Below are 114,641 nucleotides of genomic sequence, written 5' to 3' on the forward strand. Positions count from 1 at the left end.
CAAATTTAATCTCAGTTCTTTGGCTGAAATGTAAAACACAAGGAGGCACACTTAAGAAAACTAAAACTCCATGTTTCTAAAATGTGCAAATACAAATTAATGTGTTTCAGATTTCATTCTGTACTGATCACTAAAATATAGCTTGTCAGTCATATTAGGAATTGAATTGCTTTCTCTTTTTAGCCAAAAAGAGAGTAAAATGTCAAATCAGTTGCAGTTCTTTAGTCTTTGAGCACAGAGAATACTTTTATCACCAAACTACCTTAATATTTTCCCATGTGCATCACTCTCCCCATATGTGTAACTACAAAACAGACCAGAAGAAAACAGGAAAAGATAAAATCAGACAAATAAGATGTATTTCTCCCTTCAAAATACAATCCTAGATGCAGAATCTGGAATAATTAGCAGCCTTTTATGCTCAGAAACAATTTTAATATAAATGATATTGTAACCTGGGACCCAAGTCTGCAAACATTAAAGAATATGAGGTTACTTTATGCATGTGAGTAATTCCTCTTGAGAATATTTGCAAGATTAGAAACCAGAGTAATGTGATAAAATAGTATGGAAGGAGATTGTATTACATCTGTACAGGCTGTACCAGTTAAGATACCACTAATGTAGTCTACTTAATATTAGTAGTGAAGTACAAGGTCTTGTCATGTTAGTGGCTTGGTAAAGATGATAATATCAGTTATTTTAACAAAACAAAATCTATTCCTACCACTACCAGGTTGGCACCTTTGACAGGGAGACTGAAGTCTAGGTAAAGAATGTATTTTAGGAAACAATCACTGTATATTCTTCAATATACAGAAAGTAAGCTCTGAACATCCTTACTGATGTGGAGAAAATGGTATACACTGCACTGTACATACAAAGAGGTAGCATACCTACTTGTTACCTCTTTAGAGTGATCCAGCCCTAATGCTACTGCAATTAACAGCAAAATACCTGGGACTATAGGAACCCTGCCTCTAAGATCCCAGTGAGCCAGAGAGGTGGAGACAGCAGGGTTGTGTGCATCTGCATCAATGAGTGATCTGGCCCTACACAATCCTACTGGAAGATACTGTTTTTTTTTATTATTAATAATATTAATATTCAAATATTTAAAAAGGAAATTTTATATATACACTTTCAACACTTTTCTGTGAATTTTAAATGTTCAGCGACGTACAACAAACACTTCTGGAGCTCTTTAAACATCAGTGATATTACTGAAAACAGTTAGTGTCATTGAAACTTAGATTCCTTTCTGTACAAGAGGACCCTATTTACATGGAAATGGAGAATCTGTTGGGGATCCTAAATGCTGGATGCATTTTTGTAAGCATAAAAAGTTCAACAGTAGTTTCTGGAGCATAGGAGGTTCCAGGTGAACATCAGGAAAAACACTGAATTTGCAACTTCCATCCCTTTCCTACTCAGAAAGCCCTGTCAAGTTTAAGTGCAAAGAAGAGCATACTGCAGAGGCAGAGTTTCTTCTTTTGACCACCCCTCCCAGGGGCCAGACGCGGCTTCCAGTGATGAAAGCAGAGGGAGACTCACCATGTTTATATTCTTCTGTCAAATGGCTGTTCTGCCAAATCTATTTTGGGTAGCTTTAGTTCTTTTTTTAAAGTAAACTCAAACTTTCAAGGTTCAAATAACAAGTAAAATGAGATTATTCAGCAAAGCACATGAAAGGCAGGCAAATATTGCTAATGCAATCTTAACTTATCTCTGTGACTGTACAGAAAGGCATAACTTAATAGCAGTCTTTTCAAAAACATTACTGTCCTATCCAAGGTGAAATTAAACATCCCATGTTTCTTCTGAAATTCATCAATTAACACAATTTTATTCACTGAAAGACGTCAATTCTGTACCAAGGAAAATGTGCTTAGAGATGAAAATTAATTATTAATTAATAATTCCTTAATTATTGTATTATGACAATATTAATGTAAATTCTGTAAAAATAGTGTTCGAAAATAGGATTTGACTCTGCATAGAACACTACACTATATAATATCACTATTAATATATAATAATACTAGTCTCTTTTGCTAACAGAAGCTTGCTGTCCTTCAAAACTTAATGGTGAAGGGCTTCCTGTGGAGCTGTACTACAGTGTATGCTTACTACATCATGCAGTAAGGTGAGTCTGTCTCATCTGTATGAGGCTGTTAACAGATACTATGTATTTTAGAAAAAAGGAGCATGTGCAAGATCAAGTATTTTCCTTGGGGGAGGAGGGAGGAGGAAGGGAGGTGGTGGGAAAGGCAGATGCATTTAATTATTTCCGAGTATTAATTGTAATTAGCATTTAGGTGCATCACTGACTTTCAATTTGACTTTGCTTCCTCTGTCAGCCTTGTCATCAGTAAACAGCATTTACATATATAGAAAAGGCCAGGGGGATGACAATGAAAAGATTTAAAAAAACTGAGTAACAGGCAGTGCTTTGTATATGTCTGCTACGTGCTCATACATTCACTAGGAGTGACTAAAAAAATCCAGAGATAACTCACATAGTCAAGTTTTACGTGGAAAAAATAACTGGCACGGTGATCAGGTGGCACATACCAAAATGCTGGAGTCTTTCTACATGTTAATCAACCAGTGTGTGAGAGATTAATCAAAATGCATGTTCTGTAACATGTAACAATGCAAAATTCTCTTCTGTCATATGAAAACAGAAAAAATGCTAGTTATGTGCATGACCAAAAAGGTACCATGTTTTTCAATTAGTATAAAAGCCTGAACAGTGACAATGACAATCAACCAGTGAGTGGTAGAGCACGAAACTCACCCTGGACTAGGCCAATGAATCAAAGTATTGCTGGAATTGCAAATATTAATGCAACTGTCAAAGATTTAAAGTACTTAAATTCAAAGGTATTAAAGCAATAAAATTCTACCAACATGGTAGCCTTAAGGCAAAGAGATGTCTTAATAACCTAAAAATTGAATTGGCACTCTCTTCTCTGCCCTGAATCATAAATAAAAGTTCTATCATGGTTAATCTGGCCTTTCAGATTTCCCAGGCATTGTTCTTCGTGAACATGAGAAAACTCTCTGTGATTTTTATGAGCATACATTGTGTCCTGATACCCATTACTAGTCAATTTTTTTTTCAGCATATTGGTGTGCTGTGTTACACGATTGCCATTTCCTCCTTAAAGGTAACTGGATGCCTATGTACATTCTATGGCATTAGCTAGGTAATTAAGTAAAATCCCTTTCAGTGTGGACTTAAAATTTGCCTAATATTGTTAAAAGCACATCGGAATAATTCCTGACCATATGCATGTTAAAACACATACATAAATAAATGCTGTGGGTTTGTGATTTGTACTATCTGGTAAAATAATGCACTAATTAGCACCTTTACACTTGTAAGGATGTTATTGGGATGATGAAATTTTAGAACACTGCATTCTAACGTTTTCTGTAGCATCCAGCAAATCTTCCAGTCTCCTTGTGATTAAATTCATGTCAGCTGGATGTGAAGGAAAATACTACCTAGCTACAAGACCACTATGGACTGGTCCTGCTAGAACAAGAACACACATATAAACAGATCCATACACACAGAAAGTATTTTTCCAACAAACTAAGCCATAAGTTTACAGAGTTTTGTGATAGAATTGTACAGAGACAAAGCTAGCCTCAGTCCATGTCTCTTTCTCATGAGAAGCTTGAGCCCGAACCTTGCACCCGAGCAGAAAGAAAGTGAATGAAGTTTCTTAAACCACTCTCCTTCCTGCATTTTGCCTAGCTAATTGTACAGTATATCCTGCCACATTTGCATTCTCTCCAGCTGTGTCTAATGTCCAGATTTAAAGGGCCCCATGTTTGGCTGCCTGGTAAGACACAACCATAAAAATATTAAGACCTTATTAATTAATTTATGAATAAAGCTCATCCTCTTAGTTATGAATTAACTTCTTGCACGCTAAGACCTCTCATCTAAAATAAACTGCTTTCATTTTAAGTTAGCTCACACTAGAGACTGATTTCCATTTTCTCTTAGACTGGTAGTGCAACTATCTTCCAATGAAGACATAGGCTATATCACTTGATTATTGATAATCCTTCCACAGTAACTCTAATTACTCACCATACACACAAAAACCTGCAGGATGCTCCTGCTCCCAGAAGTCCAACTGACATATACTACAGCACACTGCACCAATATTTCATGTGGCATTAAAGTGTATCTGATAACACCTCAGCTAATTCATCAGTGAAGATTTAAAGTAACTCTGGTAAAAATGTCACAAGCTTGAGTGACATAGACAAATGGGTCTAAATTAATAATTTCATTATAGCTAGCAAAACACATCAATTGAATTTTAATGCTTAGAACTTTCATGCTTCTCAGCCACTATTGTGCAAAGACATTTACCTAGTCATTCAGGAGGAGCACTCACACTCTTTGGGAATCACTTCTGGGACCTGTTTTTCCTCCAAATGCTTACCAGGATAGGGATTTCCTGACGAGGATGGCACAAGCAGTTTGTCGTATTAATACTGCACTTGTCAGTATCCACCTATGCTTTGATTTTTTTCTTGAGAAAATGCAGCATGCTATAGACTCAGCAGCTCATTCCCTTTCTTATTTTTGAAGACAAAAAACTGCACTAAAACGTCTCTGTCACAGCAACGCCTGGCTTTGTAGCTTAATAGACGTCACTGCAAAAATTAGGCAGTCCTGCAAAAATACAGCAGTGCACTTAAACATTACCTCAGAAAGGAAAAGACAAATGGGTATGCATGCTTTTCATTTTTATATATAACCTGTAGCCTTATTTTCCTTTCCTGTGTTGTGTAACACTGGCATTCCACTTCTTCTACTGCAACATGAGGCCTGATGTTCTTTGGTCCTCCTGAAGGCCACACAAGAGGCATACATGCCCACTTTCAGCTCTTTTATTAAACCAGACAGCAATATCACATTTTATGCCAAAGTTTTCTTTCTCTCAGGTCCAGTTGGTTTAGTTCCATAGGTGTTACAAAAAACCAAAGGCCAAACAGAACAATCAGGCATTTTGCTTCTTTTCTGTTCTTTAGTAAGATTATATGCCCACTAGTTTTCCTGATGACCACAGAACTTCTGGTGTAAAAAGATCTAGCTTTCTCAGATAAAATAAAATCATAGAAAGTAAGGTCTATTTCGAAAACAAAGAACAAACAAACGCAAATAACTAATACAACATTCTTCACAGATCACAGTTAAAACCACAAGCTTTATTGTGCTGTTGTTGGTTTCTTTTCCCTGTAGGTATAAATCAGCACGAATTCCTGAAGCAATGTGGTTTAAGATGGACAGCGCTATGAAGAAGACAGTGGAAGCACTTCATAAAATGTGCTTTTCAGATTTTCTTATTCTCATAACGTCACTGTCCAGTTCACTGGGTCTACAAGAAAGTTAAAGCAGCTGCTTTAACTTGTGAATCTTCAGTCTTCACTGGAGTCAGAATAATGCCACTCGAAAGATATGTTTCAACATGTATTCTTATTGCACATCTTTTGGAAAAACCTTAAGATTTATGAAATATTGCTGAACACTCATTTTTCTCCATAAGCTCATCTGTCCAAAGTCAGAGCAGGCTATTTAAAACTTCAATCACTCGTGACAAGAATGGTAGTTTGTGTATGACTGTGATAGAAGCATCTGGATTTTATTCCAGAAACATTCTATGGTTCCAGCTGCTACAATACTTTTGCTTGCTGGAGACTAGTCTGTGAGGATTGATTTTTGTTCACCTGCAAAATACCATTCACATGACCTTTTCATTAAAATGCACACGCTGCATCCTTCAAACTGAGAGGAACTGGCATTAAAATGCATCACAGAGAGGAGAGAGTACATCACTGTCATGTTAGCAGACACTTTTAGACCTGTTGAGAGCTATTTTCTTTCAAAGCAAAAATAAATACAAAATGTGGGTAAAATCAAAGCCAAACATGAAGAGTTATACCTTTAGTAGAAATTAAGAATATATAAGTTCATGGCCTGAAGTAGTCTCTTGCTTTTTTTTTTTCCAGAAAAAGACAGGTACATCACAGAATCCCAGACTGGTTTGGGTTGGAAGGGACCTTAAAGCTCATCCAGTTCCAAACACCTGCCACGGGCAGGGACACCTTCCACTGGATCAGGTTGCTCCAAGCACCGTCCAACCCGGCCTTGAACACTGCCAAGGATGGGGCAGCCACAGCTTCTCTGGCCAACCTGTGCCAGGGCCTCACCACCCTCACAGGGAAGAACCTCCTAATAGCTTATCTAAATCATACTTGTACACACATCAATTTAATACAGAAAGTAAATGCAATACATTAGTCCCACACATACATTAAACTGATGCCAAACAAGCAACGTAAAATACATGCTTCACATTTCACGTAGGCAGAACATTTCATAAAATCCCAGACTGGTTTGGGTTGGAAGGGACCTTAAAGCTCATCTAGTTCCACACCCTGCCATGGGCAGGGTCAGCTTCCACTAGACCAGGTTGCTCCAAGCCCCGTCCAACCCGGCCTTGAACACTGCCAGGGCATCTCCAGTTGCACCCAAGGTGTGCAGAAAGACAGGCACACCCTCTGTGGCGTTTTTAGCGTGTGAAAAGTCCTTAGACGTGTTAAGAGGTGGGAAAAAAGCCCCATACAGAGAGCATTTTACACTGGTTTTGACACAATTTCGGCTGAGCCCACAGGACTCACGTCCTGCTACACCAGCGGGGGAGAAGCGAGCACCTCACCGTTTCCTACCGCGGAGAGCAAAAGCCGCTCTCTGCGATCGCGACAAAACCGCCCGTCGTGACCACCGCCGTCACGTCCCTGGCGGTCAACACCATCCCCGCCCTCCCGCTACTCGCCATTTCCGGCAGTGCTGCGTCACTTCCCGTTCGGCCCGCAGCGAAGAGAAGATGGCGGCGCTGAGCGAGCCGGTGCGGTTGGAGCGAGGTGAGCGCGGCGGCGGTTGGGAACAGGCGCTTTTCACTGATCTGTGACCGCTCACTGCTGCGGCCGTGGGGCTGCTGCTCCAGCCCGGTTCCGCGGCGCCTTGCCGAGGGGCTGGCCCGAGCCCATGGGACGGTTTTTCCTGTCTTTCCCCCGCTCCCTGCTGAGGCCTGATCGTTTTGAGGCTGGGCCTAGAGGAAGCCAAGAGCGGGCAGCGGCGCTCCGAGAGGCCCCTCTGCCGCAGAGGCAGCCAGAGAGGAGCCTGATTAGGAAGTGTTTTCCATTGCTTCCGGTTCTCGCTGCGTGTTGGCTGGACTTGCTCCTTTGGCTTTTCTTCACGCAGATTTTTCTCGCGTTTCAGTGGGCGTCTGGGTTTCCATGGGTGCATAGGCCACAGACCTCCTGTGCGTGTGTGTGCTGCGCCTCTGCTAGTGCCAGCGTTTTTGTTAGCTTCTTGTTTCTACTTCTCTCTTCGGAAGGCTCACTTTTGAACTCAGCTGAATTCTTAGCTTTAATTTCTAGCTGTTAGGCTCTGTGTTAGTAATCGTAATTTACTTATTTTTATAGAAGAAAGCTGATACATTCAGGGCTCCCCGTACACTTGTTCATGGTTCTGCTCAGCTCTTGCACTCTCACGTTTATGGTTTCACCCCGATTTTTCAGTTTCTAGTCTAAATTTGTGTTGTTAATACCATACAGTGTGTACTAAAATCAGTAGGGAAATAGATAAAATACAGACCCTAGTTAGGTATTTTTTTCTGTAATACGTTTGTGTCTTGTATCCAGGGCTTTTAAGAAACAAAGATATACTTCCTTCAGGGTGGTTCTTCAGAACTGTGCGAGGTCCACAGTAGCTCAGTGAACACATGCTTGTATAACAATATATATGATGGGCTTATGAATGCGTATGTAGGAAAGCAGGGAGTGGAAAGTGGAATTTAAATAGGAAAAGAATACTGAGAATGAGAAATCTTATTTTTGAGAAAGAAAGTAATTAAATGGAGTGTAGATGACTGTATGAGCTGACTGTTTTCCTGCTGCTGTTTCCATTGGAACCACCATCTTTGCTCATAGTGCTAGTGGTACTAGCACATGTTAGTTACCACAGAAGTAATTTTTTCTGTTTGCCTGACCCTCTTTCCCATTCTACAAGTGAATCACTTGTGTCAGGGAAAGCCTGTAAATAGTGACTTATATAAGGACTTTGATTCTCACTCCACAGCTCACCTACCCTCCCTACTCCAAAGCTTGTTAATTAGAGCAGCTGCTTTGGCAGTGGATTAGTTTCTCTTGGTAGGTCTGGATTTAAACCTCAGGCAGCATCCTTCTCCACCTCAATACCTTGCTACTATGCATTATCCATGAAAGTAAACAAATCTGCAGGGTTACTTAGGGATCAGTGTAACAAAGGAGCTATTTAGTCTTCTGGCATATTGACCTTTTTAAGTAAAGAAAAAGGGAGCACAGTATAATGGACCCACAAAAGCCAGAGGCTTATTTACAGAAATAAATGACTTCTGTTAATTGTGTGGGGCTGACTGCAGATAACCTGACGATGAATCAACAGCAGCTTGAAAATGAACATCAGTAATGTTGTTGGCATATAGCTTAAGAAAGGAGAGAATAGAAAGTGAACATCACTAGTGTTGTTGGCATACAGCATAAGAAAGGAGAGAATAGTGTGGAAAAAGAGCTGATTTAAAATGGTTACCATAGCTTACCATCAGGGCAATTGAAAATTTTCCCGTCTGTTCTCTCCTCCAAGCTGCATTGCAAACACCACCGCCCAAATTCACTGGAGGGCAGGGATGAAAGAACATTTAACGTTCCAAAGTTATCTGTATGGTTTGGTGGTGATGTGTGATAACTCTACATACAGTTTGGGAATCCAGACTATTTGAACATAAGCAGTGGAGGTGGTTAATCAGGAGTATCTATGAGGTTGCTGCATTTCTCTTTCTGTGTTTTGTTCACACATATGCTTGGAGTGGTGGCATCTTGCTGTCTTTTTCTCCCACATTTTTTTAGTTTAAATGTGTCTTACTTTTTCAGGACTTTGATGCTGTGAGCACAAAAAATGATCTGTGAAGAACAGGCAACTGGTATAAAAAGGATGAAAAGGTTAAAAGGAAATCCATTTTTTAGTTATGTGTGGACTCATTTTTATAGTGAGTTTTATGGTTTTTTTTTTAATCACCTACCTCTGGAGTTATTTCTACATTGATCCTTGTGGAAATCCATCACTGACAATTCTGTAGTGTTCCATTTCAGCCTCTGGTGCGGAACAGTTGGCTAAACTGTCATGATAATATTGTGAGGAAGACAGCTTTCAGCTGATCATATCACAAGCAGTAGTTCAGGAGGAAGCACACTACATCAGCAGAGCAGTCAACAGCCTTTTCTTGAAAATGAAAGGTGTGTTTTGCCATTTATTCCCAGCCAAACTAGTTCCTTTCCAGGGCAGTATTGCTGGGAGAGATTGAATCTTCAGCTTCTGACTAATAGTACGAAATGCAGTTCAGTGGGAGAAAGTTACACTCATTTCACTTTCAGGCTCCTATAATGGGGTCCCTTGGGGGAGGGAGGGGAAGTGTGTTGGTGATGGGATCATTGCCTGTATCTACCTGAGCCAGAGGTACAGTGTGGTAAAGGAGATCTGTAGAGTGCTGAGGATCTGACTTTTGTGCTTCATTAGTCTGCTTTGGTTTTTTACCAGGAGCAGCTTAGTGCTTTGATCTGGAAGCCTTTACTTAATCAACTATGTTTTTTGCTTTATTTCCATCTAAAATTAATCCATTTCAGTGTATCCCAGTCACTTTTTGACAAGCTGATTCTATGCTCTTAGTCTGCGCTTCAGGAAAGACACAACTGGTTCCCAAACTAGACGATTTTACCTTAGGGTATAAAGTGCTATGTAATTAAAATTTTTCATCTCTTAGGAGATCCAGGTAGGAAATATACCGAGTTTATTGATGAAACATGAAGGTCAAAAAAAAATAGGAGAAATTAGCAAAACTGTTTCTGGAGTCTTCATTTCTGCAGCTGCTCTTTGGATCACTGGGTTGCTGTCACCCTTTAAGATTTCTTGCAGTATTGTAATCAAATTGTTACCTAAGAAGTTCCTGCACCTTACAGCTTAACAGGCTTCATGGGCCCCAAATTGGGGTACAGCTGTGTACAGCTGTACTCTTCCTGTGCATGAAACAGTCATTTGTCTGCAAACATCTGCAAGTATTTACATGATAGCTGTATTGTAATTTACATACTTTCTAGACTTTTTTTCATGAATACATGGAGTGTTGCAGGATTGGAAATGCTGCTACTGCCATTTGTTGATCATTCTACTTCAAGCTGTTCAGTGCAAGATTTGATGGAATACAGACAACTTGCACTGCTGTTGCTGAACACAAGAGTTACTAAAAATGTTGGGGATTTTTCATCACTTGAAGAGGAATCGACAATCACATATAGAATTAATTTAATTTCACCAACTGTTTTGTATGTTAATTGAAATACAAAATGTGTGTTAGGAAATTAAAACCTTCAGAAGTGTTTTGAATTTTGTAATTGTACAAATAGCAAATAGGCATGCCTGTGTGAAGTGAGTCCTCTGAGGAGTTGAGATTAGTAATAGCTGGAATTTAAGGTTTGATACTTCTTTGCTTCAGGTAACTGGTGCTTGTAAAGCCTGGAAATGCTTGCCAGAAAACACCAAATTCTCATGGTGCATAGAAATCTTAACTCTCATTTGATATAATTTGTGTCTTGTGGCTATAGTGATAATACTTGGATGTTGTTCCATGAAGGACTCACTGAAGGACTCACTTCCAGTCCGTGGATGACCAGCCTGAGAGGTTAAGCTGTACCTTGTTTCATTGACTGTACCACCTGCAGGTGTGTCTGATAACACGAAGTGGACAGAGCATGAGTATGAGTTGTCTCTTCTCAGTGCAGTTGACCTCTGTTTCAGAACATACACCCCACTGTCTTTTCATCTTGTTATATAAATTCTCTTTTCTTAAACTTGGGCTTTTAGAAGTTCACGGCTATTGCACGTTTTCTGTGCTGATGTGCCATTTGAGTGCGTTCACATGAAAAATGGAGAAGGAAGTAATACATTTGGGATATAGCAGTGTCCCAGACTCCATTCTTTTCTAAAATAATCTGTGCCTTATTTATATAATAGATTAATCACTGCTTCTTTGCCTGTGTGCTAATGAAACTAATTCTTCCTATCTGCTTTTCCGAGAGAATGTTCTGCTTCTGTTCAAGGACTTGCATGATTCAGAATCATCACTAATGGAAATACAAGGGATATAAATGTCTTGTACTCTTCTAGAGCTGCCAGGAGCATGTCATCACATGGCATTGATGCCCTTCTTGAGTTGTAGGGATCTGGAATCAAACCTTTTACAGGAAGTTCAGTTTCACAAAGCAGCATTTACATTTATAATCATATGGACATCGTGAATTCTTAGGAACAAGTTTCTAGGAACTGGAACAAAGAGGTTTGGGGTTTAGGGTTCTAAAACAGAGGTATTCTCAACTGAGAATATGAAAAGGAGCTTGGTTGTTTTTTTCCAAGCACTGGAGGATAATAGACCAGATAATTCTCAGCCCTGTTGTAGGGAAAGTATTGAATGAGTCTTGTTGAACTAAAAATATTTTTTTATATATATATAAAAGGAATGTTAAACAGTGTATTTGACAATATTTTAGCTGGTTTGCTTGTTTTAACAAAATGTGATCAATGGCAGTAGATAAATTACGAAGTACGCATAAGAGATGCTGATAGCGTATGTATCAATTAAATATTTCAGTCTGATTTAAACTTCAAGGAAAAATCAGATTGGCAGTGATAACTCCAGATTACAGGGAGGGATTGTTGTGGTTGACTTAAAAATATTCTGAAAGTAGAGTGTTTTATTGTACCATTTTGTAAACATACAGTTTTATGGGAGAAATCAAGGGTGTACACATTAAAGCTATGTGTAAAAATGTGCACACACAGACTGCTCCATTAAAACAAAGAAAGAAAGAAAAAACAAACCTGTAATTTCCTCAGATGTTCCTCGTTGTTTTATTTTTCTGTAGACATCTGCAGAGCAATTGAGCTGCTGGAAAAATTACAGAGAAGTGGAGAAGTGCCACCGCAAAAGCTACAAGCATTGCAAAGGGTCCTTCAAAGTGAATTCTGTAATGCTGTAAGGGAGGTAAGCTAACCTGACGTAAGCAGTTACCTTTAGTTGAAACCCAGTATGTTTTACTTTTTCCTTTTTGTGCCCAGTGCAGTAATCTGATTTTGCTCTAAGGGCTGAATTTGATTGACACCACTTCATAGAACAAGACCTACTTTTAAAAGTTCAGAAGAAAATAACAATAAGTGCGGATAGCATAGGTGCATTAATAGCTCAGGAGCAAGTAACTTTTTAGAGATTATTTTGAGAGTTTGTCCTTACTGGCAGGTAGCAGGCTGTTATCCTCTTAGAATGTAAGAATAGACAAAGTACCAGTTGCCTCGTTTCTTTTAAGCCACATCCACATTTCCTCAAGGTGGAGCCTTGCACCACCTCATCTTCATTCGAGTTACTCTATTAGAGATTCTTAGGTGATTGAATATGCCTTGCTGTTGGTGGTGGTGCTACCACTGATGGTAACACCTGAAGTCATGTAAAAGATCTGGTTTTAGACAGAGGTATCCTCTTAATGTCCTCATCCTGTTGAGGGCAGTATGTTTTATTGCTTCACAAGTCCAAATTGTGAGGTAGATGTGAGGATGTGGGTTAGCCTTCAGTGTAAGCACCTCCTTAGCATTAGTATTCCTTGCCTCTGTGTTTTCAATAGCTTTTTTTTTTTTTTTTTCCTAAGGTATTCAATTAGTTGCATGAGTTGAAGGAAAAATGGGGATCTTGCGGGAAGGGATGGGTTGTCAGGAGAGCTTTTAAGAGCTTTCCTTAAATGGTTTTGTGTGCATCCTTACTGAAGAGTTTCACATCGAATCGGACAAGAAAAGATAGTAATCCATGCCTCCAGTCATGTGTTAGAGCTGTAAGCACTTCTGAGTTGATGATGAGGTCTGGATGCTATGGAAGGAGGAAGACTGAGGCTGAGACATAGATCTGCATGGGTTAACTGAGCAATAAAGGTATCAAGAGAGTTGTTTCTTTGTAGTATGGCACATTGTCACTTGACACCTTGTAGTGAATTGGGGAGAAACTTCTTACTCGAGGTGTGTACTTGTTAAGTTACATGTTTTTTCGTTATACCTGGTATTTTGTTAGATTATCTAAGCAGAAAAATATCTCTTTCCCCCATACTTTAACTGTTTTGTCTCTGTAGGTGTATGAACACGTATATGAAACTGTGGATATCAGTAGCAGCCCAGAAGTTAGAGCTAATGCAACGGCGAAGGTAAAAGCCAAACTGTAACTTGTATAAACAAACAGTAATTTGTTACTTCAGAAGCAGATTATTTAAAATTCAGTAGGATATTATCTAGATGTCTGATAAAATGGATAATCTTAGCAGGTTATTAAAAGATATAACCAAAAACTAGATATTTTTAAGATTGTTCTATTTTAATTTTATTCTTGGAGTTCTGACTTTTTCAAGCTACTCTCTATTCCCTAGATACCATTACCTGGTACCTAGAGAATTAAATTCATTTGTCTTCACATTTTGGTACTTGGAGATAAAAGTACTTTTCCAGTCTGCTCGCTGTGTCTAGCTAAGAGGTCTATATTTAATTGCTTATAAATAGAAAAATATTGTTTCTTACAGGCCACCGTAGCTGCGTTTGCTGCTAGTGAAGGCCATTCCCATCCCAGAGTGGTTGAACTACCCAAAACCGAAGAAGGTCTTGGATTCAATATTATGGGAGGCAAAGAACAAAATTCTCCAATCTATATCTCTCGTATTATCCCCGGCGGTATAGCTGATAGGCACGGAGGCCTGAAACGTGGAGACCAGCTGCTTTCTGTAAACGGAGTGGTAGGAATTGGTTTCCACTTTACATAGCAGTAACTACTTGATTCCACGTGGGGGCATACGGAGAATATACATGGCACAAACTTGACGTCATCTTTTTAATCTTGGCAAAATAGTTTCTTTTTATCCTCACAAGTGCAATTTATTTAGGTTTCTGTGGAGTTGTGTGCCTTGAGAGTTCTAGGACTATGCTTTGGTTCCCAAGATGTTTGACTTGAGAACTGCAATATTTATGTCAGTATTTCGGATTCTGAGGGGTTGTATACTTTTAGTCCAAGTATTGTGTTGTGAAATCCAAGTTTCATGATGCAGATTTTAATTAATACAATTTTTTGCACCTTCTAAGGTAAGTAATAAATTATGATGTGTTGCATTAGACTGAGCACATTCTCGTTATCTCTGTAAAAATGCTACTGCATAATGACAGCTGTAGTAAGATGGAACTACAAGGTGGTGTTATCTTCAGTTGTGTGATGCTTTTTTCCTTCCACTTAAGTGCACTGACATTCAACACCAGAGGCGTTTCACCATATTTTAAGCAGTATGTATATCAAATGCTGTTGTGGATATTTACTTTTAATGAGCATCCTCTTCTAAAGAACGAGAATACAAAAACCAGATCACAGGGTGGCTGGAAAGAGGAGGCTATGGACAGCCATTGACTTAAGGCAGCTGCTAGTCAAATGCATGTAAATCTTTCTCAAAATAGTCTTTTCATTTGCAGAGAAGGTATATGATAGCTTAAAATTTTGGTTTTTATCACTACTTCTGTAAACCCAATTGTATTTGAAGACAGAGTACTTCTTAATTCAAGTGAGGGTTTTTTTGACACTTGAAGGAATAGAGGCTAACTGGGTGTCTGTACTCTGAAAAGTCTCTGCTAGGGCAGATCTCTGACATGCTCGGCTCCTGGCTAATATCTGGGAGTCCAGCTGTCCTTTTAAGGACATGAAAGAGTGACATGGATGGCCGTAGTGATGCAACTGTCCTTGGCCTAGCCTTCCTGTTAGTTTGAAGCATTAAGTATTGAGGGACAGGTGTAGAACTCTCTTCAGAGGAGGCTTTCCTCATGCACAGACTCTCGTAAAAGAAAAAACACCACCTGAAACTGAACCTGGTCATCAGGCAGTTTGTACAGCTAACAATGACTGCATGTGTGTGCAAGCACATGTATAAATATATATTGCCATTGCATGAATACAGTGAGTGAGTGCATAAAAAGCTTTTGAGAATGTTAATGTAGTCTCAGAAAAAACATCTGATGTTTACAGAGGGAATCCTGTCATCTTAATATGTGACAGGCATTTTCTTGTAATTCCTGATTTAATAGTTAAAAAAGTCACTGCCAAGACTGCAGTGAATGTGCCTTAAAACAAGTCTGTGTTTTTTTCAGATGGGAGATTTTGAATGTACTCCAGAATTGCAGGCATGTTGATATAATTAAACATAGACTTTTACCAGTCTTTTATTACTGGTTTTAACCAGAACAGCCTACACATCTACTTGAATAACACAAATGAAAGCATTCAAATGTCTGTGTTGTGTTAAGTCTGATAGAAGAGAAATAACTTGGGTTTGTTTTTTTTTTTTTTAACTGTTGTCTTTTTTTCTGTAAGTAATGTTATAGTAACGGGGAAACCCTACAATCAACAGGTACATCACCTGCCTTCTAGCTTCTAATAGCACCAGTGGGAGGTAGGCTTGGGGTAGTCCCATCATTGTGCTTAATAAGTTTGGGAGAAATAAGTTTGGCTGATAAAATGTGTGCTGTGCAGGAATGTATATTTGGATGCAGTTGTTGAGAACTGTTGGTTACAATTTGTAATTAGACAGATCTAGTATAACCCTAATAAATTCTGAGAGTTCTTTAAGGAAAGTATTTTGATTCTGTTCTTACTGAGTTGGGTTAGGCTGTTCTGAATCAATTTAGAGGAAATTAACTTGAAAATCTTGCATTTATGGAGAGGTATGTGGAGCACTAAGATAAGCAGCATGCCACATGTTAGCTTCTCCAGTGCAGCACTCAGTATGCACTGTTCTGCACTGTCATAACACAGGATAACATCAAGAAGGCAGCTATCTTGCAGTTGTCTGTGGCAGCCTATTAGGCACATAGAAGGTGGCTGCTGATTTTAAAGTGCATTCAGAAAGAAGAACAATCTGGAGTTTTAAATAAGCATCCTCCTGAATGTGTTGGTTTTTAAGTGTCATTTCAGAACTGCCTAATGTTACCCTTGTTTTGGTTGGTGTATGTAAATACAGAATATGATTGTTCAGCATAAACCTGACCAAAAGTTTTGTAGTACTCTGTTAATACTAATGAGTATATTTTTCATCACCTCTTACTGATTTGCTGAAGAATAAATCTTGAACATGGGTGAAGTTGTCCTTGTGCAGTCTTCAAACTAGAAAACTTCAGTAGCTGATTGTGTAGAAATTTTACAAAGAAATGAAAAAAAAAGTCTGTTTTCAGTATGTGTCTTTACTAATACTCCATCATTTATGCTTTGCAGAGCGTTGAAGGTGAACACCATGAAAAAGCTGTAGAACTGCTGAAGGCAGCTCAAGGGAAGGTTAAATTAGTTGTGCGATACACACCAAAGGTCCTGGAAGAAATGGAGTCAAGATTTGAAAAAATGAGATCAGCAAAACGCAGGCAGCAAAATTAACTTCGAATGCAATAATTTGAGGAGAAAATATATTCCATTTGCATTTTTATAGTTTGTGACTCAGTTGATCCAATGCCTGGGCTAAAAAGACCCTGTCCATTTTGTAGAATCACAGAATGATTGAGGTTTGGAGGGACTCTTGGGGATCATCTGGTCCAAGCCCCCTGCTTGGAGGAGGACTGGCTAGAGCAGATTGCTCAGGACTGCAACAAGCTGTGGCGTTAAGCGTCTCCAAGGATGGAGACTCCGAAAGATCTCTGGGCAACCTGTTCTAGTGTTTGATCTTCCTGTATTTTCACTTGTGCCCATTGCCTCCTGTCCAGCCACTGGATGCTACTGAGGAGAATCTGGCCCTTTTCTTTTATACTCCTCCCTGTCAGCCACTTACACATGTTGGTAAGATCACCCCTGAGCCGCCTCTTCTCTAGGCTCGACAGTCCCTGTTCTCTCAGCTTCTTGTATGTCAGATGCTCCAATTGCTTCATCTTTGTGGCCCTGTGCTGGACTTGCTCTTGTAATGCCGATGTCTGTATGCAGGGGGAGCCCAGACTTCGGACACAGCACTTGAGTTGTGGCTTGTCAGGGCTTAGCAGAGGGGAAGGAAGAATTACTTCCTTCACCTTGCTGGCAGTGCTCTTCCTGATTCAGACCGTGAGACTGCTGGGCTGCTTTGCCACGAGGACACATGGTAGCTTATGGTCAGCTTGGTATCATTCTCTGCCGGGCTGCTTTGCAGCAGGTTGGCCCCCAGCCTGTATTGGTGCATGGGGTTATTCTTCCCTGGGATAGGACTTTGCACTTATCTTTGAACTTTGAGAGACTCCTGTTTCCCATTTCTGTAGCATGCCAAGGTCCCTTTGGCTTGCTGAGAGTGTGCTGTGTCCTGTCGCCCCTTCACATTGGTGAAAATGTTAACCAGAGTGGGCCCCAGTACAGACACCTAGGGTCTACCAATAGAGACTAGCATCCAGCAGGACTTTGTGCCACTGATCACAGCAACCCTTAGCAGTCCAGCCATGCTTAGAATGTTCTTAGTCTCCATAGATTTCATGAATTTAAGAGGAATGTGTACTTTTAAAATGGCCTAAGATAACCCTGAAAAGTCATCTATTGGTATTTCTAGATTATTATTGTTTTTTTTAATAAGCCTCTTTCATGTCAGACCTTTAAGCATGAATTGAATGTGCAGGTTTTTCAAAGGCATTTAATAAGACATACTTGTACAATTGACATCCCTTTTTTTGTTTTTCCTGTTTCCTTTAGGCATTTCTTAACATAGAATCTGCAGGGTTTTTTTTGCTGAATGGTTTTGGAAAAAAGATTCTTACGTAGCAGTATTTTGGCACTTTTCTTAACAATATGTTGTATATCAGCTACAAAACCTAATCATGATCTACTGGGTAGCTGATAATGATACCAGATTTTGTAATGTTTTGGTGAGTACATGGTTTTTACACTTCTGCTAAATTGTAATTCATTATTATGGAAACTGTATTACCTCGCCTGTAAATAATTTGCAGTTGGTGTTCTCATATAATGATTTTTGTAATACTGACACAATTTTGCAACAATCATTCCTGTAACTTATTTTGTACTAATTTTAAAGCAGTTAAGGCGAGGGTATAATTCTGTATGCAGTTCTGAATTGACTCTCTAGATGTATTTTTATACTAGGAAGCAGAAGCTATAATTAGTGCAACAGAATTCCAGATGTTTCCCTGACTTTCTGCTGTTTAAAAGAAATATTCATCTTAATTGTCATACCTCTTGTGGGTTTTTTAGTATGTTCTATTGTAGTCTTATCTACAGACTGACTGTATTGGTCTTGGAATAGTTAGTACCTAAATTATTGGTTATTACATGCGTAAGAGTAGAATGTGCTGAGGTTTATACGCCAGGTTACCGTGACGTGAACTTGTCTGGGGTGTTATTACTGACTGCCTCTGACTTGGAGGATTCTTGTTTGTACTGCAGAAGTACTGCACATCACCATTGCTGTAAAACTTTCTGTGGAATGATGCTGTGGTAGTTACAAGGAATCTCCAGCTGGAAGCAACTAATGTCTTATCTCAAGCGTGTTTGATGTGGCACGGTTTTTGCTTGTTGTTGGGAAGAATAATTCTGGACAGAGGTCCTTTTCTTGGAATCTGCCAGGCTTGAGGCTGTACTTGTATAGTTTAGGTTTTGGGGTCTTTTTGGTTTGGTTTTTGTTTTTTAAGCTTCGCCTTTTGGTATATATCTAGAATTAATTTAATTGTCTACTGGATGTTTGTTCACTTGTATGGCAGCTATGAGTGCATCCTAATTGACTGTTAGAATTTGATTCTTAGAAGCTTAAACTGAAAAGTGCAGTTCTTGCTACATGGCTAATCCCTAGTCTCACATGGAACGGTATGATCCATTGTGAAATAATTCAGTATGTGAAGGAAAGGAAAAGGTTAGTGATCTAAAAATGACAGAATGAGGTTTGTACTTTGTCAGTTGACCCATTGAAAAAAACAATGCGATTGCTACAGACAAGTGAGAAATGTGACTGCTTTCTGCATGTTTGTAAGCATGGTAAGCCTGCAAAGAAAAATTTGGGTTTTAAAGATACTGGTTGTTTGAAAATGCAGTATAGATATTTATCAGCTAGATGACATTGAGCACTGAATTGCTTTGGTTGTGTGTCATGGGCCTCTTTCAAAAGGCCTCATGTTACTGATACAACCATGTTGAATTGTATATTTTTATGGAACAGCTAATGTTTAAGATATTGAGACAAAATCACTAGTTAGACTGATTGTGGATGTGTTTTAATTTAATTGTAAAATAGAACAGATCTGTTTTAGAGCTATATATAAACATATATATATTTAAAAAGGGTATGGAAAGGAAGTAGAAATGTGTCTTTTAAAACCTGTATCCCTTGTGTTACTGAAACAAGAGGTGTGTTTTGTTACTTTATGGGAATATTTACGCTAGTGAAGCCAGAGGTGCTAAATGTGGTAGCATTTTCATTCTGAGTTGTAGCATTTGGATACAGCTTGTCAGCTACTACAAAACGTGGGGAGGTGTATCTGGGAATATAAATTGTACATGTAGAAGTTAATAAAGTTTTTAAATGACAACAGAAAAATCCATAAACAGACAATTTATTAATACTCATCTTTACTACTATGAAAATGCTATACTGTTGAGGAAAGGATGGGTTAAAATATGCCAAGAAACTTGATCTCTGTTACTACTGAGCAGTGCCTGTACTGTGTTAACATGCAGTCCCTATACACTTGGCATACTTGGGTATGCAAAGAGGTTAAGAAGAGGTGTCATTTCTGCAGATACTTCTGCATCTGTTGCTGCTGTGAGGGATCTTTGGGTTTTATCAACAGAAAAATAAAAGTTAAATTTTGCATGTGTTGTGTTTGTGCCTTTTTCTTCTGACTTCCCATTCTGGGCACTTCTTTCAGACTGCTGTAATTGGGTGTTCATAATCTGTAGGGCTCAATATAAACACCCTGCATGTGTGTGGGTGTCTGAAGAGGAAAACTTCAAGCTGTTATTAGTTAGTTCTCCTGATTGTGTATGGATTTTTTTCCTTCCCTACCCCGATGTTGGAGAAGGAAATGCTCTCCAAGTACCAAGTATAATACGTTGGGCCTCCTGCATTTTTGACACCTCCATAGTCCTCAGCTGCATAAACTCAAATGATACATAAGCATAAGGCTTACAACATGGAAGCAAAGACTGAAGTTAATGTCATTTCATAGCTTAAAAAGCTGCAGTTCATCAATGTCATGTTTTTCGTTGTGGTTACTGGCTTAACTGATTTTAAAACAACTGAAAAAGTTGGTGGGGCATCCTTAATTTCTGACTTACATTTTCAACTGTATCTAGCAGTTGATATCCAAACAAGCTTAGTGCCCTAAGCTAGCAGAAAACATGAATGGTGTTGTCAGGTTTTGTTGAGTCCATTGCCATGGACATAAGTGAACTCGAAAAGCACATGGTCAAAGGGATTGCACTGGTGTGAGGGTGAGAACCATGGAAGGTAGGCAAACTGGTTGAAATTACAGGGAAGCATGAGATACAGAGCAGTTAGTAGCAGGGCTTCTGTGATTCTTTGTCTGGTAAAATCCTGATTTGAAGCTGGTTAAAAGAGAAAAGCCAGGGTTGCCATGTTCACTTTTACAGGGAAGCTGTCCTTTGCCTGGAGAGTCTGAGGCTGAGATAGCACACTCAAAAAATCTGAGATTCAGGAGCGTGCCCCAGGATAAAATCGGTAGCTAGTTGTAACTGTTAAAAAAAACAAACCCCCAGTCATGAAAACTGCAACTGGAGTTGCAGGGAAGCCTTTTAAAATTAAGTTAGTATTGAAGTTGTGATGAGCTACTATTTCTTGTTGATTTAGAGACACGTCTTGGGTCTGGAGTAACAAAATCGTGAGAAGTAAAATGAACTCTTTGCATCCCTCACCTTTGGTTGGTTGGTTGAAGTAAATTGGGTATTTTATTGATAACAAAGGCTTAAAAGGTCTTAAAATCAAGTCTTCTGCTCAGACACGTTAGTCATTTCTTCCCCACTCCTCAAAGGAAAATTAAGAACCTTTGTTGCAAGACTTTGGGAAACTGGGTGTATTAATTCCAAACTGAACAGTCCTCGGATATCTGTATAACCCTTGTTTCTGTTTAATTATATAGCTCAATGTATTGATAAATCTTGCCTGTATAGAAAGGCTTCTGTTACTATGGAAGCTGGAGTAAAGATGGATATGTTGCAGTAGTGCTAGGTGATCATGTTCAGTTTTATGAAACCTTACATTGCAGTTATGTGTCCTATAGAGAAATGGTGATACTTAGTCATTTTCTCCCTCTAGAGTAAATTTTGTGCCTCTCATTCAACAGTTGGTTTGGGTTTGGGTTTTTTTTTTAATAGTATATTTTCCTGGCTGGTTAATCTGATTTGGTAGCATAGAAGGCAAAAGTGGAATCATAGAATGATTACAGTTGGAAGGGACCTTAAAGATCATCTCATTCCACACACACACACCCCCCCCCCTCCCCCCGGCATGTTGATCTAAGTTATCCAGGTTTTTGTATGAAGTTACTGGATTTTTTTTTTCCATCCTACTGTATCTTTTAGGCAGCTCAGACACACATTCTTCCATGTTTTATCTCGGATTTCTCCTTGCCTATATAGAAAATAGATTTGTAGAGGTGCAAAAAAAACCTGAAATGCCCCATTAATGCAATCAAGAAGTCATCTTCCCAAACAGTGCAAGACTTGGAATTGTGTACTTCCAAAGGTAAGTAAAACCACATCTACCAGGCTGTTATCTAATCGTGGCTCTGCTTTTCTGCCCAAGCAGTACAGTAGCATTGTCTGAATCAAATCTAATCTGTGCTGGAGACTGGATGGCTGACAGCAGGAGAATAAGTCATTAGGCCTTTCACCTGCTTCAAGGGGCTGTAAGTAAAAGGCAAAAGTTAGTAATTTATTGTATTACTGGCATTGCAGCAACCCCTAGAAGTCCCGGGTTTGAACCAGGATCCTATTGTGTTTTGCAGTGTACAAACACAGGACAAATAGTTTGGCTCCAGAGAGCCTCAATCTATTGCTAAGAAGTTGTAGGGTTTGGGGTTGGTATTGTAAGATAAGTGTTTATGAGAAGTGGGGGGAAAATACAGTAGAAAATTAAATAAGGCTTTTTTGCAGTTTCCTCTGCAAATAATTTGGGGCCAATTTAACTATTTTTTTTTTTTCCCCCTCTCTGAGGCATACAAAAGTGAGCCTGTCCCTCAGCACAAGCAGGCAGCTTGAGATGCAAATACCTATGCATATTAAAACCCGCTGTTTTTTTGGCAGGCTCCTGACTAATCTTACTGAAGCGGAGAGCCTGCAGTAGACGTGCATTTTTTTCCAATCATCTCCATGATGTGGTGTCCCTAAGAAATTGTATTTGTGCTGCTGTTTTGTGAAAGTATTAAATGTGGATAACGCCAGATGCTGCTGGTGTTAGATGTGGAGCACAACGCAATCAATCTGTAGAACAACAGCTTTAGAGAAATGTGAGGATGTATTCAAATGACATACCAGGACTAATTCTAATTAGATAAGCAGAAAGCAACTAGATAAGTAATAAAATAAATGGATCATGATGGTAAAGGATTGCAGTTTCTTATGAAAAGTGAGGGCTGTCTTTGAAGTTTCTGTCATTTATTAAGCATTGCCAAGTAGGTTTGTTGCTTCGGCCTGGGTGTCCCCCAAAGTTTTCACGTTAATTTCCATATCCTGTCTGGCATGCTAAGCACTGTATGATGTTGTTAGGTCAGTCTTGGTATGGTGGCCAGTGGCTCTATGGCCCAGGTAGCAATCCATCAGTGGCTGGTATGTTTGCTCTGCTCCACCAAAAGCATCTTTGAGAAGCACCTGGCCCCTTGGAGAGCATCAGCCCTTCCACAGTGGAAGTAGATGGTGTGACCTTGAGCCTTGGTTGTGATCTCAGAACCTGAAGGCTTTTTCAGCTTTTATATACCCTTCTTAACATAATGACAGAGAAGACAACATAAAAATATTTCCAGGAATGAGTTGGCTGTCTCCAAGTGAGTTGATCCCTGAGGTGGAGAAACACTCATGGCTTCTCCAGGACTTACTTGTCTGCATCTTGTTCTGTTGCATACATCCCATCTGCAAATACTGAAGGCAGGCTTTGGGTTAAGCCTGGCTTCAGTATTTGCGAGAGGACTGCCACCTGGCAGAAGAACTGTAAGAACCTGCCTTCTGAGTGTTGTAAGCAGAGCTGTTCTCCATAGTGCTCTGGCAGTTGCAGCTCTTCAGTTTGTTCTGCAGGTGCAGAGTGGGTTTTGCTTTAAGTTCACACTACAGAACAAAACTTGAACCTTGCTGCATGGCAAGCCAGACAGAAATGATGGGAAATTACTTTGTGGTGAGCAAAAAAAACAAGGATAAAAAATTGGCAGGGAGGATAAGATAGGGTAAGAGAGGCTCAAAATGTCTAGTGTTTGCTTATGCCCCCCAATTTTGATGATAGTTTAGTATCTGATAGCTCAACTTGATGACGAGTCATAATTTGTTAGCAGTTCTTTTCCCTTCCTCCCCCCCAAGGTACAAGCTACTTAAAATCAGTCTGGGATTCCTCGGTTACTCTGGTAATAGGGACTCTGCCAGAGCCTGTTGAGTCAGTTGCCTTGTAACTGTAAGGGCCTTTCAAAAGGACAATCTGAAGTCAATCCTACAGAAACTAAGGTGTGTACAGATTAGTGATGTTTATACTCCTTAAAAATAGGAACACAAAATCTCTGTACTGCTGCAGCATCTGAGTAAGAGCAATGCAGACAAAACATTAGACAATGATGAGGAGTTGCATGCTACAACAAACCAAACCCATTGCTTCTGTTTGTCTTTTAAGACTCCATGTAAAGGAAGAAATCAGTCTCGTGAGTGACCTAGTCATCTCAGAAAACATACCAAAATAAGGTATCCAACCTTATTTTGCATCCCCTCAGTCTTCACCAGGGATATTCCCATATCTGTGACTTAAAAAGAAATCATTTGTTAGCACTGCACTGAAAATCATTTGTGACCAAGTGATTGCATTACGATGAATTGTTCCCTTATAAACTCCCATGTATTGCTCCATGTGTATTTCTTTTCCCAGAGTGTTTGGGTTATGCTGTGGTGGTAATAGGTAATATATCAAATCAAGTTTTCTGTGACAAAATACTTAAAATAATTTTATTCATTCTAACACAGGAGCTTTTAAAATATTTTCCTAAACAGCTTATGACAGCGGGCACATTCTGGGAGTAATTTGTCATTGAAGTTAATTTTACTCAGTTACATTACTTGGGCTTTACTATAATTCCTCAAAACAGGATATAAGTAGGATTTAAAACTACATAATCCTTAAACTGGTCCTCTGCGAAGGCAGATTTAGCCCTTAAAGCACTGCTTCATTGAAGTTTTTTAATTCCTAGTATAATACCTTGCCTTAAATTTTATACTGCTCAGTGTTTTGGTGGCGTATAAAAAAAGTTGAAACTATGCTGTTTGGCTTAAAATAAAACTCCTGTTGTTTTCTGGGGAGGATTTTGGGAAACAGGGGTTAGTAGGGCCTTTTCTCTGCCTCTTGAGTGTGCTGGGTAAGCCCAGCTAGATCCTGCCTGCCCTTGCCTGCCTTCTTGCCGTTTTTCAGCTGACCACCTACCCTGAAATATGCTAAAATGCACAAAATACCTACCAGTGGATATGGATGTTGTCTTTTCAGCAGTTGAATTAGTGGGTAGGTTTCGGTTTGAGCTACTAGGCTTTGTTCTTGCAGGGTGTTTCCCTACTCAGCTCTTAATAACAGTGGCTCTGTGTCTACTGCATTTCTTGTACTTCTCTGATTCCATGACGCTACTTCTTTGGGACCCCTTCCCTGCAAAGCATTTACTCATCATATATAAACACCCAGTCATGAGCTGATCTCGCTTTGGCTGTCGTTTGATTTGTTTTAATGTTAGAATTATGTCATGCTAGAATGCCTGTCAAAAAACTTGATTTAATGTGCTTGTAATGAATATTTTGTAGGGGAAAATTAACCTTGGGTTAGAGTGCTATGATAAAATTAATCTGCTACATTATGATGCTATTGCATTAAAGTGGGAACTGTTCTCCCTTTTTTTCCTCAAGGTGAATACTTAGTACTGGAGAATATCCAAAGCTAATTCTAGACAGCTGAGGAGCTGCCACTAGGCTAAAATAACTCAAGCAAACAAAAAACCAGCAAGCAAGCCACACACTGCTGTGGGCTCTCCTGTCTTCTGGCTTTGCTCTATCACATTTACTGAAGGTGTTGGAATAAGCTGCCTGGTGTTATTCTCTCGTACTTACAGTGTAACATTCCTTTTCTGTTCACAGCCCAGCCTACTGCATTCCAGAGGCAGCTTCTGGGGTAACTGAGCAAGGATAGACTGCAAAATACATTACACAGTGGACCACGTAAGTAATTCATATACAGGAATGGTGTAGAGGCACTGCACCATTGGAAGTATTGTTTACCTATAGAGAATGTTTAATTATGAGCATTTTTATAATGAATTTTCTTTCCTGTTTTTATTTAGTATTTAAGTTGTGTATTTCTTTGCTCTCCAAGTGCTGGTTTTGAATGCTGGATCTTGGTGGTCTTGCTTGTCTTGATTAGTTTTTTTTGTGTTACAGAGATGTAAAATACCTATTGACAAAGTAATTTTCTTGGCAACCCTTTAACCCTACCAAATAATTCTGAATTTTTTTCAGTCTAAGCATTTTCATGAAGCCTGAAAACATACCTGCTACACCAACGTTTGAATCTTTACCTTCATTTTCTTAATAAAACTCTGAACTTAGTTTAGCCTCTCTTTTTCATTTGATGCTTGTTTCCTGAAGCAATTTTCCGTTCTACTTCAATTGACTAAAAGCCCCAGCCTATTTTCTGGAAAGGAGTATAATTTTTAAGAGAGCTTGCTTTGTCAGTTTCAGATATTCCAGACTTGGTGCTTTCTCTCCTCATAGCAGCTCCATGTGATGCTCTCTGGCATAACGTTAATTTCCTTGGAACTGAAATCAAAGTGTTAATTGTATTTCTAGCAGTACAAGGCTCAAATAGCAGCAGCAGCAGCTTTTGCTGATGATGCTTGGGTACAGTAGGGTTTGGATATATCTCTCAGCTCTATCTCTAGCCTGCTGGAGTGTAAACCTTGGGTTTTTATCACTAGACAGAGATAAATTAAAATTAAAGCTGCTCTAAACTGTGTTTGTGTTTTCATAGCAGGGATGGAGCAGCTCATGATGCAGGACCAGTACACTGACAGCGTCTTACCCCAGTGTGTAGGTGGAAGCCTCCATGCACATCCCCTTGGCTCTTCAGTTTAGCTCTGACAGTCAGTTGCTGAAGGTAAAAAAGCTGGTGCTGGTTTTGCCTGTGTCAAGTCATGGACAGGATCATTTTTCCCAAGGCTGAGTGTCAGCCCTTACCTCCCTCTGCCAGACTTTTCCCCACTTTGGACCAATATTAGCATGGTCTGTAGCAATATCTGCACAAATCAGACTTAAATCAGCGCTGCTCCAATGGCATCAGTTGGCAAAAGCAATGGTGGAGAAGGAAAACCTGAGAATGATGTGCTGGTCCAGTACTGGTGAGCTACCTGTTTTATAAAGTCTAATCATTTCTTACAGTGAAACAAATCATGACTATGAGCTTTACATTCTCATTCCACTCAAGTCAGCCTTGAGGAGTTCTGCTGCTCCAGTCACACTTCATACTGTATTTATTTATGTGTGTGTTTCAGGTCTTCATCTGTATGCTCTTTCACATTGAACTCAAGTCAAATCCAAACATATTTGTGTCTTTGAAGTAGGACTGTTGTCAGACTTTTGTCAGAAATTATTGTATTGCTGTACAGTTTTGTGGCAATAGCAGAAAAAAATCCAGTGCCCAGGTTCTTTATAATTTTCCCATGTGTCTTTGAAGCTTTCCTAGTGCCTCTTCAGCAAATGCTTGACAAGTTTCACAGACACCTACCTCTACATCAGGCTCTAAATCCTGCAGATCTCATGCAGCAATGGTTTATAGTCCTTTCCAGTTTCCCTGAAGAAGAGCAGAATGTGGTTTCTCCACAGCTCAAACAAAGTGAATCTTCCATTTCTCCTTTTTTCTTTAACTGACTTGGGTGTCAGATCCTCATCTCCCTCACCTGTTTTAAAAGAGGATTTTTTCTCTCCTTTGTTTTGTGGGTGTTTTTTTGTTTTCTTTTTCTTTTTTTTCTTTTGTCTTGTTTGTTTATGTTTTTTTTTGTGGGGGGGATATTTGTTTCTTTTTAAACAAGCCGTATTTTGGAGGATGCTTCTTGGAATTTGTGACACTGAGGATTGTTTCAGACTACGTTTCTAAACTATGATAATTTCAAAGTCCATGAGTACAATTTTTAGCTAAATAAGTCATTTAATAAAATGTACCCATAATGTTTTTCAGCTTAAAAATACCTCAGCATGTAGATATTTGTTACATAAACAAACCAGCTTTGCAATAAACAATAGGGTTTTCCTTATAAAGGAAGATAAACCCAATAAATGCCTGGAAACTGATGGCTGCATAAGAAGAGAGAGAAACGTGGGCTGTTGGTGGAGAAGAGTCCTTGAATGGTGCTATAGCAAGGGAGAGCCAGAGATTGGTTCTTTGACCAGAACAAGTTATGGACTAGCTGGAAGCAGCAAAGCAGTATCATCTGATTGGAAAGAACAAATGGATTGCTTCTAGGACAGGAGTTTGGAAGATGGAGACTTGAGATAGCTCCACTAAGGAAAAAAATGCCTGAAGCCAGGCTGGGAAAAGAAATGGATAGATTTGAAACCAGGCAAAGATTGAAAGGAAGAATTAAACTATTCCAGTGTTTTCAAAGGATGAATAAAGTGCTTTGTTACACTGTTTTACTAGGAATCATTTGTCCTTGTTTTTTCCAGCAGAGAAGTTCTGCATGTGTTGCAGGTCACCACTGCTGCAGTACAAAGTATGCTCCGTGCTCCTGTTCATCTTCCCAACACCGTGCAATCACTGTGGGCCATTTCTGCTCCCATTATCTTTGGTTAGTGAAGTGAGACTGTTTACAGAGTAAGTATAAGCACTCTGCTGTTTTTCTTTGCCAGTTGGGGTGGGGGGAGGAGGTCACTTTGCTTACCTGGATTGGTTTGGGTCTGCTTGTGGAAATATGGCCAGAAAATAATTCCTTTTAATTATTTTTTCCCTGTTGTGGTTGCTGCTTCTCCATTGCTGTCCCTGAACACAGACACAGAATGTGCAGTGTTTTTAGCCTCAGGGGCAGTCAGGACAACACAGTTTTGACATGTTTCTGCTGACAAGACCAACCAGGGAGAAGGACAGGCAATCATCATATGTGTCTATATATGTATGGCAAAGCCTTATCATACATTGGTATGTTCAGTTTTGATGAGAACCTTGTACTGCTTAGGAGGTGTAAGACAAGCACATAGCAAGTTATTAAAATGACCTTGTTTTTGCAGTGACGAATGATGAAGTTCATACAAAATCAGTGTATCGAGAACAGGATTCCCAGTATGGAAGAGAATAATATTTTCAGTAACTAGGTAAAATAATGTTAACATTTTTAGAAAGGAATTAACCATTGAAAAATGATAAGGAGAAATACAGGAGGTAAAGGTTGTGTCTGGAAGATCTGTATTTCTAGTGTCCTTGATGTGTACTCTACCATCTTGAGCACAGATGATTTTTAGTCTTCAGCTCTTTACATGCCTGATTTTGAAATGTCACCTAGTGAACACTTTGAAGCTGATGCCATTCTCCTTTTCCCCCGCCTCAGCACAGGAAAGGTGAGATTAGCCCAGACCTCAGCCCAGCATAGAGAGTTTCCTTTGCAATGTCCATGTTGGTGAAGGCAGCCCGTGGTAAGGTAAGGTGTGGGGGACCTTCAGCTCCTGATCCCCCCCGCCCCCGGCAACATGGATCAGAGCACAGGTGACGAGCCAGGGTAGCTGTGAACACTGCCTCTTTGCTTCCTGGTTTGGACGCTATTACAGCAACTTGAAATCAGTGCCAGCATGCCACGTGTTGCACAGTTATTCTTGATCTGGACTGAGGTTCAATCATTATTGCAAAACTGCTCTTGGGTTTGGGGCAGTCAGTGGAGCTAGGTGCACATAGGGTGATGTTGTTGGACCCATTTGCTGCCCTATCCCTGGCAGTGTTATGGCCAGATTGAACAGGGCTTGGAGCAACCTGATCTAGCGCAAGGTGTCCCTGCTCGGCAGGGAGTTTGAAACTAGGGGACCTTTAAGGTCCTTTCCAGCTCAAATCATTCTGTGGTTCTATGATTCTATGTTTTCCTTCCTACAGTGGAAGCAGGTTGTCAGTCACTTCCCTGTTTCTGTGCTCCTCCATCACTGATCCACAAAATGAACAGCATGGTACCTATGTAGTGACAGAAGGGCTTAGGAAAGCTTGGATCTCTCATGGGGTCTCTGGGACCTGTGCTGTTTGGGTTGGGCAGTGCAGCCACCTGCCTGGCTGTGATTCAGGCTGCACCCAGGGGCTGTGCCGATGACAGAACCGGGGAGGCAGCTCCCCAGGCAATTTCAGAGCATCCCAAGCAGACATGTAAAATAGATGGTGTGTTTGCCACTGGGGCAGGCTCTGGTGCCATCACAGTGCTCACTTCAGCCAGGTCTGTCACCTCAGAGCCTGTTACAGGGTCTGGACCAGAGGGAGCCAACAGTGAGAGCGCCCAACTGGTGTGGCCTGAGTGCTGCTGCTGTGACATCCCCAGTAAGACACAGTGATTGTGTGGAGCATAGGAAAGCCAAGTTGAACATGTGGCTTATTGCGGGTGGTGGCTGTAGATAACAGACATCCAAAGTAAAAATGGAGGATCCTAACCCCAAGGGTAGATGGGTTTTCAGATTTGTTTGTTTGCTTGTTTTAAGGCAATAAGGAGAAGAGGACATGGAGTGGCCCCTGGCATTAAGTGTGGTTACGATGCAGACCTGTCATCAAAGCCAGATACCACCTGGGGGGGTGTGTGTGTGTGTGTGGGTGTGTGTGTGTGTGCCTGGGAAACAGTTATTTCAATGCAAAACTGTTTTGAGATGAGTTTTGATGCATTCCCTCTTCCCTAGGTCTAGCAGTCAGGGAGCAGCACGGCACCGCATGCCTGCTCAAAGGGATGGAGATGCAGTGCCAGTCAGCCTCCTCTTATACCAGGCCCAGGAGCCGGCTGTTGCTGTCACCTCTCAGGGGGCGCAAGTAGGGAAGCAGTTCATGCCGGCACTTGGCGGCACGGGCTGGGGTGCGGGACCGGTGTTTTCCTGCAGCACAGGGACGGCCTGGCCCCACGGCTGCTGAAGTCCTTCTGTCACGTTTGAGGATCCCGGAGGCATCCCGACGGGCACCGGGATGGGGAGTCCGCGCCAGTCCCGGGGGTCGCGGCAGCTCCCGCAGAACGTCCGGGGGTGCCTCCAGGAGAGCGTAGGGGCGGGGTCTCTGCAGAAGGGTATACCCGCCCCCCCGCGCCCATTGGCTGTTACCGCTCTCTGCTTTGCATATTAATGAGCTCTGCGCCAATCGGGTGGTGGGGGTGGTTGCTTCATTAGCATACGCATCTCTGCCCTGGGCGCAGAGCAGCAGCCGTCGCGGCTCGTAGCGACCAAGCTTGGGTTGGGGCGGGCGGTGCGAAGCAGCCCCGCCGCGGGGCCCGGGCCCGGGGCGCACGGCAGCCGGCGCGCTCCGCGCTCCCTGGGGACCGCCACCCGCCGGCAGCGGCGGGGGCTGAGCCGGCCATGGCCGCCGCCGCGCGGGACCTGCTGGATTGAGATGAGCAGCGGCGGCGGGCGTTGGATGGGGCGGGCGGGCGGCGGAGGGGTGGCTTCCCGGGCGCGCCGCTGAGGTGGCCCCAGCGCCGCGCCGGCCGGCCGGAGGCGCCTTTTTATATTTACCTTTTGTTGCGATTGTTGTTGCTGTTTTTAAACCTCTCGGATTTCTCCGCCCGCCGGTGGCGAGGCTCGGTGTGCGGAGGGCGGTGGGCCGAGTCTGTGGTCGGCGGGGGCCGGCAATGCGGTGCCTCGCTCTGCTCGGCCTCGTCGCCTGGGGCCTGGGGAGCTGGGCCGGGCCCAGCGGCGGAGCGTCCCCCCCGCCCTGCCCGGCGTCCTGCAGCTGCGACGGTGACCGCGGTGTGGACTGCTCCGGGCGGGGGCTGGCCGCCGTGCCCCCGGGACTCAGCGCCTTCACGCACGCCCTGTGAGTCGGGGTGGGGGCCGGGGCGGGCGGGTGCTTTGTCCCCTTTTACTTACCCCCCCCCATAACCATGTGTTTACGTATCTTTTGTTGCTGCTGCGGGTCTAACACGGCCACCACCGCGGCCGCCGCGCTCCCCCTCCGGCCCGCGGGTGGCGGCCTCTGGGCAGCGGCGGGGCCCGCTGGGCCGCTCACAGGGGCAGGTGAGGGCGGTGGGGCCCGAGGCGGCACCTGGGCCCGGCCGCTGCCCACAGCGCTGGGGCCCGGCCTGGTCTCTCGGAGGTTTAAAGGCTGGGAGGGTTGGCGAGGGGAGCCTTGCTGGCGGAGGGAGAGCTCCCGTACGGTTCGATGGGCTCCTGGTGCCGTCCTAAGGCAGGGGAGCCGCTGCCTGCACGTGTGTGTGCCTCTGTGCTATGTCCTCGTACTGCAGAGCCTTTCTCTTTAGTTTTCTTAAGAAACCAGGCTAGCTGATCTCCCTAAAGTCAAGGCGTTTCAAGTCCTCAGCATGCGTGAATCAGTTAAATAAGGATGCCTTTACTGTTACAAAACCTCAGTGTATATGCACAGCTGAACCTTGGAAAAAAACCCAGCTTAAACAAGCGTCGTGAGCTTTGTTGCGTTTTCTTTGTGGGTAGGGAAAAATACAAACTCTGAAAGCCCTTCCTCTGGTATCCTGTGATGATACTGTAAAGCAGACGCAACCTGGTGGATATTGCGTTGAATTTTGATAACTTCAATAATAACGATTTTAATTGAGGAATGAACGCTCTGTTTTGTGGAGACATGACCAGAGAGGGATTTGCAGCTTTCAATATGGTAGCTTTGCTAATCCACAAACCTGTTAAGTTTCACAACAAAACCTGTCAGTCTTGCCCCGCTTCTCAGCAAAGATTTGAAGCGAGGTCTTATATGGGCCAGTGGTCAGGTCTGTTATTGCTAAAGCTTCACAGCATACAGCACAGAGTGCACTCCGGCAAGTGACAGCACATGGGTTCACATCAGTAGTGAGCTGCCGTGTTGTCAAAATACAGCAGCGGCATATGCCTACGAAAATGTCACTTCTTTTTTCCCCTCCCCCCTCTTTGTTTGCTTACACTTAATATGCAAAGCGAGTCTGATTCTTAGTAACTGGATGTTTTGTTTATTGAGCAGGTTTCCAATTTCTTCTACCTGTTTGCATTACTCTTTTTTTTTTCCCCTTTTAGTTGTTCAAGCTGCGTGGAGAAAGGTTACTGAGCCTTTTGCTTGTGTAGTACCTGATGAATGGCAAAAGTTACGGGTCTCGGTTGTTACCTATGCTGAAATACTTTGTTCCTTTCTGTGCTTGTGCTACGTTGTTGGGAACTGACTTCGTGGTGGTTTTTGTGGCAGAAATGGTGTTTTGTGAGCGTGTGGGGTAGGGAGTCGGGAGCTGTTGTCATGAAGCCATGGATTCGCTGGTAAATTGTCTTCTCTTCACAGACAAAACAGGAAAGTTACCCAATTTCATCAAGTACTTGAAGCCTATCTGGTAAAAGACGCATTTAAGTGCCAGGCTTCATGGCTATTATGTTGTCTGGCTGTCTTGTAAAAATGGGCTCGGTACATCTCTTTGTGCCTGCAACATGGCATTCCTTGTCTAATGGTACAAGTTGTCATAGCCAACACCCATTAGAGATAAGGTCGCTGAAGAGTTTTAGTTTGCAAGTTCCAGGTAAATTTCCCGAAGCCAGCTGAAGGCCTTTGGTAAGAGATCTTCATATGTTTCAGCGTATTTCATGATGGATTTGTGTTGCTGTTGGTTTTATGCCCCTTAAATCTGAGCAGAAACTTTCTAGGTATCTTGTTCTGTGACAGTGAAGGAAACTCTTGGTCCCCACTTGTGTTTAGTTCCGTGCCCTTGTTTACAGAAGGAACAAAAAGGGTGACTTCTTGGCACTTCTGTGCTTGAATAGTCTCTGTTGTATTGAGGCCACTGGAAGTTTAGGATATGTAGAAAACAGTTCTGTAGGCAATAGAAAGCTCATTTCAGACCTGCTTGGCCTGGGCAATGTACAGTTTTGCCAGAGAAGCTGAGTTGGCTTGTGAGGAGGGGTGAAAAACAAAGAAAATAACATCCCCCCCTCCCCCTGCCCCTCAGCTGACATGTTTGTGTTATAGCAAAGTGTCTTAGCTATGTGAAGAGAAGAAAGCTTTGCTATGCTTTTTGTCAGGCAAGGTAAGGACGCCAGGAAATACCCTTAGCATTGCTACAGGGCTTTTTTTTTTTATTATAGCCGTAGCAGCAGCAAGTCCACAGCACAGCAGAGGTGGCTGGAAGAGTGTTACAGGTGGTGCTCTGTGATACTGAGGCAAAGTTGTGCCTGCTTTCCTGCTTTGGCCTGGAGAGAGCAACTGAAGGAAATTAGCTCACTATTGACCCAAGTTGGCAGTGAATGAGTTTTGAGGCAGTTGAGAACTGTGGAAGGGGGTTGGTATTTAATTCTTCTTCCATCTGTTTTCCTGCAGTCTTAATTTATTCACATTAATTTTCATAATTTAACATAACTTCCAAAGGTGTATTTTGAAAACAGCCCTGTTTCCCAGGCTGCCATGAGTGGTCAGGCAGTGACTTCTGTAGAGCCTCAGAAGTACCTCCTTTCAGGTTCCCCCCCTCTTTCCTTATTTCCCATTCCTCAGCTCTTGACTGCTTTGGTGCTCATTCTTTGCTTACTGCAGTAGTTAGAAAGCTCCTCCAAACACAACAATTTTTATTACTTTTTTTTTTTTGTGGAATGTATATTAAATCCGTTCCATTCATACCTGGCAAAAGGTTCTGCAACCATGATGTTAGGTGCAGGGAGAGGAGGACTGGGATGATAGCAGGGGGATCCATGGTTGCATGGTTACTGATGTGCAGCGTGGTTACATGAGGGTAGTTGCATCAGACCAAGCAGCTTGGAAAGATGGCATCTATAGCTCATTACTTTTGAGTCATCAGTGTGCTTTGAGAGATAGAATTTGAATGAAGAAAGGTGAGTATGTCATCCCAGCCACAGTCATCTTGGTGGAGAGATTTTGGGGAGATAGACAAGAGAGGGGTGGCAGCACTAGATCTGGGCACTGTGAGGGGCTGGAGGGGATGGGATGGGGGGGAGTCAGGAGGACATGACCATGGATAATTACTTGATACTTTTACTGTAGGCGGCCATTTGTTCTGTATAATTTAGGTAGGTGTTTATGTAACTCTTAATTACCAGCTGCCTGATTTTCTGTTTATGAAGGTTGTGATTGTGCTTTGTTGCAAAATAACTGTCGTCTAGCAAGTTGAGATGCCTGTGCAAGAATGTGAAAATGTTGTTTGTTTGGGTTTTTTAACCAATGCAGTACACGCCTGATCTTTGCTATGATATTTCACATGCCATGTGCTAGAAAACATCCATTTTAGTGGAAGACAGTTATGGTAGGGCATACTTGTACTTGTGTTTCTAATGGGTGTCAGTTTAAGAACTCAGATTGCAATTTTAGAGGTTTAATACATGTGTGAGTCTTGTGCAGGAGATGAAAAGCAGGTAATTCTAGCTGGTGACTTTGGAGGCATCTTACGTGGACCTGGCTGTTTTAGGGGCTTGCCTGACAATCATGAGGAATGTAGTTCATTCTCAGTGCCTGCTATTGTATTTTGGGCACTTGAAAGGTAAAAACAATACAGCTGATTTCCCTTCTGGTGCTTCTTGCTAGTATTTTTAGGGAGTGGCAGGGTCCCCTGCTTTAAGTTTACTTTGAGTTGTGAAAGGCAGGCTTATGAGTCCTGGCTGCTTTAGAGGATAGAACTTCAGTCTGAAACAGTCATCTTTCTCCTTTTGTTTTTTTTTTTTATTACTCCTTTAACCTAACACTGGCTGTCTTCCTGTGCGCTGTGTTACGTACAAGATTTGTAAGATCAAGATGTGGCAGCCTAGAAGGACCCTTCTTTTGTGTGTTTCGTACCACAGGTTACTTCAGCAATCACAGAGACTTGATCCTCTGGGTTAGTTTTTGTTTTTGTTTTTTTTTACAGTGTGCTTACTGTCTGGTAATATCTACACTGTTTCATGTTAGCATTTCATGTCCTGCTCTGTTTATGTATCAATGGCAAAAATGGTATGGTTCTCTTTGGACTCAGCAGAGCTTGTGAATTTCGTTATTTGTCTTTTCATCTGGCACTTTTGTTTTTTGTAGGATGGTGATGAAATGCAGTAGATAGATGTGAGATGTCTTCTTCTAATACGTCCCATACAAACACACAGATATTTACCATCCTGCTTTGGTCAGATAAGCACAAGAAAGGACATGGCTGAGGTTTTATGAAGGCTGTCTAGCAGAGTTATTATGGTGAAAAGTAAAGATGTCCAGACATGACCTTGAGTCTGGAAAATGTAGCGTAATTGCAATTCTCCTGAGATAGAAAAGCCTTATCTAATTAGAGGTTTGAAGGTTTTACAGTGACACTGTTGAGTTTTTTCACTTACTTATGCCACATGGTGGTGATGGGATGGCAAATTATAAGAGACTTATTTTGGCTTTTTAAAAGCCTATTTCCCATACTAGTTTTGGAAAGACACAGTCACATCATTTTAATGGGAATATTCCTGTTGGCAGAAATGCTGTTGCATTTGTACATGCCTGTGCAATTCCATGGGCTGGAAGGGGGACTTGAGTTTGATACAGCATCCAGCAGCACACAGTGACAGTCTCTCCAGCAGCTTTCACTCAAAGGTAGGAGTCTTTATGATTAATTTCAGGCTGTCTGATTTGTCAGTCAGTCTTGTAAACAAGTAGATGCTCTTGGGTAGAGAACAGAAAAGTGTGGTGTTTGTTGTTTCAAAGTTTGTTAAATGTTTTTTACCCTTTTAATCTTCTTTGTTAGCAGAAAATTTGGTGTTTTCCTCCTTTTCTTTTATCCCTCCCCCGAAAAAAAACAGTACCCTGCTGTAGCATGTAATTTGTCAGGTATTTGGGTTTTATTTTGTACGTTGAGCATTTGTATCAGCAATATGACATTTCTTGTTTGATGCTTCCTGGCAGAGCCTCCTAAGTGTAACTTTGGGGAATAAATGCTAAGATGATTCTTCAGCGTGGAAAAAAAAAAAAGTTGGACTTTAATGTGAGCAAGTTTATGCTAGTAGATAATTACCTTTTCAGTTCTTGAGAGGAATTTACTAATAACTCTCTGCTTGAGATGCAAAATATGGAAACTGTAATATAAGGACTGAAAAACAAAACAAAACCCAAAGAAACCTCCTCCGCAAGGATCTTTATTTGTTTTGTATTCTACATCTAAGCCAGCAATTTTTGCAGAACACAAGCTCATATTTACCCAGAGAAAATTACTGGCCTAGATTTCAGAAGGGCTGAGCACCCATATCTCATTTTAGAGAGCCGGGGAGCTGCGGGGCTTCAGGAGTGTCTCTGAGTGTCTGAGACCCTCCTCTCAGCCACCCTTGTGCTTTTCCTAAAAGCTTCTTCCTAAAGGTGGCCCTCCTCTTAGGAATGGGCAGGAGCTGATGTTGTATTTATATTATGGAGGATTTGCTAACAGCTCAGGTTTGCCTGCTCCTTGTTTTGCAAGCAGGCAAGGGAGTGAAATGGATGGGGCTGGTTAGCTTCAGCATGGCCGCATGGGACTTCATGGCCAGCAGTTATTCTATTAAGGGATGAATGTGTTTCAGGCAGCAGCTCTGTGCTGCCAAGTTGTGGTTTTGGGGTTCTTTACGGAAGAAGCAGAAAGTCAAAAATAGCTTGAGGGAGAATTATAAGAAATGTGTGTGATCTAGAAATAGGAGACAAAGGTGGGAAAGGGTACATGAGAGAGGGTAAGAGAAGCAGCCATCTCTATCTCAAGAAGCCTGAAAAATGAAGCAACAGAGATTTAAATGTTCTGAGATGTTTGCCAACAGAGGTATGAACAGGATTTCATGGGTTAATGGTCCCTGGGAGTCCTCCCCACCTGGTAAACTCGCCATCTGCTGCTGTAGTGACCTAGGGTTTTGTTGCAGGGGAAATACTCTTCTGTGGTTTCCCATACCTGCCTTTCAGGTACGGCTGCAGTTTTCTGATAAGACGTTCCAAACTTTGGTCTGAGAAGAGATTTCTGGTCATGTGATATTGGTTCTCGAAGCTTTCCCACCACCGGCTTGCCCTGCACAGCCCTTTTGGAAATGTGGAGGTAGCTGTTAGTATTTCCTTTGCTGATAGACAAGCAGCTGGTTCAGTTGATGTAGAGCTGCATGCAGCGATGGGTGGCACAGCAGAAGAGAGGAAGGTCTTGATGTTACTATATAAATAACTGCCCTCACTATAAACATCTTTGAAATCCCTTGTTTCAGAATCAGGCCCAGATTTATTCACTTGTGTTCCAAATAAAGCTGATATGTCCCAATGAGAAGCATCTATCATTAAATGTATGGATGCCTGGAAAGTGTAATTAAATCATGCAGAAACAGCATGTGTCTACCTGAAAAAACAATTGACCATTTTTTCTTTTCTTTTAAAGTGCTTAGTTACTACAGCTGTCAGAGTTTCACTGAAATTGAAAGTTTCCAAGTCTGATGTTATTTATTTCAAAATACATAGCTGAAATAGTAGAATCCATTTTATTTTACTGTTGAATGATTTAAGTGTTAAAGGCTTGTCACAAGGTCAGAACTTTCCATTTCCCAGAAACATACTGATGTTGCTGAAAGATTAGGGGAAGTATGTATTTCAGCTTCTCCCTGGATTTGAAAGCCCATTCTGCATAAACCAGTCAACTGACATCAGTAATGATATGCATCTTTTACAAAACAGAGGGGACTGTCTCAAAAACAACAGCTTAAAGTAGGTGTCTGAAAATGACTGCTGAATTTGAATACGTAACAGCTAAGCAATAGCATTATGCGTCATGTCGGTCAATATGATAATGTTTTAAACATAGCATTACAGAAATAAAAATAAATTCCTTAGGCTTGTCTTGTGTGCTTTTTGCATTTATTTTTTATGAATACAATTCAGTAGGGAAACCTCTAAAGCCATGAGTATGTGGAAGGTAAGAGCAATACATTTTTTCACTACTGAAGAAAGATTCTCATGTTTCTCAAGTGATAGCAGTTTTGAATGTAGCCAGAAGTTTGTTTGGTATAACAGGAGAAAACTATAAAGTATATAAGGTCTGTGGTTGAAATGCTCAGAGTGCATCAGTGGTTTTATTTCTTGTTGTTGATGTTTGTCAAGTCTAATATTGATAAATACACATGTAATTAAAAATCTTGTTTTATAACTTTGTTAACTGTAGGTAATTCAGACAATGGCTGCTGTTTTTTGACAACTTGGCCCCAGGATTCTGGCACAGCAAAGATACCATTGAAGTAAATTTTGAGTCTGTTTTTAATATTTTCTTAACTTCAGATCAAAAAATAATAGCTATTTTTTTCTTCAGGGGTAGGAAAACTATCACAAAGGTTAAGGAATGTAGCTTCTTTTTTTTTTTTTTTAATATACTAACTAATTCCTGTAAGCTTTGCATAAAAAATGCAGGAGGACCCTCAAACCGTCAAGGTGGTCTGGAAGAAGGTATAGAAGTTATGCAGAAGGGGCTCTCTTTGGGGCAGAAGAGATTTTATTAGTTTTCCTGCAAGAGAGGAAGTGCTAATTTTTTATCTTGAGGAAAAGATGAAATAAATGTGAAGTCAGGTGAAGTTGTAGAGAGCTTTTTGAGGAGTACCCTGAGCAGTCAGCCCTCAGAGAGGAAACAGCTGTATTTGCAGCTCCCAGTTGAGCTTTCTCTTACTAAAACGTAGACTTTTTTTTGGTAGTGTACTTCCTTTCCTCTCCCCAACCAATCCTGAAGGAATGCTAGGTCTTGCAAGGACTTTCTTCACCCTATACTTTTTGAGCAAATGTGTTTGGAGTTTTTAACTGGCACACAATTAGCAGTGAATCATAAATGGATGTGCAATTTCAGAGGTATGCAGGGGAGGCCTAAACCTGTTTAATTTAGCTTAATAATGCTGCAAACACAGTTGTATATTTTAGAACCTTGTTCTGTGAAAATGTGTTTTTGTTTGGGAGTTTTCCCATTACCTTCTTGACATCTGCATGGTTACAGATGAATAGCCTGACCCGGTGCCCCAGCGGGGAGAGTGGCGTGGCTGTGCTTTCAATAGGCATGTCTCTGACAAAGAAAACATATGGAATGTTTCATTCCCGTCTTTGCAAGGGGAGAGGGCTGGGGGCTTCAAACTTTGTGGTAGATTGCTAAGCTAGCCACAGGGTTTTTGTTGTGAGCCCTCAAAATGCTCTTGCTTAAGGGCCACATGCTTTGCTGTGGGACCGGAATCGTGGATGTAGAGCAAAGCTCTTGGCATTGCACTATCAATAATGTGACCAGGCAGTAGAGTTAACCATGGTTGCCTTTCTTTCCTCTACGTGGTACTGAGGATTGTGTAGTGGAAAGTGTTCCAGAAGGGTGTTTGGAACTATCCCTTCCAACCGAAACCATTCTATGGTTCTGTGTTTTTTTGTTAACCATCTGGGTACTGTGGTGGTTGGTATTTGGTGCTCAGTAGGTATGGAAGTTGCGAGCGCAGATGCAAGGGTCCCTCTGGAATGTGCATTGGGGTCTGTCTCCCCCTATGCCCATTACGTTCCCTTTCAGAGCACAAAATGGGACTAGCTCTTCCTGTGATCCAGACACTGGTGTGTTAGCTTGAAAGTGAGAGTTTTTTCCCCATTCAAGGCTTCGGGCTTGTGGCTGGAAAGCCTAGATCCTTTGCTCCTGTTGCAGCACTGCCTTGAAGGAGAGGATAGTGCAGGTCAGGAGAGGATGTTGAGGAAAGCTTTGCTGCTCCATGCCTCATTAAAAGGACTTGGTGGTGCCTAGCTTCAGTCCTTTCTTTGTTACTAAAATTTCACTTAAGGAGTGTCATGTCTGTCCTTTGTAAAATTCCATTTCATATGTTTTTAAAAATAACCCTTGCTATTTTTCTGAATGCTATTTTTCTGGAACAGTAGTGGGTACAGGTAGTTCATCTGAAAAGTGAAGAGACTTCAGTGTGCAGGCCTTTCTCTTTGGGGCAGTGGGTCTTTCTGTGGGGAAACATGCTCCTTACTTGGCACAACTGGTGGATCTGGCCTTCATTCGTTTCTTGCACCTAAGATTTATGAAGGACCATCTTCTCTTTCAGGTACTGTGTTTGAGAGCCTAAAAATGTACTTTTAACCAGGGGAAACATTGCTCACATTGGAGAACAGTCTTTGTTGCTCTCTCAGTGCTCTCTGAGCTGCTCCTGCAAGTTAGGAGCCCTTGAACCTACTGAAGGGAGCCCCACACTGTTTGAAAGATTGATGCACTTATGCCCAGACTTACACATTCTTTAAGGGAATTTTGAAAAGCTGCTGCCAGCAGCAATCTGCAAACTCCTTGTTCATCTTTTTTAGTTGTGTTTCACTCAAGCAGTTCTCACCCTGCTGTGTTTCCTCTGGGTGTCTCCTTGGGGTTGTGGTGGTCTTTATGGAATTAAGAGGGGGGAAAACTGAGCTGGGAGAGAAAAGGATATGGTCCTGTGTAAGGAGCCCTATTTGGAGAATGTAGTTGCTGGTGATTTAGACCTGCACAGGCTTCTGCCTTTAGGTACTTTTTTTACTGTTTTGGCTTTTAACATTTGGGTTTAAAAATAAAAAAAAAAAAAATTAAAAAAAGGGAAAAAGAAAAAAAAAAAGATATGTGCTAATATTGACCAGACTGTTAATATTTTACAGAACTAGTATGAGTCTTGCTAGATGTAGAAAATCTATGTCTTTTCCAAGGGCAAATCTGCTGGCTCTGTGCTAAGTATTTAGTGGCGGCGTTAAATCTCTTCAATATCCAGGTCAATCATTGATTTAGAATTGACTTGCCTGACATGTCATTGTCAACTAGTTTGTTTACATGCTGTTTTTTTTAACCTGCTTCCTGAAAAGACGGGTCTCTGGTTTCCATACCAAAAATGTACAGTATCTTGACGTTTAGGAGTTCTAAGCAGGGTTTTGATATGGTTTGAGGATAATAAATGGCAGTTCTTTAGTGTTTCAGCAGAAGCCTCTGCATTTGTGCAGCAAGGCCAGTTTTTCCCTCCTTAAAATAAAGTACATGTACTTTTCAACTCTGAAGTAACTGTGCCATTTTTTCCTCACTCACATAAGGTAAAGTTTTTGCCCTAATAACTAACTGGTCTGTAACATAGATGTGATTGATGCCTATTTCCAAATACCTTGGATATCTATTTTGCCAAATATATTCCCCATTTCCTGCAGGTATAGTGCATCACCTAGTCTCAGCTGATTCAGTGCCATGAGGAATAGAGAATAGTGGCATGATAACATAAACGTAAAAATATTCCTTTTTAATGCTGTTTTTGCAGTGAATTTGGCTCAGCAAATTTGATGTCCAGTCTGATTTGATTTATTATTAGTCAGATTGACATTGTAGGTCACTTTGCTGAGCAAATGCTTTGTCCTATGGCATCTTCCATGGGAATAGACAGCTTCTGTTTCATCTCTTTCGAGTGCCTGGCAGAAGATACAGCCTGGGGCTCACTCCTCATCTGCAGTTAGTATGGAACTGCTGTGGCCCTTTGGGCTTTTCTGGATAAGACATTTGGGAAGGATAGAGGAGCTTTGTGCAGTTTGATCCTTGACTGCTTGCTCCCTTAATATCTGTGCCACTCTAATAATTTTTTGCCCGTGTAAACTTTGTTATCACAATACATAGGGTAGAAGCAAATGCTTCAAATGATAAGTAATGTGCAAGTGATCACCAAGTTGGGAAATTCTGCCATACCATGACAGAATAAAATCATCCTCCCTGAGTGTTCTATAAAACATGAGTCTGTTTTATATTGGCAAACATTTGTGCATGTGTCTGTTTTGCTGTGTCTGATAAAACCATGTTATGCTGGCTGGAGTCTGTCACCCCTCCCTCATCATCACCCCCCCCCGCCGCATTTGTTCAGAGTACAGCTGGACTTTGATCTTGTTTCTATCTTGCAGTAGTAAATATTAGTCATGGCAAAAATGGATATAGTCACCTGCATGGGGTTGGTTCTGTTGGATGGCTAAACAAGCAACAGGTACTGTCCTGAACTTTAGCTGGTATTTTTCTTTAAATAAGAACTTGGGCGTTCTTCCTGCCCTGTTGCAGCATTCTGGAATTACAGCATTACTGAGGAGTTATCCCTATTCCAGAGTACTTCTCTTCAACAGCCACTAGTTGAACGCAGGAGTTGCACTGATAGCTCTTGTGTGACCAGTCCCTGCTTGGTGTTTCACAATGTAGAGTTACTGGGGGAACTGAGATTTCTACAAAGTAGTCATGATATATGTACATTTATCGGCCCCCTCTCTCTTCCCCGCCCCCTCCCCCCTTCTTTTGACAGACAGTACATTAATTCTGCATCGTGATGTTGCAGAGAAGGACAAGAAGTGTGTAGTGCCTACGGTCGTTCATCCCAAGTACGAAGTATGTTTTAATTGCTGGTGTCCTTCTTAAACTACTATGTCAAATTGAAAAGTAGCTTCTGATTTTAAGAGAATAGGTGAACCACAGTGTGAATCAGTAGTGAAATTACAGAGGTATTTTATGTATGACCGTTTCCAGTATTTCTTTGCATGTCCTTTGCAAGTCCTTTTGCATGTCTAATTTAAAGAAGGAAGACCCATTGAGTAGTAACACCCTACTTCAGGATTTGAGCCCTGCCATCTGTTTGCATTGCAGTGTAAGCCTTATGTCTGATAATGGTGAGGTTTGCTGTCCAGACACCATTTCTTTAGCTCTGTTGTACATAGATGGAAATCTGTTTGTATATCCAGACTTGAAAGTTAATCTAAGGTCTTTGCTGAATGGGTTGAGAGATAAGATGCAAAGTTTTAAGGTTTGGTAAAGGAGACAGAAGGGTTCTCACAACAGAGCACTGCTAGCAAATGCGTCTTTGGCGGCTGATAGCAGATCTCTTAACAGTTCATATCTGCCAAATTACTGGGAAAGCCTTAATGTCTGCCTATGTTACAGATTTTGGTTTTCTCCTTTTGCAGTTCAGGCACACCAGCATGGACTTAAATGGGATTGCTTTTTAACCTGTCGTTATGAGGTAGTCTCTTTTTGGTTTAGCTGTCCCTTGAAGTGTCTCAGATATTTTAAATACAGAGTATTGCTCTGTATTTGCTTTATATTTTAAAAGCAGTTAGTACATAGTATATTTTAACAGAATATATGCAGGTCATTCAAGAAGCTTCAGCAAATACCAGCCAAGAATGCGTGCAATTAAAACCACAAACAACCCCTGTTCTGCTGCCATCTTGTCAACAGCAACAGTGCATGGTTCATGTCTTAGGTTCTTTTCCCCAGACAGGCAACTCGGAAGTCCAGGAGGAGAAGATTCTGTTACAGCTTTTCTTTACCAACTTTTCAGGGTTGTGCAAGTGACTTTCATTAAGTTTTCACACAACAGCCCAGGACTTTTGAGGAAGGACTAGACTAGGAACTCATAGCACTTATTCCTGTATGTTGCATTCATTTAGCTGGGGTGGATTCCAAAACACCGTTGCAGTTGAAGCATAAGAGGCATCTTAAAAGCTGAAAATCTTGGTCGTACTTTAAGCATTTTTATCTGTTTATCTGCAGAGAGATTAATGAGCGATAGGTAACTATGTTGGATCCAGGCTTGCAGAATGCAGTTGAACTGCTTTAGGTTTCAGCACACTCATTTAATTACTGGGTTACTGAAAGTTTTCTCTGCTGTGGGGGTGCTATGCATGTGAGTATGTAGGGGAAACATGTATGTTTACAAATAACTCACATTTATGCAAAGAACTCTAAATAAAGGTTGGGGATACTGCGTTTGTGTTGTCTAAACAGTCGTGCTTTAGATTACCCCCTTCCTTAATTTCCTTTCGAAAAGATCGAAGATAGGTCTTGCTATCACTTAACACTCGATTACTTCAGTGTTCACTTCCCCTATGTGATTTAACATGCACAAGCTTAATTATTCTTTGCTGACCTTGGGAGAGGTTTCCTTCCAATAATTACCTTCACTGCCCTTTACCCTTCTGCACATTAGTTTGTTTGGAGAAATGTAGCTGCTCAGTAAGCAACTCCAAACAAGGCAGTGCCTGGAGCTGTCTTGGAAGCATAATTTATACCTTTTGCATAGCATGTTAAACTTCAGTTTGCTGAAACTCAACTGCTGGATGTACTGCATTAGCAAGCTCCAAATATTTCTCCCTTTGCTGAAGGTGGTGTGGGCTCTGCAGAAAAGCACTAGTTAACACTGCCTCTTGGTACTGTAATGGGACAGGACAGCTAAAAAGGAAAGGGCATTGACTTTAGCAAATGGCATCCATTAATTCTACCGTTTCTACTAGCAGCTGTTGTTTAGTCAGACACTATTTAAATGTCAAAAGAGAATAACTCCTTATGAGATGAATGTGATGCAATGCTGCCAGACTGATTGCTCCTGTGATAGCAAAGAAATACATATTTAATCCTGTGGAAATTTCTCAGGGTTATATCCTTCTGATTCCTCCTAATGCTGTTCTTCCTAATGCATAGCATGGGGGAAAGAAAAGAAAACAGGAATAGTAAAGACCAGCAGGACTAAAGTGGATAAATAGATTGTTAAAATAATTTTAAGTTGATGGTAGTTAGAGGAGGTAAGACTGATCATTTCTTGGAATGAGTAGTACAGAATTAGTTCTAAAAGCTTTGTCTTCTGCAACTTTAATCAGCCTGTATGCTACAGAAAATACAATATGATACGTCAAAGGGATGGGGATGCTTCCTTCTCTACCAGGTTTACTATAGATAAACTGTAAACCTGTTAGAGAAAAATGTAAATAAAAATTGTTCTTATTTAGTTATTTTGTGGTAAATATAATGAAAAGTAGCAGAAGGTTCCATGTCTTCGACCTCTGAATATTCAGTGCTATTATTAAGATGGAATAATGACCTTTTTTGCTGGTGATAGGTTGGAAAAATTGTTATGTTGGTCTTAATATGTGATGAGATTGGTAATGAGTAAAACAGGGTGTTGGTCGTACTCAGTTGTCCATATTAGAGACAGGTTTTGAGCTGCATGGCAAGTTTTACTGGCCCCAGTTTACTGATTCAGTAAAACCCATAGTCTTTCAAGGCAGAAGAAACCGGACTTCTTTGAAGCAAGCGAGAACAAGAAAAACCAGATCTTTTTATTAATGGAGCTTGGGAGGGGTATTCTTTGTCCACCTTGCATCCATTATAGTTGTCTTCACTGCAACATAGGTTTATACATCAGAAAGGGTTTTGCTTTGACCTATGGCCTTTAGGTAAGAGCTGGAGTATAGCAATGGATGCCTGGAGGATAGCAATGATGAAGTTAAAATGTGCCCATGTTTGTTGTGTGGAGATAGAAGGAGATAAGGGTTCACAAGCCCTATTTTCTTCTTGGAGTTAATCTATAAGATGCATAATGCTGGAAAGATTCATGTGCTATTTCTGTCTACAAGCAGGCTAGAAATGCAGGTGGATTACTTGATTGCCTTTTGTGGCTCTCTTGCTTTTCCATCACACATGCATCAGATGCGTTTATATAAAAAAATTGATCTAATGTACATGATTAAACTTGACAAGCCTTAATCTCTGTTGCTAAGAGTGTGGGCTGGATAGGTATTGTGGTAGGTCTTTGTTTTTCATGTAAATACTTGCAATGTTCTTTTGCATTAAGTGTGGTAGGTTTTTTTCTTGCCAGTTTAGTGATTAAAATCTACTCAGTTTTAAATAGGTGTAGTTGTGTAAATACTGAGAACAGAGTTGAATTAAAGAGAGAACTTTACCTTTTCAAGAAATGTACGAGTAATAAGTGCTTCTTTGACCTCTTACTTATGGCAAGTGATGGCTGTCGGTTTATTTTGGCTGAAGGTTTTTGTGAAATATTTCATTTGCTTGTATGCCTTTTCCTTGAAAATTAGAAAAATATTCTAATTTTTAGTTAGTTTATATTCTTGGGTCAGCAGTGGTAAGTAGTAGTATTTTTATTCATGTCGGGGCAGAATCCGCAAGTCCACAGCTGCACTACTAAAGTTGGTTAGCACAACTATCCAGTTTGGGATGCGATTCCTGACTGACAAAGTCATGCTGGAGAGGGCCTCACAGGGATTTTTTTTTTGGGGTGGGGGGTGGGGGGTGGTGGTGGTTCGTTGTTGGTTTTTTTTTTGTTTTTTTTTTTTTGTTGTTTTGATTGTTGTATTTTAAGACCTTGGCTGTTTAGGTACCGAGATCCCCCTGTCCTGGGCACTTGGAGCTGTATCTGGGGCTTTGGGGTGGCATGGGAGAGGCTGGGTCTTGTTTTGCTTTTTTTACATTATACTGCAGTGGTGAATATTAACATTGTATTGCAGTTTTATCAGACGCTCTCATGAGACTTTTATCAGCATTATATGAATTTGGATTGTGGCTGGTACAATTGGATGCATTCAGAATGACATTTCATGCTTGTTTTCAGAATTTAACTTACTTCTCTTTGCTGTTGATCAGGAGTTCCTCCTGAACTCTTCTGGTAAATAATCATGGTCAAGGTCAGTGATACAGCACATTCTGATAAAGGCACATAAAGGCACATGAACAGGCTTTCCAAGAATATGTGCTTAGAGTTGGGCCTTCAAAACCAAGTCATGCAGACATTGTCTTTTTTAAAAAATATATTTTATTCTTGCCTTTTAGTACAGTTACATCATATTTTCTTGTAGTAGTAGGAAACAGGAACAACGTCCATGCAGCACAATTGATGATCTTGTGTTATTTCTTGTGACCTTAATTCAGTAGTCTGAGGTCTGACTAGGAGAGATTTTGGTCTGTAGTACCTAAATAGGCCAGTCTGACTTTGAAAAGCAAAATCACCAAGTACTGCTGCTAGATTGCCATTTCTGAAAGGCAAGTTTCTTCCTTGTCTGTGTTGCATATGGATACATGCAGCTAAAGCTGGTATGTTTTAAAAAAATAAAAAATAAAAATAATAAAAAAGGTCTAAACTGATTTATACCCCGTTGCATTTTGACTAGATGTATGTGGCCTTTATAGCAAGTGCTGCATGTTAAAGAATGCCTGCTGGATATGTAGGTAGTGTAGAGGGGGGTTTTAAACCATTGCTTTTTTGTCTTCACTCAGATTGGTATTAGTAATAGAAATGTCTTTGTTCTGTTCCCGCTTCGTGTTGTGTGGGGTTTTGTCAGTGAGAAAAAGGCCATTCCTGTTCTCTTTCAGGGAAGAGAGCATTTTGGAGATTACCAGAGCTTCAGCCTGTTGTTTTTTTCTTTTGTCTGCTGATAATTTTGACCCTGTTTGGCTGCACCTTCTCTGGACTGGTCTAATGCAAGGAAGCTGCCCAGATGCCACCTTTCACAGGCTAAGAATATTTACAAGGCAATGGTGAGGGGCTGCAGCATGCTGGAGGGGTTCGACCATTGCTGGCTGGTGATGGCTTCCTTAGGTCCTAAGTTGTACCTGATGCTCCTCACCCACCCCTGCACCCTTCACTGCACTGGGTTCCTCACAAAAACAGGGGCCATGTTAGCCTGCTGCTGAGGCTGGTTTAGGGTGGGAAAAGACATGGTGACTAGGTTTGGCCAAAGTATCCTGCACCTACAAGGATGATAATTCAGTGGTGTTTTCTTAGGACTGTTTTGTTTCCTGTTTGTGGCTGGGGGAAATGACCTTCAAGAAAAGAGCTGCTGCTGTGTACTCTGATATTTCTAGGAAGTTTCTATAGCACTTCTGTTCAGCAGCAACTGCCTGTGCTGCCAGAAAGCAGTAGTAGTCCTCAGATGTCCTGTTTAATACACAAACACTGGTATTCCATCAGTTTGGTTGTGAATAATGGAGTACAGATTACCTTCATGTATATTAAATGACAGCAGATACTGAATTGTATGGAAGGTCACCAAACCCAGCAGGGAATATACCTTTGCCTTCACCAGCTCTGATTTTTCAGACAATGCCAGTGCGTCATGTGCAGTCGCAACAAATTAGTTCCCTACGTTACCCCATCCTTTCTCAGCTGCCTGCTGCTTTGGGATGCCCAGGCATCAACATGCCTCGTTCCACTTGCCTTCGTTTTGGGAGCTGCTGGCTCGCGAAAGATTGGGGTGAGCTGTTGCAGTTACACCAGATTTATGGCTACCTGTATTTAATTGTTGTTTTTGACATAGCAATGGATGTACAGCAAAGAGTGGGCACAGTAAGCTTGAACTTCTTTTTATGGACGATAATATTTAAAAGCTAAAATGTAACAGTATTTCAGTTGTGAATACATGGAAATTGTGTGTACTGCTTAATGTGTTTCAGAAATCCCTGTTACTTTTCTTCCTTAAATACAAGAAAACAGGCGTGTAATGCTTCATTGAAAGAAGTCTGTAGGGGTGCTTTGTGAGGGTCTTAATTAAGGGCTTTGAAAGACTAAACAAAAGGAAAAAGAAAATGCTACAGGGTTATTGTTATTCCAGCCCATTGGCTCAGCGAGCTGACCATCCATTGGTGCCTTCTGTCCATTTGGGAGCTGAATGACACTTTTGTTCGTGGTTAACAGAGGTGAAAGAAGCCAATTATTGCCTGTCTTTTCCACAGGGCAGCTGCAGACGGATTTCACTGCAGGCAAATACGGACTTTTCTGCCACAAGGATGGTTGTGATGACAGTTATTTTTGTGGAATTGTATGAAAGAAAACAGATTTTTTTTTTTTTCTTTCTCTCCTCCCCCCCAGTGACTTGTGTAGATGTTGATTGAAAACTACTGTGAATATGCTGTTGTGGAATGGGAATGTGTCGTCCCCCCGATAACAGCGTACTTGGCTTTTTCTCGGGGCGTCTGAGAGAGTGCAGGTTTTTGGGTTTCTTTTTTCTCCTCTTATTTCTTTTGTATTTTCTTTTTCTTTGCAATTGCAGTTAATTTTAACTGTAGGGGGTTTTCTAATTGGTGTGCAGTGGGCATTAACCATCTTATGGCTGCCAGCTCAGGCTATGCTTGTTGCTTTGTATGCCATAGTGATAGAGGGACAACCTCTGCAGGTTGCTGTTGGCAGACTTCCTAAAATACATGTCTGCATGCTATTAGGGACCTCAGAAAGTGTCCCTGTGCCTCAGACTTGCCACCCCTTCTCCTACGTCTCTGTTGGTTGGACCAGTACGTTTTAAAATCCTCTCCCACACCTCTTGCTTTTTAAATTCCAATTTTTTTCCTTTCTCCCTATTTTTTGTTTGTTTGTTTCTTTGATTCTTTGAGCTTCTACTTGTAGTTTAAGTGTGTGAAAAGACTTGGTTGATGAATAGCCGGGTTCACCAACTGTTTTGATTCTGGAGAATTCCAGCTGGGGGCAAATATTGAGGAAGGACCCATGTTGCAGTCAGAGTTGATCCATCTTGGTTTGTTATGCTGAAAGACTTCTCGGCATGTTAGGTGCTCAGGAGGCCTCTTGGTGGTTGCGGTAGCCTCTTTGTGTAGCCATCTAAAATCTGTGTCCAGGCATGGTTCCTCATAAAGTATATATATAAGAAAGGCGGTGCTCGTCATCTTATGTGGCTTTCTGCTGCAGCTCTTGCCTTTTGTCCTTCAGACTTCTGAGGCTGGAAGCTGTTTGAGGACATTAATCCTTCATCTCCTGGTGCCTTAAGAAGAGCTTTTGTGCTTTCAGTTGGTTTCTCTTCATCCAGATTGAATATTTTCCTTTACATTTTTTTCCACTGGATGGCTTGCTATTTACAGACATAACTGCTCCTGCCAGTTGCCCCTGTATTGCCAGCCCACATTGACTGAAGTTAGTTGTGTCCCCCATGAGCTTGGCATGGTGCAGACAGCCTCACTTGAGGCTCTTGATGGAGGATCCATCTTTTCTGGAGGATGTGGCTGTGTGGGCTTTTGTTATCTGTTGGATGGTGTCAGTGGTAGGGCTGTACCTTCACCAAGTTCTCAAGAATATGAGTGATGCAAATGTGTGCAGTTCTGTGATGTTGCTAAATGGTTTTTACTGCAGCCTTTGGGGGAGAAAACCCACCACTATGTATGTGCCCACCACAGGTGCTGTGTCACTGTAAATCATGAACTTTGATTTGCAGTTCATGATTTACATCATGAACATTTAATAAAGCGTATTATGTTGCTTTAACATGACAGCAAGTAGAAGTTGGGAAGGTGGGAGGGAATAAAAGCCTTGTACCACTTGAACCACTAAGCAGAGAGTTCTGTTTTTTCACAAGGGAAAGCATACTTTGTGCTTCTTGAAATGAAGTAATTTGCTCTAAGTCAGGTAAGAATGAGATAATTCCTGACTCTCATTATACAAGCAGAAATAAAATTGGTTTAAAATGCTTCCTTGATATCCCTTGTTCAATCCTATACTGTTGGAAGTAGAACCTGAACCTATAGCTCTTCTCGAAAGCTGCACAAAATGTCTGCCAGTGCACTCTTAATTTCAATTTGTGTCTAAGGGTCACTGGAATGTAAGGTGGATGCTCAGCCCATGTATTTATGTGTGTAAGGGCCTTGACCATCCATCTCAAATATAAAGAGGAATGTAGCTGAAACCACAGTAACTCTAAAGCTTGGGAAGCTGTTTGGATTCTTGTCTGGAGCTACACATCTTGACAATAGGCGGCAACCCTCTCTTTACCATCTGGTGAAGGTATCAACTTCAGAGCGTTTCAGGCAGACTTTAACCTTCAAATGTCACAAAGTGGAAATTATTCTTCTGTTCAGGTACTGTGCGGTAGTTGATGATCAATATTTTCCATAACCTGAGTTTTACATCGTATCAAAATGTGCTTTGTCAGCTACTTTAAGATGCCTTAGAAATTCCTGTGTAAAAGCACCTTTGGTTCTATAAAGGCCATTCCAGGTGCTGCCACAAAATCTGTTTTGACACTAGAAAGCTGTACTGTGTGCTTTTAGTTTTCCCACAGTATGTAGATAATTATAGTGCTGTATTGCAGGAAAAGATTAATTTTTTTTTTCCTCTAGAAATAATTTTTAGTTACATCCAAGTTACATGTTGTATGTTATGTGCAAGTGAAAAAAAGTCTTAGATGCTGAACCTGTTGTATATACATTTGGACTGATTGAGATGTTTACATTTTGTCTTCTGGCTTCATTGTGTGACTGTGTTCATACACCATTCTTATTTTGCTCTTTTTGCTTGTAGCCTTCTAAAAATGTAGGGCTTACCCAGACTTCTGAGGCTCAGGTTGCTTTCTAAACATTGGGTGGGACAGACTAGGAGACCAAAATAAACCAGAAGAAAATGAATAAAATCCAGAGTACTTAGAGTTACTAAAGTTGGCATTTTTATAAAATGGGATGTGTAGCTGTTGGTGTTCTCTTTCTGTAACAGAGCAAAAACACAGAGTGAAAATGCAACAGAAGTTTTGATGTGAATATATGTGTGTAATGATAGCATTGCTTTTCTATCAGATTGAAGTGCTGGGCTCTGTCTGGGCAGCTCAGAAACATCAGCAGCTTTATCCTCCCCTTCCTTGCAGAGATGCAAAAAAAGATTATTCTCCTTTGAACCTGGAGTTTGGGAAGGGGAATCAACCTGTCCAAACCCACAAAACGAGTATCTGCTGGGGCAAGGAACTGAAGCTCTGTCCGGAGTTGTAACCGGGAGGTTTTGGTGTGAAATGTTTGTTGTAGTAAATACCGTGTTGCTAGGTGGAGGAAGATGTGGTGTCCTTGGAGTCCAAAGGGTGAGTGTGGCTCCCTACAGTCATGTAGAGGCGGTTTAAGTTTTATGGCATTGCCCTTGAAACTGTTGAATGGAATGAAACATGCTTTGTAGGTGTTTGTGGTTATGCAGCAAGGACCCGAGGCTGGAGGGGAGGACACACAGATCTCATTAAACTGGTTAGATGACATAGTTTGGTGATGTTCCTAGTGTTTCAGCAATGGTTCTTCACAGAAGTTTTTGATAAGGAAGAAAATGCTTGAGAACTTCCTCAATAGTAGTGAATAAAACCGTGGCTTGGTAACACATAAAGTGTCTGTGTTCAGTTTAGCAATATGTGATTTAAATTAAGACGTGCATGTTTGTCTAACCTGGGGCTTATGTAACTCATTAAAGAAAAGTCAAAGTTCGAGTAATTTAAAAATGACATAGTTATCTTGGTGGTTGATGGTTCAGTATGACTCCCCGGTGGTAAAGCCAATTGCAGCAACTGTCAGTGCTGCCCTATTTTAACTTGGTTGCAAACACAATGTTAAACTTTATTTACTTAAAACATGACAAATACCTTTCTGTAAAATGCCATTAGGGAATCTGGTGTTGATCTCATCACAGGCATAGCTACATATTATGTTTGCTTTTAGCGCAAAGTTCCCACTGTCTCTTTCAGTACCTTTCCTCTTTCCTACTGCCACAGGCGTCTGCTGTTCCATAGTTGTGCTGGCACAGCTCTGTCCAAGGCCATAATAGAGAAGAAAGCTGACCCTATCCAAAAAAACCAATAACAGGCCAAAACACAGTAATGTTTTTGCTTAAATCCAGATTATTACAATGATCTGATTATAGAATGCTACCTGTAAACAGTTCCTACTGTGGAGGTGCAAAGCGGTAGGAATATAAGCCAATTTCCTTTGTGAGAAAGAAAACATATCATGCGACTACACCCTGGAGATGTAATAGGTTTAAGCCTTAAACATGTAGTCTGTTGCTCTGTTCTCTATTACCCTTTATGTGTGGAGAGCTATGGATTAAAATATAATAATAAAAAAAGAAAAAATCCTTCTGCTTATTTCAGTGGCTTTTACAAATCATCTCAAGCCTTTCCAGAAATGGTGATAGTAATGAATGGTTTAGACGTGTGTGTTTTGGGCAAAGATGATTCCAGTTTCAAGCCCCTTACTTGGAGAGCTGTTATTCAGCCAGTTTATGGGTTGTTAAATGGGATGAAGGCATGAAAGTATTCTTCATAGTTTTCCATAGCTGGAAGAGACATCAATGAAAAACAGAATATTTGCTAAGAGGAGGATAGCATTTTGAATGCTTGCGCCAGGTTTACACCTTGCCAGATATAAAACTTGCCTTGGCTTTGTGCATAGCCTGAGCTGTACTGTCTGGAGACAGGAGCCAAACTGGGAAAAGTGCACAAAACATGCAATTGGCATGAAATAATGACATTGTTCAGATTTCAGCCCCCAAACAACTGCTGTGCTAGTTGCAAGGCATGATGAGTCCACCTGGCAAAGGTGCTTTGCAGCGGTCCTCTGGAAAATGTTGGTCCTTACAGATTTTCACTGCTCTCCTGAAGTCCCCTGTAGTCTGTGTTACCTCAAGTGGTTGTGTATCTGAGGGGTGTGTCACCAAATGCTTATGATGATCTTGCTGACATTTTAATCTGTGGTTACTCTTGGAGTCTTGGTTAGCCAAGTTACTTTGTCTACATGATTTTAACAACTTTCAAGCCAGAAAGTAGCTGTGATGAAGCCGTGCTGGGAGCTTCCCTAGCAGCTTGGCAGGGGGTTTCCCTGGTAGTTTCCTAGTAGTTTCCCTAGCAGCACATGGAAGGTTGGTTAGAGATCCGGGATGTGGATGATCTGAGTTCCTGCTTGGTTTTGTTCATGGATTTCTTCATGGTCTTGCACAGGTTAATTATTCCTATTTTGTGATGGATATTCACAAATATAGGAAGAGTATCTCAGCACTGGCTTGCCCTCAGATTACTTGACCAATGTGCCTGTCACACTCGCAGCCTGATATTTTTTTGTACTCAATTCCCTGTATTCCTGTATTCTGGAGAGTAATTAATTACAAAACCATGAATAATGCATAATTTTACTATCAGCTATAAATAATCTCTTAACTATGTAAGGGAAATACTCTTGCACTGAAAGACATTTTATTTCCTCCTCCAGCTTACAATAAACCCTTCCTTCAGCCCGTAATCTGCACCAAATGTGTGACTCTTAAAAATTAACCGAAGAGTATGTTAACTTGTGCTATAGTCCTATTTCAGGATATGATCTCTTTCATAATAACGCAGTGGAATTTTTTTCTGGGTTAATTCCCCACCATGTGTCAACATAGGCCATTAACCGTATGTGTGATTGCTTAATGGCTGGCCTGCAGTGACTCAAATACCAGTTCCAAATAGGCCTTTGCATACAAGTATTGTTCTCTCTAAGATCTTGATGATGGCTTGATTGGCACATGAATAGGGTACATTAGAGCTAGTTACTGTGGCTGAAAGAAAGCTAAGACATCATTGGAAGAAAAAAAAGAGAAAATAAAAAACTAACAGGTTGATGTGACATGGGAGGAGGAGGCAGGAGAAATAACTTGGAGATACGGTGGGGGAAAGGAGGATGTTACTTCCCTTGCAGGAGGAGACTTGTCTGAATTTTTTCAGCCTTTCTGTGGCTGTCAGTGAAAATGTAGGTGCTATTTCAGCAAAATGCTAAAAGCTTACCGGAATCAATAGGATTTATGTGGGGTTAATTTTTTTTTTATTTATTTTTTATTTGTACTGAGAAAGAGCTCCATGTACCCCTGTTTGCTAAAACTTTTGAGTAACTAAGTTCCCTCTTAATAGCCAGGGTTGGTGGGTAGTCTGATGTTTGATTGCTTCCAAGGAAAAGCAGTTTAAGTGCTTCATCCCCAAGTGAGCAGTGACACAAATGTTCCAGTTAGTTTGAACCACAAAAAAGTGGATGGAAACACTGCACGTAATTTCTTGCATAGCTGTTAGAATGTAATTTCTTTCTGCTGCTACCGATTGGAGTGAACCTACATCTAGCAAAGGAGAAACTGTCAAAAGAGTCTCCTGTCCTGTTCTGCTAAAAAAAAAAACAACAACCCCCCCAAAAAACAACCCCAAAACCCAGGAAAAAGAAAGGTAATTAATTTGTTTTGAAAAGGACATGGTGGGTAGTTGCTGGGCATAGCACATGAGCAGCATTGGGTTACTGGAGGGGACTCCAGGCTCTGCTGGCAACTTTGGGCAGCTTACCGTACCTTTCTGTGCCTGTTTTCTTGTCCATTTGTTGTCTAGTCCATTTAAGCAGCAAATTCAGTTCTAGGTGAGGAGTGTCTCCAATTGCATATTTGTACAGTGCCAATCACGTTGATATGTTGAACTAGGGCCCTTAGCTTCTTGTTGCAATACAAACAAGAGATGATAAGACGTTGTGCTCATTAGAGAGATAGTATGAGTACTTAGGAAATGGCAAGTATTTGCTGGGTGGGAATACAACCTCTGTCGTATTTAGCTAGTCACTGCAGATGTTGACTAAGGCTTTAAGTATTTGGATATATCCTTTCTTACAAGAATGTTTCCTAGAAGAAGTGGGAAAAGAAACATGCTCATAATTGAAGAAATGGCATGGCTGCTAGGCTTTTTGTAACTGCAAAATGGGCTGTGAATACAGAACAGGTTTCTGTGCCTTTTTAAGTGTTGGAGGTCTCGTGTCATGTCAAAAGCAGTAGGACCATACTTAAGGTACTTGGGGAGAGATGGAATCACAAGGAGAAAAATGTATATTAATGCAATAATTAGTTTCAAATCTTCCATCTTGTTTTTTTAATTAACAACTTTGTCCATGTTAAAAGTAACAATAGGTGAGGATTAGAAGGAGAAAAATGTGTTGGGGCATGGCAGTGAGGATTGGAGAATATCGGATAGTTAATGCTGTGGGGTCCTTGGCTGTTGGCATACCCAGAGGTGCCCTTGAGCTGGGCCCTCCCTGATGAGAGATGGGCACTGGCAGTTGTGCAGAGCTGTCAGAAGCTGGTTGAAGGTAAATGTTAAATACAATACCAGTCTAACATATTTGGGCATCAGTGTCCTATTACCATATAAACATTAGCTAATAGTAAAGGCTGAGGTAGCCAAACCTTGCAGTAACAGATGTAGGTAGTATATAAAAGGTAAGAAATTAATTACTTAGTGTATTACTTTAACTTTTTCTTTAAACTCAAACATTACTGCAAGCCCAGACACTTCCCAAGTATAGGCCTCTCTGTAAGCATCAGATTTCCTCTGCTTGATTCATAGAACGGTTTGGGTTGGAAGAGACCCTAAGAGGTCATTTAGTCCAACCCCCTGCCATGGGCAGGGACATATTCAACTAGATCAGGTTGCCCAGAACCACATCAGGCCTTGAATGATGACGTTTTTATAGCATGAATGAAGTTTAAAGCTGAAAGACCATTTTCAGTCTGTTTTGAGAAAACCACTCCAAATGACTGAAAAATTCACCTGGGATCCTCCAACACATGGCAATTTTGTTTGCCTTCTGTTCATGATTTCTATCTGTTGGGATTGGCATGTCTGCCTGTAATACATACCCATGAATTTTAGCTGCTCTCATTGGATTCATGGTGCAGTCCATTACCATTCCAAACAGTATCTGTGAGGAGATGCTTCTGAAACAGAATTGTTTGCTGCTTGTTATCAGAAAGGTAGAGTAAAACAACAAAAAACCAACCCAAACTTTTAATGGAATTAATTTACTTAGAATTTCCTTGCTGATCCTCTAGGCTTTCTCTGTTTTCATTATACACTGAATACAATTAAGACATGGGACAGTATTAATGCAAACTCATTTACTATATCACTTCAGTGGTTTTATGTTCATTGTGAGGGAATTGGCTAACTAGGACAGAACAGCAGGTCTAAACTAGGATGTAATTCAGCTCCTGGTTTCCCCTGGAACTGGTTGGTGAAGTGTGTGATTTCGTTGAATTATGTTGGGTTTCATCATGTGAGTGTATTTCTACAAGGAGTTTGATGCCAAAGGTGTTTCTTCAGAACTGTGGCACTGCAGGACAACTTAGATTGGTCTAGCCTTGAGTTTCCCTGACTTCTCCTTTCTTCCCCTGCCCACCCTTTGCTCCAGGTAGTTCTGCTGGTTAATGCAGATGTGACCTGGATCAAATTCAAAGGACTGGCATACAGCAGCATCTACTTCTGCCCCTGTTTTTTGGATAATTGGCATAGAATTGTTGGTCTGGTATACTGACAAAAATACCTGCTGCTTTGTCTTGTTGATCTTCACGAATGTTAATGTCATTGGGACACTATCCACCTATCAGTGGTCCCAGTGGTAACTGGTGGCTGATTGTTGCTGAATGTTTTCTGTCATGCTGACTTGCACCTGGTTTACTGAATGTAGTTTGTAAAGATATTAACAGCTCTAGCTTTTCCTAGTACTACTGAAGCTGAATACCTGGGGAATTTTATGTAAGACTAAGACCTTTTACCTAATGTTTTCTTGCAAGTAGGTAGGAAGGCTTTATTCAAATATAGATAGCTCAGCCTAAATCATTTTGTAAGTGTTATAATTAAATAACTCAGTGGCAGAGTGCCCAGACCTTGGAAAAGACTGAATGGAGCCTACAGTATTACATGCTATTATCTATCAACAAACAGGTTAAGCTTGCTCAGAGGGAGTATTTTATAGGATTTTAAAGGTGCCTTGTTGAAACATGATCTTCTTTCCTTCAACAGACACTCCTCTCTCTCTTTTTCTCCTTCCCTTTTCCTCTTTCCTTCTAAACTTCACAAAAGATAGAGGTTAGGTGATATCCAAAAAGAAGTTAGCTATTAACAAAGTGCAGGGGAGCACGGGGTGGGGAAAGTATTTTTGTTTTATATTTTAAGCAGCCAATCTTGATTGCAATGTAGTTTTCCTTTTCTGTAGCTAGATATTTCATGTTTTTCCAGATGAAGAACTTTTGTACAGTATTTTTGGAGTATTTTAAGTAGTTAACATGCCTTCTGATGGAGTGCATGGATGTGGTAGGTAGGAAGGTGCATGCACCCCCAGTTCAGGGCAAATCCTGGTGTTGATAGTCAGGGCTGCAACACAGGATCAAGAGTTTAGCACCCACATGTCTGAGTTTTAGATGTGCCGGCATAACAGAGTTGGGTAGCAAGCAAGGTTTCTTTGCATAAAATGTGCATACCTTTTGGCTGGGCAGATGCAGTGAAGAACAGTGGGTATCATCAAAACAAGGCTGTAGCAGCTAAATGTCCTTCAGTCCAGGGAGGATGGCATAGTTTTCTTTTCCAATGCCCATCATCTGTCGTGGGTTGTTAGCTTTTAGTCTCAGCCTGTACCTTGGGCTATTTTGTTTATCATTTTTTGCCTGTCCTTTCTGTAGCCCTCTGCAGGCAGTCTTATGTTTCCCATTTTGTGGTCTTACTTTGTGGTTGCAGCTTTTCTTCTTGTGCAAGAATTACTGTTCCCTTAATCCGTTTGTGCCAGAATCCCACTCTGGCCATCGTTAGGAAGTTTAGGATAAACTTCAGGCTGCTTCATGGTAGAGGCTATACTTTAAAATGAGAGCGAGAATTGTGTCCTGCAGGAGATGCTGTGAGAAGCTGTGCATTTCATCTAATTCTCTTTTGCCTGATACCACAGATGGAAGCCGTGACTGAAGCCACTTTCTAAAGATAAGCAGGGGTTTCTCTTTTTAAAATGTGATAGAATTACTAAGTTGCCATTTGAGATGGGAAGTATTTCTGCTCATCCTGAAGCCTGGGGGAGTTTGAATTTGGTTAGTGATAGAATAAAGAATCTTTTAAAAAAAAAACCTCCAAACTGGCAACCAAAATATCTCATCAGGGACTGGAATTTTTGCACAGGAGTATAATAAAAAAGCTCAAGTGCGTTATATTGCCTAGTTCAGGTTTCTGAAGTCTCTGCTGCTGGGTGCTTTAATAGTTGTTTAAATCTATGCAGAGAGGAGATGTGGTACTGTGTATTTTTACTGTATCTAGTCAACGGTGCTATCCTCTGCCAAGTTATTTTATCTCATTTGATGCCTATTTTCAGCAGAGGGAAGCATCTGTGCTGGTTACTATATGTACAAGTATTTGTAAAGACTTCATGTGTCAGTGTTGGGTGAAAGCGGGGGACTTTGCTAAACTAAGCTGGAAATAAAGACCTTGGGCCCACTGTAGGAGAGGAGCTGGTTCGAGACCATCTTAAAAATCTGAACGTGTACAAGTCCATGGGACCTGATGAAATCCATCCGCAGGTCCTGAAGGAGCTGGCAAATGAAGTTGCGAAGCCGCTGGACATCATATTTGAAAAATCGTGGCAGTCAGGTGAAGCTCCCGATGACTGGAAAAAGGGAAATATAACCCCCATTTTCAAGAAGGGGTGACCCAGGGAATTACAGACCAGTCAGTCTCACCTCTGTGCCTGGCAAAATCTTGGAGCAGATTCTCCTGGAAGGCATGCTAAGGCACATGAAAAACAACAAGATGCTTGGTGACAGCCAGCATGGCTTCACTAAGGGGAAATCCTCCCTGACCAATTTGGTGGTCTTCTATGATGGGGCTACAGAACTGATGGACAGGGGTAGAGCAGTTGATGTCATCTACCTGGACTTGTGTAAAGCGTTCGACACTGTCCCACACAACATCCTTGTCTCAAAATTGGAGAGACATCAATTTGATGGATGCACCACTCAGTGGATAAAGAACTGGCTGGGTGGCCGCACGCAAAGAGTTGTGGTCAATGGCTCAATGTCCAGCTGGAGACCAGTAACGAGTGGTGTCCCTCAGGGATCGGAGTTGGGACCGGTCTTGTTCAACATCTTCGTCGCTGACATGGACAGTGGGATTGAGTGTGCCCTCAGCAAGTTTGCCGATGACACCAAGCTGTGTGGTTCGGTTGATACCCTGGAGGGAAGGAATGCCATCCAGAGGGACCTTGACACCCTTGTGAGTTGGGCTGATGCCAACCTCATGAAGTTTAACCATGCCAAGTGCAAGGTCCTGCACCTGGGTCGGAGCAATCCCAGGCACAGCTACAGGTTGTGCAGAGAAGAGATTTAGAGAGCCCTGTGTAGAAGGACTTGGGGGTGTTGGTCAGTGAGAAAATGAACATGAGCCAACAGTGTGTGCTCGCAGCCCAGAAAGCCAACCGTATCCTGGGCCGCATCAAAAGGGGCGTGACCAGCAGGTTGAAGGAGGTGATCCTGCCCCTCTCCTCTGCTCTTGTGAGACCTCACCTGGAGTATTGTGTGCAGTTCTGGTGTCCTCAACATAAAACAGACATGGAACTTCTGGAACAAGTCCAGGGGAGGGCCATGAGGATGATCAGGGGACTGGAGCACCTCTTGTATGAAGATAGGCTGAGAAAGTTGGGGCTGTTCAGCGTGGAGAAGAGAAGGCTGCGTGGAGATCTCATAGCAGCCTTCCAGTATGTATCTGAAGGGGGCCTATAGGGATGCTGGAGAGGGACTCTTCATTAGGGACTGTAGTGACAGGACAAGGGGTAATGGGTTCAGACTTAAACAGGGAAAGTTTAGATTGGATTTAAGGAGGAAATTCTTTCCTGTTAGGGTGGTGAGGCCCTGGAATGGGTTGCCCAGGGAGGTTGTGAATGCTCCATCCCTGGCAGTGTTCAAGACCAGGTTGGACGAGGCCTTGGGTGATATGATTTAGTGTAAGGTGTCCCTGCCCATGGCAGGGGGTTTGGAACTTGATGATCTTAAGGTCCTTTCCAACCCTAACCATTCTATGATTCTATGATTAAAGTAGCTGTCTGAATAAGCTGGAGGAATCTGCGGAAGCCCACTGCAAAGAACAGATGACTGCTGGAGTACTGTGGCTTTTTCACCTCTGGCCTGTAAAAATTAGTCTCTGCAGCACCTGGCATAGTGAAATAACATGTTCAGTACTTGTTTTAGTTGTGTTTTGATGGGGATTTTTTTCTCTGTTCTGTATTACTTTCCTGGAAGAAGGATAAATCTTCTGTCCAAGTGCTAGAGCCTTATTTGTTCAAAACTGCAGCCACGGCAGCAATAGCGCTGGAGGAAGGAGCACGCTATTGTTTATATTCTGGTGTTACATCCCTCCTACCTGAAATGGTGAAACTAGTTGTCACTATAAGCCTGTGATTCATGTTATCCCTGACATGTAGCCTCTTTTTGCTAAAGAAATTACCACCTTCAGCTGCTCATCATTTAGTTTTGATGCCAGATCCTTGCCTGATCACACCCTTGAATGTTTCCAGGGATGGGGAACATCTACCACTTCTCTGCCTTGGTTAAAGTTGGTTAGTGACCGAAGATTTAGCCTGGCTGCTTTGTACAGATAAGCTCAGTTAATGGTTAGCTGCTGAAAGGTGCAGGTCTACCCCAACTTCTCCTTCATTTTCCTGACAAATCCATGGCGTAAGCCCGCATCTCTGTCCTTGTCTTTTGCCTCTTTAAGCTGTTGTGTTTGTTTTGGACTTCCCAGGCAAAAACCCCCAGATATAACCATGGGGCTGAGTTCTGATTTCAGGACAAAGCTGTAGGTTGCCAGGGCTGACAGATCATTCTGAAAAGGGGTAAGAGAACAAGAAATTAAAGATATGCCTTTCATATACTGAGTCATAACTTCAGTGTGCCAGTAAAATCTATGACAACTGTGGGGCTTTTTTGGTGTTTGTTGGGGGTGTTGTGGGGGTGGTGTTTTGGTGGTGATCAAAAGGTTTGTAGGTATTGTGCTGTTTTGAGGGGCCTTAGGTCTGGGTGTAATAACCCAATCCAGTGAGGTTCCTTCAGCAGAGTCTTTCTGAAATGAGGCATTAGGCAACTGCTGACGTGACCCTTCGGTTGTGTGATAGCATCATTGCCATGGATACTGCCAGTGTCTTCCAAATTAAATAGGTAAACTTTTTAAAGAGTAATTATTAAGTCAGCCAATTTTAGTGATACGGATGTTTGATAATATTGTTTGTAAATTCTTGCATTGAAGCTCATGAACTTCTTAATATTTTATTACCAGAAAATTGCCCCCCTGAACTCATTCTTCGACTGAGGATATTCTGTAGAGTGAAGTGAAAATTGAAAAACCTATATGTGTACACACACACACATACATATATATTTAAAAAACAAAACAAGTGTCTGATTTTGGCTTCTACAATTCCTTGTGGTTTTCCTTCTATGTGGGTTTTTTTTTTGCTGATAGTGCACTTCAGATAAGATTAATTGTATCTAGCAGTTTTTCAAAGTGTGCTCTACCCAAGTCTGTTAATGGGTGAGGCATTTGCAATCACACTTATAATTTCTGCAGCAAAACTGCTTTTACATAATGCTTTTAATTAAACAAAATTTGATTTAGAAGTAGTGTGGTGATCATGAAGAAACTTTGGAAGTCTGTGAATTACTGCTATACAGATTGGCTTTTTTACTGAGTAGGAGTGACTATCGGTTGCAGTAAAGGCAAATACAGAAACTTGGTCATAATTCCAGACTTTTAGCAAGGTATCATGATAAGCCTGTGAAGATTGACATGATAATGCTAAAGAATTGCAATGCGTCTTTGTGTATCTTTCTATGTATAGCTCTGCTGAAACAAAAATTTCAATAGGATTTGGGAATCTTGATGATGCTTTACACATCTTCATTATTAAGGTGTTCTTTTTCATGCTTACATCTGAAGAGTCCACTCCCTATATGAACACTGTAGATGCTAACTTACAGGCAAAAATCATTCTTTGCTAATTTCAGAACCCAGAGAAAGCCAAAATTGTGTCAAATTTGGATCTCAGCCATACTGTAGGTCTACCTGGTTTCCATTGACTTTGTTTAGGATTGCATGTGACATTTGTAAAAATCTGGCATTTTTTGTTCTGGAACTTCAAGACCATTGCTTTCAGACAGATGTGATTTCTTACTTGTTCTGCACCAAAGGGCTGTCACATAGTGCAACGGATGTGGTTGCAGTCAAAACCATCAACCAGCTGATGGTTAGTTGTTCATGAAGTGCTTTCTGATGATATGTACTGTTGACTTATTACCACCATTTAATATACAATGATAGGGTTTTATATCACCTGGACAGTCTTTTGAGAGAGTTGTGATTTGCTTGCACGGGTTACTATTTCTTAGGATTTGTGTAGGGTCTCCACTCCCTGCTTGCTCTTCTGCTCTATTCATAAATGCTTCCTAGTTGATAGTGGCAGGGATGTGTAGTCCTCTGGAAAGGAGAGGGCTGGCCTGGATGTGTGAAGCACATGTATTCATGACAATTTGAAAAATGCCTGTGGGAGGTAGGGTGAATCAAAGTTGCAGACTCCTGTGGAGCAGACAGCTTTATTTACTTTCCTGAACAAGAAGAAAAACGTCACCCACAGCAACTGCACCATCTTACAGTACCCAAGCCACTGCTGAGACACAAAGAACCTCTTAAAGCGCATGCAGGTTGTAGAGTTCAGAAGTAAATGATCTTCTAGTTCAGCTCCTTCTGGAGCTTAGTGAAGGAGTCGGTTGTACCATAGTGGATTTTCTTGGTCCTTTTCTCACAATTGGTTTGGTCTGTATGTGCTGAACCTTATTTTAGCCACCATTGGTCTTGAGTTATGTTGGTGTACAGTTGCTCTTGAGTTACGTTAGCGTACTCTTAACAACTCCTGGGGAATAACTCTCTTGATTTACACCTGGATATGAGCAGTGAAGCCTTGGCCTGCTATTTAATACACATTTAGTTTAAAGGAACAGTTTCATCTAGATTACATGTAAGAGTGCAGTGTTCATATCAGGTGTTGCTGAGAGCCTGTTCTGCCAGGTCAGGGCCAGCAGACCAGTTGCCAGTTGTTAATCTGAACATTAATTCACTGACATCAGTTGTCAACTGCTGTGGGGGAAATTTTTTTTCCCCCAGTAACTATGGTGTGTTTTAAATAGTGCATTCTGTTGTCAGTATAAATAAGGAAACTTTTTTTCATTAACTATGTTAGACAGTATGGTCTGGCAGCTGGAGGAATAATGCGGGCACTTCTTGCAAGAAGTGGTTTAATTAGCTGCTGCAATATTTTTGGTAGGTTATATGGTACTGATGTGGCATTGGGTCACAGTATGAAACGAGGCACAAATGACTTGGATGTTTGTGCACAGAAGCAGCACCAACCCCTCCACATGCTCCTTATTCCCCTTAGGGGCCTGACTTCGAATCTCCTAGGGTCAGCACCGAGTCCTGTCATGGGTGTGAGCCATGGAAGATATCCTGAATGTGAAACATTTTATTTCTCCTGGGCTGTATTTTTGCTGCTACAAAATAGTTCTTCAGGAATTTGTGCCTTCCCAGCATAGCAGGAAGAGTCTGAATTGCCTTTTCTCTGCCTCATCAGAAGTGATAATTGCAGTTGAGGCAGATGTTTGAAAAGAGAGGTGGCTATGGATGGGCTGAGAATGTCTGCCCTAGCAGTAGGTACTTAATTCTGACATTAAGCATTTTGAGTGGCAAGCAAAATCTGTTGTCCTGCATGCAGTCACCAACCTTTCAAGATCTTCCTAGAGGAGTGTCAGTGTTACTAGTTGACTATCAGTGAGATGGAAGGGGTAATTTAGTTTTGTTTCTTTTTACCCAAAATCTGTGGGGAGGTGGCACATGGATGCTACAGAACAGCGTGTGGAAGCAGGGCTGTACGTAGTCTCACTGACTTGCTCGTTAAACTGCATATTAAAAACAACCAAAAAAAGCAGTAACCAAATGTAAAGTAAGAACTTGGGTTATGTCATGAATTGTTAGGCAGTTATTTGTTTAATTATCAAACTGAATTGTTTTCATGCTACTTTTATTCACATTGAGTAATAACTTGCTTTAGGATGGGATTATCTGTGATGGTTATGTAGGTGTGAACTGAGGTGATGGCACCAGCTTTGCCACTTACTGCTCCTTTGGAAAGAAAAAAGGCTGAACAGGTCTGCATACCTATCATGTAAGCACTTGCTGCCGGCCTGTCTCTGCTCAGGGACTGAGAATGAAATCTGCTTAAAACTATTACCTCGGGGACTTCTATAAGTTTTGTAGAAGGAAAATGACTGTGGGTAGAGCTAGGACATGTTTCTGCTATTCTTGTCGGTTGTTCCAGAAGCCCTGTTTGCCAGAAGCTATTTATTAAGTCCCAATGCATATTTTTCTTAATTTTTTTTAAGACACTGTGGGATGAAAATTTGCATGGTGGGTGGTCACAGTCTTTTTTATTATTATTGTTTTCATATGATGTGGTTGTAGAGTGGTCTTAATCATCTGGGTTCAAAATCGTGTGCATATGTAAGTTGGTAAAAATCAGTACTGGGGATAAGAGTGCTGTAGAGCCTCTTCCATCCATGCATACCCTGTAGTTTCACAGGAATTTTTTGTTGCTTAGAGGTGTCAGAGAACTCTTTTATCAGCTTTCCATTATATAGGTCTTTGCTGCAGCTGGATTCTCAAATTACTGTGCTTGGAAAGTTCGGGATGCAAATTACTAGAAAGAGATACTACTTACTGTGTGATGCTGGAATTTATTTTTTTTGTTGTTGTTGTCATGCAATCTGCCTAAGCTTTCTTTTTCTCCTCCTTTTGCTGGAGTGTAAAAATCCTTTCCTGTTTATTGATAAATCTGTCTGCTTTTCTTCTCCAGAGATATCAGCATGAATAACATCACAAGGCTACCGGAGGATGCATTCAAGAACTTTCCCTACTTGGAAGAGCTGTAAGTATTTCACACATGTTCAGGTTTTGCTACAACATCAGATGGCTGTGTGAAGTGGAAGGTGGGTGGGGAAATAGTGTTGAGTTGAGCTGTGAACAGAGAAAGCAATTATGCTTTAAAAAAATAATCCTGTACATGTTTGGAAACCGGAACAGTAAATGCTACTTACAAGGGGCTTTTCATGGTAATTATTTTAATCATGGGTAGAGTGATGACACATACTAATTACAGTGTTATCCAAAGATAACACAAGAGGTGTGTAATTACCATTGTTTCTGAAGGAGCTACACTATAGCTGTTGTATAAATTCCATAAAATATATGTTGTTTCATTTACAGAGCAGCTTTCTCCCATTGCCCCCTTAGGCTGCAGGTGCAGTGCTCACAAGCCCATCCTGACCTACATCAGAAATTCAAGTTCTGTGGTACAGGGCTTCTTGGTTTTAGTTTCCCTGACAGAAATAATTCTCCACTTCCCATCTTCCTCTCGCCTCACTCTTTTCTTGGTTTGTTTGTTTGTTTTTTTTTTTCTTTAGCTTTTTATTAAGTTTCACTAAAGTGATACTTGGATTTCTGAATCCTTGAGCTGTGCTAAGGCTCATGTGCCTGGTGTTCTGTTGAACCAAAGTCTTCACTGAGATGCCTTTGCCAAGTTGAAGCACGCTTTCACAGCTTAGCCCTGAATTAGACTGCGTTTAAGAGTCAATGAACAGGGACAAGGCTTTGACTTCCAATTGCTACTTTAGTAGGTACTCTGATATGTCAAGAGACTTCTGTGTGCCTTGGTTTCCTTATCTATGAATAGAGGGTAGTGGTTCAACCTTTGCCAGTAAGCGTTGAGAAGTTCCAGTAAAAAGCAATAGATATGACAAACCCACAGCGATTTGCTTTGCTTCTCGTGTGTTTTCAGTGTCAAAGTAGCATTTCCTACATGGAAGAGCCTTTAAAATACAAAGTAAAGCTATCTTCATTAGTGACTTTGGCTAGACTAGAACTATGAATGCTTTGTTGAGAGATTTTTTTTTCAATAAATACACATTAGGGAAAGAACAACTAATTTCCCCAAAGAGACAAACCTTTATCAAGTAGGGAAGCATTATTCCAACTTTACAGATGAAGAGACTGAAGCAAAGCATGGAAGACATTTGTAGAGGGCAACAGGATAAATTAACCCCATAGCAAAACTGCAGGTAAAACCCAGAACCTTTTGACTCGGGGTATCTGCTATAAGGAACTCAACCACTACACCATCCTGGAACAAAGGTACTGAGATATTTGATATGAGATGAATCACTTGCTCCTGAAGAAGAGCTTGCACTCCTGAAAGGTGCCTTGCTTTTCTTACTTGCACCCCAGCTGTGCTGGTTTGTCTAATAAGGTGTTCTACCTCTCCTTACAATTTTGGTCTTTCTTATATACTGATAATGTAGTAGCTACCATTACTTACACAGTTAAGAACCAGGGAAAAATTAGTTATTTAAGTGGTTTTGACTTTCACCAGTAAAATTATGAAGCAGTTGATCTTATTTGTGTCAGATGAATAGTTTGTGGTATCATATGCTTAACAGGTTTGGGTTTATTCCCTCTGATTTTCAGTATTGCTTAAGTTTGCAATGTAGTCAAGAATACTTTATGAAAGAAAATAGGTTTATCAGGGTTTCAGATGATGCGTGTGTGCAAGTGACACAATTTCAGAAAGGCACTATGGCAGAAGTAGTCAATTTAATTAAAAAGAAAAAAAAAAACAAAAAAAGGAAAGAAAAATTAGAAGCCTGAGAAGGCTTGTTTGGCCCAGTGTATGTACAGGCCAACATTCCCTATGTGCTTTATAATATATGCTGTTGTATGCCTGTGTGTTTTGTTAAACTATGTGTAGTTAATTTTTTTGAGATTCTTAATAGTCATATTTCACACCTAAAGTTAGTTAAAAAACCCCAAACAACTCTTTTCCCAGCTTGAGATGACTGTGGGAGACTTTTTTTTTTTTTCCCCTATAAGTAATTAAGCAATAAAAACCTAACTGGTGGGTGTGCATGTTGTGTAACTTCCATAAACCCTGGGGTGTGTCAGGAGGTAAAGAAGGTAAAGAGAAAAGGCAGAGCCTTCAGCCATCATCTATTGTGCTTGTTGCCTAAGAGCCATTTGCAATGTGTCTCTCATTGTCCCCCTATATTCCAGCATTTCAGTTTGCAAGAAAAAATAGGCTAGAATTAAGCTCAGAATTAAAGTGAACACCCAGAAGCTTTAAATTGTGCCTAGTATGCTTACTTGAAATGTTAAAGCAATTTCTGGGGGAAAAAAAACCCCAACCAAACCAAACAACCAAAAAAAAACCCCCACAACAAACCACCAACAAAAAATCACCCCCCCAAACCCCAACAACTTTATGGTAAAAATGATAGTTGCCAAATGTTTAGACATACTAAAATCAATCATAATTCCATAGTGCAATAAAAAAAATAGATACAGTTTTAATTTTTGAGTTACCTCCTACAGCTGCAGAGGTAGGAGATTCTCCAGAAACAGACCAAAGAAAAGCGCTGTCCATTTCAACAGCTATCATGAATGCAGAAAGACAGGAAAACACATGTTAGAGCAGAGCCATCAGTAGACAGTACCTGTGAACAGTAATTCTCAGTTGAAAACCATTAACTGAGACTTGAGAGCTGTTGGTAATGTTTCACAGCAGCACCTGCTTTGAATTTGAAGCAGAGTGCAAAGGCTCTGGCTATACCTACCAACACCGAATGAGGATGTTTTCTTCCTTTTCTTTCAAGACCATCCATGCACAAGTCCTTTGCTTCAATTCATGTTCTTCCTTAGAGGGAAAATAATCAAGTAGATTCAAAGAAAAGTAGCTTCCTTCCTTAACAGAAATAACCAGCTCTAGACATGACATGGTTTTGCTTCATTCTGCCCGTTCCTTTTTCAGTATGGGACAGGATACAGAAATTATTTGGTCTTTATTTCTGCTTATTGTGGACAGAAAAACCCAAACTGTTTTACTTCCCACTGTACAACCACAATTTTCCCTCTCCGCTCTAAGATGATCTTCAAACTCTTGTTCTGTCTCTTATTTACAGCTGAACAGATCCACATTCTGACTGCCAGGCACTAGCAAAGTTGCTTTTTCAGCACAGAAACCTGGGTGTGAGTCTCCACACCAAAGAAAAAGCAAAGTAGTGTTGAAATCTGTGCTAGAAGTGACTTTTCTATTGAGAACTTTTCCCAAGAATTGCACATCTGAAGCAAATGAAAATCCCACAAACTAATAGGAATGCAGTAAGTACCTACATCACCATGGACTCTAGTAGCTATTCATCCAGGAGGCAGTCCTAGACACTTTTCTCTTTTTACCATACTTTAGCCGTGTTGTTTGTCAAATGCTCGGGGAGATTAGCCACTGGCAAAGGCAGTTAATTAATATTGCAAAATAGTATCACAGGATTTAATTGAATGTAAATGGGAGGCAATTAGATGTATTATGTAGGCAGCTGAGTCTTACACAGTGCCTGTACGAAGAGGATGGGATTAAAAAATGCAGTCAGAGCCATTTAAAATGGGGGTTGTCATTTCCTTAATGCAGTGAATTCTTTGGTAGTCTGGAGGATCATTTTCTGAATCCTAAAATGAACACCAGCGAACAAAAGTGCAAGAAGCAGCATGCCAGACTTGTACAAGCTGACTGCTCAGTGCAAAGGTGCTTTCTACATCACTGAAGGGGGAGTGACCTGGCTGCTTTGATGGATGCATCCTATGCCATGGTGGGTTATTGAAGACACCAGGAAATGTCTGGGAGACTAATTGCTAGGTGGAAGAAGACATACGAACAGGCGGGAAGTGGCTCCCCTGAGAAGTATCAAATTTGCAGGTGTTCTCTGAGTTTTGCATCTTTAAGGTAGCATCCTACCTGAGTGTTACTCACAGGTACAAGCAAAGGGCTTCCAGCTTGTCCATGGGTAGAATGTGCCCTTTGGGATATGTGCTCAAAGTGCCCCTGTCCACAGCCTCATCGTGCCTGTCCCTGCATAGCACACTTATCATATGTCTGTAGGATTCTTGCACTATTTATAAATGTTATAAAAATTCTCCATCTCTGTGTAACTGATACCCATCTGGAAGTAATTTGCGGATGATTGAAACGGCAATGGTCAGAGTCAGCAAGGAGCGGACCACCAAGGGCTTTGCCACAGCAGTTACTGAAGTGTATTCCCCAGAAAATGCTAACATAAATACACTGGAGCCTTGAGCTGCTGGATATGGAAACTAAAAATCCTTGAAGAACTTGGCCACCCTTTTCTAACCACACCTTAAAGTATTTATAGAAAGCTAGAGGATGGAAATACAGTTAGATAATGCAGTGTTTTTAGAAAGCAGAAACCATTTTCCAGTGTGAATTTTGAACTGGAAGAGTTAGGCTGTGTTATGTTTTGAGACTCTTCTGCACAGATACGGTTCCTTCTAATAAATAAAATTATCTGAAACAGTCTGAAGGTTTTTAACTGCATGATTTCCATTCACCATATTAGCTAATGATCTGCTGGATTAATTAAAAAGGCCCTCTCAGGAGGGCAAATCGACAATTATTTTCATTCTTTGCCCAGTTTACCAGTTTGGCTTCAGAAACTTCAACTGCTCTAATAAAGCAGAAATCTCCTTGACTTACTGACCTTGTAGTCTTGTTTTGATTTCCACTCTTAACTCTTTAAAATGTTATCCTATTTGCCCTGCACTGATGGGTGAAGTTTAGATGGTAAGGTTTTGGCTGCCTGGCTACTGGTCCATGTGAGAGGCTGCCAGGAGGCAGAGGATAGCAAACTGTCCTGTAGTCTGTCTGTAGATTGCCTGTGACACAAGCACATGGTTGTGTGAAGGGGAGTGCTGGTCACCTCCCAACCAGTCATCCTCAAGGCAGGGCTCTGACCTTTTCCAGTAAGGGTTAGGGAGGATGCTGTGCTCTCTGACTGGTGTGGTGATCATATCATGCCCAGTAATACTGCAAGGAAAACAGTCCCTCCTGAAAGCACAAGCACTGAAGCTGAAATCACTGAAGAGCCAGCAGTGCTCTATTATCTTCCAGATGTGTGCTGATGCCAAGGTCTGTGTTTCTGGCTTTTGTTCATATACAGTATGTAACAGTCTTCATTCTGTGACACTTTGTTGAGGTTTTTATTTAATGGCTGGTGAAAATAGGGAAATAAAGTGATAAAAGGAAGATTGAGATCAATAAAAATTTCTTCTTTTCTGAAAGACAATGCTAGTCTGTTTTTTGAGAGATGAAAAAGCAGCGAGAGACTGCACACACGCAACTAATTTTTCAGGGAAAGAAAGAGTGCAACTGCGTATTTGCTCAACTATTTAATAAAATCTGTGCTGATTACAGCACTAAGAGGCCTTGCTTAAACATTTCAAGTCCCCCTTCCCCAGCCAGAGTCTCTGATCATGGCTTTTCATTGACAAAGTATATTTTAAGGACATAAGGATTAATTAAAATGCATTCTGGCAGTGAAAATGAGGTGGTTTTGCCATAAGGTTGTAATCAGGAAGTATCTGCAAGGGAAATGTCTAGAGTTATTTTTCCTCTTGACTGCAGCTGAAGATGACCGCCTGGCTGAAATGTCACAGCTGCTTGCTTTTGTTGTATCTATTTCGGTGTGTAATTTATATGGTCCCCTTCCTTCTAATTTCTGCATCAGCACCAAGTTGTATTATCCTGGGGGGGGATGGGGAGTGTCTGTCTTATTACTTTGGTTTTATGAATAAGACATGTCTTGGAGTAATGCCAAGGCCACCAAGGCCGAGCTGTTAGTTTGGGAGGCAGTGTCTTTCCTCACCTGGCTGGTGGAGCATTTGGAGGAAGGATGTTTTTTGTCCATTAGTCTTGGATCTTTTAAAATACTATTTTCAAGGTAGTGTGGCAATGTTGATGAGATGATGCCGTTCCTCTCCCTTTATTAAGCATGAGTAGTCCCAGGATTTGTAGTGGGAAGCTGGACATAAAGGACTTGTTTCGAGTAGAAAATATAAGGATGAATCTTCACAAGAAAAGCTGTCCTGGTGCCTCGTGTTAGCTGGCATGTGGGAACTGAGGCTGTGGTTAAATATCCTCTTGTGCAACTAGGTGGTATGATTTGAGATGTTACCACCCTATACCTGTCCATTCAGCCCTTCCAGCAGAGACTGGGGGACGAACCAAGAGCTCTCTACAGCTGCTTTGGTAGATGTCCTCTGTTGGCATTTCAGAAATAGCCGTCTGACTTTGGGTTGGAAGCCGATGAGTACCCTTCATCCATCTACCAGCTCCTAATATTTGAACAGCTGGAGGAGGTAATTTCCTCAGTTGCTGCAACTTGAATTCCAAGATGTGAAGTTCTAATGAAGAAAAAGCAAGGTGTAGGTTTCACGTGTGGTAGCAAGTAGCCTAAGCTTTGACTTGACCAGCTAGCATGCATTAGAAACATTTGCTGCCTCGTGCGTGCCAGAGCTGTAGAAAGCACGTCGGCGTGTTGTAACTTGCATCTTCAGATTCTAGTCAAGACAAACCTTTAGGCAAAGACTCCCAAGTAGAATTAACCACAGTCAGCTAAGATATTTTTAAACATCGTTTACTTGGTCTACACTAGATGCTAAATGATGTTTAAAAACATGCTGGCTAACCTGCGTTTAATTAATATTTTCTTATCTGCGTGAGTCCTAAATCAGTTTTGATTCTGGATGAGTTTTGATCCTGCTGATAGAAGAACGATATTTCTGTAGTTTGGAAGGGTCTTGCTGTGCTTAACAGTTGCATATTTTTCCTGTTTGTGAGGACAAATACTAGTAGCTTGAGTAAATCCCATTGTTTTTGAAAGATGAGGAAGTTTCTTTCCAGTTTCTGTTTCTACACGTTCATTGCAAAAGCTGGCATTGTTGTGTATGAGGATCCCAAGACTGGTTATTCTGCAGCAAGGACTTTTAGAGGAAAATTAAACTTTTTACTTATCTGTCGTCTTTGAGTTTCAGTGCTCAGCATTACTTTGACATGTGCATGCACACAGAAGCTGGCTTAGCTAAATGGCCTGGAGGCTGAACTTTGAGGTGTTAAGCTTCCAGACCCGTCTTACAAGCCTGAATTTATTATGCTGCCTGAGCTGCCAGTTTGGGGCTGTATGAATGTATAAACCAGATAAGGAACTTCTGGTAGCCTCCAAAACTCTCAGGCTGGGTCTCTCCAGGTAGAGTCCCCCAAACAGTGCTTCTGCTGCGCATCTACCTCCTCCTTTTGCTCTAAGGAATTGGAGCGTGTGACAAAAGATGTGCGTGTGCCAGTGAGTAAGAAGCCAGTTCTAGGCTCAATCCTCAACAAGAGTCACATGTAGCTCTTCAACAAGCTCAGAGGGTTAGACAGAAAAGCACTAAAAGCAAATCCTGTATGTGGAGGTAAATGCATTATCCCTGTGCTCTGAGAAAACAGAGTGCATTTCTGTCATTATAGTGCTCTGGTATGACACTGTGCTACTGTAAGAAGACATAGTGAGGAATAAAGTAATTATTTTCCCTTCTTTCCTCTCCTCTTGGGTGGTTGTATTTTGGTATATTTTTTTTTTTTGAGTGCTCATATACTCTTGCCTAATTAGCATTGGCAGGTCTTATCCTGGCACAGAAGCAGTAAGCAGTACTCATGGAAAGTTCTTTTCCTGCTCTTCCTGTGTAAAAGTAAAACTCCAGATGATTCTGATAAAATATTTGCCTTTTTTTTGAGCGGAGAGAAAGGTAACAGTTGACCTCAATCTGAAACAAAAAAATCATATTGAAAAGTACTCCCATTCCTCCAAGTCATTTGGTGTGAAGGTTTCTACAAATCCAGGGTCTTGTATTCACTCTGTATGTATCTGAAGGGGTTAGAGAACTTGTAACAGAAGGTTAATTGCCAAATATATGTAGACTTAATGCTTCCACATTTTGCACTTGCTAACTGCATGGTCATTCAAGAGATCCCGAGCCTGGAAAGCAATAGATGTCAGGGCAAGAGACATGCCGTATGGACAGATCAAAGCAATGTTGAGAATTTACTATCTCAACAATCATTTTTTTTACTCATGTGTAACCATTAACATATTTCGTGATCTGGGAAACCTTCTGAGCTTCCAAATATCACTGTTTTTGCTAAAAGCACAAACCTGTAGTTGATTCAGTTTTTGTATCCCAGTTCATCAAAACTGAGCTCAGTTACTTTCATTATCTCTGCTTTCAGACAAGGTAAGTGAAATACATTTCTAGTTAGGAAGGAGCGTGTTGATCCTGAAAGAGCTCCTGTCAGTTCTCTCTCTGTGCTGGCCCATGATGAAGTTGGTATCTAATCCACAGATCCCTCTTGGAGCGTCAGAATTTTCCAAACCGCAGCTGTCAACTACAAATTCCCCTCTGGTTTCTCAGCAGCCAGCCCACCGCTATGGAAGTCATTCCCATAGCACAGCTGACTGCCCCCGATCCCTTAGCATCCACAGCAAAAAGTTTAACATTAGACATGACTTTTTGAGGGGACGGGAAGAAGAAATAAAATCCAGCAAACAGTGCTTCTGCTGTGCATCTACCTCCTCCTTTTGCTCTAAGGAATTGGAGCGTGTGACAAAAGATATGCGTGTGCCAGTGAGTAAGAAGCCAGTTCTAGGCTCAGTCCTCAACAAGAGTCCCCATACTTCCCCATACTCTGCCACTGAAGTGTTTAAGTTTGATCATCATGGTGAGGAACAGGGACATATGTTCTCAAGTAAACAAAATGGTGTTTGTAACGATGGCTATTCAGGCAGTGAGAAATTAGAGGGAACTAAAAATCCAGAGTGGCAGAACCTATATCAGCATATGCAGGTGCCTTGAGATAACTTATCAAGAGAAAAGTCTATCTGGCCTACGGTAGAGCAAAGGAAAGGTTATCATGACAGAGTACAAGAACCACAAAGGCAATTGGAGAGGAGAAGGTGCATTTTATAAAATGTATTCTGATTTGGTGGCCAGAGGAATCAGAGTTGCTCATGGCAGCAACTTGTCATGCTGTAGACTTGTTGCCAGTTTTCCAGACTACACAGTACTGGTTATATTTAAGACATGGGTATCTTAGCAGATTTGTGAAAACCTTTTTTTTTTTTCCCCGTGGAAAATAGTAACTGAGACTATGGGAGCAGGTTGCTTTAAGAGCTCATGTTGTATAATAATTCGTTTACGTTATTATATATTTCCTTCAGTGCATATGTGTTGTAGCCTATGGGCTCTGCTTCAAGGAAGTCTTATCAAAACACAGATAATTCCTGCGAATTGAATGATAGAGCATATTTTACGTGGATGGGAATGCTTGCTTTCTTCAAAATCCATCATAACTTACTTTCCTGTTAAGTAAAAAAAAAAAAATATACAGTAACAGATACTCTTTGATAGTCCATGAAAAGCAATGTCATAGAGCCGTATTTTGTCCTGCAGTGGGTGCTGGTGACTTTTGCTGACAATTTAACCGAAGAACGTCTGGTCAGGCTTGAGATTTCTTTCACTCAGTTGGTTTAGTTTGCTTGCACATGTTGAAGTTTTAGACCAGGAACACATTTTGAAAACAAGCTGTTACCTTGAAGTTCAATGTAACTTTGAGAAAGCTGTAAATACTGTGGGGAGGGAAGGCTGAGGATGAGAAGTGCCTACTCAGCTGAATGGAGTTAGTGCAGTTTCAGTGCTAGTTGTAGCTACAGGCTTTGTTTCTCAGTCCTGATGTGTCTTGGCTTACATACTCATGACTTTAGGGGTTGAGGTTGTATAATACTGAAACTACAATAAGAAAAGGAGAAGGGGACAAATGCATTTTCCATTAGCAGCAGCAGAATAAAGCATCCATTGAGTTATGTTAAATCAGCGTGGAAGAACTGGGAGTAATCTGGAGGTTATTGATTGGCTTCACAGCAGTGCAGCAAGCTGCAGCTGACAGAAGTCCCAAAGGGGTTGTTTGCTAATCACAGATAAGCAAAGTAGTGGTAGGGCTTTCATTTACCAGCCCGTCCCCTTCTGCAGCTGACCAGCTTGGGTGGGAGCTGGCTGCACAACAGGCCTTGGGCCTGCAGAGAGCCCCTGGTAGTTTCCTGCAAGTGGCTATACCTCTTATGTGAAACTTCAAGCCTTGATGAACAAAATGTAGCATATAACTATGTGTCATCTGTTAAGAAAACTGAATTCTGTTCTGAAGCAGCTGCTTCTCTGAATAGGTGTAACCTGAAGCTCTTTTCTTAGGTTTGAGAAAATTTAATCCATGATAATCAACAGGTGTGTTTATGAGGTGTTTTCAAAGGTTACTCCTGAATACATTGATGTTGGGGACCAGCATGTGAGGATGGCAGAACAGTTTGATGTAAGAGAGCAAGGAAGCAAAGAAATTGCAAAAGTGCAAGTGGGGAAGCAGTGGAATGTTTTCCAATGGGATGAAAATAAGTAGGTTGAAGAGCTAAAAGCTGAGTGGACAGAGGGGCAGTGGTGGATGGTTTATAAGAGCTATGAAAGGTTCAGCCTTGACTAGGTCCTGAAGTAAGAGTCTTGAGTCTTACCAGGAAGCAGCTAATGGAGAAATAAAAATAATAAATCAGGTGATTTATATCACATTGGGACTGCAGTCTTTGTCACTATTGGAATTTTCAGTGAGGCAGTAAGATTACAGGTGCTGAATGGAAAAAGTACGAATGTGTTGTGATCAGAGATAGGATGGACAGATAAGGTTAGGAGGATCCCAGAATACCACAAAGAGGAAGAAAGGAGCCCATAGTAAAACACGTTACTTGCACAAGATCTTCAGAAGGACAGAAGAATACCTAATTCTTTGCTCAAATAACCTGAGGTTCACCACCCCCTGGGATGCAAGACAAGCAGAGAGATTTCCAAGAAGTTTGTATTGCATCCTGTCAAAATGAAAAGTGATGGTTTTAATTGTTACAGACAAAAATGTATACCTGGAACATCCTGCCTGATTTTGGAGTGACACCAGTGATTAATTTGGCTTGGTTAAGATGCAGCCAGGTTGCCAGATTCATAATTGCAGAAGTTTTAATTTCCCAAGACAGAAAGCAGCCTGCTGCTTTCAGATGAGTTTCATTGCAAGGTGCTGTACTTGCTGTGTACTCTGGGAATGAGATACCATGGAAGATTATTCCCCCAGCCAGATTGTATCTGCATTTCTGTAATAGCACCAAAGTGTTTTCTACATCTGGAGGTCAGTTACTGTGTCACTGAAACTAATGATTAGAGGGTACCTGTATGTGACAGGATAGAAGAAGTATTTTGTCCTCCTTATGTTCTACTCTATTATCCTGCTATGCTGAAATTGCTTATGTCTAATTGAATTTATCCAAATTTACAGAGATTTTGTTCCATTAAAACACTAAATTTTTATTTTTCAAAGCAGAAATAGAGGACTACAGTGTTCAATACTAAGCAGTTACAAAGAGATTGCCAACCTAGAAGAAAGATACTTAAATGTGGTCACACATTACAACTGTGATTCCACTGCAGAAACCTTGAAGTTGTAACTCACATGAACTAATGCAGGATACCCGCGTCCTGGTCAGAGTTTGCAAACAAAGGGAGGTGTAACTGAGTTAGCAGGGAAACTCTTGGTCAGTGTGGTACGCACATGCTCCGTGGCAGATGATGCCTGCTGCTGTGTCTGTGTGCCTTGAGAGTGGCCTACAGCATAACAGGGCACTTTACAATAGTTTATTAAATTAAGACTTTACTGTCTCGATGAATGAATCTGTTGTATAGTCCTCTGGCTTTTGGAGAAAGATCTCTTAACTAACAGTGATGCACCTTGACTCAGTAACAATAGACAGGCTTTCAGACAAGGCGTCTGGGATTGTTTCCACTCAAAATGAAGGGAAGGATGGGTATTCTGCTCTGGGTAGTGTGAATGTAGGGCTGCTTTCAGGTGCCACTTTGTAGCAGTGTGAAGTTGTCTCCCAATGAAGAAGAGGTTCCCAGGGTTGATTCCAAGCAGTTTAGAGTGAGTCTTGCTGCAAGGAGATGAAGGTTGCTTCCTTTCTTTTGTGCTGGAGTTGGGCCTTGGTAAAATTGTGATTTTCCTTAGCAAATTTACCATGTGTGTGAGAGAAAGAATCACAGAATGGTTTGGGTTGGAAGAGACCTTAAGAGTGTCTAGTTCTAATGCCTTGCCATGGGCAGGGACACCTTTCACTAGGCCAGGTTGCTCTTAGGCCCCATCCAACCTGTCCCTGAACACTTCCAGCATGGGGCATTCACCACTTCTTTGGGCAGTTTGTTCCAGTGCCTCACCACTCTCACAGTAAATAGTTTCTTTCTTATATCTAACCTAAATCTCCTGTTTGGAGGTGCTTTTTTAAATATTTAAACATTTAAACATTCAGTCTGAACATGCTAAATGTTCAGATTGAAAATCTGAACGTGACTGGTTTTGAGACATGCTGAAAGGAGGTAACATGGAAAACCTGGCTGGGTGATTTCAGTGGTGTCTTAATTTATATGCTGTACATGTGCTATATGATATTCCATTAATTTTTCATTTCTCTCTTTAAAATGAACCTGGTTATGTAAAGAGAAATCATTCCATCCTCTCAGCTGCTGCATGCCGCAGCAGAGGGAAGATACGTTGGTCTTTGCCCGGTGGAGAACTGCAGTTGAAATCTGACGAGCAGCCATGCTCCCCAAGGCTAGGATGTGAATGATAAATGTATATTTGGTAAACTGATTAGTAAAGCCTTTGCACACTTGGCTAGTTGTATCCTGTTTCCTGGAAGGTTGCCAGATGGAGGAGAAGCGGAAATGTAATAGATTGCAAGAGGTTTTTTTTTCTGTTGGTTGGTTGCAAAAAAGCTGAATAAACAGGAGCTGCCTTGAGGTAGGTGAAGTCTTGCTATTTGAAGTCACGCAAGCCTTGCTCCGGCTCAGCTGTGTTTTGTTTCCAGTGCTCTGTAGGTTGTGTCAGTGACACTCAGTGAGGGTGGGGGAGGCTATTCAACTGGATCTAGTTTAGCTTTTTTCAAACAAATCATAATCCCCAGCCTCTTCTGGTGGTGGGGAAGTTACAGCAGATGCCTGATGATCCACACACTATCCCAATTAACAGGGAACCTCAGCAGAGCTGCAGGCAGAGCTGCTGCATCTTGAATGGTATGGTAGGTAGGATCAACATCAACTAGAGTGCCAAAATAACTCAATGCAATAACCTGAGCTAAATTTTGCTTGATTTAAGGATTTCTATTTTGATGTTTTGAACACTTTTAAAAATAAACATGTGTTTTCTAGATCACTGGCTCTCTGGTGTAGAGACCCAGCATGGTTCATCAATACTTCTTTCTGCTTACAGTGAAATTCTTAAGAAATTGATAGAAAAAAAGCCATTAAATACTGCAAACTTCCTTTCACACCCCCCCCCCCCCCCCCCCCCCCCCCGAAAAAGTTAATACAGTTGATTTAGGCAGCTTCTGACAATAAAGCGAATTTAGGGGAGTGTTTAGTTGCCATCTGGAATTTTTTGTTCATGTTAAAAATGCCAGGTATTTGAAAAATGATGCCACAGCTCTGAAATCCTGAGGTTCATAGAATCATAGAATAATTAGGGTTGGAAAGGACCTTAAGATCATCTAGTTCCAACACCCCTGCCATGGGCAGGGACACCTTACGCTAAATCATATCACTCAAGGCCTCGTCCAGCCTGGTCTTGAACACTGCCAGGGATGGAGCATTCACAATCTCCCTGGGCAACCCATTCCAGTGCCTCACCACCCTAACAGGAAAGAATTTCCTCCTCATATCTAATTTAAACTTCCCCTGTTTAAGTTTTAAACCGTTACTCCTTGTCCTATCACTACAGTCCCTAATGAAGAGTCCCTCTCCAGCATCCCTATAGGCCCCCTTCAGATACTGGAAGGCTGCTATGAGGTCTCCACGCAGCCTTCTCTTCTCCAGGCTGAACAGCCCCAACTTCCTCAGGCTGTCTTCATACGGGATGTGCTCCAGTCCCCTGATCGTCCTTGTGGCCCTCCTCTGCACTTGTTCCAACAGTTCCATGTCCTTTTTATGTTGAGGACACCAGAACTGCACACAATACTCCAGGTGAGGTCTCACAAGAGCAGAGTAGAGGGGCAGGATCACCTCCTTCAACCTGCTGGTCACGCTCCTTTTGATGCAGCCCAGAATACGGTTGGCTTTCTGGGCTGTAAGTGCACACTGAAGCCAGCTCATGTTCATTTTCTCATCAACCAACACCCCCAAGTCCTTCTCTGCAGGGCTGCTCTGAATCTCTTCTCTGCCCAACCTGTAGCTGTGCCTGGGATTGCTCCGACCCAGGTATAGGACCGACCTTGCACTTGGCATGGTTCAACTTCATGAGGTTGGCATCAGCCCAACTCACAAGGGTGTCAAGGTCCCTCTGGATGGCATTCCTTCCCTCCAGGGTATCAACCGAACCACACAGCTTGGTGTCATCGGCAAACTTGCTGAGGGCACACTCAATCCCACTGTCCATGTCACTGACAGAGATGTTGAACAAGACCGGTCCCAACACCGATCCCTGAGGGACACCACTCGTTACTGGTCTCCAGCTGGACATTGAGCCATTGACCACAACTCTTTGTGTGTGGCCATCCAGCCAGTTCTTTATCCACTGAGTGGTGCATCCATCAAATTGATGTCTCTCCAATTTAGAGACAAGCATATCGTGTGGGACAGTGTTGAACGCTTTGCACAAGTCCAGGTAGATGACATCAACTGCTCTATCCCTGTCCATCTGTTCTGTAGCCCCATCATAGAAGGCCACCAAATTGGTCAGGCAGGATTTCCCCTTAGTGAAGCCATGCTGGCTGTCACCAAGCACCGGCGGTGAGACTGACTGGTCTGTAGTTCCCCGGGTCATCCATTTTCCCCTTCTTGAAAATGGGGGTTATATTTCCCTTTTTCCAGTCATCGGGAACTTCACCTGACTGCAATGATTTTTCAAATATGATGGCCAGTGGCTTAGAAACTTCATTTGCCAGCTCCTTCAGGACCCGCGGATGGATCTCATCAGGACCCATGGACTTGTGCACAGACAAGCCTTTCTCAGCAGTCCGGAGATCTCTGCTTCTTCAGGCAGGAGAAGTTGAGATTTAAGCATGCTTGTAAGGATGTCAGAGCCATAGCTATGGCAGTTAGGGTGTGCATGAAAATAGAAAGACTAAACAAATACCAAGGCCTGCTTTAACAAACACTTTTCTAAAATCAGATAGTATCTGCTGCTATAGTCACCTTCCTGTTCATGAGAAGCCATCCTCTTCTGTCTTGGTTTGTAAATGAAACCATCTATCTTTGTCAAATGCATTTGATAAACGTAACTAGCATCCTCTCTATCAGGCAGCATTTTATGAAGTCACCAATTCTGTTGCGAGCAGATTTATGTGGGCACAAAATAATTTGGGTAATCTCTTTTATGCAGTTAGAAACAGAGGCTAAGATGAAAACATAATAATGTTGTCATGTTCTGGCAAGCTGGTGCTTTAGATTATGGTCTTGTTATTTTCTTCTTCTGCCTCTTTCAAACAATACTTTCCCCTTACTGTGGCTGGTTTGCTTCAGAGTACCCTGCAACAGCAGAGGTGGGTTTTGATATTCTGTTGCCTTTGTTAAAGCACACTGACTGTTGTTTAATTATTAACACATAGTGCCTTGTACATAGTGTTTCCACTGGGTGATTTCATTGTACAACCTTCTCCATAACATCTCTTTTCCTTAGCTTGGATGTGAAATCAAGTCTGAAAGCAAATACTTTGGCTGCAATGATGGCATCTTTGGCAGCTACAGATTACCAGGTGTTCTGCATCACTGTCTTTTATCCTTAATAAAATACCTCGTGTCACAACTATTAGCAACTCAACGAAGGCTGGACCACACAGGGTCTGCTTGTCAGGACATGGGGGAAGGGGAGCAAGCTCTTTGAAAGCAGCTGTTTTGGCTGCTGTTTCTGCTTTCCTGCTTTGTCTTCTGCAGAATCTCCTATATTTATTGCTTTTAATATCATGGTGGTTTTCACAATTTACTTTATGTTAGTGTCTGAAGTCCTAAGTATGAAACCAGCCACATCTTGAGAGAGAATACAGCTGAGGATCCTGTTCCCTTTCTCCCTCCCCAAAGGAGTTTTCTTTCCTGAAATGTCTGTCCAAACAGCTGACCCAAAAGATGAAATATTATCAAGATTATGTCTTGGTAATGTCAGCAGGCATCCTGTCAGTTGTCAGCACTGTGAACATACTGCCTGCTTGCAAATATCATCTTCACATTTGGGATTCTCACAGAAACTTTTCCCTGTTTCATGCTAGCATCTAGTTATTTTTACTTAACTGCATTAACTTTCTTTAGAAACTGCTGTATAGATTAAAACCACATGGGTACCAGAGCATGGCTTTCAGCAAATCAATGCTGAAAGCCAGGGGATTGTGTTAATAGTTGGTAAATGCGCTTTTCAAACCCAGTGTCATAAGAAGATTGTTTTATCATTCTGGGCTGTGCTTTTTCTAGCGTGTTTGCAGAATATATCCATGAGGCTGAGTAATGTGTTCTTGTAGGTAAAAATGTGCAATGACTGAAGTAACTGTTGCCAACTTGGAAGGTCATGAATATGGCATAATTGAACACAGAATGCATAACTGCTTGCAACATTTGATGTATCTGTGATTTTTCCTTCTTAGATGGTTGTAGAAGTGCTTTATTATATGACTGAAATTATTATTGCAATTTTTTTCCAGGCGACTGGCTGGCAATGACCTTTCTTTTATCCATCCAAAGGCCTTGTCTGGGTTGAAAGAACTCAAAGTTCTGTAAGTAATTGGGTTTTAAAGCTTAATAGCTAGCGTATGCTTTCTTAGTGCACAGCCAGCCTGTTTACTGGTAGGCTGGAGGAAATCGTTGCTCTCCCTGTCCCATTTTAGCTCTTCTACTTTATTTTTTATATTACAAAGCCTGTTATAAGTGGTGATGATAAACAGTAGTGATGATGAACAGTGGTGAACCTGACTAAAGTGTAATTACTGTGTTTAATTAGAACACTTACTTGCTTCTGAATTATATCTTGTAGAATAATCCTAAGAATGAAAAATCCTAAAAAGCCACATAAAGATTTTTGTTTTCTTCCACCCCTTCAGCTTACTCCATCAGGTGCCCCAACATTATCAGGTAGTACTAGTACTTACAGTTATTTAAAACTCTGTTTGACCTTTAATGGTGATAGAAATAATTTCTAGAGTTTGGTGCTTTGAGTGAAATGAATTACTATTAGAAAAAAAGTTTCAGTTGAAAAAGAAAACCCCAAACAGCTGTGTGCCCTGTTTCCCATATCTTGTTTTCCTTTCTGAGACAAGAATATTCATTTCAACTGTTTTTCCATAGCTAAGGATAAAAAGAGCTTTCTGTTGCTTGTGGTTCTAAAAACCTGTATGTAGCAGTTGTAGCATTTATGCTGATATAAATATTTCCAGTGGCTAGTAGGGTAATGGATAGTTTATTCAGCAGATATTAAAAAAAAATCAGTAGTGGAAAAGGACCCTGAAGTTGTAAAGAAAGAACTATAAACAGACAGCTTAAGCAGGGTACAGATTAGGAAACTGTCCATCTGCAAAACTACTAAATGTGATATTTTGTGAGTTGAATTCAGAGCGTCAAGGTTCTTGAAGGCGTCTTCATCAGGATACTCAGTCCTGAAGGTGCCTGAGGTTCTAGCAGTTCTTGAAACATTGGGCATGTGGCTATTAATTAACAGTTAATTTACTTGTCCACTTGCATTTTTATCCCAGTATGCACCAAAATCTAGGAAGGTTTTATAATGTGTGAGATCTCAGTTATTTAAATTCTCTTTATAAAAGAACTCATCATGTAATAATACGTTGTCCCGTAAGAGAACTTCTTATGAAACCCCAGTATAACTTAATTCAGTTTGGCTCTGATTTCATTCTGTGTCTTTTTCATGTTGTGCCCAGAGGTGCTTTGTTGTGAATTCACTTTGTAAATTAGATTGTTAATGCATTGTGTATTGATGTGGCTTTAAGAAAAAATTAGAGGTTTGTGTATTTCGTAGTATGTATAGGATGATTTCACAAGAAAACAGTAAAATATCATGCATTGTAGCAAATTTGTAGCAGCGTTAAGTTGTTCAGCCTCCCCACTGAACTCCCAGGGGAATTTCAGAGTATTATGTCAGAGGCTTGTTCCCTGCAAATTCATGCAGTTAATGAATGGGATGTAAATAAAACTGAAATAGACGATTTTGTTGTTTCATCCTTGCCTTTGGGTATCTGGGCTTGATAATTCTACGTGTTTTTATGTATGCTAGACATTTGTGAAACCATAACAGGACCATGGGCTCGTCTGCCACTTTTACTGTTGGTAAAGATTATTGTCAAATTGCACTTTACTAACACAGTGGATTTTTACAGAACCCTACAGAACAATCAGCTGAAGACTGTACCTAATGAGGCCATCAGAGGGTTGAGCGGTTTACAGTCCTTGTAAGTTTTTGTACTTTGTTCTGTTCTCCAAGTTCCCCTTTCAGTCGCTTTGTGCACATTTTCTTCATTCTGTCAAGTTTTGAAGTACAATTATGCATGTGCAATAATGCAGCCGTGCTTTCAGATATTTGCAGTTTCAACTGGAGCAAAGTTTCCCAAGCTAAGTTGATAAGGAATTTTATTTGTCATCTTTGGTGGGGTGACCCAAATCCAAGCTTTTTCAAAACTCAAACACAGGTACAAGATTAAGGTATAAATGTAGTGGTGATGGTGTTAAACATTTATCATCCTTCTTGCATGTCCTAAGGTGTTCAAGCAATTTTAAAATGTTGTGCAAAAAAAAAAAAAAAAAAGAAGCATGCCCAAGTCTTTTGTATCCGGAGGAGGAAAAGGGGTTTCTGGGAAGGAGTATTGCTTGAGACACACATAGTATTGGTTTTACTGGAAGGTGTTGAAATCACACAGACAGTTATGAATACCTCAGCCATTATTGCTAGTTGCTCGCAAGGTATTTCATACATACTTATACTATCTCATGGCTTATTATGTTTTATAAAGCATCTTAATCAGACCTTAATAGTTAGTTACAGCTCTCTAGGTGGTAGATGCTTATCACTGTGATGAGGAGGCAGATGGGGGAAGGGCTTCAAGATTTTTCCTCCTTTCTGCTTACATACGGAGAGAGGGGGCAGATTATCTCTTCCCTTTGTGCCAAAATTCAGGTTTCTGGCCTAAAATCTTGTTTCTTTCTGTGTTGCATCAGATTGTGGAACAGTTTGGGGGAGGGGAAAAAAAAATTAGTTTTGCAAGATGGCTTTGCAAACTATTGTGCAACTTTTGCAAAGGTGCTTTCTGCATTCCCTCAACTTGGATCTTGGCCACTGCCTCCTCCTAGTTGTGTGGGTATTCCTGCCTTTTTCACCTGAAGAAAGCACAGTAAGTAAGCAGCACAGGGCAGAAGAATAAGATGGGCTGCAGATTATCTCACAGAGCCACAGAGCTGCTTCTGCTGGGCTGCTTACCCCAGGTATCTCCTGTCCACCATGGTGAGCATGGGAAGTGCACAACACATAGCAGGAGGGAGCAATGAGTTTTGATGCCATGAGCTGACAGGAGCTTTTCCAGTCTTTTGGATCCAAGAGCAGGACAGATGCAAGTTTCAGTTTACAGCCATTTTGTGAATGTAATGTTTCCCTCTTGGGGTTTGTGTGTAGCAGACAGAATACCTTGGTCTGAGTGCCACTGTCACTTTGTGCAGATACATCCTTCGTATTATATGATGTGAATAACCCTTTAGTAATTATTTAAAACAAAACAAAACACCTTCCTGGCTTCCTGAATTTCAGTAATGCAAAACCCAGAAACTGCTTTAGTAAATACCTTTGTTGTCTACAAATTATCTTTTAATGTTCAATTAATGTGCTTTTTTTCCTCTACTTGTTTGCAGTATGTTTGTTCTTGAATTAAAGTTCAATATATCAAATCTGCAGTTACTGGTTTGACGATAACTTTATATGCAAAAGGGAAGGGACAAAATTAAAGGAAAAATAATGAATTAAGCCAGCATCTCTCTCTTTCTAAAAATTCGTATGTTTTTAATATGGTTGGGAAGAAGATCATGTTAGAGCCATTTAAAAATAGGAGACACTTTGGTTGTTGAAAAAAAATCATGGCATGTTTATGTAATATTGCATAATGTAACCAGTATAATTGCTTGACATAACATCATTCTAATTAAAATTTAATAGTAACAACTTTGAGTGTGGTGAGGTTTCTCTTTCTGGAAGCTTCATTGTTGCTAGGCAAATGATAAACTATAAATTTTAAGAAGGTGAAAAAGGAGGAAATTGGTTAATAAGTAGCAAGTTACTTGTTACTACTTTTTCTGAGGAAAGCTAAACTGGGACTTTGGAACAGCTGTTAGAAATAAGACGGGCAAATGCAGTCTGGAAGTCATCTGTGTCAAGAGGCACACAAGGAACTTTTTATATCCGTTTTCTTAATTCCACTGCTGTGCCTCACACTTTGGGTTGCCCGCGTCTCTGTTCCTGACAAGGACATCTGTCTGCATTGAAGATCACACCGTTTTTGAGGATTGGCAGCAATTTGAAAGCAAGTTGTTTTTTGAGACAAGTGTAGTAAGAAATGTAGAGCATTTTTCCTGGGCAGTTTGTTTCCTTCACCAGAACGCAGATCTGTCATTTTAACAAAGTTCAGGGAAACTTTCAGTTTATTGCATCACTCACAGGATTACAGTGTAATTATGCATATTCCCTACTAATGTAGGGAGCACCTTTTGGCAAAGAAATGTAGGACTAGTTTCCTGAATTGTGTGTGTGAGCATGGAAACATGAGTGTCAGGATGCTGCTTTATTGATTTCTTTAATAAGTGAGGGGGAAAAAAAAAAAAGGAAAAAACAATTTATTTCTCGCCCAAAGGAATTTGTGGCAAAAATGGGTTTAAAGCTCCTGAGCTGCTGTGACTTTCTTCTAAAACAAACAACTCTTTGCAGAATAGATGTAAAAAACCTACTTCTGCCTTTTAAATATATAATCTCCATCCAAAACCTGCAAGTTTAAACATCACTTAACTGACTCTTCTTGGCAGTTTCACAGTTTGCTCTGAAGTAGACTTTAGGGGGATTTTTTTTTCTTGGTGGAGACACAAATTACTTGTTCATAAAACTTTATAATGTATTGATAATCATTTGGTTTGCAACTCCTGTATCCTGTATCCACTATCCAATTTTTCTCTAAATGTGCTCCAGTCCCAGCTGCGTGGGAAGATGGTTGCCACACTGTATATATTAACAAGCCTGGTAAACATACCTGGGTGGAAATAAAGATGATGGTTACAGGAGCTTCATGATCTCTAATGTTTATATTATAGCTGGCCAGTAGCCAGCCTGGTTCAGAATACTAAACAACAGCTCTTTACTTTCTGTTTACATTGGATATTTTCCCAGCTCTGGCCTCTGAAAGAGGTTTAGAATAGAGCCTTTATTTAAGGAGGTGAGATTTAGCAAAATGAAAGAGTTTTACTGAGTGGAAACTTGCTGTCTAGCACCCCAGAAAAGTCTATCTGGCAGGATGTGTGAGGCCTCGAACACAAGGGGGATGAGGACCTGCTTAAGTGAGTCCTGAGGAGGCCACGAAGATACTCTGAGGGCTGGAGCAGCTCTTCTCTGGAGCCAGGCTGAGAGAGCTGGGCTGGTTCAGCCTGGAGAAGAGAAGGCTCCAGGGAGACCTTAGAGCAGCTTCCAGTGACTAAAGGGGCTACAAGAAACCTGGAGAGAGGCTTTTGACAAGGGCCTGTAGGGACAGGACAAGGGGGAATGGCTCTAACCTGACACAGGGGAGACTGAGATGAGCTCTTGGGCAGAAGTTCTTCCCTGTGAGGGTGGTGGTGAGGCGCTGGCACAGGTTGCCCAGAGAAGCTGTGGCTGCCCCATCCCTGGCAGTGTTCAAGGCCAGGTTGGACGGGGCTTGGAGCAGCCTGGTCTAGTGGAAGGTGTCCCTGCCCATGGCAGGGGGTTGGAACTGGACAATCTTTAAGGTCCTTTCCAACCTAAACCATTCTTTGAGTCTGTGATAAGCAAAGAATTTTAGATGCTTTGAGTGTTCCATTTAAACTCCAGAACTGTAATTGCCGCAAATTCTAGTGGGCATTTGCCATCAAATCCAGGAGTCGTTTTTTGAAAGCTTGTCAGTAGCTGCTCGTGTATGGGAGATGATTTATTATCATTGTAGGTCAGGAATCACTGAGTTACTGTCCCTGCATATGTGCACACATGCTTACATGCAGGGAATACTGGAGTGTTCTGCAGGACTAGTTCAAAGCACTGCAGTTACGCTGTTATGCCAGATTCCCAAATTGCGGGTACTGGGATCATGCCAGTGTGGCACTCTAGTGTGATAGCTCCTGCCTTTCTCTGCATGTGGGTGTTCACCTGAGCTGCAGGGTAAGTGTCTTCATGCATGCGGTCAGCCGTCATTGTCTGCGGTACCTGATAGCAGTTGTGGCTCTCTAGCCTGGTCTGCTTCCAGCCTCCACTGCAGGATTAGAACCAGTTTTGCAGTCTGCCTTCCCATATCGGAAGGCTGGAACAGGCCTGCAGCAGGATAAAGCAGGAGGTGTGAATGTGTTGAACTGAGATGTGATTATATTTTCTGGGAGAGGAAAACAACTTGGCCCAGCAGAAAAGACTGGGGTCTTAAGTCTGGGACTGAAAGAACCAAGAGCAGGATCTTGCTTTGCATGGTAAAGATGCAGGGTAAAAAGGTGGGGACAGAGGATGGAAGGCATTTCAGTCAGACAGAGTTATTTCAGTCAGACAGGGCACATTTAAAGTATGCATTTCTAGGTGTTCCTTGTTTTAGGAAGGATTCCCTATTTAGGGATTTTAAATCCCTACAGATTTAAAGAGTGTTTTATGGTTTATGCTGATCATTTTGTGATTCTGGAGTATAGAGTTTTGAAGGATAGGGGTGTCTGCAAGGATAGTCTGGGGAAGATGATGTTCATTAACAGTGATGACTGATTAGGAAGCATTCTAAGGTCTTACATGTAGTGCGAAACTTTACCAGTGGCAGATAGTTTTTCAACTAACCAAGTTTTAATGGGTTGTCTTCAGAGTTCTTTTTAGTTCCCTGCTTTGCTGTTATTGAAGGGTTAAAGGGGACTAGCCTTTCAGTGAGTCTGTGTTAAACTGTGGGATTAAACTATCGGCACCAGAATGGGGAAAGAAGAAATTTACCCACGTCTTTTTTAAACTGCATAAGCAATGCCAACTTAAATATGCTGAGTATGCTCTTCTTCCTTGCAGTTTGTTTTTTGTTGTTTTTTTTTTTTGAGTAAAGAATGTAGAAGAGCTCTCCTGAGCATGTTTGTGCTGAAAAATCTTTAAATATGCAGCAGTTTAAATATACTGCTCCATGAATTTCACATACTTGCTGAATTACGAGAGTCTCATTTTTCTATGCCGTGTTCACCTTCAAAAGCTGTTCTGGTTTTCTTGAAAGTGAGGTATGGGTACTTCTTGTGAGCTTCGGGAATCTCTGGGTTTTTTGTAGCCTTTTTGGTTTTTTTAAACTCTCTGGTCTTGCTTAAAGAATTGTTTAAATTTAATGTTTAAATAAGATCAGGAAATTATTTAGAAACTGAATTACCAGAAACTGAAGTGGGATAATGGAAGTTACACAGCATGTAGGTAAAGATCAGCTGAATCCTCTGCAGGTAATTTGCAGCAAACTTTGTATGATCTCTGGTGCCATCTTAGACATTTACTTAAAAGAAATAGATGTGCTGGGACATCAGTACTGGCAGTTGAAATAGCTTTGGTGTGTATAGTTACTTTGAGAGCTGCTGTAAATTTGTTGTTGAATAAAGGAAATCCTGGTATTGATGTTCTCAGCACATAAGGTAGTGAGAGCCGCTGCTTGATATGCAGTAAGCAAACGTGCAGAGTATTTTAAAGTACCTCTGTTAACATGGTGGGTTTGTTGCCTTGCATTGTAGCAGGATTTCCTAGGTACCAGGCTTATCAGTACTCAACTTCAAAACCTAAAAATCTACTCCACTGTTATTTGAGTGATTTCTTTGTGGTTTCTGGAGGAGCACTTTAAAGAGCAAAAGCTCTTTAATGATTGCTATTGAGCAGAAGTGGTTTAACACAAGAGTTGGGAGTGATTTTTCTTTTCATTAGGATCAGTGTTAAACTGCTATTAGTACAAGTTAAAATTTCCCAGTCCCTGAAGCCTGGGAGGCCCAGTGTGATCACAGTGAGAGTTAGCGAGGCTGGGACAGTAGCTACAAACAAATCTGCCATAGTCTCCTCTTCCCAAGTAAGTAGGGTTAATGTATGGCAGTACATTCATAATATTACTGAGACTGCATTTATGAGATGTATCTCGTGCAGTGAGGAGCATGGCTGGATCGTCAGGGAGCATCTACAGCAGTGGCTGCTGGCATGCTGCTGTGGTTTGTTCCAGGAGAGCAAGAGTTGACCATATAATGCCTGGAGAGGCTACAGGATGCCAACAAAACATTGTGTCTATATAAATATAACAATTTCATGTGTGTGTGTCTGTGTTAGACTTCACAGCTTTTATTTGTTTGAATTGAGGTAGGAGTTCATCCTAGCTTGAGTTTCCTTAAGTCTGAGTTGATTGAAGTCCTTTAAGTTGCCATGTTCTTTGCATGTTTTAACAATATGTCAAATACTTATATAACAGCTGCTGAATATATAGGGTCATATCATCCTCCTGCTCTTCTTTCTGGTGGAAGTTGGAGTTTGTTTTAGGAGGGAACCTGACAGGTAATAAAAGCGAAGGTGATGGCTCTGCAAGTGAACTCTGAATTTAGGGACTAAAATGTAAAGGTCTCTCACAAGCCAGTGCCTATAGGGAAGCTGGAATTGGAGTAGCTTCTAAAAGATTAAGGAATTTTAAGTACATGCTGCAAGCTCTGATTTAAAGAACATAGTCCTATCTTTAACACTTTAGTGGAAAAGGACAGTCTTTGTAAAAGTTTAGTCCAAGTGAAGAATATTACTTGTACTTTGCTGGTTATTTGAGGTAGTGAATATTCCCTTGTCCCATCTTAAAGAAAAGGCACAGTCCTTAGTTATGTTATTTGCGGATGTTGTCAAATATTCTAGGTTTGCTTTTCAGTTGTTTCGCGAAGTCCTCTGTTACATGCATTTCACACTAAATAGAAGCATCTCAGCTGTGTTTTTTGCATTGAACGTAATAACCACTTTGACTCATTCACTGCTCTGCTTGTTGCTATTTGTAAATCACTGGTTTTCTTGTCGAAACTGGAAATGCAGGTCAAAGAAAACTCAGGGCAAACAGTCCACTTTTATTTTAGTGATGTATCCATTGGCTTCTGTAGCACAGTGATTTTCAGCTGCAGAGGTCTGAAAGTCACTATGTAAATGGAGGGTAGGAGGTGCATGGATAATCACAGCACGATGTCCTGTCTTTCTGCTTGGCTTGGGCTTTTTGATTTGGCATCGTTTATTACTTTCAACTCTATTTAGACATTGCATTTGTTAAGATGATGGTAAAAGTTGGCAGAGAAGCGACAGAGAGCCTGAAATGCACCCTTTTTCACCTGGAAACCTGCCTGCTCAATGACAGCTGTGGGTGGTGGTCTTTTCTGCCCCCCCAGTTTTACTGCTGTGGTCAGAAGATGAACAAAAGACTGGATGGCTGTGCAGAGCCATCAGTTGAAGATGCAGCTACTTGGGTACTCAATCCACTTGTACTGGGGGACATAGATTTTGGCAATGCAAGGTAGGGATGAAGGGTTTGTCATCATCTCCGTGATCTCTTTGTTCTGCCTGGATGAGAGTTCAGCTGCCTCGTTGCTCGCATCCTTCTTTCCTCTGGTCATCTTCTGCTTTAACAGTGGGAGAAGAGGTGCTCCTCAGCTCAGGGCTTCATTGTGTGTTTTGGTTTTCCAGTCTGCTAGTGTACATGAATTTAGTGTGAAGCACACTGAAAGTACAGACATAGGTATGCACAAGAACTAAGGCCTGCCTTTTGGGTACGCTGCCTTGCTTACAAAATGAAACAAACAAAAACAAGTTAAAAACAAAGCAAAACAAACCCAACAAAACCAAAAAAATCAGCAGCACAGCAGAGAGAAATTAGTTGGAGAAGACTCAGATCTGTTTATTCCACTGGAAAGTAATTCTTTTGATCTTCAGGGAGGTGTGTGAATTTACGGAAGAGAAGAAAGACAGGTAACGTCTAGTTTGGTTTTTTCTTTCTGAAGCACAGCCTCAGGCTTATCCCCCCCCCCCCCGCCCTTTTTCTTCATTATCATCAGGCATTTAATTTCTCTGAAATGTTCCCGTCACAGTGCAGCCTAAAAGCATTCAAACAGAATAGTGTACACACCTGTCAGACCATGGGGCAAATGATAAGGGGATGCCAGTATATTAACCGTAGGAATTAGCTCTTTGATGTATGCCTTTAGAGCTAATGGCACCTTGCTCATCTTAGGAGAGAGCCTTTGGCTGCAGAGAAAGGTTGGAAAGTTCCCACTTGTATGTGTATTTGTTGCTTAATTTGGTGTATTTCTTGTTTTTTTATTACATGGAAATTCAGCTGCTGAGTTTCCTAATATGCTGAAATCTGTAAACCATGTACATCACAACAACAAAACTCTCTTTTATGGATATAGATTAGGTGTATCAGTTCTTCATCAAGCCTGTCTTCTCTCTTCAAACTCAGTGTTTAAGTTGTCATGACTGCCTCGGACAAAGTGCAGCACAGTCACTTGGTCCACTTTGCCAGCCTAGAGAGGGACAGGACAAGAGGCTGGAGGCAACGACTTCTTAAACTAACTCAGCTGGAGTTCCCAGAGCATGTCTGATCATGGCTTTGGAAGCACAATGAATGCTTTAATGGAAGTCAAAACCCATGCTGATTTGTGTCATCGATGCTAATGGAGGAGGGTGTATGTGTTCTGCCTCCCCAGACAGCAGTGTACATCGTAGGGCTGGTACACCAGTTGTTTAAAGGCACTTATGCAAGGTGTCACAGCAGTGTCACCATGGTTCAGCTGTGTGTTGACCTTGAGCAGACAGCCTCCAGGGCAGACGACAGGCAAACACTGCCTGTTGCTCACAGCTCTAACTTGGCTTGGATGGGTTACAGTCCGTTTGTTTCATCCTGTGGGCTGTCACTGCTGACCTTTCCTCCCAGCTCCATATGAAGAATATTGCTTTATTAATGTTTTGCTTCTTCCTGGGTCACCCCTTGCTGCTGCCTGTTTCTGAGGCTTCCATCTGTGTAAATCCAAGCTTAAGCTTTTAGTATGGGTGGTTTTCTACTTCTGTTCACAACACATCTGCTTATATGACGTAGTGTAGACAAACCTGAATGTGTCCCCATCCATGTCTTTTGCCTACCCTGGTTGCCACTGATGCTATTCAAGTAACCACACTGCTAGAATAGGAAGATGCCAAACCAAATTGGTTCAGAGTGTTGTGCATGAGGAAAAAGCACGTCATCTTGCATAAGAATTTCTGCTGTTGCTGCTAAAGCCATTAGACAAAGAGTTGCAGTATCAGGTTTGTCAGTTGTCATGGATCAGGATTCTGGGTGAGATTCTGCCACCAGCACCTGCACCTCCTGTCATTAGGGCTTTGCGTCTGGAGCCAGAGCTGAGGACATGTGTTTCAGCCTCCTAGGGTTCCAGGTGTGGAGTTCTTCTTTCTTGCTTTGAAACCTGGAGATGAGGTGAAGCCCCACAGCATAGATAAGCCGGTAACTGCAGCAGAGCTAAGTGTCGCGCTTGACTTGACTTTCTGTGTGGAAGGCGGTTAAGTCCCTTTCCATGTGTGTCACTACCACCAGTCTTTGTGATTGGAGTTCATTTGGGGGAAAAGCGTGATGGCAAATCCAATAATGTACAATGGTCAACAGTGCTGATGCGCTATTTTGCCTCATTGTGGAATGTGTAAGGAAGGAGCAGGTGCTGCAAGAGTGGGAAATTTCTCAGTTTTGGTTAATGGTAAGATATTTTATTTGTAAGGATAATTCATAGCTCTGACTGTTCAAGAACTGCTTTTAAAGGCAGTTCTCTAAATTAGTCACTTAAGGTGCAGAGCAGCACCACAGCAAAAAGTGGAGTGATGCTGTCAACAGTGTAGCTATAGGAATAATACATTACAGGAGGAGCTACAGGAGAGGAGAGAAGGCTCAGGGGAGACCTTAGAGCAGTCTTCCAATACCCAAAGGGGGCTTACAAGAAAACTGGAGAGGGACTTTTTACAAGGGCATTTAGTGACAGGACAAGGGTGAATGGCTTTAAACTGACAGAGGGGAGATAGAGCTGAGATCTTATGAAGAAATTCTTCCCCGTGAGGGTGGTGAGGCGCTGGCACAGATTGCCCAGAGAAGCTGTGGCTGCCCCATCCCTGGCAGTGTTCAAGGCCAGGTTGGACAGGGCTTGGAAGCAACTTGGTCTAGTGGAAGGTGTCCCTGCCCATGGCAGGGGGTTGGAACTGGGTGAGCTTTGCGGTGCTTTCCAACCCAAACCATTCTATGGGTCTATGATAATCACTTCAAATGTATAAATGCATCTGCAATCTTTGATGCACTACCAAGCTACCATTTTAAAGACTTGTTCTGGTGTTAGCAGCTGAGGTTTTGTATGTGTGTGCGAGATGTCTACAGTTAGCAATTCACTTTGCTTATAATTAAATATGCTTATAATTAATATATTCATTATATGCTCCTAATTCAATATGGTTATAATCACAGGCTGATTATAAGCATATGAATTTGTTAATATGTTTTATTAAAAATGTCTGAGAAGTTTTTTATGAAGCTTTCTTTTAATTGGTATTTTTACTTATCTGTGGTTTGTGAGTTTACTGTGTGAATTCTTTCTCTTTTAATATAGGCGTTTAGATGCCAACCATATTACTGCCATACCAGAAGACAGTTTTGAGGGTCTGGTGCAGTTGCGTCACCTTTGGCTGGATGACAACAGTCTGACAGAAGTTCCCATCTACCCACTCAGCAATCTGCCCTCTCTGCAGGCATTGACGCTGGCTCTCAACAAAATAACACACATTCCTGACTATGCATTTACAAACCTTTCAAGTCTTGTTGTTCTGTGAGTATGTGTAACTGTTTCATAGGTTATTTGGATTCTCTCCTCAGTTACTTTGATTACGTGGATGGCACTGAAAATTATGTTTTTTCTATATTTTAGCTCACTTGTCTAGTAACAGCCTATACTGCCAACACGAGATTAGACCATGTGTACTAGACAATCCACTGAAGGTTTTTTAAAGACTTTCTCCTAAACAAAAAGTCAAATAGGCAATAGGTAGTGAGTTGATGCATATGTTCCTCAGATCTCATTTTAGTAATGGATATTTTGAACCAATGTTTGTCAAAGAAAGCTTTCAGAGATATTACAAGAAGAAAATATTATCTGCCACAGACCTGTTTCTGTGTAGAATCATAGAATAGTTAGGGTTGGAAAGGACCTTAAGATCATCTAGTTCCAACCCCCCTGCCATGGGCAGGGACACCTCACACTAAACCATGCCACCCAAGGCTTCGTCCAACCTGGCCTTGAACACTGCCGGGGGTGGAGCATTCACAACCTCCCTGGGCAAACCATTCCAGTGCCTCACCACCCTAACAGTAAAGAATTTCTTCCTTATATCCAATCTAAACTTCCCCTGTTCAAGTTTTAACCTGTTACTCCTTGTCGTGTCACTACATCCCTAATGAAGAGTCCATCCCCAGCGTCCCTATAGCCCCCCTTCAGATACTGGAAGGCTGCTACGAGGTCTCCAAGGATGATATGAAAAATTATGTATGTTCAAGCATATTCTTATTAGCCTTCTGGATTGTGAGTAAAGGTTTAAAATAGGCTGTCTTGACTGTAGGCAATCTGTTCTGTTTCCACATGAGGATGAAATATTTCTGTATGGAAGTGAAAGACATTCTTCTGCATAACCTACCTCATGCAGTGTTTTTTTCTAAACCATTTAACTGCCTTGATTTCATAGAAATACATGCTAATGTGTTAACTTGCATGAAATCATTAACTTGCTTTCATACTTCTTCTGTTTTTGCTTTTTAGTCATCTTCATAATAATAAAATAAAAACTATAGGAAAACACTGCTTTGATGGATTAGACAACCTTGAAACCTTGTAAGTATGCTTCTTAAAGTAATGGATTGGTCAGTGTTTGTCTCGTTCTCAGCTTAATTAAGGTTACATCACTGGTATGGTGAAGATCTTGCACATAAGTCATGTATGCACCATGCAGCACAGCACCAACACTCAGGTCCAACTCAGGTCTTGGAACCGAAGGCTAGTATCAGTGCAGTGCTCCACCAAAACTAATTAATTATATTGAGAAGCAGGTAAACATTAGTGTGGATGAAATATCATGCTGGATGATGTAGCTCTTAATGTTCCTAGCTCTGATCTGGGTGGTGTATCTTTGCATAGCACTCCACTGAGTCAGATGGATATATCAGAAGTGTTTAAGTGGCCCTGTGGGTGATAAGGGACAAATATTTGTTTCTCAGATTTACTGTAGGTTTAAACACATTTAAGATACACTGCCAGAACTGTTGTGTGACAACAGGAGGTTTCTCAGAGGGCCCCAGAGAGCTGTTTCTCCATGTCTCCTCCAATACCGGGTGGGCACCACTGCCTGCCACTGAGACTGTCTCTCACATGTCCACTCAGCTCCTGAACCGATCCTCTGCAGGCTGGTAGGAAACAGCCCAGCTCCTGGTTCTCAGCATCTCATACAAGAGATTGACTTGAGTTCACTTCAAATACTGGCAGATATTAAGATAATGGACTGGTTTATCTGAAACAGTGAGCTTTATGTTCTTTTGGATGGGGATGGGAAGAATCACCTTCCCCTCACCTTGTGTATGCTGTCCCTGCTGACACTTCCTACTCCTCTCAGTATGGGGTGTCCATGGTGGCCAGATGCCACATCTGCAGTACTACTCCATCTCCAGAGTGTCTCCTTGCCAAGGAATGCCTTTCAGCTGCTTGGGTTACATTCCCCACTTCCCTTTGTCTCACAGATCAAACATCTAACATGCAGTATTGCCTCAGTGGCACATTTTGGTATGCTTGGGAGAATGCTAAATAAATAAAACAAATGAAGGAGGGCAAGAGCAAGCCAGTGACAGCCTCTGTTAACATGAAGAGTTTGGATGAGTCCAGGAATGCTGCTTACTCCAACTGTGTTGTCATTCTCTTAGAACCTCAATTAAGTAATAATTAGATGCTATGTATATATGCATAGCAAATGCAAGACTTTTTACATGAGTTTTTGCTGCTCATAAGGAGTCCATTTCACAGAAACACAGCTGTAGCAGGTCTTGACATTACTGCTGGAATGGTGACAGGTTAACTGTGGTTTCAACAGTTCCCTGTCACTGATGTGTATTGAATCAGTGCGATGAGATTTCCCTCTTCTCCTGTTCAGGGTTTGTAATTGGTTTTGCTACAAGGTCTGCTATTACCTAATGGCGTATTTACTTTTTGTTTTCTACAGTCTGAAAGCTAATAAAGAGTAGTCATTTCTGTCTACTCTTTTTTTTTTTTTTTTTACTTTGAAATCTTAGTTTATTTCCATGTAAATTCTAGTGAAGAAAAATCTATGAGGTGTTGAAAAATAACGAGCTTTGCTTTAAAGAAGCATTTGACTTAATATGCATAATCCTCTAGATAATATTAAATATCTTACCTAAGTTATTAGCTGGTTATAAAACATGTAAAACATTAGAAGGCTAAATATAAGTTAAGTTATTCTATGGTCTAGTTAAAGATCTTCTGAGAACTTTTTATTTTCATTGAATTGTCTTAAACAAACCTTATTTTGACAATTCATGACCACTGTTAGAAATTTTATGATTCTCCTACTTTTTTTTCTTCTAGGGATTTAAATTATAATAACATGGTAGAGTTTCCTGAAGCCATAAAAGCACTGCCAAGTCTAAAGGAGTTGTGAGTATTACTTATTCTCCCTTTTTACCAGTTTTCTTTCTCCTTTTCATAAATAAAGAGAAAAAAAAAATCCAGGATTTAGGAATGCTTGTCTTATTATGCAGCAGTCTAAATCAGGTTAAGTAATGCTAAGTGAAGCTATAATTAAAGGAAAATATAATCATCAGCTAGACAGGGAACCTATTGAATTCATTTTGGAGCTGTATAAGTAAGCAATTTCTTCAAGGAGAACCATTACCATAGATCCTGAATCTGAGCTGGTTTTGGCCCCCAGTAGCAGAATTAGATATTCACTGACCGCACATGTTTTCCTTGTCCCCTCCTTAAGAGAGAAGGAATAAGAAAGAAAGCACAGGATTATGTTTTGGGACAGAGATAGTTTCTTTCTAATTAAATATTTTTTGTTTACCTGATGTACAGAAGACAGAAATCATTCCTTCCAAGTTATTCCTACAGTTTGACTTATGTATCTACAATCCTGGTTTTGGCATGATTGGAAATTGAGTAGGTGTGAAGAAAATAACTATTGGTTGAATCTACTGGCAGTATATTTTTAATTTTTTTTTTTTCTTCTCCAATATCTTTAGGGGATTTCACAGTAACTACATTTCCATAATTCCTGATGGTGCATTTGCAGGAAACCCCCTTCTAAGAACAATGTAAGTAATTTTTATGCACCTATTTTTAGTATGTAGCAGACAGTGACTGTAAGAACAAGAACAAGGATTAAAACACATTTTTTATTTCCCAGACATTTGTATGATAATCCTTTGTCTTTTGTGGGGAACTCAGCATTTCAGAATCTGTCAGATCTGCATTCCCTGTAAGTATACTCTCAACTATACAGTAACAATAAATGGATATAAGGATATGAAATGTTGTGGCTAAGAACTCAAAATAACTAAATCTTATGACTGCCTTATAATTTTTTTACATTAAGCTTTAATAAACATTGTTATTGTTTGTTAAGAAGCTTTAGTAAATATGCTCTACAACCTTTTTTTTTTAATCTTGATTGCCTTGCATAAGACACATAACCTCAGGCCAAATGCTCAGGTTCCTACTTAAACTGCAATATATCCTAAGTGTTTTTTTGAACAGGGATGTGCATTGTGAGAATGTTTTGCAGGTTAGTGTATGCACATTCTCAAAAGATAATTCTGAGGGTGACGAGTAAGTGAAGCGGAGCGAGGTTTCAAACTTTGAACTACAAACTACCTATGAGTTTATGCCCTTTTCGTATGCATGTATTGATATGACTCTTATCAGCTTGATGAATTCCAGTTGTTTGATTTATTAAGCATATTACTAGTATAAGAAGCAGTGAAAATACTTTTACATACTGTTCAAGTGTAAAACTTACACAAAAGCAGTAAGAATGTTAGAATGTCTTGTTAGTGAAAATATCTACCTGATAGCTTACGGCTCATTTTTGTGGGAATATTCTTAGGGTCATTCGGGGTGCCAGCATGGTGCAGTGGTTTCCTAATTTGACAGGAACTGTTAACCTGGAGAGCTTGTAAGTATCTTCTACAGAAATCTTTTGCAATAATTTATTTACTTTGACACTCTCATGAAGTGTTTGAAACACGATTAGTGGGTCTGGAGAGTGACTACTTATATGTTCTCTTCCTGTCAAAAAATGTAATTATATAGCTTTCCTTAATGTGGTATCTGGGTGCCTCTTAATTATTCTTTTAATAGGGTGAGCTGATAACAGCCTATGAAAAGCCCATTGATACTAACTTCTCTCTCACAGAACTGAAAGCCAGAAAACTTGGCCGCTTCCAAACAAACAAACTGATGGTTAATCTAGCACCCTGGTAGCTGAGATACCATCCTTATTCTGCTTTTACATGCCATCTCCCAGCAACAATGCAAACATTTATGTTTTCCCTTTTTTCCTCACAGAACTCTAACAGGGACCAAGATAAACAGTATTCCTGTTAATTTATGCGAAGAGCAAAAGGTGCTACGAACTTTGTAAGTATACACTCCTCTATTTTCATGTGCACCAAAATGTTTTGAAAGAAACTTAAATCTAATATACAGCAAAAGTATTGCTTAGAAATGCTCATCCTAGTAGTTCTGTTGGAGTTGGAGATCCGATTGCAGCTTCTTGATTTTAAGAATCAAGACTCATGGCAGAATTGATGTAATGACTTCTATTCCTTTTATAGCCATGCACTGTGTTTCTTTCTTATGGTATAAAATCCATGTAAGGTGGTGCTGCAGAACAGTCTTTGCATCTTCAAACTCATTCTGCCACCACTCACTGGTAACACAACAGTAGTCATCTACATTCAGAGTAAAGTTTAGTTACGGTGCTGTGACTTTCTGTGTTTGAGAACACAGGAGGGAGCATCATGAACTAAGAGAAATAGATATGAGGATTAGGAAGAGGATAGTCATACAAAGGAAAGACAGAATAAGCAATAAAAGGGTGTTTTAGAATAAATGCAAAGAAACCCAAACTAGTAAATTAAACCATTGGGAGGGGAGGGGCAAAGCTATGTTTACAAAGTATACATGCAGGAAAATTTGGAACAAAAGCAAGTGGTGAAAAAAGGAGGAGAAAAATAGGTTCTGTTTTATAGAAGACAAACTGGGGGGGGGGGGGAAATGACGAGGTAGAATTTATTTTCAAATGGCAGTTTATTTTGGAACAGAAATTTGAGGATGCTTTGCAAGGACGTACCAACACACTAAATCAAAATTTGCACTAAATTCCTGCACTGCATACCATCTATCCAGTTTATTCTGAAAAAGCAGATTATTAGTAAACCTTTTTAGATTACAACTCTCAGAATTCAATGAATTTGTACAGTGTGGTTTTGCAGTAGACATATCCAGATGCAGAAGTGAAAGCAGTGAAATAGAATATATGTAGGTATAGGATATAGAATCAAAAATACTGGTTGGGAGGTATCTCATGAGCTGTCAAAGCCACTGCAGAGACACAGCCTGGTTTTCTGTTACTTTTCAATCACAAGGCACCAGTTTCAGTAGTTGAAGTTTGTCGAATAGCTTTGGGATGGGTGAAATTTTTGTAATGGTTGCTGGCTTTACCTCAGTGATTGAATTGTGATTCCCTTCATGATTTTCTGTAAACTGCCCTTAGTTTCTTCTCAGAACATTGCTAACAGGAAGATGATGCCAATCCATTTAATGGTTACAAATGATGAGACGTTTCTAGTAGAGAAGAGCTGGACTAAGCACCTTTCTCCTGTTTTCTGTTTTGAAGGGACTTGTCTTATAATAATATAAAGGACCTGCCAAGTTTTAAAGGCTGCCATTCCTTGGAAGAAATGTAAGAAAAAAAACATGGTTTTTATCTTTATTGACTCCTTAGTATGCTGAATCCAAGTCTCTAGAAACTTTTTTGCTTGTGTTTGATTCTAAGTTTCTGAGATTAAAGACGGAGATATGACCATCTAATGTGAGAAGTGTTCTGGACAGAGAATTCAACCACTTGTTTTTAGTGGTTAAATTTCCTCAATTAGCTAAGTTTAAATTGTTCATGTGGCACAAAAAGGAATCCTGCATTTCAGAATAGTATTGCTATACACATAAATGGAATGAGCATTTATGTGTTTTTCTTTTTGCCTCTTATCTCTTCTGCTCTTCTTCAGCTCCCTCTAACCATCAGCCTATGCTTGTGTAAAATGGCTTTTTCCTCCACTCCCTGTAAGGCACATTCAAAACCCATCTTTGCTTTTCCTTGCTTCACTGAATTTTCTTAAGCTTATTTCCAGACCCTAAACAATATTTCTGCCTAAGTTGTGGAACATGTTTGCATATGTTCTTACTTCTCCTTTTATCTCTACTGCACTCAAGCTTCTTCATAATAAACTTCTTAAAGGCCTTTGCTGTTATGCTCTTGACATCTTCAGGCTCATTGTACATGTGGTTCATTGTAAAGGGAGCTACTGACCTGCAAGTACAGTTCTCCCATTAGCTCTTGAGGTGTTTGTCAACATGTTTCCTTTCATAAATCTGTATTTTGAGAAATTAAAGTACACTGAGGGTCAGAACATGCCTAAAGATTCCCTGCAAAATGAAGTAGATTTGCTTTAAATCTCAGTGTGATTCTTCATAGTTTGCAAAGTGTTACTTTTTTGCTTGGAAATAATTCAGTCCTCGCTTAAGTCTCTTTTGAATTATAAATGAGTTGTGAGTTGGGATTAGGCAGAGGTGCCATGAAGGAGCTTCATGGTTGTATTAACATGGCTATGGGAAATAGTAAAACTGTTGGCCTGCAAGGGGAAATGAGAAAAACCTTGCCATCGGTAAGGCTAAATCTATGAATTGGCAGGCGTGGAGCTACCTACCCCTTGGTTTGAGGTCAGACCAGTTAGCTAATTAGTTCTCTTTATACTTCTTCACTTTGCAGTTCTTTACAGCACAATCAAATCCATGAAATCACAGAGGATACCTTTCAAGGACTGTCCTCCCTTCGTGTCCTGTAAGTGCACATAACTGCATTCTGAGTAAAACATGATAATGTTTTTTATTCTCATGTAAACTGCTTGGTGTTATAAATCTAATTGATGGCAAAAACCCAAGTGTGCTGGATCCTAAGGTGAAGGAAACCATGTGCAGGAAATATTAGCAGCAGCTAGTTTCATTCCTGATCTTTTGATTCTCCATTTTGTTTCTCTAGCCTATAAAGATACTTCTAAAACATATATATGTATATATGGAGATTGAAAAAGGAGGTGGTGTTTTTTTGGTACTCCAATATTTTGCATTATATCACTGCTATCTTGCATTATGTTATTACTGTATTATTCCATTATACAGTATTTATTGCAGAGATCCTATCTGTTTTCCTCAGGATGAGCAGCCCAGTAAACAAAATTATCTCTTTCTCCTATATCTCTTGCTTTAGGAAGATTGTATGAGGAACACTGAAATTATCAGGATAAAAATTGACAGGTGTTTCAAAAGGAATGTCATAATATAAGTCATGGTGATTCAGCTGGATTTTGAAATCCAGCAGAGTGGAGGCCCTTCTGCTTGTTGTTGTGTTGCCTCCCCCCTTCCCTGCCAATGTTCCCTGCCACTGGTCTGGTTGTCATCAAAGTGATTTTCCTGGCACCTTCACCCTGGGATTAGGGGATGCTAGAGTCAGTTTATGCCTTGGGAACACAGGCTGTGACGATAGCGCCAGGAAGGAATGGAAGCAGGGCAGGAATGGGAGATGGATTATCCTTTGGGGGTGAGGTGAAGCAGGATACAGCTGCCTTACCAAGGGATTTGGCTGCTACTGCACCTGGCTGACTAGGGGAGAGAAGGGAAGCAGGAGGGTTGTCCAGCTTTTCTGACACAGGCATAATGCATTTGTCACCTTAGCTTTTTTCACTCAGTACGGTGGCTGTTACAAAGTTTTGATAAAACTGATAAAATAATCTCATTTGGCATTCTTTGTAGTGACCTCAGTAGAAATCGGATCCGACAGATCCACAAGGAAGCTTTCACCGCTGTTGGAGCTATTGTTAACCTGTAAGTAGACTGTTCTGTGCAGCAACCTCCTCTCTCTAGCATTAAACTGCTGAGCTAGTAAATATTTTTAGCTTAAAATTGATATTTACCCGTTGTGTGTTTCGCGTGTGAATGGCGAAACCTCTCACTAGCTGACCATTGTTTGCAGTGCCTGTTGCGCTGACAGGCATTTTCCAGGCCACAGCCTCAGTATGAGGCCTAAAGAGCCTTCTTATTTCAGTGAAATGTATGCTAAAGGATCTTCAAACTTACTTTGTTGTAACGATGTCTTAATATTCACATTTCAGAGACCTGAGTTTCAATGAGCTCTCTTCAGTTCCAACTGAAGGATTGAGTGGACTGAACCAGCTTAAACTTGCAGGCAATTCAGAGTTGAAAGAAGCTTTGGCAGCAAAGAGCTTTGCAAAGCTCCGGTATGTTGGTAAATAACACCACAGAGTGTCTCACTTGTTTTGACAGTAGCAAGCAATAAGACAATAAATTAAGCCAGTTTAGATAATACTCGTGATGTATCATAGAATGGTTTGGCAAGGACCTTAAGTTCATCCAGTTTCAACCCTCTGCCACAGGCAGGGACACCTTCCACTAGACCAGGTTGCTCCAGGCCCTGTCCAGCTTTGAACACTGCCAAAGATGGGGCAGCCACAGCTTCTCTGGGCAGCCTGTGCCAGTGCCTCACCACCCTCACAGTAAAGAACTTCTTTCTTTTATCTGACCTAAACTTCCCCTGTTTTAAGTTTGAGCTCATTACCCCTTGTCCTATCACTACAGTCCCTGATGAAGAGTCCCTCTCCAGCATCCTTACAGGCCCCCTTCAGGTACTGGAAGGCTGCTATGAAGTCTTCACACAGCCTCCTCTTCTCAAGGCTGAACAGCCCCAATTTTCTCATCCTGTCTTCATAAGGGAGGTGCTCAAGCCCCCTGATCATCCTTGTGGCCCTCCTCTGCACTTGCTTCAGCAGCTCCATGTCATTATGCTGAGGACACCAGGACTGTATGCAGTACTCCAAAGTGGGGTCTCGACAGAGTAGAGGGGTCTACTCTGTTAAGGTAGAGCAGAATCAGCTCCTTTGACCTGCTGGTCAGGCCCTCTGCTGAGTCCTGTATTGCCTTTTGTTGGCATATATGAAAGGGTACCTGACTATTCTAGCATAGAAGCCACTTGCAGGCTTGGTTCCTTGGAACTTTTTATATTTTTCCTCCACCACTTGTCAGGCAGATAGCACCTGACTTTGGAGTAGTGTTTTTTGGTGGATTCCAGTTGTTACTGAACTGAGCTCATCTGTCTTTCAGAGCGTGGAAAATGGGAGCAGATGCACAGATGTCTTGCTTCCATAATCACCGCACTTTATAAATACATACACTATCTGTTCTTGGAGGCAAATGATCAGAGTCACAGTAATCATTCAAATGGAAGCCCAGTACTGATTTCAGTGTGAGGTGGATCAGACAGTGATTAACTGCTTTGTATTTTCAAAGGTCTTGCTGTACATTAAGAAGCAGTTAAAGATTTTTTTTCCCATACTATTAATTTGTCTAAGACCAAGGAAGGAATCCATGCCACTTTTAGAATCAGGCCTCAGCAGTCCTGTAGAAACAGCAGATTGTTTTTAGGTTTTGATCTGTGTTTGAGAACTAAAGCATTGTGGGATCCTTCAGACTGATGACATTTACAAGAACAGAATTCAGAAACAATACTGCAGATAGCTGATATTGTAACCTTGAGTCAGAAAAATCAGCTTCTGGTCTGCTATTATCTCATTTTTTTATGTGAACTTCTTAAATCTCTGTGTGCCGCTGTACTTCTCTACCATAATTAATAGTGTGTGCCATTTCTGTTAAACTCAAATAAACAAAATAGGGAAGAAAACCCTCCTCTTTTGGGGCCACAAAGTGAAGAGTGGGAAGGAAAGACGTAATTTTTAATATCATCTGGGAATTAGCTTACTTACAAAGCAGTTACTCCTTAATTAGTTTGCTTAATTAGTTTGCAGTTTCATTTGCACAGGAACGCCACAAACACTGATCAGAATTTGGTTTGTATAAGGAGTAGAATCAGTAGTAAAGAGTGCTAAACATCACAGTATTTTCATTGTACTCCTTGCAGCAGACATGTAGGTCTTCACCAGTTCTTTATCTCAGTGCAAAAATTCATCAAAAATGGTTACAACTGATCTAGTTTGAAGTAATAATTTTTTATTAGTGACTTTGACAAAAAGAAGCTTATAGTTTGGCACTCAAGTGTCCTATCTAAATGTTATTAATAGATGGTAATCTTAATGTTGGTTACAATGGGTAACACTGGTATTCTGCCTGTACTTCAGGTCACTCTCTGTACCATATGCTTATCAGTGCTGTGCATTTTGGGGTTGTGGTTCTTACTTAAACTCTAATGCTGAAGATTCGGGTCACCAAGATCAAGGTGCCTTGCTGGATCGTGAGAAGGGTAAGCGTTTCATTGTGCTAAACCAGCAGTATTATTTTGGGCCAGACTAGACTGAATAATGGTGTATGTTGTCTTTGAATAAGGAAATTTGGAAAATGAAAATATTTATAGGGATACAAAAGCTGTCCCTGAAAGTGCTTAGGAGTTGCTTACAGATTGGCACTGCCACGTTCCTTCTAAATGAAAGTGAAATGTATTATCTGACAGTGCAAGATTTGCCTGTTTAAAAAAAAAAAATAAAAATAATAATAAAAGAATAATTGCCAGTATTTTTCTGTCATTTTCTGCCAGAGCAGAAAAAGTGCTATGGTTCTTAGTATTTTGACCTTTCTGTTCAGAAAGGACTTGTCCTTTCACTTAAACCATGTGGTTTCACTTAAACCACGACAGTTCTTTGTGGCGCTTCAAGGCCCATAGATCTTTCTCCAGTGATGAAAGATATTGCTGCTATGTTATAGAGCATTGTGAGTAGCTGGGACATGCAATAGTAATTCAAACTGCTGCAGCGATTCCTGCACTGAGCATGTGACTTCATGTGCCAAATGGGAACGGCTCCACTGTTAAAGTCTTGAATGCTGGTGAAGTGTTAGGCCTTTGATCTTTCAAAGGGCTACCTCCATCCTAGGCAGCTTTGCTGAATTTCACTTTTTCTTCCTACAATTAACCTGGTTTTCATTTTTACTTGGATACAGCTGATGCAGATGTTCTAAGAAATGAGGAAAATGAGGAACTGGGACAGACTATTATTCACTGTACACCAGCAACAGGTAAATCTTATTATGTGCTTTAGCATGATGTTATGCAAATAGCTGTCTGCAGAATTACATGTTTCATTCCTCCTAGTCATTCTGTACACAGAACATGAAATTCTACAAAGCTTGAGTGAAACTTCAGTTGATGTCAGTATTGTTTTGGATGAACAGTCACAAAGATTTGGCTCAGCTTTAGACACATAGCACTATACTGGAGAACTATACTAGGAAAAAACAGAACTTTGTTTCCATAAGCAGAACAAGCAAGACTGTAATGCTTGTATTTAGAACCTGCTGTGTTTAATGCACTGCCCTCTAATTCTGTGTTACTGTTGCCAAAGAGATGCCTGTACGAATGCTCATCTGCTTCAATGTGAAGTCAGCCTGTGCTTTAAAAGCTTAACTCAAACTACTGTCATGGGTGGTTTTAACTAAACTTGATTATCTTTGCAGGAGAGAGAATGGGGAATACTTCAGCTAATCTGTTCCCCAGCCCTACTGTAGCTGCATTAACTGACAGCAGAGGGCTGTTACAGGTAGCATCTTAAACTGCTACAGCTACCTGTGCAATGAGTATTCTTATTGGCATATCAGAACTATTCCAATTCAGGCTTGAACAGCCCAGGAGTGTTGAAAGTCTTTGATCTTGCAAACAAGTATTTCCATCCTTGGCAGCTTCATTGCTGCCCTTCAGCTTATCTTCCTCAAACTGCAAATTTCCACACATGGTTCTACTTGGCTCTGAAAGCATTTGCTGTGGTGCCCTACAACCTTGCCTTTGCCATGGGCTCTCCAGAGGATTCCTTCTGTACTTCTTATACCCTCATCTTTGCACAAATAGGAGCACACAGACAGGGGGAACGGCATACTTCCACAGAAGTTAATACTGGATGAGCAGGGGGGTTCCAAGTTTTGTTTCATTCTCTTCTCCTAAACTGGTGCTTTACATCCATTATGAAAATCTGTCAGCATTTCATCTCTTGGCTAGCTCTGGCTTTAGTATACAGAATATCCCAAGGACTTCTTAATCACAACCAAAAGAAAATTGTGGTCAGAAAGTCAAAATACATTATTAATGTAGCCATATGTAATCTGAGAAATAATTTGACCAATGCTGCTTATTTGCTTTTGATCTTTTGTTCACAGAATGAGAATTCAGATGGTGTGTTACATAGGTTAAATCTTTAAAGCTTTTAGCTCTCTCTTTTTGCCCATGCCAGAGATGCTGTAGCTCTAAAAGGAAGGAAGAGCGTGTTCTACAAGTTCACAATTTGCCTTGTTTTTTACCAGTCCCTCCCAAACAACTTGTTTTCTATACCAGTGCTGTCATTTGGTTATAAGTAGGACACTCCACCCACCGTCTAAGCTCTGAATCATTGCTCATCTCGTAGATCCACTTTCTGCTTTGCCTAATGGCAGGAATGGATTGCTGAACAGTGGCATTCAAGTAGCATAGCACTGAAAGCCATGAAACTCTTCTTTCCCAGCATGAATTTCCCCCTGTGGGCTGGGAATATTGTTTAAAGGGGAGGGTAATTTTTAACTCTCAGGATAGCTAGACCCTGGGAGAAAGACAGGAAAATGTGGTGGATTTTTTTCTCCAAAGATGCCTCGCTGCACAGCTACTAGAAAAGTGCTTTTTGAAGCACAGCACTGACACTTTTACATTTCCTAAGGTGAAAGTCGTTTTCATTTATAAGTAGATTCAGCGTAGCATGTATTTTTGCATCACATGAATGTACCGTAAAAATAATTATTCTGGCGAGGATGTCTTAGAAATATCTGTAAAAAAAAGGGATTTTACTGATCTGATAATCCAGTTAGCACCATTATTTCTTGCCCAGAAATGAAGCTTGCTCGTTTAAACAAACAAGCAGATTCTTTTTTGATTTGTCACTTCAGTAGTTTCTGGAAGTTGCCTTATGCTTTGGGAGATTTTTGTGCTGGCATTTAATCATTCTGCCTCGTTGCTGTTCCAGCCTGCAGGAGGGATGGGTTGTACTTACCTTTCACCTGCCTGAAGGGAGAGCATGAGCTGTGCAGAGCCAGGAGTCATAGGCTGAATCCAGCTCCGAAGCTCCAGCCTGAGGTGGTAGCACAGTCTGGGGCTTTCCTGCTCTGCCTTCAGCTCCCAGAGTGCCTGACCGCAGGGAGAGATCCCCAACTATTGTGCTTCGGACAATTAGCAGTGCTTAATGGGGATGTAGGAGGGGTTAAACTCTTCTAATTGTTACTTAAAATCAGTAGGATTTCCCTATGGAATAAATAGCAATTAGAAGGATTAAAGGGGTAAGCAGGAGCAGTGACCTTTCCTCCTTGTCTCAGTTCGTATTATTTTTCTTGTTGGCTGTATTTTATTATTTTTCTTAAGTGGCAAAAGAAGAAGCAGCAAAAAATCATTTTCCTGATATGGCTTTCCAAGCTCACAGTGCCTTTCAGTGACAAGGGTTGGGGAGAGGGCTTGTGGTGAATTCCTGTCCCTGTTAAAGCTGATAAATTGAATTTGTCAGCTGTTTTACAGATGCTTCCCTGTGACCAAAAGTTGCTCCACAAGGCATGTTTGCGAGTCATTTTTCAAGAGAACATGCTACTTCTAAAAAATTCTTTCACTTTGCAAGTTGGTTCTGAACATTAGCTTTTATTTGGTACCAGTGGTTTTTAAAAGAAGTATGAAATCTAAAGAAAACAAAAGGTATTTACCTGGCACTAATGAAAGCTATTTTGAGTAGCTGAAAGGTAATTAAGTTTGTTTAGGGAGCTTGTTTACATGAAGTATTCTCAAGTGACCATTCATCACTGTAATTATTATTTCAGGCATAATTAATTAGTAAATAGCTTCAGCAGAATAGTTTACTTTCAACTGACCTGTTTAGCAGTTCAGATGTGTGCTCTATTCATGAATTAATGAGGACTGCTCACGTAATACCTTTTGAAAACCTTGCTTATTAAGGCACAATTTTTTTCCTAAATTGCTTGTCCTTCTGTTTTGTTTTTTTGTTTGTTTTTTTTTTTTTTTTTCTTTCTTCTAGGTGCTTTTAAGCCTTGTGAATATTTATTGGGCAGCTGGATGATTCGACTTACTGTTTGGTTCATTTTTTTGGTTGCTTTATTCTTCAACCTGCTTGTCATGTTAACAATATTTGCATCCTGTACTCCATTGCCATCTTCTAAACTGTTTATAGGTCTGATTTCTATCTCTAACTTATTTATGGGAGTCTATACTGGTATTTTAACTTTCTTGGATGCTGTCTCTTGGGGAAGATTTGCTGAATTTGGCATATGGTGGGAGACTGGCAGTGGTTGCAGAGCGGCTGGGTTTCTTGCCGTCTTTTCGTCAGAAAGTGCCATTTTTTTCCTGATGTTGGCAGCTGTTGAACGGAGCTTCTCTGCGAAGGAGATCATTAAAAAGGGGAAAAGCAATCGCCAAAAACAATTTCAGGTTGCAGCAGTTTTTGCTTTCCTGTGTGCCATGGCAGCAGGATGCTTACCACTATTTTACAAAGCGGAGTACTCAGCATCACCCCTTTGTTTGCCCTTCCCCACTGGAGAAACACCTTTGTTAGGTTTCACCGTAACTTTAGTGCTCCTGAATTCATTAGCATTTTTGCTAATGGCTGTTATCTACACTAAACTGTATTGCAACTTGGAGAAAGAGGACCTCTCTGAAAACTCACAGTCCAGCATGATTAAGCATGTCGCTTGGCTAATCTTCACGAACTGCATCTTTTTCTGTCCTGTTGCATTCTTCTCATTTGCACCGTTGATCACTGCGATTTCTATCAGCCCTGAAATCATGAAGTCTGTTACTTTGATATTTTTCCCACTGCCTGCTTGCCTTAATCCAGTCCTGTACGTGTTCTTCAACCCGAAGTTCAAGGAAGACTGGAAGTTGCTCAGGCGCCACATGACCAGGAAGAATGGAGCAGTGGCAATAGCCGTCAACACTCAAGGGGGCTGTGTGACGCAGGATTTTTACTATGACTGTGGTGTCTACACGCACTTGCAGGGTAACATCGCTGTGTGTGAATGCTGCGAATCACTCCTGTTATCCAAGACTGTGCCCTGTAAACACTTGATCAAATCACACAGCTGCCCCGCACTGGCAGTGGTGCCTTGCCAAAGGGCGGATGGCTACTGGTCAGACTGTGGAACCCAGTCAGCCCACTCTGACTATGCGGATGAGGACGACTCCTTCGTGTCGGACAGCTCAGACCAAGTGCAGGCCTGTGGCCGTGCATGCTTCTACCAAAGCCGAGGGTTCCCTTTGGTTCGTTATGCCTACAACATACCAAGAATTAAAGACTGAAAAGGCCTTTTGCCATCAGCTGTTCTAATAAAGAGGTATAATCCTTCATAGACTGTTGCCTGTTTTGACCTTTCCGAGCAGGAAACACTTTTGTAATCATTGTTTAGTGTCACTTGTAAAGAAGGGAAGTGGGCAGTAATTTCTTGAGCCATACATGAAAAAATAATGAAACAAATTAATCGATTGCCCTGACTGTAAATAATTGGTAAACCAAATTTGTTACCCAATATTTTTACTCTTTTTCCACACAATAGTGGTTTCTTTTATACATTTTTTTACATGCTAATGATACGTTTCCACATGGTACTCCAGTTGTACTTTGCTTCTGCTATTGGTGAGGTACGTTCTGTTGATTTCTTTTTCATTTTTCCTGCCAAAGCACAATTTAAAAGACAGCTGTTTAATAGTAAAAGAAATTATTTTTAAATGTGACTTTTCTATAATTGAGCAAAAAACCTCTCTTGCTAGCTTTGTATAGTGTATTCAGCATTGAATCTCAGGATGAATTTTACTGCAGGGCCAAAAAAGGGATTAATTCTCCCACACATAACTGTGACAGCAATATAGGAATACCATGTTTGTTTTGTATTTCAGAATACTCAATTTTTAACAAAAAAGTTTTGTTACAATCAAGCACTTGTAATCCACAATACCTGTAGATGATGAAATAAGAATATTAACAGCTGTCCGGAATAATAGGGTTGAACACATTTTTCCAGTGATGATGCATGACTTCAGGTGAACCACAGGAACTTGCTTTAGAATTAGGCAGCCAGGTCACACTGTTGGAAGGAGTATTGATGCATCGGGGGTGTTAGCGGTGCTGTCATTGTACACCGCTGTCTTTGCAGAAAGACCAGCTAATACTCTGCAGCCTGTAGAATGTTACAGTGTTGCAATAATACCTATGAATAGACTGAGATTTTAGCAAATGGAGGGAAAATGGAAAGCATTTTTGCAGTAAAGAAAAGCATTTTTCCAATTATTTTACTTAGAGTGAAGTACACTGTGCAGAGTCACTGATTTTCATGTAAATCAGTGCAATAGTTTTAAACCATTCAAGTCCTGAGACCCAAATGATTTAAGTACAATCAGCAATCCATTTATCTATATTTAGTTTGAAATCGATTAATCCAAAGTTATGAATGCATGATTAAGTAAATATATGTATGTTTCTTGAACAATACACTAAATTTAAGAGCAAATCCACTGCCATCCCAGTTACTCTGGAGACATCCTCATTAAGATTTAAAGCTAGATTGCTGTTTTGAGAATTAAACTGTATATACTGTTCATACAATGAATTTTTATCTTTGTATTGTAAATTATTTGATAGAACACATGATGGGAAATGTGGCTTCAGTTCATTTTGTTAATTAAAGCTACCTCCTAAACAATAGTGGCTGCCAGTAGCAGAATGTTTAAAATGTGGTTTATATACTTTTTGCATTGTAAATAGATATGGTTGTATATTGTCACTGTAATAAAAATAGAATCCTTGTATATCAAAATCATGTAGTTTGTATAAAGTATGGGAGGATTATTTACTGTATTCTGTTAATTTTGTAAGCCAAAATATTCACATGTAAAGCAAAAGTGAAGAAAACCAACCCCGAGTTGTTAATTCTTATATTTACACTCATGAATATTACATCTGCAATTAGCATGGAATGTTACACTGAAGCAAATAAAGGGTATATGAATATTGATTGTTATTTTCTCAATTTTTCAAAAGTTTAAGGCTGAAAATGGCTCACATATAAAATTATTGAGCATAAATAATTTGTCATCTGCTCTCTGCTACATGTGGTGAGCATTTCAGGAAACAATTGCCAGAAAAAATAAGAAAGTTGCCATTTACAAGTGGATTTCTGATCTTGGACTAATGCTGACTCTTGGCATGCAAAAGGTTAAAACCTTCAGAGAAGTCCTTGCCCTTTTATGAAGCAGTCATAAAACACATACTGTGTTTGAGTTTAAATGATTTTGGAATGGCTTAGAAAAATATACAGATGATGAGTTTGGTTTTGGTACTATTTCTATGCTGAGAGTTGCAGGCAGGTTTTTTTAAAGCCATAGTTTTGTCAGAGCCTAGCCTGTTCCATGCTCCCTCTATCGGCCAGCCACTCACAGGTAACAGGAATACTTCCCACGGGATTACTTCTCAAAAAGGACAATAAATGTCAGCTGCCATTTCATAATCGGTAAGGAAGGAAGTCCAACCATCCAGCTTTCAGAAAGCCTGTTGTGTTTCCAAACAATATTCTTTGGTATGCATTGATTTCTTCCTCTGTTTTACAAATGAGTCCTCACTGAAATTCTATTAAAATGCTCAGATGTGATCCATTTGGTGTTCCAGTATTTGTATATCAGTCTGATTTTGGACTTACAGTGATGCTAGCAGTTATCTTTTAATGCTGTCAGCCCAGTGTCTTCCAACACACACAGGTTTTATCTACTGGTAGAGGTGAGAGATTGCTGGCAGTAGCTACTGAAATCAACATACCAAGAAGCAGTGCTGCAAAACTTGCCTGTCTCAGCATTGCCTGTCACCTATGGATGGTCACACAAGAAGAACCCAGAGAAATCCAGCTACCAGGTAATGCCTCTTTTGCTGTGTCTCCCAACTTAATAACTTTTAATTACACAGTTGTTTTTGATCTTTCAGTGCTAGCATAACAAGTTTATTTTTAGAAAGAGTTTTTAATATTGCCTTTCACATACCATGCAGTAGAGTCTGACAGATTTACTGTTAGTACTGACTTTCAGTTGAAGATGATTCAGTAATTAAGGAAGTGAAATCTGAAATGGGATAATACATCACAAATTGCTCTTCACTGTTGTATACTATAAGAACTTGGAGCATGAATGGACACATTTCAGATCTTGCATTCATGGCACAACACTACTATAAATTTAGGTTTTACCTAAGAAATAGTAGTTAATAATCACTGTGGCATTTACTGTGGGGAAATCATTTAGACTTGAGGGTAACAAAATGAGAAGTGAGTCACTGGTTTCCAGTAACAAAAGCATAACCTGTAAATGCCTTCAAAATTTCAGGCCAAAAAAGAGCAAGTAAATCTGTTCCTGACGCTTTTAAAGAGAAAAAGACTTTGTGCAGGAGCATGAATGAGCTAGAGAAGCGAAGGCTGTTCAAAAGGAGGAGGGCTGTGAGCATGGTGTATCACAGAGATGTTAATACACTCTGCCAAGAAGGAAAACTGAAGCAATTTATTGTCTTCTAGATTCCACAGCCTCTCTTCAAGAAGAACTACAAATGCAGGCACAAAAATAGCCAGTAGACAAGTATAGGCAGGGCTCGTTCAGCCCTGACACAGCACGAGCCAAGTAGTTTTCTTCCTCACTCCTGTGCTTGCCACATTGTTTTTCCCTACACTGGAATATCTGAAGACTCAGTGAGGCAAATTTGGCTATATTTGGTTCAAATTTTCTGTTGTAGTTTTTTTGTTTGTTTTGATTTGTTTTTTTTTTCCAGGTTGCAAGTAAAACTAAGATACACATTTTTCAAACTTTAGGCATCTTGTCTAAGCCTTATTTTGTGTCTGAATTTAGTAAGGTGAGTTTTTTAGTAAGATTATTCTTACGCTTTTTCTGTATTCCTGTGTGTAGGGGTGGAACTAAGCGTTAAATCTGAAAAGAATCAGATCTGATTCTTTTTATTAAATCTGTGTAGTACTAATCAGGTTGAACTGAGAGGTTCCTTCTCATGCCTCATAAGTTTTTGGAGACTGAG

The 114,641-nt window shown here is 40.8% G+C and overlaps 2 protein-coding genes across 9 annotated transcripts; both read left to right on the top strand.

Moving 5' to 3' along the window:
- The first annotated feature begins 6,872 nt into the window (after nt 1–6,872).
- On the top strand, nt 6,873–20,004 carry LIN7C (lin-7 homolog C, crumbs cell polarity complex component). The gene is made up of 5 exons (XM_057414434.1): nt 6,873–6,957; nt 12,049–12,167; nt 13,294–13,365; nt 13,735–13,944; nt 16,455–20,004. Exons 1-5 carry the CDS (start codon nt 6,921–6,923, stop codon nt 16,608–16,610), a joined length of 594 nt encoding a protein of 197 aa, XP_057270417.1. The 5' UTR covers nt 6,873–6,920; the 3' UTR covers nt 16,611–20,004.
- A 1,831-nt stretch (nt 20,005–21,835) lies between these two features.
- On the top strand, nt 21,836–112,593 carry LGR4 (leucine rich repeat containing G protein-coupled receptor 4). 8 transcript variants are annotated; one of them, XM_057414421.1, is made up of 22 exons: nt 21,918–22,057; nt 24,019–24,086; nt 25,512–25,592; nt 26,401–26,526; nt 28,092–28,239; nt 65,771–65,842; nt 82,599–82,670; nt 84,282–84,353; nt 94,777–94,992; nt 95,977–96,048; nt 97,807–97,875; nt 98,463–98,534; nt 98,627–98,698; nt 99,326–99,394; nt 99,787–99,858; nt 101,120–101,185; nt 102,269–102,340; nt 103,309–103,380; nt 103,668–103,793; nt 105,705–105,826; nt 106,519–106,593; nt 109,608–112,593. In XM_057414421.1, exons 5-22 carry the CDS (start codon nt 28,106–28,108, stop codon nt 110,882–110,884), a joined length of 2,802 nt encoding a protein of 933 aa, XP_057270404.1. In that variant the 5' UTR covers nt 21,918–22,057; nt 24,019–24,086; nt 25,512–25,592; nt 26,401–26,526; nt 28,092–28,105; the 3' UTR covers nt 110,885–112,593. The 8 variants fall into 8 exon arrangements, with proteins under 8 accessions (XP_057270409.1, XP_057270404.1, XP_057270406.1 ...); XM_057414423.1 differs by having other exon boundaries at nt 26,404–26,526; XM_057414426.1 differs by lacking the exons at nt 21,918–22,057; nt 24,019–24,086 and adding an exon at nt 21,836–21,894.
- The last annotated feature ends 2,048 nt before the right edge of the window (nt 112,594–114,641 follow it).

The sequence above is a fragment of the Pezoporus wallicus genome, unplaced genomic scaffold (genome assembly GCF_028554395.1).
Source record: "Pezoporus wallicus isolate ANWC-B61680 ecotype Strahan unplaced genomic scaffold, APGP_CSIRO_Pwel_v1 contig_5967, whole genome shotgun sequence".
NCBI lineage: Eukaryota > Metazoa > Chordata > Aves > Psittaciformes > Psittacidae > Pezoporus > Pezoporus wallicus.

Coding starts and splice junctions, on each gene's coding strand:
- LGR4 (XM_057414420.1), top strand. CDS start 31,211: ATGCGGTGCCTCGCTCTGCTCGGCCTCGTCGCCTGGGGCCTGGGGAGC. Junction 97,876..98,462: donor CTGCCAAGTCTAAAGGAGTT/GTGAGTATTACT, acceptor CAATATCTTTAG/GGGATTTCACAGTAACTACA. Junction 99,395..99,786: donor ACTGTTAACCTGGAGAGCTT/GTAAGTATCTTC, acceptor TTTTCCTCACAG/AACTCTAACAGGGACCAAGA.
- LIN7C (XM_057414434.1), top strand. CDS start 6,921: ATGGCGGCGCTGAGCGAGCCGGTGCGGTTGGAGCGAG. Junction 12,168..13,293: donor TCTGTAATGCTGTAAGGGAG/GTAAGCTAACCT, acceptor TTGTCTCTGTAG/GTGTATGAACACGTATATGA. Junction 13,366..13,734: donor GAGCTAATGCAACGGCGAAG/GTAAAAGCCAAA, acceptor TGTTTCTTACAG/GCCACCGTAGCTGCGTTTGC.